Raw genomic sequence first — 108,565 nt, 5'->3', positions numbered from 1 at the left:
TAAATGCAGCATAATAATAACACGATACAATTTTTCAAAGTTCTTAGTTATGTGCATTTTTGCATTGATTAGTTCAAGTTCACTGAAATACCACTAGTTTTTCTAGAGTGTCAGTTTGGCACTTCGATTTATTCATTTAGCTGGTGCTTTTCTCCAAAGCAGCTTACAATATCAAAGTTACAATTCTTTACCCATTTATACAGCTGGGTAATTTTTACTGGAATAATTTAGAGTAAGTGCATTGCTCCAGGGTACTACATCCATAGGTAGGCATTCTAGAAAGCATCCAATCCTAAAAGGTACTGGAATATTCGGTTCTTGGAACCCAGTGCCTAAATTCGTCAAAATGTGCTAATGTCAAGAATGTGAAATACTTTTCTAAAAAGTGACATATAGTACAAACTAACAGCAAAAGTGCACCTAATCTAACAAAACTGAACGGAAAATGCAAAAAATGGACTTAATAAAATTTTTGTTACATTGTGTAATGGGGGGGGGGACAATACGCAAGAGATGAAGCAATAAGAAAGCAGGGCCAGTACAATGAACTTGTTAAAATATTGTGCACTTTGTACTGACTTCTGTTACGCATTTATATTCTCATTAACAGTTCTGCAGTGAAACTGTAGTGCTAACCAGGGTATGGATGGAACTTGCATGTTTTATGGTCATTTTACGGTATTTGTGTGTTCATTGGCCAATTAGCGTGGTGTGCTGTTGTAGACGGATCCTACCTACAGTGTGCTCCATTTCAAACTTTCTCTGCCACTTTCAGTTACTGAGCTTTAGAGAGCTAGGAAACACCCCGCCGTACTTTCGTTCTCTCCGGCGCCGCGATAGATGTGTCTTTAACGAATCCGAAACGATATTTTACTTGCAGTATACCTCCCTGCTCACAGGCCCACAGCTCGATGGTACTACTGTAAGTCGGTGACTACACTATGGTGCTTTGGGATGATGAAAAACATCCGCTCTCATGTGGCCTTACGAACCTAATTGTCAGGGACACGGAGGCAAAAGCCGTGTGCTTTTGTGCGCTTTTGTTTCCTTTATAGTCAGTGCAGGCTGCGTGGTGCGACTTCCCCCACGCAGGTGTTCTACGGTGCTTTAGCACAGGCGAAAGGGCAGTCAAGACAAGCGAGACGACATTCTGCATTTTTAACTACCACAGCTTTTATACAACAACTGGTGCTTTTTCCTCGAACCGTCGGCCTTGTAAATCTCAGGCCCATTGCCTGCGGCAGCACAAACCAAATCTGAAGCCAGCCAAGTGGGCAGCGATGTTTTTTGTCATCCAAAAAAAAAAAAAAAACCTTGAAATCAAAGATTGTTTGAGATCAAAAAAAATTGAATTTTCTAATTTTACTCAGACTGATTTCATCTTACTGTAAAAAAAAAAAAAAAAAAAGCGAAAGTTCAGGAGTGGTATTTGTGAACAACCTCAGTTGCACGCTGTTTTCAGTCAAATGCAAATCTCTAACAATATGGTGCAGCTTCACGTTGGTCTTCTGACATGTTTCTGACAGTTCTTTATTTCCCCCCTTTTTTAGTTTCCTTTATTAGAAAGTTCAGGCGGTTTAAAAGTATGATTTATTTTCTTTTCCATCTGGCCTTTAAATATCTTGCCCCATTTGTGCATGTTTAGTTGGACCCTACTAGCACTTGATCATATAGGGCTGTGCCAATAGATATGAGAAAAGGGCCGAGTCTGCGTGTTTCAAATAGCTTCCCGGAGACGAGGATCTCGAGTGTCAAACTCTGCGCAGCTTCCACTTGACAGGTGGAGACAGACTCCCCTTTTCCCATATTTTCCTCTGTTTTTGGTCGCTTGTTACTGTGTAACAGTTGGCATGTCTGAGTGTTACTATTTCCATGCAATTAGTAGGATGCATGCTGGAGAAAAGAACTGGGCCCTCATCCGGATCTCTCCACCGATTGACTTGGTCACTGTGTTTGAGTCCTCCCTCTGCTCTGTCCGAGAGGAACCCAAGCTCCAACCGCCCCTGTGGTTCCACATGTTCTCCAGTACTGTCCGCCTGGAAACGTCCGCCTGCTCTAAACCCACGTCCCGCTGTAAATAACCCGGTACCAGGCTCCGCAACAATAGCTAGCAGTATGAAACAAAAGAAGAAAAGCTTACAAATTATCGTACGTCGGTCGGGTTCACCTTGACTTTAAACAAATGACACCCTCTAAAAACTAATGAGACAGAAGACCACAGCTAGAAGCAAACTGACTTATGATCACCTCCATTGCATTGGATTTATGTGAATATCTTCAGCTTAAGATGTTAACCAGTGCCTCCCCAGTACTGCTCTGAACAGTGATAATACTTAGATTTTTATACAGATACAACTTTGCCTGCTGTTTGTTATGATTTTTCAGTTATCTCTTAGATATTAGATTATTAGATGTACAAATGATTATTTGCTTATATATATATATGTATGTGTATATATGCATATATATATGTACGTAAACATTACATCAGTAGAATTTAGATGAAATATGAATATTACATGAATTTGTGTTATAAAATAAGAAGTATGCTAAGAAGCATAGGGTCTGAGGGGTACGAAGACTCCCAGCCCATCTATTGTATTTTACACATTGTTTGATGTCTGGCTGAACAGTGGATTGTCATGAATTTGTCAAGTAATCTAACCAATAACCGGTTGACAGCTGCAAGAAAGAACCTCTTTGTTTTTTTCTTCCCAGCCTGCACAGCCCTAGATGTGTCAGTTTGTTATGTGTCTTTCATAGAACAAGATATATATGGAGGACTGGTTGGAGTTTCATAAGGTGCTAAACATTTTATCTAAAAAAACAAAATATATTATTAGGAAGATAACAATTTATCTTGACGATGACTGTTTTTAAGTTCCTGTAGTAATGGAAAAAAAGCACTTTTATTTTACACTTATATAAAATAAATATATTAAAGGCATTTTAACTTTGTACTTGAAAGAGAGAAAATAAGAAACAAAAGACCTATTCATATATTTAACCTAGGCAATGCTTTAATTGGTGCATCTCTGTGGGAAGAACATATTATAAAATTAGAAGCTAAAAAAATGCCACATTTGGAAAGGACTTACTGTTACAAATGTACCTGCTTGGTTCCTTGATGGAAATGATTTTTACATTCCATGCAGCAAGTGTGTTGGATGTTTATTTCCGTTCCACTGGACTGTCATCTCCACTGTCGCGCTTATTGGTATTTATTGATATATACTGTACATTTCAGTCAAGCTTTTTTGCAGGTGCATCCTCTTGGCATCTCGAGTGATACCGTGGTTATTTCCATGTACCATTCCTCTGTGTCATTGCTGTTATTGGACTGTACTCCCCTTGGTCAGTGCGTACACCCCTATGTAGCAGTCAGCCCGGCGCGACCTTCCTCCTGTTCTCGTTTCAGTACCCGGAAGAAGAGAAAGGCTGTCTTATGTACTTGTGCTGGAGAACACTTGAATAAATGTACTGTTTTGTGCAAAGAAGAGCGTCTGCTCTTATTATTTACATTCAGTCATCCAGCTAATGATTTTTCCTCAAGTGATTTACACTGGTAGTCTACCAACACTTATTTACCCATTCATACATCTGGGTAGCTTTACTGGAGGAATACCTTGCTTAAGGGTACTACACTAGTAGGTGAGATTTGAACCGGTAACCCAGGGATCCAATTACTCTACCAGCTGCGCTTGTTGCTATTCTTTTGTTACCACATAAAATTAGCAGGCTCTATTTTAGCTCCTTCAGAGGCACATGACATGGACAGCTTCAAGAACCGCAAAAGTCTACCGTGCACAGTCGGCCAATGTACTTTTCTGAACATTTGCGCTCTTCATCTCCATCTTACAGGTACACAAGCTTGTTCAGTATCTGATCACATATGGTACATATACTATGCACACACAACCAGTACACTGTGTGATGCACTTTTGTCCCAACAATTTCCTATTTGACAGCTAAGATGCAATTATTTAGTCATTATAATTAATCTTTGTCCAAGATTAATTGTAATGTAACAAAATCAGCTTTACAATGGTTTAAATATTTACATACCAGAGTATTCTGATTGGAGCAATTCACATCCATTCAATTAGTCAGGATCAAGAGTAATATTTAATCAATATTAACTATATAATTATCATTAAAACAATTTATATATATATATATAAAATATATAACATATAATTTTATAACTATATATACATATATACATACACATACACATTGATATATGTATAAATTTTCTATGTATGTATGCAAAATGTGAATAAAATGTGTAAAATTCCAGACTACACACTGCCAAACTCCCATTTAATGATAATTAAATGTTTAAAACTTTGGGCCACTTTTTCTTGAGTGTTTGATTTTCTGCCATTATCATTCATGTCACCTTCAGCACGGAAAAGGCAGCGTGGTCAAAGGGGATTTTTTCTCGAGAAGAGAGGCCTTGCTAACTGCTGGAAGGACTCGCTGGTGAGACGTGCTCCTCTGCGGTGGTCTCCCCAGCCCGAGCGAGCCAGCTCGTTTAATTATCTGCTTTCTCCTCATTCGCGCAGGACAATAGAACAGATACTGCTGTCGGCGGACCGAAGAGGGAAGGGCGCACGGTCCGTTCGGCCATTCCTGCCAAACACCTTATCGCCGCGCTCACATATCTCTGCTGTCCAACAAGTTGGCCCCAGCAGAAACTGCTCAGCGCAATTTCCTCCCCAAACCCAAAGACATGCTGTGGATTCACAGTTTATACAGTATTTGTCTGAGATGTTAGATCTTTCCGCTGTTCTCTTGCTCCCCCCTAGTGGTAAATCTCACTTTCAATCACTTCCCCATATCATAACTGGTCACCATAGTGGTTTGGGCATTTCTTCACAACATATTTATAACCAGTACATGTGTATCTCAAATCTGAAACACCTCATAAAACATATTTGAAAATTTCTTATAAAAGGTATTAAGAATAAGTGTTTCCAGGGTGTCCATTTAATGTACTGCTAAGTTCAGTACTTTGTTCTGTTTTCCAAAGGTTGCTGGTTTGAATCCCGCTCCTGTTATAGTGCATCATCTATAAGTTGCTTCCTATACAAACTTAAAACTGGACAAAGCTGCCAGCTAAATAAAGTCAAAGTCAACTTTATTGTCACTTCCGCAATATGTTTAGAACACACATCGGAGTTAAATAGTGTTTCTCCTGGACCATGGTGTGACATAGGGGACAACATACAGTGGAAAACATGCTATTACTACTACATTCACAATAGTGAACTACTAAACTAATAACAAGCTGGAATAAATTGCAGTGGTGTGGTTGGTAAAATAGATAGAAATGTAAACAGATTTAAAAGTGGTAGTGCAAAAAAGTTACTTTTTTGTGCAATAATTGTTTGGAAAAGAGGGGTAGTGTGACCTAATGTGGGTCGATGTGGAATGTGCTAAAGAAATATAGCAGCTAAACTTGGGATGGACCCCAACTGAAGTGAGATTTCAGCAGAGATTTTCAGGGACCTGAGAGGACAATCTCTGCAGACCATATGTGGCTGGTGTTCCTCTGGATGGGGGGGGTTGGTTCCGGTAGTTTGAGTTCAGGATTCTGGTATGTAATGGGCTGTTATGGGTGTAAAAGATTAAGTAAATGTAAATGAAGAATAATACTGTCTATTTTATTGTATTAAACTTACAATCCAAGACTGTTAAATGCAGGCAGTTCCTCTAGTGCTCTGTGGATTGTAAATTAGTGTTCTGAAAAGTGGTTTAATTGGGACAGTAGGTTCAGTCAGGTGGTTTGATGCCCCACGAGAACAAAGACCTCCTTGTATTGGCTGCCGGGGCTGTACTTCAACAACCCTGCTCTAGTCCATGAATTGCCTCATAATATAAACACAAGACACAACAATGATGCAGTGTAAAAGGCATCAGAAACATTTATTCCATGTTTCACTGTATTTTGTGGTATTCTATAAAAAGGTGTAACAGTTCTAACACTGTTCACTTACTTATTTTGTGTTTTACTTTTGAATCAGATGACATAGAATATTAAGCTACACTTGTACCTCAATTTACACACCCAACTGGGACTGGAAGTCAGTTCATAACTCGGGATTGTTTGTAAGTCCACCCACTATGTGGAATTAAGTAAAGAATTAATAGGTGCTAAGATACATAAATGATAACAACTCACTACTTCGTTTTGAATTACTATTTTTTACAATATGGCACAGCTAAACATCTTGATTTCATTCATTTACATTCACACCAACTCTTATTGCATGGGGCCCGTATCTCAAAGAGCACCTAACATGTTGACTTGAAACTCCAGGCTGACTTGAAACTCTGCTCTTTGGGTCTGAACAGCTCCCTTTGCAGCTGGATCCTAGACTTCATGTCAAATGGACACCAGGTGGTCCGAACTGGCAGCAGCATCTTCACCCTGTTGACCTTCAACTCTGGAGCCCCGCAGGGCTGTGTTCTCACTTCTTATACACCTACGACTGCGTGGCCACACACAGCTCCAATGTCTTCATCAAATTTGCAGATGACATAACGGTAGTAGGTTTGATCACTTATAACAATGAGACGGCCTACAAAGAAGAGGTGTGCACTGTGACACACCGGTGCCAGGAAAGCAACGTCTTGCTCAACATTGAAAAGACCAAGAAGCTTGTAGTGGACTTTAGGAGACAGGACAGGGAGCACACCCCCATCACCATCGATGGGATACCAGTGGAGAAGGTCAACAGCTTCAAGTTCCTCGGTGTTCACATCACTGAGGCCCTCACATGGTCCACTCGCACTGAGGCAGTGGTGAAGAAGCTCACGAGCACCTCTTCATCCTCAGACGGCTGAGGAAATTTGGTATGAGCCCCAACATCCTCAAATCATTTCACAGCTGCACTGTGGAGACCATCCTGACTGACTGCATCACCGCCTGGTATGCGAACAGCACCATCCTCAACCGCAAAGCTCTGCAGAGAGTCATATGGACAGTCCAGCACATTGTCGGAGGTGAGCTTCCTTCTCTCCAGGATGTCTACACCAGGCGGTGTATGAGGAAAACACGGAGGATCATCAGAGACTCCAGCCACCTGAGCCATGGACTACTCTCGCTGCTACCATCAGGCAGACGGTATCGCAGCATCAAATCCTGCTTCAGCAGGCTGCGAGACAACTTCTTCTTGCAGGCCATCAGACTGTTGAACTCTAATAACGCCACCACACACACAACCCACTCTACCTTCCATGTACTGCACTTTATCAATCTACTACATATGTGTATGTGTATATTTTAACTGTTACAGAGCTGCGGAGAATGCCCCAAAGATTTTCACCACCTGTACACTTATGGTTATGGTGAAGTTACAATGCTTTTTGGATGGAGGTTGTTGATAATACCTCAACACTAACTGGTGGACACTCTCCCATAGACCTTGCTCTGCATTTCCGTAATGACAGCTCCAAATTCCCCATCAAGGAACGGACTCAAAAAAGCAGGCTGGCAGGGCTGACTGCAGCCAGGATGGCAAATGTTCGACATTGGACACTTCCTCATAATTTATCATTAAATCACTGGCTGCTTTCATTACTGGATATCCTCTTTCTGGAACTGTCCTTGTCAAGGTTGAACAATGGTGCTCCAAGGACTTTATAAATATGGAAGGATGGAATAGAGAGTGTGAAGGATCTTTTACTTAAGTGAGCGTCATTCTTGTTTATATCATTTTATTTTTAATGTCTGTTTATTCTTATCCTTCTTTTACATGCATATAGTCCTATGTACGTCTACATATGTTTTTTTTAATGTACAGAGCACAGACGTGTTGCTCTGATGTTGAATTTTGTTTTATCAGAATCAGAATCAGAATCAGAACGAGCTTTATTGCCAAGTATGTTCACACATACAAGGAATTTGTCTTGGTGACAGGAACTTCCACAGCACAGACAGAATGACAGTGGCAAGATAGATGAGAAGATAGAGTATGTGAATAAGGGATGAAAAATATATAAAAATATACAGTACCCAATATTATATACAAAAATAGTCACTAGTTACAAATGCAAGGGAGTGTGAGAAGAGATATGATGTGATAAAAAGTTATAAATATGAATAGCATTATGTATTGCACTGGTTTACTCTCTAGGGGGGGGATTTAGCTGTTCATGAGGTAGATGGCCTGAGGAAAGAAACTTTTCTTGTGCCTGGCTGTCCGGGTGCTCAGTGCACTGTAGCGCCGGCCAGATGGCAAAGGTTCGAAGAGGAAGTGGCCTGGATGTGAGGGGTCTACAATGATTTTGCTGACTCTGGACGAGTACAGTTTTTGGAGAGCTGGGGGGGATGTGCCGATGATTCTTCCAGCAGTCCGAACTATCTGCTGTAATCTTCTGATGTCTGATTTCGTAGCTGAGCCGAACCAGACAGTTATAGAGGTGCAGAGGACAGACTCGATGACTGCCGAGTAGAATTGCATCAGTAGCTCCTGTGGCAGGTTGAACTTCCTCAGCTGGCGAAGGAAGTACAACCTCTGCTGGGCCTTCTTCACAATGGAGTCTATGTGGGGCTCCCACTTCAGGTCCTGTGAGATGGTGGTGCCCAGGAACCTGAATGACTCCACTGTTGCCACAGTGCTGTTCATGATGGTGAGTGGGGATAATGCTGAGGTGTTTCTCCTAAAGTCTACGATCATCTCCACCGTTTTGAGCGTGTTCAGCTCCAGGTTGTTATGACTGCACCAGACAGCCAGCTCTTGGACCTCCTGTCTGTAAGCAGACTCGTCACCATCCCGGATGAGGCCGATGAGTGTGGCGTCGTCTGCAAACTTCAGGAGTTTGACAGAGGGGTCTTTAGCGGTGCAGTCGTTGGTGTACAGGAAGAAGAGCAGTGGGGAGAGCACACATCCCTGGGGGGCTCCAGTACTGATCGTGCGAGTATTGGATGAGAATTTTCCCAGCCTCACTATCTGCTGCCTGTCTGTCAGAAAGTTGGTGATCCACCGACAGATGGAGGTGGGCACAGAGAGTTGGGTTAATTTGGGCAGGAGGAGGTGTGGGATGATGGTGTTGAAGGCTGAGCTGAAGTCCACGAACAGGATTTTCGCATAAGTCCCTGGTTTGTCCAGATGTTGCAGGATGTAGTGCAGTCCCATGTTGACTGCATCATCCACAGACCTATTTGCTTGGTAAGCAAACTGCAGGGGGTCCAGCAAGGGTCCAGTGATGTCTTTCAGGTAGTCCAACACCAGTTTTTCAAGTGACTTCATGACCACAGTAGGTTGAGGTGCTGTTAGGTATGATTCTTGTTCATTGCACCCCCCCCCCCCACACACACACACACACACACACACACACACACACACACACACACACACAGACTGAAACCGCTTGTCCCAAGCAGGGTTGCGGTGAACCGGAGCCTAACCCGGCAACACAGGGCGCAAGGCTGGAGGGGGAAGGGACACACCCAGGATGGGACGCCAGTCCGTCACAAGGCACTCCGAGTGGGATTCGAGCCCCAGACCCATCAGAGAGCAGGATCCAGCCAAACCCGCTGCGCCACTGCCCCCCCCCCCCCCCCCCATTGAAAACCCCTCAAAGTAGAATTAAAACATCAATGACAAAAAGCTTAATTATACAGCTTAATCCTTTGATTTATTCACGAGTTACATTCTGTCGACAATAGAAGATAATGCTAAAATGAACTGATAATTTAACATAAGACTTTTATTATTTCTTTGGTTTTCATTGACAGCTCCTACAGCGCAGGCTGTCAGGCCTCCTCTTAACTGAAATGTCACCCGCGAGACAGGGATCTCCGTGGATGGGACCTTGGTTTGCCTTATTATCTGTTACTAAAATGAAGCAACGTTAGACTTAATTCCACTTTAAAATTACTGAAATTAAAAATATGCAGTGTGAATCATCTCCTATTCAGTGTGTTGTGTCCTGCTTTACACACAGGCTATTTTCGCTCTGCAAGAGAGGCATTTTCGAAATTGGAACTGATCAGATGAATAGTGCTGTAAATGACTTTATCTTCAAAAATTGATAACTTGTACGCTCGTAACAGAAGTGTACTTATAACGATCTACCTCTTTGTGGTATGTGGAAGCACCAGCCAATAAAGCTGTTATTAAGAGGATATGGTGGCACAGTGCTGCTGGACTGTGAGTTTGGATCTGGCTCAATATGTCTACACGTATGTTCTCATCTGTCTGTGTGTGTGTGCGTGCGTGCGTTTCTTATTTTTCTCTGTAGTATGGATGGCTGGACAGGTGCAACCAGCTTACATTGCAAGTTGATTTGTACAAACATATATAAGCTAAATAAAAGTTCACAACAACACTGTGAAACTGAAAGCCTCACATCTCTCAATTTAGCTGAAACATGGGTGGGAATTTTCTTTTGGTTTCCGGTGAACACAGAATAATACAAAAAAAATGAACAGACAACCTTAAGTTTTTTTTTTTTTTTAAATGTAGAATAAACAAGCGGGCTATTAAATCGTACATAAAGAAAATATTTTTAAATGCAAATCATACAACCAAAGAAGTAATTAGAAGGCTAAGTGAATCGCTAAATGTTAAGTAAAACAAAGGACTGATGTAATAAAAGCACAACTGCAGACTCCTTTCTCCTCTCCGTGACGCTCACGGAGAGCGCATGCGCACACAGTAGCCGCGGCGGCGCGGCGGGGGCGGCCTGGAGCCGACGGCGGGAGCGCGCATGACCGCGCAGGAGCGCGCCGTAGCGCGAGCGAGCACGAGCGGGCGACTGCGGAGCTGCGCAGACGGAATACCGGTGGGCTTTTTTTGGAAACACAGTGAGTAAGACGGAAAAAGCGGAGAGAAAAAACAGCTCGTTCTCCACCGTGTCACTCGGTGTGTGGGTCTGTGCCGCGCGCCGTCGTCGCGTTCCGCGGGCGTCGGGACTCTTCGCAGGGTCTGTTTAAAGGGTCTCAGTCCGCGCGCTGGGGATGTGTCAGTGCGGGGGGTGAAGAGGGGGGGGGGGTGGTCTCCATGGCAGGCGGGCCTGCGGAGGGATTCCGTGCGGGAGCCCGTTACATTAATAATATTGTGTCATGTGTGTGATTGCAGTGTGTCCGTGTGTCAGCGCGTCGTGACATGACATGTCAGTCAGTGTGCGAGCGCGCGCGCGCGTGTGTGTCTGTCTCACTGTTGTGTCACTGTCGATCCGCTGTCCCACTCACTCACTGTGTTGGTTGCCAGTGCGTGTGTGTGTGTGTGTGTGTGTGTGACAATCATCATGTCGGTGTGACAGAGGCCTGGGCCGCCGCCGCAGCAGCGCCGCGCTGCGCTACACTCCTCCTCGACACAATTTATCACGAAGAATTTGGACCGGCATTTCGTAACGGGCTGGTCGCGTGCGCGCGGTGACACTTCCCTGGCGTAATTGTCGCGCGCGCGACACGAATGATTACCGCAGGAGCCCCGGCGTCTGCGCATCGGCCGGGCGACGTAGAGCGTTGCGGCGCAGCCTCGTGGAAAAGCGCACTTGTCACGTGAATAATGCGACTTTCGTGCTGTTATAAAAAGAAATTATTCAGATATTGCTCGGATGTAACTGCGTGGAGGAATTCATTTTTATTTGTTTAGTCATTTATTTATTTCATTTATTTTTCTGTCTCCACAAATCAAATATTTGCAGAAGTTGTACAGTGATCCGGCGATCATGTTCCGCTATTTGGAATCAATAATGATTCATAAAACGCATTTTGAAAGAGCGGAGATATATTAAATATGATTTTGGTGCCATTACTGTGTATTGTGATATAATGAAGTGATGGAAGTGATGCTGGGTGTCCTCCTAAGGCGCAGAATACAGTTCAGGCAGTTTCCTTTATAATTAGTCTTAGTAAAAATCATTGGCTGTAGGCCTGTTAGGTTTTATTTATGTGGCATTGTAATAATAATAAAATGGAATAATTCATTACACTTTTTCCACTAATGCATGATTCAGGCAGGGAGACTGGTCTGTCCCACAACACACGGTGCAGACCTCAGTGTGTGTGTGTAGCTGCATTTGGGCTTCTCTGTCCCATGTGAGCACTGTCGCATGATCAATACCCAGAGAGCAAACTGGGAACACTTGTCAGCCCGCCCCCCCAAAAAACAATTATTTTGTGACTTCTAAGGCCATGTGCACACGGATGCAGTGCAAATAATGCAGTAAGTACCACAATGCAAAGGCAGCCGGCGTGGGCTTGGGCTGCGCCAGACGAAACCAAAAGTGGGCTCGCTGTGAGCAGACGACATGGGAGTGCTGTCGTGGAGGAGCACTCGCACACCGTGTGACACGTCACACTCCTGCACATTTTTGGTGCCTGCAGGCAATGCAGCGCTGCACATCTGCAGGTGGCCTGTCGGGTACAGTGTGCCAGGCTTTGCAAGCAATCAGTTCGCAGAAATCCTGCGCAGCGTGTAAAGGTGCTGTGATTAATAATTAATTTGTGCACTGCCTGCATGCTCTCGAACTTCCAGTAGACTTTTTAAATGCACTGATGACCATTTCCTACTTATTAACCTTTATGTAACTGTCACACTTGCCCAGGGTGACTTACAGTGTTAATTAATGAATTTTGTGAAGTTTTCCCAGTTTCCATAGCATGGTATTCTTACTAGAGCAATTCAGGGCATGTACCTTGATCACAGAGCTACAGCAGGAGGGGATTTGAACCTAAACCCTTCAGATTGCAAGGCACCAGGTCTGTCACCTGCAGAGCTGGCCGCTCACAGGTATAGAGTATGCTTTAGTTATATTGTAAAAGAAAGCCCAGCTTTATTAAACTGTGCCAGTTTTGCAGCAACCCAGTTCAAAAGTCATGTAACTGAAGTGCTGTTATTATTAGCCATTATTTGGGTGACGTCTTTGTCCAAGGTGACCTGCAACATTAAGTATGTACAGTACTGCCCCGCTTACAATTATTTACCCATTTATACAGCTGTGTGTGGATATGGTGTTACAGCAGGTAAAGCCGGTGCCTCACAGCTCATGAGCTGCCTTGCGGGCGTGGGGTTCGAGTCCAGCTCAGAGTGTGAGGAGTGCGTATGTTTGCACCCGTGCTCGCACCCAACCGAGATGTGCAGAAGAAGGCGCTGGAAAAGCATTTGAATAGTCACCGTGAGTCGAGCTCGACTTGACGGCACATCGGTACAGCCGAGCGGTTTTTACTGTACTATTTCAGGGTAAGTATCTTGATCAAAAGTACTCCAGCAGGAGTGAGGCTTTCAGCCCGGGTCTTTTGATTAGGAAGCGACGGCTGCGACGGCTGCGACCGCTATGCCACCCTCTGCCCCCTAAAATGTATAATGTTTTCAAAACGTTGTTAACTTATGTTAATTGAATGTAATAATAGGCCTACTTATGAGTTACTGTGTCTGCAAGGCAGTGTTACACATTCAGAATGCGTGCATTAATTTAATGTGAACTTAATTTGTCTCAGAGCCAGGTGCACGTAGGTCAGATATGTGAACTTTTTTTACGTGCTGAAGGCTGACCTTATATTTCAGACCAATAAATGGGTGTGTGGGGGGGGAAAGCAGCTTAATGAGACTGTGCCGTCACTGTTCACAAGCTGCGAAGTACCGGTAAAGTATAATAATAAAAGTGTCAATAGACACCTGCAAGAGAAATGTTTCATTTACTTATGCATCCCCCCCCATATTCCAATAAAAAGACATGTTCTGTATTTAAATTGCAATGTCCTTCATTCATTTAATGTAATTTACTTCGGAGTAATTGCAGTTTACTTTTGTGTTTAGAGAAATATCCGTTTTGCACATTTTGGAGAGCAGTATCATACATTTTCAGAATCGCAGTTTGCTGTATTGTTTCTGTTAAGTTTACCCCTTAATGTAAATAAAAATGTTTCTAGTATTAGGAGCGGAATAAGCTGGAAGTGGAAAAAGTATGTAGAGGTTGGTTTGTTCTTTTTCATGTAAAATATATATGAATTTCTTACAGTATTTTTCATATAGGGAGTTGATTCCAATTCACTTAGTTTTTCCCCCTTTTCTGTTAGAAGTATTTCATTGTATAGTAAAAGGGATGCTTGTATTACTGGATTGTACTCAGTCATGGATTAGTGTCTGTGTTTATACCTCTCCAGTAGGTGGCATAGTGGTGAGGGGCATTGCTTCACAAGATGAAGATCCTTGGTTCAAATCTCTTCTGCTGGTGTCTTAATCTTAATCCTTGCTCTAAGTTAATAAAGTAAGAATACCCTGCTGTCTGAATGGGTAAATCATGACAAAGCTGAACATTGCAAGTCACCAGTTTGACAAAGACTTAAGTTGCATAAAGGTTAATGGTAATAAATGGATACACTTAGATACACTTGGATGCTTGTTCCCCAAGAATACAAAAGGTATTCTTGGATAACAAGCATCTTAATAAAAATAAGTAACAAAAAGGTCAAAAGGAGATTATTAAGACTGAAATGCCTACTATGAAGACCAGAATTGCCCACCCTAATGACTAACATTATGGAACTGGCAAGATGGGACGGGATAGGATAATAATGTATTAATCCCTACGGGGAAATTCACACACAGAAGCTCAACATTATACATAATAAAGTAATCAATAAGATATAAGGTAATAAGCTTATCTATAAATTTTAAAAATGAGCCTTTGCAAAGTGCATTTACACTAGGTAAAGGTCTCTGGTTACATTATCGGACAAACTAATATTGAATAGAATAGATGGTGTTACTTGAATGGCCAAATTTTATTGTCTGATAATTGGTTAAAGGGTACAATGACTTCTCCATGTCTCAAAATAAAACCGTGACCCTTTTTTTTTGTCTGTCCTCTGCCAGTTTTCAAAGGATGACCTTCCAAAGTATGAGTGCAAATACAGGTTTTCTGTAGAAGGTTTTTTTTTTTTTTTTGTCGTCAAAGGTCTAAAAGTGGACTCAAAATCGCCATGTTCAGCTGAAGCAGTTGCACATATAAGTACAAAAATCCCTTATGCTGTCTGCCGCTGGGGTCAGCCGTTTCCAGAATTTGCTCCTCTGCGTCTTTCTGCGGGTGCCAGTGAGCCTGCTGGTGTGTGTGTGTGTGTGTGTGTGTGTGTGTGTGTGTGTGTGTGTGTGTGTGTGTGTGTGTGTTTTGCACACTCGTCCTCCTCAATAGGTTTACTCTTCCATCATCTAGGCGGCCTCTCATCCACTTCGCCCTCGCTGACGTCCCCTCTCGTCCCCACACTGTAACCCTCGGGCTGGCTCAAGACGCCTTTCTGTTTTCGCTCTTCCCATCCACAGTTCCTTTAGAGTTGTGTACAAAGCAATTATAAATCATAAGTTATAACCCGGTCTTGTGTTACACCTTTTAACAAAATTCAGTCCTGGGCCTTTTTCACAAATTCTAGTCTTCATCTTGGAATTTATGGCCTATAGAGCTCATTTACCTGAACCAATACCACTGTGTGTGTGTGTGAGTGAATGCCTGATGCCTGAATCTGGGATTTGATGATTCCCACAGCCGACCAGGTCTGACCACACACACCAGAACCCAGAAATTTGGTGAAACCACTAATTTTATCAGATGCCCGGTGTGGAGGATGTCGTGAAGCCTTATGACAATCTGATGAAACCATTTTTATGATAAAGAAATCGGTTGTGAACGGGTCATATTTGACCGGAACATAACCAGATGGTTAACCAGTTTCCCACCTAGGGTTGCAGTCTGCAGACATCTCCGTGACTTCACACCCTCTAAGACACTTGTTGGTTGATCACGTTCACCATTGTTTATGGAGCCTTGCTGCAGGGTGCAACTTTCATATCCCCAGAGGGATGCCGTGGTCGCTCATTACTGGTTTTTTTTCTACATCGTTTTAAGACCTTCTGCTATCCCTTTTTTCCTGTTTAGGGTTGAATGAACTCACCAGCAGTACGAACAGGCAGCTGTTGACTGAAAATGACTCAGCAGATTGTCTGGAGGCCACCTTGTCCTCCCAGTATAGCGGAGAAAGGGATATTGGAGCCAGGATGTATTTCACCTGACCATCACTCTGTCAGCAGAGGTTCTTTCTCATTTACATGTCTGTTTTTGAATTTTTACCCCATTACATAATCTGTTCTGTCATTATTAGGGCAATACAGGTAGTCTTCGAATTACATTTATATTTATTTTTTTTTTTTCCAAAGCGACTTCCAGTGAACTCTGTGTAGTGTAATCAGCCCACACACATTATTCACCAAGGGAACTTAGAGTCAGGACGTATGCGACTTACAGCCACCCGGATTTACAACGAAATTAGTATTATATTTCTTATTATTTTAGAGTCCTGATGTTTCACCGTAACATCTAACAACAGCCACTCCATGTGCTGTGCGATATCAAGAGATGAAAGTGAAAATAATAGTACAGCATGAAAATATAATACTGTACTGTATTTATAGTATTATTCTATATTAGTAACGTTAATGAAGTGTGAAATTAGTTTAAAAAATATAACAAAGCTCTTGTACAGTGTAGTGTCCGTATGTGTTAATTGTCTACGTATCCTTTCCGATCTTATAGCATAAGGGAAGTTTCAGCTTAGGACCTACATGGCTTCAGAATAGCACTCGCCGTTAATGAATGTATCTTGTGCCTTTGGGAAAGGCCGGTAGGGTTAAGTGTTTTATTGTACTACCTCGCTATAGTGAAGTCTCAGCATTTGGACGATGGTGATTCATGTAGAAGAAAAAAAAACTCGGTTCGGGCTTAGAGACTGACCGTTTAGCTCCGAGAGTTATTCATGGAGGAACTGGTAACTGGCAGACAGTGTTGTGAGTGACGCAAACGGGGCAAAGAGCAGGCCGACTGACCTGTACTGTCAGGGCTTCCCTCTCCGTCCTGCTTACCGTGTTCGCGTGTGCGTTTGCGCTTTTGTCGGTTAACGTAGGAGCCGCACCTTGAGATTAGAAAAAGTAGTGCTTCTGTCAAACTTTTTTCAGTCTAATCAATAATTGCATGTAGCTAAAACTCATACCTCTAGAAACGTCATAAAAACGTCTATTAATCTATATAGTAAGTCATTTAAAGTCTGCCATGCAACAGCTCACCCTGGTGTTAGTCTAATGTATCCGAAGTATGCGAAGCATTCAGACCCCGTGATGTGTGGGAGTGGGCGTGTGCGTAGTCGCTAAACAGATGGTCCATCGAGGAGAAGCGTGTTAATTTCCACTGAGAAACTTGTTTACTGCATGTTCACAACTGAGTTGCCGTTCAGTATATTACAGCGATATGCTGATACTGTGGTATTTTATCATGTGAAACAGGTCTTGATGTTTGTGCTGCAATAACATCAGTTTTTCGTTAGGACGGGGCTATGGAAGAACGTCCTTGGTATGTTTGAGGAATAGGAAAGTGCCGTTCCTTTAAGGTATTTGAAGGTCTAATAAACAGGCCACAGTAAATGTTGAAAAATGCACTTCCACTCGATGTGATAGAATGACCAAGTGAGGTGCCTTCCAAAGTTTTGTTGCACTGATTTTTGTTTGACTTGATCAGTCTTTTTTTTTTTTTCTTTTTTTTTTTCCTTTCCAGTTCGAAGCTCCATCTGTGTCGACCTGGCAATAGCATTTTAGTGTTCATTCCAAGACACCCTGTTTAAAGGTAAGATACTCTCCAGTTCATGTATTTCAGGTTACAGTTAAGCATGATTTACATTTATTGATAAAGCTGATACTTTTCTCCAAAGCAGTTTACAATGTAATACCATCTATAACAATTTACCCTTTTATATAGTTGGGTAGCTTTTACTTGAGCCATTTAGGGTAAGTTCCTTGTTCAAGGGTACTACAGCAGTAGGTGAGATTCAAACCAACAACCTTTGAATCTAAAGGCTGTATGTGTAACCAGTACCATATCAGCTGCCTTTGTCATACATTATTTTAGTAAATAAATACATGTTGTGTAACTCAACGTTACAATAGCACATTCCCTATGGAAATCAACATTTTTCGTAAAATTTCTACTTAGGCTTCTTGCGTTACAGGAAGAATTTCATGATTTTGCTTTTGGTTTCACTGCAGTAGAAGCTCAGACCCAGGAAGTGGATGTATAGTGTTCTGAACGTTGCCAGTGAAGTTGAAATTTGTTGATGAATATTTCATAGTAGGAGAGACATCACTATGTGGATGTTTGTTGGCAGAGCAATATATCACTGCTGATTTTTTTTTTTTTTTTTTTTTTTCCCCTCCCCAAAAGGGTTTCCCAGCAGTGTTAATGCATTGAAAAACTTTTTTGAAGAAGTTTCCATAAATTTAAAATGCTTGTCCTTTTAAATGTTAGTGGATAGCGACTGTGCAGCAGGAGAAGCGCTCCAGGAACCCACATTGTCCGACTGCACCCTTCACACTGCACTGTGTCGGAGGCGGCGCCTACCGTGTGACATCATCGTCGCCTGTTACTGGGTCACCTATTTAGACCCCCGCGATATAAGTGGCATGTTGTCGTTGGCCACAGAGGAATGTAGATTTGGCCTTACATTCTTGCAGCCTGGTTCAGAATGGGTCAGATGTGCACCGTGTTCCGGTGTCCGTCCGCCTGTATAGGGTGTAAGGTCTTACGCAGCACCGTGCCCTTGTGCATCTTACATCTGGGTGTATAGAAGCAGCTGTGCGTGAAATGTGAGCCAGTGTGTTTTTGGCGGAGCGGGGGGGGTTGCTTCCTTTAACGAAAATCACTGCAGTGTTAAGATCATCGTTCAGGTCACCCTCACTGCAAGATTCTGTCTCAAGGTACTAACTCTGAATTGCTCCAGTAAAAGTTACCCTCCTGAATAAACAGATAAATTCTTTGTAAGTAGTTTACCTTACATACCTAACGTGGTAATTTGCTTTCAGGAGAGGTGTCATGTAATTAAATAATATATAAAATATATAAAACCTCTATACAGGAAGACTTTGTTCGGTATTGTACTGCACATCTTTTTATCTGGAAAAATTGGGAGCACATTATCTGTATTCCTCAGACACAGCTGGTAATGGTCCTGGTTAGGGCCATAAACTTAACATTTTAAAAATGTTGAAAGTTTCAATATTTGAATGCCCTGTCCTGCTGTTGTTCCCTAATGAAGGTATTTATCCTGAATTGATACCATAAAGACAGTGCAATTTAACATTTTTATGTTACCTTGGACGAAACTCTAAATAATAATAGTAAATAATAATGTTTTTGTAACGTTAATTATTTAAGAAAAATCTGAATAGCATCGTGCTAATGTTGTAACATGTTACAAAGATGCAATATGTTGGTGATCAATATTAAAATTAAGCAACAGGCAGAGCCTTACTGCAAATGTGTAAGGGCCAAATCGAAATAAACTAATTTATATTGATCTGAACATTTCGGCATCCATCTGTAAAATGGGCCACACTCAGGAGTCATTAATCTTCCTGCAGATGCTGCCCAAATAAAATATTCTGTTAAACACATTAGGACGCATTTCGCTCATACCCTCTGTCTGCAAAACCGATACAAGTGTCCTTTGCCATATTTATATGAGCCATTAGTGGCACATAAATAAAATTTAGGTCAACATAAACTGTTTATTTCGGAGTGTTCCCTCCAATGTGTTTTAACAACCTGCCCGAGTGCACATTTCTGCGATGAATAATGCATAAAGCGTCACCTCAGCTCAGCTCGCGCACGTTTGATTCTGCCTGTTGGAATTAGACAGTGTCATTTTTTAACGGTAATTTGTTTATTGTTTGTGTCGGAGTTCTTTTTTCCAAGACGTGTTTAATTTGATCTGTTGCAGTGCTTCGGAACATTTCAGACCCCAAAACTTTTTAATATTCCTCTGCCTCCTAGGAATTGTGCTGCATAGTTGCAGCAGGATCAGTACTTTGCTATATGCATAACTGGCCGACAGTAATAATGTATCGTTGTTAAGTTCCTTGTATGTGACGTGTTCAGAACCCACCTTTGCAATGTGAGCTTCTATGTTATATTACTATGAGAAGAGAAGTGTGCTGCAGTTCAGTGCTCTGCTCTTCTGAGGTCAGGTAATTTTGGTAGTTGTCGGGAAAGTCGAGATTGTGGAAGCATTGATGGACGGACAGAAACTTTATCGATCTCAAAAGAAATCGCAGAGCAACGTATGCAACTGAGCATCATACAGCATTTTTTTTTTTTTTTTGTTTTGTTTTGCAAAGTGCAGTTCCAAATACATTATGCAATAGGTCTATAAAGAGAGTTCATATTATTCATTTCTTAGTCCTTGCCGTTAAATGGGTTTATTAAAATTTGATGGATGTGATAGTTGGCACGTGCAAGCATAACTTGTAGTCCCCTCATCATCGTGCTGAGTCAGCTGGAACGTTGAGGAATCGCTCATCCCCCTCAGGATGACCGCTGTTCAGACATATCCAGATTAAAAGGAGCCTGGTTCTCTCTGGCTCTACTGCGTTGCAGTCAGAACGCTGCAGACGCGGGTCTGGCCCTGGTGGAGTGGAGGCGTAGCCCAGCCCAGTTACGCATTGCTGCGCTCCCCCCCCCCCCCACTTCTTATTTAGCTGTTGTCTTAATTCAACCTTTATTCCAGTAGAAGTTTAGTGTCCATTTTATTTATATTCAAAGTTAACAAGTACTCCCTGCTGCTGAACTAAAAGGGCTTTTTCAGACTTAATTTAGGAGGTTTTCTCTAAGCAATGCCAGGACCCTTACGTAAGACCAACAGACCTTTGGAAGTTTTAAAGAAAAATCCCCGAAACGGGTTTTGGACGGTTACAATATTTGTTCTCATAATTTATTCTGAAATATGGTAACTTTTATATACTTGTTTCTACAATAAGCATTTCTCCAAAGCTTTTTTGAAATCCAGTGGTTTTTAACAGCGTAACATAAATAACCCACGGACTTATCCTAATTACACCATTCCTACAATTTGTCCTGTGAAAGCATCATTTTGCAGCCTGGTTGTTCCCACATTAGTCATGGATGGTTGGCCACATGTTTGGAAAATGAAGTTATTTTGGACTGCATGCCTTCAGTCTGGGCATTTCTCTGGATTGATGTTTGGCACAGTTAGCTGACAGCCATGGAATCTGTGGTGCGGCTCTCCTTTTCTTCTGAGCTCCTTCTGAGGGGACACCACAGCAGTAACTCACCCAGCAACTTAAGCGCTGGCTAAAAGCTTCACATGCCCCAGTTAGAGCTGGTAGGGAGCCGAGGGTAGTTATTCAGAGAAGACCTTTTCTATTTTGTAAATTTATCTTTCAGCTAATCTTTTGTCGCGTTGGCTACCGTCTTGAAATTAGGCTTGTTTCACGTTACCGAACTACCATTAAGTAGCATTAGCATTGTTGTTCTGTAACAGCTTGCAAGCTTAAAGCAAGTGGTTTAATAAAACCAAACTGCATTTGGCTATCCGTCTCTGGCTGTCACAGTTTAACCTCGGAGCAAGTGACTTAAATAAACCAAACCGAATTTAGCTGGCAGTCTCATGAACACGGCACTAAATGCCGCGAAGCAGCATTTTCATTCTGTAGCAGCTGGGAATCTTAAAGCAAGTGACTTAACAAAACCATACTTCATTTAGCTACCAGTCTCATACAGTTACAGCTTGCAAGCTTAAGCCAAGTAACTTCACAAAGCTACAATATGCTGTTAAGTAGCATTCCCGTTCCGCAGCAGCCGACTACGTAGAAGAGACTTAACAAAACTAAACTGTGTTTAGCTAGCAATGTCATGTCGCAGCTTGCAGGCGTAAAGCAAGCGATTTAACAAAACTAAACTGCATTTAGGTACCAGTCTTACGTTGTTAGAGCTTGCAAGCTTACAGCAAGTGGCTTAACCAAACCAAACTGCCATTATCAGGTGCATTGGTGCTGAAGCAGCTTTCAGGCCTAAGAGGAGGCGATGTAGCAAAATCAAAATGACACAGCAACACTTCTAGATGTAACTGATATACTGTATTCTAAATCAAGGTTTGGAAGGAAGGACGTGTGAATTTGAAATCCTGTCTGGGGACTGTCCTAGTAATTAAAGGCAGCAAACACTTCATAAAAGTCCTCGGCTCGGTGAATGCGAGCAGCACGATGGTCGTTTCCTTTGCCGGCATAGCAACAGCTGCAGCCAAGCAGTTGGGCTGGCTTGTCATGGCGTGCAGTAAAAATATCAGAGCAGCCCACCTGCCCTCTGTTCGGCACACTAGCACTGCGGGAAAGCGCCTTCGAGGAGCTCCGGTGGGAGATGTTTTGCTAACAGCGGTTCATTTTAGCTGAGTCACCCGCTTTAGGCCCGCAAGCCGCCGCAGCGCGAGAGCGCTCGCTAACAGCGATTCGATTTCGCAGAGTCACCAGCTTTAAACATGCAAGTACTTACTCCATAGAAACCTGGATTGTTTGCATTAGCTGTTCCTAAAAGAGGAATCCAGCTTCGAAATTAGATTTAAACTTGTTTTGAGAGCAGATGTTTGCGTGTGTTTTGCGTGCAGAGATTTAGATTTTTGGAAAGAGTTTACCGTGTCTTTGTCTGGAGAACATTTTATGGAGAGGTTTGTTTAGCAGTGCAGTATTATGACCTCCAGAGCTCGCTGCCCCCTGGTACAAAAAGATCTGGAGATCACACCTTCTTGCTTCATTCATTACTGATTTTTGCTGATTTTATCTGTATGTCCAGTGACTGTCCTATGAAACTCCTCTTATACACAGTTCAAAATTCCTCCTGTCATTACTCTGCGTAGGTTTCTTCTTAACAGTGTCAAGTGGGGGCTTATATTTTCACCAGTAAACCTACCCTCACGTCTTAGACACGCAAATTATGGCCAGCAGGTGCCGTAGTGCTTAGAGCTGCTGCCTTGGACTCAAAGGACCCAGGTTTGAATCCTACCTCCTATAGTACAGTTTAGCAAGGTACATACTACAAATTGCTTCAACTTAAAGGTTACCTCAGTGAATTCCCCAGTGAGTTACCTCAATGGGTAAGTTATTGTGAGTAGCTCAACATTAAGTCACTTTGCAGAATTTAGAAGACTCCTGTTCTTCCTTATAGCTTTTTTAGCTCAATATATCCTTGCTTTCCTCCATACTATGTAGGACTTCATTCTGTCCTCTACCTTTAACGTATTTGTCTCCAAATAAAATTACAACTTGAAAATAGCTCTTGGTTTTGGGGGAAAAAAAAAAATGAGACAAGGTCATTTGCTGATTTTGAATGCACAATTTTCAGGCAGTTTTCAGTGGGACTGACCACTTATCTTGGTGTTGCAGTTGGGGGATGGCAGTGAATGTGTACTCCACATCTGTAACCATCGAGAACCTGAGCCGACATGATATGCTGGCATGGGTCAACGACTCCCTTCAGCTCAGTTACACCAAGATAGAACAGCTCTGTTCAGGTGAGACCCTTAATTGTTATTCAAATGTTATTTCTAGGTTAATTTTTTGTGTTACTTTTAAAGCTGTTAATACACTAATATTTTTTCAGTAATTCAAGTTAGGTACTTTGTGTAAAGGTACAAAGTAGAGCCCTCTAAAGACTGAAATGTCAGAATACTCAATTATACAGTATCATTTAATAATGCGTTACAGTAATTTCATGTCCTGTGTTATACTGTTCTGTGCCATAACATTTTTTTTCATCCTATTTCTGAGTTAGATAAGTTTTCCCAGCTTTTTCTCCTCTATTCACAGGTGCAGCATACTGCCAGTTCATGGACATGCTTTTTCCTGGCTGTGTGCTCCTGAAGAAGGTCAAATTCCAAGCCAAACTGGAACATGAATACATCCATAACTTCAAAGTACTACAGGCAGCCTTCAAGAGAATGAACGTTGACAAAGTGAGCTTCATCCATTTCGGGTGACATAAACCATCAGGCTTTTGATATTATTCTGGTGTGTTGGTCTATGTTGAAGATGTACTTGGTGTTATTGGTGGTTTTTGAAGTGGTCTAGATTTCCTTTTATGGCATTTTTTCCCTATTTTGTATTAAATAGAAATTCATTTTATTTTATGTAATCACTTATTCACAGGTGCATGCTGGTTTCACGTTGGCTTATTTATAGTTCTTTAACTTTTTCAGTTTTTTTTCAGTTGTTCTTCCGTACAATTTGCTAGAGCTAATATAATTTTGTAGTAATTTTTCTGTGATTTGCTGAAACATGTTCTGTATGGTTATTTCAGATAATCCCAGTAGAAAAGCTAGTGAAAGGAAAGTTCCAGGATAACTTTGAATTCGTGCAGTGGTTTAAGAAGTTCTTCGACGCCAATTATGACGGGAAAGAATACGACCCCCTGCTGGCTCGGCAGGGGCAGGATGTGGCTCCGCCCCCCAATCCAGGTGACTACATTTCCCACAAACCCAAGAAACCTTGTGGAGCTCAAGGTAACACACTGATTCCACCTCCGCCGTATGCCTTGCCACGCTTTGTCAGAATGACCCGAGTAGTGCTCTGGCTACTGATTTTGCGTGCGACCTGCGGAGGGGCTCAGTTTCGGCGACATCTGCCTCCAAAACGCAACAATCATGTTTGGTTTTGGCTTGCTGAGGATGTGATGAGGTTTCCCCATACTCTGCTTGAAATGCTCATGAGTAGCTTTGTTTTAACCATGACAACATGCGCCATCATCAGATACCAAACCCCCTCCATCTCATTACAAACTAAACTTGCCTTTCATGTTCTTTTTTATTTTGAAACAGTTGTTTAAAGTAATTTAGATTCTATACATCTGAATTTTATAATTATACAGTACCTAAGAGATAGTTGCATCAGCAGGACTCCTACTAGGACTTCAAACCGCAATCTCTTGGTAACGTAATCACATTGCACCTAGCTGTAATATATTTGGATATGCACGTCCAACCAGTGTGGTGCTTTTGTGGTGCTTTTCCCTTATCCAGCTGCAGCATTGTAACTTTTTTCGGTAGCATGCAGCGAAGCTCGGCATATTAACAGACACGTCTTCATATTTATTTATGAATTCTTACATTAGTAGACTGCTAATAAGATATGGTCCTTTACACTCCAGTGCCACAGAGGACATCCCCAACCGTGCCCAAAAACATGCCCACCCCACGCAACACTGCCCCAGCCATGAGGAAGAACCCCCCCATCGCACGGAATGGGGGTAGCGACGCAGAGATCTTGGAACTCAATCAACAGGTAGAGTCCCAGGGAGGGTAAGAAGACCTTACTCTATGTCAGGGAACCCACTGTAGCTCATGGGGTCACGTCTTTGTTTTACATGCTCTTCAACAGTGTCTTGAACTTCAGATTTAGATTACACTGTAACTCAGTTTCAAAGTTGTTTTTTTCTTGTAACAGGGTTTGGATTCGACAAATGTGTTTTCTCCTTTCTTTTAATCTAGGAATACATATTTGATTGTGACAATGGTTTATTAGGAGATAGATATCCTGAATAGGTGTACGTCAATGATCTCATTATTACTGTATTGTAAATATTCTCTGTGTTCTGACTCACAAACTTTATAAAAGTTACACATAAAACAATAAATAAAATTTGTGATCATAAACACAGATGTGTGTATGGGGATATACTGTAGGTAGAATTAAATTTTTCAGCAGCCAATTTATTATTATAATACAACTAGACAGTGCAGCTAGTTTTGTGTTCTTTGTTTCCCTGAAGTTAATGGAGTTGAAGCTGACTGTGGATGGGCTGGAGAAAGAAAGGGACTTCTACTTCAGCAAGCTACGAGACATAGAGCTCATCTGTCAAGAGCATGAAAACGAGAACAACCCCATCATCAGCAAGATCATTGACATTCTCTATGCTACAGAGGTACTGGAATTACATGATCAGGCTTTATGTGATCTACTCTTATATTAGACTACATGCAGATTATTAAAAAAATAATGATCATGTACATTACCAATCTCAAATTGGCACAAAATATAGATTAACGACCAAATCTATAAGTATAAATAACAACCAGGTACATGACAAAAGCTGACAGGGTTTTGTAAAAATCTTGGATGTAGCTATAATAAATAAAAAATACATTGTAAGCTATTTTAAATATTTAAGCTACATTAAAAATTCTTTAAAATGACAGAAAGTAAAAGTGCTTTGTCTCCGTAAACTCCTGTTTTATTCCAGCTGTCGATTCATCCCATAAACATGCGCAGTGTGTTTTTTCATTTTGTTATTAATCATTTAAGAACTAAAATGAACCCCAACACAAATGAACTAACTGTGGAAATGACTTTGATTTATTCAGTGTAACCCTCCTAATCTTTTTGGGTGAGTTTTCGTGACATCTAGGCGGTCGTATATATATGCCAGTTGTTTCTTTAGAAAAAAAACGTGAGGAAAATGCAGAAAATCTTTGCATCTCAGAATTTTTGTAATTTGACTATTTGTAACTGAAGGAACTAATGTGATGGCTTGGTTAGTCCAACAGAAACATGTACTATATCCCTCAAACTGTTGAGTTATTTCCTCTCAAGGCACCTTGTTACATTTAAACTTTGTGTTCCAGGATGGGTTTGCACCACCGGAAGACGAGGACATCGAAGAACAGCAACATTTGGACCCAGATGAATACTGAAAATCCACTCCTGACTTCTCCACCAGACCCTTACCACTCATGCCCATCCACCGCTGCTTCTCTCCTGTCATTCTTTGAATTTCTCTGTTGTCTAGTCCTTTGCACGTACCTTTCTCCTGCCTCCAGACTTTCTCTGTCCCTATCTTTGTGTACTCCTTATTAACCTTCTAGGTTGAATGGCTGTTCACGTGCCATCTACACAAATTAGCGGCAGTAACAAATTGACACATTTCACCATGGTGTAGTCAAAGACATATGGGTGAAGGAAATAAAATTAAGGCAACAGGAGTAGGTATAGACCATAAACTGAGCTGTAAATACTTCAGTGGAAGAGGCCCATGTCTCCTATTGTCCAAGTTTTTTTTTTTTTTTTTTCCTTTCCCTTCGGTTTGCTTTAGCTCTTCCCGCAATAATACAATTTCAGCATAACACCCGCTCTATGTTCACAACAAGTCCCACCAGGTCATTCTGCCATGGGGACTGAATAACAACAGAGAAATAAAAAGCAAAAAAGCTACGTTTTATCTCTTTTCTTCTTGTAACTGCGTAGCGTCACAAGATAATTCACCGCCAAACAACTGACTCAAAAATAGTGATCGTGACTGCACGTCAGTATAAGGCAAATTGTTTCAACGGCTTATTTGTGTTTGAAACGAAGCATGAAGCTTTTCGTCTTTTGTCGGTTGATTTTATTTTTCTAACGGGAAGGATAGTATCTTGGGAAAAAATAAATGAAAATGAATTGACCGTACTAATAATGGCAAAAAAAGACAGTTGCTAATTAAAACCTGAAATCAACTGTGTCAATATTCTTTGACTAGCCATTCTTAAGTACATATCTCTAAGCATGTGAATGTTGAATATGGACAGTAAAGGAGCATTATATCCTTTCAGTTGTTTTCATGAGGAGTTTTGGTCCTCTGTCGGATAAGGATACTTAAGTAACATTTTATGGTTTGTTACTCATGAGGAATGTGAAATTTGAGATGGACATTGGTGTTCTGTATTGATGCTTGATGTTTACTGTGCACTGAGTTAAGCAGTACAACCTTCAAGTGTTGCTGTGAAATATTTATTTTGAGGGCCTAACTGTCCAATTTTAATAATGCTTTATTCTTTTTAATCAAACTTTTTTACAACAGTTAACACATGTAAGTAGGTAAAAACTGACAATTTGGAGCTCGGATTTTTGCTGCTATTTATGTGTTTTATTTTTAATTTGATTTTCTTTTTTTTATAATATTGTGCACCTTTACCACCTTAATTTGCGCTTCCACAGCAGAGTGGATTTGAAGAAAAGTTAAATGCATCCAATAGGCTTCTGACCAGTTCAGGAATGGCGTTAAGGTGTTGACAGCGTCCCAGTTGAAAACTACCCCCGCTGCTCATGCAATTCAGCCCTATAGCCATCTGCTGGACATCTCACTTACATTCTCACATTGACTGTCTGATTTAAATACTGTGGCCATAACAGTGGTGTGCAAAATTGCATCTGTTTTGAGTTTTATTAAGTAAATAAACTTGTGTGAAAATATGTAATTGTCTGTTCTTTTTTCCTCCCACCTTTTCCTTTTGTCTTACTAGAGTCCAGTTCAGTCTTGGACAACAAAAATTGGAAGGTTACATGACTATAAATTTTGGGGGTAGCTGGTACTGTAGTTGTTAAGGCCTGAGAACTTTTAATTTATAAGAGCCCAGTTTTAATACCACTCCTGCTGTAGTACCCTAGGTCAGAGTATTTTCTCTGAAACGATACACTAAAAATTACCCAGCTGTGTAAATTGGTAAATCATTGTAAGTCACCAGATAATTCTCAGTGTAAATCATTGTAAGTCACCAGATAATTCTCAGCTAAGCAACAAGTAAAACAGCTTTTTTGCCCAAGTATAGCAGTGTAGTGTGACACTACATCAGGATGCATGGGATTTTTGCAGAGAGTTCTGATAAATCCATGGGAGGTAACTATAATTAAACAAGTCATCCGTGTACTCATTAATTTTTTATTTGTTTAAAACACACAAATATTGCACCCTCTTTATCAAATTAGCAATAATAAATCATTGCAAGCCTTTTTAAATACACATGGGTCTTTAAGTACAATACATCTCATGTGTACTACAAATCAAGCAAGATCAAACAAATACGAATAACTGCAAACTGCAAACTTATGTATCTGATCATGTAGGGTTTTACTGTCTTATAGTGTATAGTCTTTCATAATTGTAACAACCTATTATTTGTGCAGATTACCCATAAATTTACATATTCAGTGTTTTGGGATGTATTAATGGGCCTGTGTGAGTTGGCATACAGGTTACCAGAAACAATGCAGAGTTTGCGGTAAATTTTCTTAAATGAGGCAGGTTTTAGTCGTAGATTCCTTACAGCTAACTACAGCAATATTGCTATGTCAAACTGGGTTTTCTGTAACGTGGAGGAGAAACATATAGGAATTGTGATCTGTACCACTACAGTAAAAAATTATATATTTTAAAGTCTGAACCAGTTACAGTATGTGTAGTCTTTAATGTTTTTAGTGTAACTGCAGTAAGAAGCAGTTCTTCATAAATAATCTAAACCCAACATTCCCCCAGAACCCTGTAGTCAAATGATGCTCACATGAAAGAGAAAGATTATGGGCTTTGTTATTATAAGGATAATATCACTGCAGTAAAAAGTTGCTAAGTTTGTTGGTTATTGTCCTGACCTAAACTCTCAGGTCACAATAAACCTAACTACTATTAACATCACAATCTTATACACAAATTGCACATGTAGGAAATGGCTAAACACAATCTGTACTTCTGATTGACAGCTCCTATCTTTTGACTCAGTATCATAATATAATACTGACTGCTATTTATTCGTATTAGTATTACCATGTTTTCAGTGTATAAACACATTAAACCTCTCTTTTGCTGACAAAAGAGAAACTTTATCACAACAAAATCAGGCAGTATTATATTGTCTGTTACTTATTGTGATTGTGATAGAAGGGCAAAATCATTAGATTATAGTGCAAAATCTTTCGCAGATCAATTAAATGCATCCTGTCTGGCTTGGTTCATATACAACTACTAGCCTTGAACATTTAAGGATGTCAGATATTAAAGTTTTACAATATGGATTTTTTCTGTCTCAAGTATTTAACCAGTCAAAGTTTTATCTGGCTGGAATTCATCAGAAAACATTTCTGCATACGAAAAACATGAAATACTCTGATGCAACATGAGCACAAACTACAGTGTTCCTGTTTCAGATAAGCATAATTAGGTGAACGCAATGTGTGTGTTTGGACGTGTTTGATAAATCTGGAGGGTCAGTTAAGGTGAGAGAGAGACACATCTGTAGCGTGGCACTGCATTGCACAGCAGGGAGTTGCTAGGAGCGTGAGCCCGCCCCCTCCCCTGCCTGACCACGCCCCCTCCCATACCCAGCTCACGCCCCCAGCAGCTTCTTCACCATGTAGCCGGGCATGCTGTAGAGGAAAAGGCCCAACATGGCCAGCAGGAGCAGGGCCAGCACAATCTTAACAATAAGCCACTTGTAGCGGTTGCAGATGAGGTAACGGATGGCTTTGAGAGGGCTGATGAACCACAGGAAGGTGGTATCTGGTCGGCTGGGATGAGAGAACAACAAACCAGACGTGCATTATATCAGCATTAGGGATCAGTGAGGAAATGTATCAAACCAACCACAAAAAGTCCTGGATCGATGTAAGCCTTAAACTTTTATGTATTTACAGTATGTTTTGAGGTATATCACTTCATTACTGTATTTAGGAGCACAGCCCAAGACTCTCAAAGACCAGAATTGCTCACCACTGGTTTAAACTGTATTTTGTAGATACAGAAATGGTCACCATCAAGATGAATGAGTCTGAAGCCATTGATGTATTAATAATGATGCTTTGTAGTTGGGGTGGTATACCGCATAATGCATCTACATTGTGGAGTAGCCTATCTAACGAAAGACTTTGGATCATGCACTTACTTGGGTTTTTCCAGGGGTTCGGGCTCATTGCGTCCCAAGCCAACTGGGTTCTTTTCTGCTTCTTCAGCTGTCAAGAGGTGTAGCTCTGCCTCTACTTTTCCCTATAATAACACCAGGGTCATTAGGTCAAATAAAACAGTTCTCCATAGTAAGGGGAAATTTTCTGATGGCCTAAAGTCCATTTCAACACCACTGGGTATGAACTGGGGTCAAAGTAGTTCGTTATTTGCCAGTCAGAGAAGATATCAGATTGATTCAGGCTAAGCAAATGAACTAAACTGTAAAGAAAGGAAACTTAATAGCACTGTCCAGTCCAGCTCAACAGCGTGTGACGTGCTCGCATGTGCAGTTTAGGCAAACTAGCTTGAGAGTAGTTTGGAAATTGGGAAAAGAAGAAATCTTATTCACCGTAAGTTCAATTTCATCATTTTCATCACGAGCAAGGAAAGGCCACCAGCCCTTGATCCTCCTCTGTTTGAAGATGTTCACCATTGGCATCTCCTGCTCATTGAGAACCAGGTCAACGGAGCACTGCTTGGCCGTCTTTGCCCCGCGAGGAAACCTGTTCAAGTCAAGCTCGATTGCACCTGTGCACAGAGGACTATGGTAAGTCATGCAATGGGAAGGCCCAATGTTCATGGGGTGCACACCGAAACAATCTGAAAAATGGTTATAAATTAGGACTGCATATTTCCAGTCTTCAAGAACCACAGGGTATGGGGATTTTTACATGGTCTCAGCTCTTAACTTTTACATTTATGTAGATATCAAGATAATATTTCATTTATTTCAGATGTCAGTTTGGCACAAATTTGAATGTTCTAATACCTGCAAGACCTCACAACTAAATGAACATAGGTGTACAACCCTCATGGAAAGTAATAGAAAGATATTTTTATTTTGGTATACAGGTGGTCCCGGATTTAAGATGGTTTGACTTGCAATTTTTTCAACTTTACAATGGTGAGCTGGCAATAAACATTCAGTAGAAACATTACTTCAAATTTTGAATTTAGATTTTTTTTTCCAGGGCAAGCGATATGCAGAGCGATACTCGCTCGCGAGGCTGGGCAGCAACAGCAATCAGCATCTCCCATTCTGCCATGCAGAGGTGTGTATTAGGTGTATTAAATGCATTTTCAACTTACGATATTTTCGAATTGTGATGGGTTTCGGGGAACGTAATCCCATTGTAAATTGGGGACCACCTGTAATGATTTTTACAGAGTGGAAGATGGCATTGCTTTAAGGGAAAGAAATATTCCCAGAGGGTTACAAAGATGGTTTCTTCTACCTAGAAAGTCATCTGCAGAGAAATGATCTGCATCCCACACTTGAAGGTTCAGGCGGGCAGGGATCTTATACTCAGTCTCATCCCATGCAAACATGGACTCCTTCTTGGAGAGGACGATCTTCTCCTCGGCCTGCAGGTAGTCGAATGGGTAGACGAAGCGCCAATTGAAGTTGCCCTCTCCGGTCAGTGAGTGGTAGTGGACGTCCGTGTCCTGCTTGTCCTCCTGCTGCCCTTTCAGCCAGCTGGAAGGGTAGAGGAGACAATCACAGGAATCTTCTGAAAACTCCTCCTGAGTAAACTCTCAGGTATTTTTCAACAGGAGAACCTGACACCTGTCAACACTCACGAACCCACAGTATACTACAAACTCAAGAACTACTTCCTTACCACATATGTTTTAAGTTATATGAAGACTCTTTGATCAGAGAATTTACTTATTACCATTTCCCTGAAGCCTGGAAAAATATAGCATTTTTATCATTGCTCTTTATTTAATCAAAGAAAAAGATTCATATTTTATATATTGATGTAGCTGCAGCACCAGTTAGACCAGAGGAAAGCAATTGTTCTTCCAAACTCCTGTTGCATTTTGGTGGAAAACTCTTAAGATACTAACTATACTATCTATCGGAAACAATAAATGTTATTCATTATTTTTGTTGACCATGTTATCCAGTTGCTTGCGCTTACCCCCGCACAAAGATATCGCTTGACTTCTCCCCAGTGAAGATGTCGTCGTCCTCTAGAACAACTTCATCTGTATTCCAAACGATGACACGCAGCTCATATCTGTCAAAGTAGGATGTAGAGCACAACTTGCCAATGTGCCAACCGGCAACCGATCTTTAATTAGAATTTACCACTGTGACTGAAAGATTGTTTTATCCAGTGTTTATATACGCATATAGAGTGAATCTGAGACTCATGATGTGAACTTAGGGTTCACCTTTATAAGTATTATTTTGATCCCAATTTTGCGAGAAAACTTTTTTTAGCGGATAGCTTTCCTTTTTGGTGTTTTTCAACAGGACTCACTTCTTCGGTTTCCTGGGTGAAATGTCAATGGCAGGCCCAGGTGCTGGCATGTCCTTTGGAAACATATCCACCCACATTTCAATTCGGCCCTGCTCAATGAAACATCCAAAAGAGGGCATCAGTCACTTTGTAGCCTTTTGCTAATAGGATGAGTGGTCATGGCCAATGAGGCTGAAGCTCCACATTGAATTCCTTCTGGAAACCCAGCAGAGGTCTGCTCTACCTGCTCCATGCCTGGCTTATCAGGGTGTAGGAGTGGTCTGGTCTCGATGTGCTCAGGAACGAGCCTGCAGCCCACCTTTGGGATGTCCTCCCAGTGATTCAGAGCCAACAAGGCTACATGTTCATCGGTCTGCTTCTTCAGACCTGGAATATCATCATTCACGAAAGACCATATCTGTCCCTCTGTAGTCCCTATATCTCTTTAAAAATATTTAATTCTTTCAATAAAACCCACTTTCAGAAATTTGGAAAGACAAAGACATGTCATGTGACACCAGTCTGTTTCAGTGAAATATTCAGTTTAAAACATTTTGGACATAAAGATAACTAATGCTCTTTGGATAAGCCTGTGTTTGAGCATCACTTTGATAAAAGGGCATAGAAGGCACCAGTCTGTGTGATTTTACCATTTTCATCTTCAATCTCAGTGGGTCCCACGAATACTCGATTGGCCACCTTCACCCGCCCCGCGGGGCCATAGGTGGGCTGGTCCAGCTTGCCTTCCTTGCACATCTTGGCCAGGATCTGTGTTGGCTTCATGGGATCCCTCCACACATTGTAACCATGACTACATGGGGAAGAAGACAACCTTTTAAGCATAACTTAAACAGAAATATCTGCATAAAATAATCCAGCTGCTTATGATTTCTTGCTTATGCTTTTTGTCTACTTATTTTATGATGTATGAAATCAACTGTTACATTGAGCACGTTTCACATCAGAAGCAAAAAATCAATACATGGTGACAAAATTAATGATGCTTTGATTTTAAAATTGCTAAGAACCATTGCACATTTGAAAACGTAGTGACAGGTAACTCACATGGCATAAGTTGCAGAAATGCCACAGATGGCTCTGTGCTTGCTGTAGTAGCGGTTCTCAAGGTCGATTTTGGTTTCTCCAATGAGGTCATCGGTGCCCACTAAATCCCAGTCGTAGACTGCAACTGTAAGCATTGATTCCATGGGGAATGTGGCTTCAATGTCAAAGGACCTATGGGAACAAAAGATGGTTAAATTTCCAGTACACTTAAGAAATGAGGTTTTGAGCTCTTCTTTTGGGCTACATACATTACATCTGTACTTTATTACTTGGTTCCTTGTTTGTTTTATTGACAACTGAGAACAAGATGTAGTCAAGCAATTCTTGCCTCAAAATCCCTTGAGATCAATGGATCCCATAAGACAGCACTAATGTTAGATTATGTTTCATTATCTCTGGAAAATAGGTTTGGAATTATTGAACTCACTTTCCAAAGAGAGGGTTGAGCTGCTTCGAGATGTAATTCTCCTTGTCCTTGATTTCAGACTTTCCCAGTCTAATGGCAATGTAGGGATCTGCCTTCCCATTGATGTCAGCTGGATGCAGGTCAGTTGCCTGATTGAGAAGAGCATCATTACTAATCAATGGTGTACAGCCCAATGGTTCGCAGTTCTCGTAGATATCATCAGAACCTAAATCTAAACTTCATATACTCTACATTTCTGTCATGAATGGAAATGACAAATCAGTAGAACTACAGACACCCCTCGACTTACACAAATAGACTGTTCTTCCACCCCTTACATAAGTCAAAAGCTACGTATGTCGGATCCCCCTCCTCCCCCACCATTCAACATCATCATGTGCTCCTTTATATGTGCAGCATCCTTCATTATTGTATTTATAGTTAATAGAGCTAAACCTAGTTCCCGTGCTATAGACGATAATCTTTAAAACCATACATACCCTGACAACATACACACGGACAAGGACATTGACGGGGTCATTGTGTGGAATGCCCTGGAACATGCCCAGGTTAGGATCATAGCCCACCTCCCTGGTTATGTCTTCTGAGAGGGGTATTTTGTACATACACAAGGAGCCCTGAACCACAAAGACACACATCATGGAATGAAAAACAACTCAATTTAGTTCTTCTACATTCTTGCAATACTTATTAACATGTACTTATATACTACAGAGGTACAGATCTGGTGACTGAACAGACTACACAGTTTTTTCCATTTCCTTGAACAGCTAAACAGGTGTATTGGACCTGGGCAAAAACAAAAATTTACAGCTCCTTACGCCAATAGGAGTGGAACTGCTTTAAAGTATATTAAGCACATCCCTGCATAAAACAACACCCTGAGGTAGCTGGAGGTCATTTAAAAGTTGGCACAGGAGACCCTCCAAATACTCACTCTTGGAAATTGCTTGTCAAAGTCTGGGCCGCAGTAGTCTGCATCCCCACACACACACACACACACACACACACACACACACACACACACACACACATACTACAGAGAATTCAGAGTAACCAATTAGCTTAAAGAACATGTGTTTGGATGGTGGGAAGAAACAAGAGCACCTGGAGGAGACCAATGCAGAAAAGAGAACATTGAAACTCGGAACAGATTGAGCTGAATTTGAACCTATGCCAAAATAGCCCAGATGTTGTGGGGCAGTAGTGCCACCCGCCTTCTAAAGACATATACACAAAAAGTGTATCTCATACACTTCAACTTCTTCATTATTTAATCCATTTCCAAGAAAATCTAAGTATGAAATGTTAACCATTTTGCCACTACCAAAACCAAATATATTTTTTTCCTAAAAAGATGCAAGTGAAAAAAATAAAAAGACTTAATTCAAATGATTCACAAACAATATCCAGAAGTTTACTCATACACTTCACACAGAGGGCTTTAAGGATCACACTCTCCACTAATTAAAAACCAGCACAACTGGAAAGCACAAGTGTTGGAAAGACCTTTTTATACAGCATGTTTTTGAATGTGTTTCCTTTTCTTATGCATTGCTTAGTATTATGTAGAAGCAGAAATGAAAGGTTGAAAATGTCTCAGCTGCCTCTGCTTGCACTAAGCCCTAGAAAGTAAAAGAAAGTATACTGTATATAATCCTTTACTCCTCATCCTGCTGAAAGCAGTGGCAAACTGGCAAGATGAACTGCCAATAGAGCACTCCTTTTACATTTAATGTTCAACTAACTTTGTCACGTTTGTGTTGATATGAATAATTTTGCTCCCTACGTTATGATTTCTTTATGTTTTTCATTCTCTGAACTGTGTCAGTAGAAGAAGAATCTGTCTTTAAAAAGTGAAAGCATACCCACATTGCCTTTCTATCGTACCTTGAATCTGCCGATGATCCGTTCCTCGTCTGTCATGTCCTGGTCTTCGTCATCACCGCTCTTTCCCCGGTACAGGTTGAAAGTGTGAAGCCAGTCTTCAAAGTTGTCAAACTCATTTTCCAGCTCCTTGTTGTACACCTTTGAGGCCATGGTAAAAAAAGGAAAAATTCTCATTGCTAGTAGGGTGTAACATGCAAATATTACTCAGTAGCTTGAGAAAGCATCAACCTTGAGTTCATCAATTTTTTGCTTCTTCTTTTCTGGCATCTCTACAGGCTGGGCCTTCTTCTTGTCCTTGGGGCCTTTTCCCTTGACCTTCTCCTTCCCTTTGGCCCCTTTTGCATTTGAGTCATCCAGCCTGATATCTGAACAAAGGGTTGAACCCACAGTGTTTTCAGAATGTGTGCAAAGGGTAACCTTAATATTTCATGACACCTCAGTAAACTTAAAAAAGTTAATTTAATTAATTACAGCACAGTTGTACAATATTGCACATTGCAGTTTCAGGAGCAAACTGGTAAAGCACATTTACAGCCTTAATTTTGAAGTGAACTGCAATAAAATTTTTAACTGTGTCTTTATAATTTGATAATGCTAAGAGAGCCATTTGACCAACTTGATAATACGGCTTGAGTGTTTTAACAGAAAATTTCAAATGAATGCATAATTAATTTGAAAAATTATTAGTAAGGAGAACCTTAATTATTTCAACTGCCATCAACACTTATAATGCCAGTGGAGGTACACGTGATTCAAAACACATTTTGATTGATGTGCACGTCTGTGTATAACAAAAACATAATAACAGTAACAAGCCCATAATGTGTAATGTTGAGTGGAATAGTAATTTTGTCATAAATTTTTGAAAATGTATGATGAGAGGAATTAATGACAATCATAACAGATAATATTACCGCAATTTAAGTTTCAGTCTTTCGTGTGTGTTCAGTCTTACCTCCACCATCAGCTACATTATCCATGTCTTCTTTCTCCTCTGTTTCTGCCAAAGCTGCTTCCTGAGCCTTAATAATCTGCAGGAAATTCACAGACCGAAATGTGACCCCTGGATGTTCCAGTCAGCTGGTCATCATGTTTCAGTCTGCATCATTAGGTCTCACTTATACTTTGTTCTTTTCTGTTAGGCCTCACAAAGGTTTACTGTAAATTTCAGGAGTCATCTCATGTGTAAATTATTCTGATTTGTTCTGTGTTTGTAGAACTTTGAATTTAGCAGTCTTAAATCATTTGGTCTAGTTTCTTACATTTATTCATTTAGCTGACTCTTTTCTCCATAGTAACTTACAATGTTAAGATATTTACAACTATTTATCCATTTATACAGCTGGATAATGTTCCTAGAGCAATTTAGGGTAAGTACCTTGCTCAAGGGTACTACAGCTAGAGGTGGGATTCAAACCTGCAACATTTGGGTCTAAATGTAGTAGCTCTAACAGTACACAACCAGCTGTCCTGTTTCTTCTTTGGAACTCACCTCTTTCAGGGTTTCGATGGAGGCAAAGTACTTGGACCACCAGTCCAGCATGCTCTCGTCCAGCTCTTCCTCCTCAACCTCCTCTACCCCCTTCTTCCTCTTTTTCTTCTTACCCTTCTCATCATCTTCTGTCTGAGGTCAAGACCATGCAACAATGTTTTACATACAGACCAAGGATGACACACTATACACAGTTCAGTAATATGCATGAATACTGTAAGCACTGATATATTTATCGCAATGTAGTATTTGTGTCTAATATTCATCAATGCAAAAATGGTTTTACAATCTGATACTTACCACATCAACTTTTACCACTGCATCTGAAGTCTACCAAGAGAGTTGCATGCAATAATGCCAAATTAGTTCATTAGAAAGCAGAAATATGTACACTTCAGACACTAAAACTCAATGTAAATAATATTTAGAAATTGCAAACATTATATAAAAGCATGAATTTCCAGTTTTCTGATTTACTGTTGCCCCTTTATTCCAAAACTGTTTTAACAGTAAGAAACCTACAAAGATTTATGATCCAAATGAAAATATATTGTCGTCAGGACTGTGACAAAATCACAGGCTTACAGAATCCAACTTGACAACAGTCTCCATTTTCTTGACAGGAGCCTCTGGTGCCATGGAAATTACAATCTCCTCTGTAGAACAAGAGAAAATGCTGAAAAGGAGACCCCAGGGGCTAAAACCATGAAGCTACCATAGTCTGTTAATCTGAACTGTAATGATGTCATTTGAGCCACCTGGGTAAACTCATAATCATCTTGATTTACTGACCCTACTTCCCAGGATCTGAAATACCTGAGCAATGAGAAATATCAGCTGGGCTAATGATTGGCTTGGTTGTGAAATGAGTTGGAATCAGTATGCCAGATGGTAGTGATGAAAGCAGAAGGTTGGCAGTACATTCCATATTCCCCGACACATCTGGGGGAATCACCTCACCTGTGGTGGACCAGTTATTTGCACTCTTGTCTGTGGGCCGGTAGATGAACTTGCGCAGTGTGGTGACAGCGTGGGACCCTACAAGGGTGTAGCGACCAAATGCACGGCAGTCAACCACCCGTATGTTGAGGGGAGGGTGAAGGAGCTCATTTTCTGGCAGGTCCTTCAAAAGAAAAATGTATCAGCAGTGTACTTATCGCATAGCATGAAAAGAGACACATAAAAATACATTTATAATTGTATACAACAGCACAATACTTTTTGGATCGCAATGAAAATTTGACAGTTGAATTGTAAGGACACCCACAACTTCAAACCACTTGACCAAAGTGCTGAAATTTGGGTTTTTCTTGTAGTTTGGTATGAGGGCAGACTGGACCCCCCTCCCAGCACACTCTATGTCCACACGGGGTCTGTCAACTTGGGCCAAGTTGACACGCTTAAGGTCCCTCAGGCCCCAGAAGAGCACCTGATGTGGGGAAAAGGAGGTCAGTTTGCATATGCTTCCATTTGCAGAAAAAAAAAAAAAAAAGATTTATTGTTTCATGTGCCCTAGTGATGCTTTTAACCAGTGACTCAAATAGCTTGCAGCTTCTACAGTCAAAATTCCTTTATATAGTTGTGCTGAAATTTAGTTCAAGTACTTCTCTTGAGGGTATGACAACAGTTCCCCAGTGGAAAATTGTGCCTGTTTTTAAGTCCATGAGCCCATCACCTGTCAACCCAAATCTTTCGGACTGTAGGCCCAAGTCCATCAACTTCCTCAAAAGTTGGACCTACAAACTCCTCTCCTCACCTCAATTCTATACTTGCTGAGCACAGGCCTGATTCCCAGTGGGACGGGCATGATGGGGCCTCGGTCCAAGTCATTAGGGCCATCAATGGGAGGCAGGTCGCATTTTCCTCCAGGGCCAACCTGAAATTGGCAAAAGCAGAAGCGAGTGCTCCCTCAGCAGCTTCTCCACCGTCTATGTTTTTGTGTCTCGTCCCACGAGAAGACCAACTACAGGAGAGTCTGGACGGCTCACCTGCAACAGCTCAAAAGCTGCCAACAAGTCCCCCGCAGTGCAGTTACCACGATACACCTGGTAGTACTCCAGCTGTGGGGGGAATCGGGGAGGTCCATAGGGTTCGTCCCACATCTTGGTGATAGGCTTGGCAAATGTCCTGCCCATGAAGTCAGCTTTACCCTAGAATCGCAACAAAACCACATTTCAACCTTCAGAACCTGCAGGTAATAGTATTACACATTAAATATACTACTTCACATATTTGTAAGAATTTCGCTACTTTAGAAAAATCTATGTTTACAAAGAATATGGAAGATATAAATATTGTTCAGTATTAAATTTTGCTGTGAAAGTAGTGCATGAAGTTCCACAGCGAATTGTTATTCTTTTGTAGTTCGATGTAAAATGACAGTTGAACGTGACTGTTTTTTGACACCGCTGTGCACTCCTGTTTTTTACTTTAATCTAGCTTTGCGCTTACAGCCTCCCAAAAATACATAACATATGAATTTATTTGGAAATACAACTCCCTGTTTGAACCTGAGCGTCAAGCAGAAGGCACAACATGAAGCTCTTACCACGGTGTCCTGATCATAGATTTCGATAACAATAATGGGAGGGTCGTCCCTCAGCTCAGAAGCCTCTCCGTACAGCTCCACATTGTCAAAGAGTAGCAGCTGGTCCCATGTTGGGCACAATGTCTCGTTGAGTACCTGGAATGAATGAGCACAACCACTCAGCAGACATTCTGGAGCACCACTTTATCTGCTATGCTCTCTGTTGTCCCTATTTCAAGTTTCACAATGTATGACAAAGACCATCTAGTTAGTTATTCAGCTCAGATTCAGATGTTTGCTTCCAAAGAAGGGGCAACAGATGAGAAGTAATCAGGGAAGTACCTGGGTGTCCTCTATGTGTTGCCTTACCTCAGTGACCTGGCTTTGGGTGGAGAAGAAGACCCTGGCGAAGGGGTCAGAGAGGCCCGTGCTGTCAGCTGCAAACAGACTGCGTGCTTGGTACATGTGTACCCTCAGCTGGAACACCTGCCTCACTGTGGGAAAGCAGAGGAGAATTCAGGGGTGTCATATTCACCTAAGCATGATCTCCCTCCTTCAGCTTGAGGGGAGGTGAGCAGCAGGCCAGGATCTCCACACACCACCATCAAACCATTCGCTGATGCAAAGGTATACAGCCAAAGGCTGCCATACGCCATCAAACATGCTTGATGTCAAGCGTTTACTAACATGCAGGTAGAAGCATTAGCCTGAGGGTCCACTTACTGGTGTAGGTTAGACTGATGGGAGGACACGACTGCATTCCAGGGCCCTTTACAGCCTTGTTCTCCTCAAAGCCATTGGGGAGGCCACCCAGGAAGTCCTTGCGATGCTTATTGAGACCCAGCCAAAGGTAAATCTCCATCTTGACCTGCACTGTCCAGCCAGCAGGTCCAAATCCCTTTTTACCAGGAAGCTGTGGATAACGTGACAACAGGCAGGATTGCCTTCCAGTTTAGCAGATCTTAAAGGGTGTATGTATATTGTAAGCTATTCAGGAAACTAAATAATATAAATAACAAATAAATAGATTTTTTTCACTATATATGCTTTCTGTGTATTTAATGGTAAACTGGAAAAAAAAAAAAACAAGCTCACTGATAATCTCAAAATTTTGAGGAAATGCATTACTGGAGCTTTCCATCAATTACATTTTGTTCAAATGCTGCTCATAAAGATCCCAATAATTTGTGATTTTTGTCACTTTGACGTTCTGTGTAATGCAGTAAAGAAAGGAAGGCAAACCCTAAGGAAGATTGTCTTCACTTTCGCGCAGTCCTTCCCCGTCTCCTCCTCCACGGGGGAGTACAGGATGTCTTTGGAAGGGATACGGGAGTACGCAATGCGCTTGTTGTTGCTCATCATCCAGATGAAGACATCAGGAATACTGTGCTGAGGCTGAGCACAAGTGTATACTGTTTACTTCATTATCTAGATACACATTTTGAGAAACCATAATACATAAACACTGGCTTCATAAAATGTTCCACAAAAATGCATAAATACTTGTGACTGCAAGTAACTGGTAAGGTTTAAAGCAATTACATCATCTGCCAGGAACCGCAGCTTCTGGAGGAAGTTTTGAACCAGCTTCAGCTTGTCCTTCACAGTGTTCTTCTTCACCTGAGATCGGATAACCCTGGCCTGTTGTCCCATGTTTTCCTACGAAGGAAAAAGTCAAACAGTAAAGTAAATTAATCCCAAAACAGAGCTGGCGCCACACTGCTCCTGGACTGCGAGTTCAGATGAGAGTTCAAATCAGACATTGACTGTGTGAAATTTGCATGTTCTCCACGTGTTCATGTGAGTTTCCTTTGGGTGCTCTGGTTTCCTCCCACCATCAGAATTCATGCATTTCAGGTGAACTGTTAAATTTAAATTGTGGCTGTTGTGTGTACATCTCAAAGAATGAGTCTGTGTGAGTGTAATTGCTCTGTACTAGACCGCTGTACTAGACCGGCATCCTGTTTAGTTTATACCCAGTTTCACGCTTCCAGGATAAGACCTGCACCACTAAGACTCTTAACTGGAAAAGTTGTTGTTGATAATAAATGGATGAGTTGAGTAATTCTGAAACTAATGTAAAATTTCGCATTTTTGCCACATTGTCCTAATCAAACAAACAATAACAGAAACTCTAACATGTGGCACCAGTACATCTGAAGTAATTTTGTCCCGCCGGGGCAGTTTATTCCTGGTTAATCATGAGGTCTGATTTATTTTTGAATGTTTAAATTTGTATATTTTAAGTAATCATGAATAGTGTCCATGCCCTACCAGTTCCCTCATGCAGAACTTCAGCCTCTCTTTGTCCAACTTAGTTCGTCCCATCTGGTTCTGGTCCTTGTTTGCAAGTGTTAAAAACTGACTATAAGGGAAACAAGAGTCTCAGTGTTAAAAAAAAACCTGAGCAACTGAACATCCCCAAAGTGCAACATAGTTGGAATGTACAAAACTTGACCAAAGGCATGTGCTGCATTTTCACTGATGGGTTGAGGAAGCATGGATACCAACCTACAGCTCGTGCTCAGTTCCTCCAGGACCCCCCTCAGCCTGCGTTCGGGGTACGCCTTCTCTGTCTTTATGACTTCCTGCACATCGTTTAGGCCCTCTTCCTGTCACAGTGGAAATTCAGCCACATGGGAAACACGACCGGAACATAGCACCTACTCTATCTATCTATCTATCTATCTATCTATCTATCTATCTATCTTTCTATCTATCTACTTAGAACTGGGTCTCACCAATTTGTCTGCGATTTTGTCTATCATGTTGTCATTGTAGAGTCGCCTTCTTTGGTCTTGCCACCAGCTCTTGATGTAAATGCAGGGCTTGTTCTCAAAATATGGCATATGGAAATAATTTCTGCAAACAATAATTTCTGTTAAGTGTTTTAAAGCTGCTTTGAGAGCTGAAAAATGCAACAAGGAAAACGTGCTTATGCATCATTGAAATTTTAGGTTTCGTCCCAGCTGACAGTTGACAGTAATCATAAAGTTATAAGAATATACTAGCAATAAACTGTATAGGTGGTCCCTAATTCACGATGGTTCAACTTATGATTTTATTCGACTTTACGATGCTGAGCTGGTGATTGACATTCAGTTGAAATCGTACTTCGAATTTTAAATTCAGTTTTTTCTCGCGCAAGCAATATGCGGTGCGATACTCTGTCGCAATGCTGGGCAGCGGCAATGATCTGCATCTCCCAGTCTGCCACGCAGAGGTGTGTATTAGGTGTATTAAATGCATTTTCAACTTACGATATTTTTGACTTACGATGGGTTTCAGGGACCACCTGTACTATACATTGTGTTTGGTACAAGTAGCTGTAGAGAAAAACGCCAGGTACATTTATATAATAGGGATGACTGTTATAGCATAGTGTTATATAGTGTGATATTAAGCATTGTCAAAGAAGAGTACTACAGAAGAGAAGAATGGAACTCTGCAATGATCCTGAGATCAAACCTGTCGGTGATGACGGGCTTCATGGCCGGAGTGCAGGCGATGGAGACTAAATCCTTATCGTCCTCAATCTCATCACCGCTGGAGTGCTGAATGAGCTCAGACTCTTCCTCATTGCTGTCTCCTCCATCCTTCTTCTTTATCGCTGGCCTGTTGACGCCGTCAGGCTCATTTCCATAGTTGCCTAAGGTGACGGGTAAAAATAAGCTTAAAACGTGCTCAGCTTAAGAAACATGCTAAATTTTAGCTAGGACTTGAGCTCGGTCACCTATAGCGACTTCAAAGTTGATGGGTTTATCTCCAATCTTTCGGTCAATCATAGTGGCTTCTAAGAAGGCCCCAAACAGGAAGAACTCCTCAATCTTTCCAGTGGCATTCTAAATAATGTTTGAGAAAATGAAAAATAAATAAATCATGGAAGACAAATAATACTGCAGTTTTAAAGCAAGCCATTGGTTAGTATGACATGATCAAAGCTTACTTCTTGTATGATTTAAAAAATGAAAACACTACTCTGATGGCTTCTACACCGTACACACATCAAGCAGTACCACAGAATATTTATAACTATAGAAAAACTAAAGATTTTTTACAAGGGAAGGGAATATAAAAACTAGTACTGCTAATTCCAGACATGTCAAATTGTTGAGCGAAATGATAATATATTTCAATAAACTGAAGTTCTCTTAATGCAGTAAAGCATAGTGCAGAGTTTTGGCACAGTTTGCATGCGGATGTCTAAAGAAGAAAACACTGCAGGAGTTTGTAACCTCTTACAATGAAAATCAACCGCTTCTTCTTAAAAGCTCCAGAATTTGGGCCTACCTCTGAGATGTTAGGCACTCCCTCCACCTGCACCTCAGTGGAGCTCACGATGTCAGGGGCGGTGGTGTCCAGGATCTCCACTGCCAGGCTGATCAGGAGCCTAGCACGGAAGGAGACTCCCTCCCCCAGCCCTTCGTTCAGGTCCTGAAGCTCGTCCATGAGTGTGTAGTTTCGCGTGGAGCCATACATGTTCACCCAGGCAGGACCCAGTGTGGGAAGAAAGCCTACCAGTCACAGATGGAGACAAAGAGATTAAAGAGGTCTCCCTTAAAATCTATCAAAATTCATGGGTATTTTGGGCATTATGGGCTATCCCCATACGTACAGTTATTTCTAAAGATTTTGTCACACAGCCTACTGAAGTGCACCTTGCTGAAGCGAAATGAAACAAAACATTATTGTATATTGTTCAACTTCTGCATTTAATTAAAATTACTGAAAACAGATTTATTTTAAATTCTGATGTCTTCCAGTTGACCTTTGTCCCCATCATTGGCAATCTTCCGTAAGTCGATGAAATGTGTCCCAATAGCCACATCGTTCACTTTGTCTGAGTCACGGATCTGGACCTTCATCCTCTGGCAAAGCGGTGGAAACAGCTCAGTGAAGATGATTTGCTCATTCCAGATTGGTTCATAGCTGCTCTTCTGGATGGAGGTTTTGCCCTGGCCACAAAGAGAGGGGGCACAGAATCAACAGTCTGTGTGCAGAGACAACAGCAATGGATCTGTAATACTCCAACAATGTTTTACCTTCTGCCCAGCAAAGAGCACTTGAACATATGGATCAACCAAGTCCTTGTTTTCCCCGATGAAGGCCTTCTTGACATTGGCCATGATGCTGGTGTTCATTCTTGGGAGGCCCTCAGCTCTGTAGATTTTCAAGTAGAAGCGAGCCCACTGGCGTTCTGCTGGAACTCCTTCAGGCAGCAACAGATTCCTGCCACCAAGGGATTCAGATAGCGCAGATATGCTCTCTATATGTCAAATACCCTTCATAACCATCTCCATATATAGGTGATAATTGGCCCACATGTCACAGAAGACATTTTTTATGTAGATTTAATGTATTTAGGCATCAGTGCCTCTCTGTTTAGTGAAAATTTTTATGCAAGGTAAGTCAGGGCTAAACATTCAGAGCACCTCAACTCTTCTCATAGTCAACAACCTACAACTCTTCTTCCTATAGAGGTAAAGGGCAGTCATGAGCCACCCCAGTTCGCTACAGTGACAGATTTCCTATTGTTACAGGATGGGGTCCAGTCCAGGTTGGACTCTCAACAGTAAGCACAATTCCCACAAGAAAAACAGTAAAATCACATTTGATTAGAAAAAATCATATTGTAGTTTTTGTTCTGTTTTAATTTTTTTTTTTACCCTTCTATGTCATCCTCGTCTGTCTCATTGGCCTTGTGGGGGGTTTTGATGTTGTCCCCCTTTCCTACCACTGCAATGTCACACTTCAGGTAACCCTTGCACCCAGCAGTGATGTCATCAGGGTCAGAAAGGACAGCCCATTTGTGGTAGAACTGATGCTCTGTAGGCATTCATGGTAAAAAAAAAAAAAAAACATGCTATAACATTAATGGTCCCAAGCAAAATGTTTTAAGACCTCAGCTGAACCAAAAAAATGTACAATGTTCTGCAATGTGACAAACTACTGGGTCTGTGATTTTCATTACCAGGCTGTGCATAGACTGTACCAACATCCAACTTGAAAGTGCCAACCATTGTGCCACTGCGTAAAAGGTTCTTTGAATGGATGACCTGTTGAGCAAAATGGAAATTAGACTGAATTTTGATGAAACACACTTGGAATTGACTGCTTGTCTTTTGAGAATTACACTTACTGAGAGTCTGATAATCTTGTCAAATACAACATCGGGAGGCAAATGGAAGTCAAAGACAAAATACTGAAAAAAAAGAGAAGTAACTATTAATAACAATGATGTTGTCGTTCCAGGTTAGACTGTCATTAAAGATCAAGAAACTTATGAAATGCAAAATCCTAAATTACCTCATTATAGTAGGGGCAGTTTGTTGACTCCTTCATGGATGTGTATTTCTTCTCATCTCCAATTTCCACACAGACCACAGGGTCCATGTTCAGCCCCACCAGCTGTCTGGCCTCAATCACTGTAATGCTAATCTGGATGGAGTTATAAATCATGTATTGTTTTTAGCATATGTTTTTATCCAAGTGCACTTATTATTTACATCTGAACACACAGGAAACTTCTATAAGCATGTAAGAAATTTTCATAGAAACTTTTAATTTATTTTTTCCTTACTTGGTAATCCATTGGCCTTCCAGCACTAGGTTCCATTTTGATATCTGGCTTTGATCTGTAATTATCAATAGTTATTCTTTAAAACTGGGATCCCACCCTAAAATGGGGTATATATTGTCCTTTGGAGTGGTTTGTAATTTACAATGCAATTATTTGACTTTATGTACAATTCTACTATCAAATTTACAAAGGAGTTAGTGTAGGGGTTAGAAGTGTTGCTTTACAACTGAAAAACTAGGGTTTGAATCCTGCCTGGTTGAATCCCACTATCATACCTTTTAAGCAGGGTGCTTGTACTCCACTGATATGGTAAAAAAGACCCAGTTCTTTAAACAGATAACTTGGTATGGTATCCCTAACATTTCAAATCTCTTTGGAGAAAAGTGCTGACTAAATATAATAATAATAATAATAATAATAATAATAATAATAATATAAACAGAAAATTAGGGTAATTCAAGGACTGAAATCAGCTCTGTATGTACTGTTAGACTCTCCACTGTACTGAATGAATTAGTGAAAAGCTGGAATCTAGGTATTTGACCTCTTGTTGGAGACATTGGTTGTGACGGCCGTTACAGAAGCCAGAGAGATGGTGTCTGGGTCCATCCTTCCTCCCAGGTGCGTGACTCTGTTGTCCAGGTCCTCTGTCTCCAGAATGGCCGGCTCATCTGGTCATCACAGACATGCGGTCAGTTTCACTGACTGTCAGTGGCCTTCAGGGGGCGTTATAAAGAGGCAATGTCCATCCACCACCCTTCACAGCTCTTACCCCCTTTCCTATGGTCATCTTTTGAAGCCCGTGGCTTTCCAAGCTTCATGGCTGAAACTTCTTTTCTCTGTACTCTGTGGGCTTGAGAAAAGCACATAGTGAAAATATGTTGAATGAATTAATACTACCTTGACCTCTCATTCAGTTACTTTGAATGGAATTTAAATTAAGGGAGCTGGTCTCATTATACTAGTAACTTTCAAAATGTGAATAAAGTGGAAATACACAATAGCAAAGCTAGATTTTCCATTCACTGTTAAAAACATTTTAGTTTTGACTTTAAAAAAGCACATTTCAGGTATAGCATGTTCGGCTTGAAAATTGAACTGATTTCTGAACAGAGAATAATAGCACATAAGGATGTTAATAAAAACCTTTTCCAGTTATAACCCAAATGGATGATGAGGTCTGCTGAATATAAAAAAAATTCTAATATGTATATTTTTTAAAATTTGCTAAGTACGAAGGACAAAAGAACTCAATGTGTTTTTTCATTAACTGGTATTCACTAATGATGTTTTGGAATGATTACCTCTTTAGTTGTATGTCTGTATATGACTGACTCATCATGAGAAAGTTGCAGGTTCAAAAACTGAAACTTCATCTGAATTTTTGCATCTCAGTGTATGTGCAACTGAAAATTTGACCTACATCATAGGTTCCATGTATTAAAATGTTATATAAAGCAGTTAAATAATTTACCTCTAGCTGAACAAGGCTATAGCTACTGTAGACATATGACCAGAGACAGGTTCCAAAAATCTTCCCCTAGGACCCCAACCGTTTCAATGAGACATAGAGTATATACATAACATAAACCTGTGACATGTCATATAATGTACTGTTAAGTATGATGTACAGTATACCTTCCCCGGTTACTGCTGACACAAGACAATCTAGGAAACTTAAGTGCACAGAATGCAATTACATGCAAAGTTTAATGCATTTTTTGAGAAGTTAAAAAGTACATATTTCTAAAATGTTTGTAGGCTGTTTAATCTAGAAATCTTAACTAAACCCTGAAATAAGATATTTTAACTTTCAGTTTCAATGCACTGTATGTGTTAATGGCAGCAGTATATTTTTAATTTGAAAGTATTGAAACAAAAATGATAGATAAATTTAAATGAAAGGAACAGTATATGAATTGTTTCTGCATTCTGCGGATAGTTCAGATTTTTTACATGCAGTGTGTCAATGAGCTTTTCTAGCTCTAAGTACTATTATCATCCCAATTAAATATTTGCAGCACTTAAAAATTACAGCTAGTGGTACACTGCAGTGGCACTTGGCCAAACATGCTATGTCTACTCTATGTAAAAGTACTTACCGTGTGACGGCTTACCATATAAAAAGGCACTTTATTCCCTTTCTCAGAAAAAAAAAATCCCCAAAAAAGGATCCCAGAAAGAAACCAATACTACAAACTCAAGCTTTCCTTGCAAGTGGTCTTCCTACATTAGACATTTTTCACTTTCGATCACAAAAATCCACAGAAGCTCACAAAAGTAAACCAGCGCAAAAAGCATCGGCCTCCTCCAAGGCTGCAGTCGTGCGACAGAGATGTGATACACTAATGCATAGTGTATGAGAGTAGAACCTGAGACAGCGGTAACTATGACTAAGGCCTGCTGACATTTTACTGAGAGGAGGACGTCATGCAGCGCTGGCCCCGCCAAGCCAAACAACTCATTGTTCCATCAGAACCTACCAGTTGGGATCTCTTAAGTGGACTTAGCACATAACAATGGGCTTACCATGCAATAATTATTTGCTATTGAAGTATTCTGGTGAAGGTGACTTGAGACTTAATTTTAATGCAATACTTGGCATTTAAAGTACCCGAAAAAGGTAATGGCCCCAACCTGAAGTTCATGAAGTAAGCTCTCAATCCCCGCTTACATATTGCAAAATGTCATCATGAACGATTCAATAGCAACAATGTCTTCCCTCTCATTTCTTACAAAAGGCAGCTGGTGGTGGAGCAGTTGGAGCTGTTGCTTTTGAACCCAAAGGTTGCAAGTTCAAATCCCAGCTCCAGCAGCACTACCCCTAAGCAAGATACCCTAAATTGCTCCAGTAAAATTGCCCGGCTGGGTAAATAATTGTAGGTAGCTCAACATTATAATACACTTCTGAGAAAAGCAGGAATACTTTTTGTTAATTATGTCCTATAATATTATTGAAAGAATGATGAGAATGGGAAAAGAGGAGCATGAGATTTCCAAATGTTTAAGTACCATTACTCAAACGTGCTTGTAGAATTATTTCTTAATATTTCTATACTGTCACCAGCTGACGTCAAGTAGGCAGAGCTGACAAAGTAGGAAGAGTCAAAAACGCTCAGTTATCAACAGCTGGTTGCAAATGTGGCATCCCTGTAGAAACACAAACACATCAAGAGATGCTGCTGTTGCCAGGCAAGAGCAGGGGTGCAACACATAGCAAAGCTTGTGGAATTAGCAACAGTCTGTGTAGGGGTCTGAGCTAAGGCAGATTAAATAAATTGATTAAATCAATAAATGAAGAAGATTAAGGTCCATCAATAATTAATAGGAAAAGGCCTCTTTCTTCTTAGGATTGCAATGAAGGGAGTTAAAGTTTCATTGGACCCGGAGTATTAGGTAGCCTCCATCCCAGCTGCTATTATCGGTTGGCGATCAGAGCTACCCAATAATGCTAATGACATGACGCCTTCACATTTTCACCCACAGCCACGTATGTCATATTTGTACTAAATACTGAGGGTGCAAGTGAATTTCGCAGTATGTTTTGACTTAGAAAAGGGAATTTAAAGCTGTTTCTGACCTGAGCAAATTAGAAAAGTTCTTTCCTGAAGAAGTCCAGACATACGCAGCAAGCGCCAGGCCGTAAATTCGAATAATTTATTTCCTGAATATCTCCTACCAAACCTAGAGTGTTTGTCAGTAGGAGGATGACAAATATTTGGTATGGCGTTATTGCAAGTGTGTCTCAGTGTCTGGGGGAGAGGAAGCTAATTAAGAGTTTCGTGTCAGCCCACACAAAGGCAGGATGTCTCAGGTTGAGTCCTGTGCTCCCTTTCATTATTAATAATAGGCTGCTCCATATAGGAGCTGAGTGTGTACGTGCGCCGGACCGCACAGTATCGCCACTGCTCCGCCAAGCATCTGGCCGCCAGGTGTTCTCTACAAAGGACTTGCATGTCTCCTGCTGAATTAACCTGCATCTCTTCTTAGTTTGCCCTTCTGGAAGATGGAGCAGGAGAATATACACACACACAAACAGAGTCTGAAACCACTTGTCCCGAGCGGGGTCGTGGTGAACCGGAGCCTAACCCACCAACGGAGGGTATAAGGTTGGAGGAGGAGGGGACACACCTAGGACGGGACGCCAGTCCGTCGCAAGGCACCCCAAACAGAACTTAAGCTCCCGAGCCACCAGAGAGTAGGACCCGGCCAAACCCGCTGCACCACCGCGCCCCCCGTCAGGAGGATGCAGCCAAAAGCAAAATCAAAATCTCCTGAGACAGTGGATATAGAGAAAGTTAAACTGATGGTTCCAGTGTACAAATCTGAAAACCCTGAGCAGCTTTCCAGATACTTTGCAAAGACTTAGATGGTGAAAGTGGAACTTATGAAAAAGATAAAATGTGCTTCTTAAGGACAATTCAGCCTTCCGACTAAGAATGTTTTAAATCACCTATCTGGTGTCTGCAGCAGAAACGAGTAGTTCCTAGTTTGAAGAGCCGGTTTGCCTATTACAATTGTGCGATTTTTTCGGATGACGTCAAATCCCTCTTTCTGGTACAAATAACATATTTAGAAGGAAATTCATTGAGTACAGTGTATTAAAATAGTACCCATACAGTTTACAAAAACACCACTGATGTAGTAGGACTTAAATATTTACAGAAGGTGGCCAACATTTTCACCAGTCACCACAGTTGGTGAACCGTCAACAAAAATATGGTGGATTTTTATACCAGACAACGATACAAATGCATTTTTCATGTGCTGTGCTGTAGTCAGTGCTCTAAAATTATTATGTAATAAAAAGAAAATAACAGTGAATCCTTATGGGCATAAAGCACTGAAAGATTTATATTAGTATTTTCATTCATTAATTATCAATAACAGCTTGTCCAAAATGCAGGACAATATCAGTAATTCATTCATTTACTCACTCACCCCCCGAAACACAAATTGAGTTGACAACTCACTTGGAACACATGGACTGAGCTGACTGAATTTTGTCAATAAAAATCCTTGATTTATTTATTTCAGATGCAACTGTCAGAATATTGTGTGAATACAATCACACACACACACACACACACACTTTCAGAACTGCTTGTCCCATACAGGGTCACAGGGAACCGGAGCCTACCTGGCAACACAGGGCATAAGGCCAGAGGGAGAGGGGACACACCCAGGACGGGACGCCAGTCCGTCGCAAGGCACCCCAAGCAGGACTCGAACCCCAGACCCACCAGAAAGCAGGACTGTGGTCCAACCCACTGCGCCACCCTAAATACAATCATTCTGGTAAATATTAGTTTTCCCTGTAATCAAATTCAGTGAAATCCTAGATGAGTAATGGAGTCATTTTCTACTGAGAACTATGGCTTTAATCAAAATCTTGTTATCCACCTCTGATTAATATCAATCCTCTTCTTCCTGACTTTCAAGAGATATCAGAACTGCATGAATATTAAATGTGGTTTGGAACATTTTGCTAGTATAGTGTCATTTCAAAAGTGCAAAAGACATGCTGTTTAGGTTCCCCCATAGTGTGCAAGTGACAGAGAGAGTGTGTTCCACTGATGTGTGGATGAGTGACCCAATGTAAGTAGTATATCTAGCAGTGTAAGTCACCTTGGTGAATAAGGTGTGTGGGCTGATAACACTGCGTGGAGTTCATTGGAAGTTGCCTTGGAGAAAAATAAATAAATAGATGTAAAAAGATGCTAAATAAATAGATGTACAGTAAACCTAAATTTCATAGTTAAATTCAAAGTTCAATATGTTACACATATTTCAAACTACACAGTCATCTCTCCTTCTAAATCCTTCATCAGATAGTTGAGGACTAAATGAATTAGCAAGCCTCTGATTTAAACTGTTGATGTAAAACATCAAACACCAAACTGAACTTCAACATATCTCATAATAAATGGAAATTCATAATCAATGATCTTCTTAGTGATATTCCAGATATACCCAATATAAACTGTATGTACAGTATACTTTGTGAAATGTTACATAGTACTTTTTATTCATTTGTCTTATACTATATTAAAGTGGAAATTAAGACATTGCCACCACACTGCTAGTGTGATGCTCGAGGGATCCCTCCAACTTTACTCATCTTTCCCTGTGGTGGGATCGTGTGATGATTTGTTTTTTGCAAGCTACTTATTCAGGTTAAGTTCAACATATCCTGTTGAATTAGCACACCACTGCATAATTCATAATCGACTGCTAATCTCATCCTTTGGTGCTGGAAAGTGCTTCTGAAGATTCAGGTATTATGCATTTTTCATATCTGCTTGTATGATTACATCAATATACAATATTCTGACATAAATTTGTAAATAGGTGTCTGATTAACAGTTTTAGGGGACACATATTTTAGTGGAATCGAGTAGTTTAACTACCCAAAATTATGTGTGTGTGTCTGTATATATATATATAGAGGAGGGGTGCGGTGGTGTAGTGGGTTGGACCAGGTCCTGCTCTCCGGTGGGTCTGGGGTTCGAGTCCCACTTGGGGTGCCTTGTGACGGACTGGCGTCCTGTCCTGGGTGTGTCCCCTCCCTCTCCGGCCTTACGCCCTGTGTTGCCGGGTAGGCTCCCGTGACCCCATTTGGGACAAGCGGTTCTGAAAATGTGTGTGTGTGTGTGTGTGTGTGTGTGTGTGTGTGTGTGTGTGTGTGTGTGTGTGTGTGTGTGTGTGTGTATATACACATATAGCTGTAAAGTGAGAATGACTCCAAAAATAATGCTCTTAATTAATAAACTTCCTACAAAGCTTAGTAACAATCCATTGTCAACAGGCGCTTGTCCCGAGGATGACCACATTGTGTCTTGTTGCTCTACTCACTCTTGCCATGATGTAAGATCTGATAGTCAAAGTGCCACATCTTACAAATTGAGTTACAAACAAACACCTAGTCCCAGCTGTGTTTATAACTTGAGGAGATTCATTTAATAAAACTATGACGCTTTCATATAGATAGAGCAGAAGTATGAATCCTACCAACAATTAAATAACATCTGGATCTATGGAAAGAGAAGAAGCCCCCAGACATCCTTCTTAGACACACATGAGGGAATAAGATCAGCTTTGCGGGGATGTGACTGTAGTGGGTGTCTGTGATCTTGTTACGAGCAACATGGGAAGCAAGCGGCCGGAGTACAGCATCTCCGAGCGTCTACACTCTCTATAAGTTAATTAAGGGCGGAATCTCTCAACCTGGTCAACACGTTGCTGTCTTCATCTGTCAGCTGGTCTCCTCTCTTGCTTCTGCAGAAAAAAAAGCCAAAGGGCCCTCTCTGCTTGGCTTCATGAAGAGAAAATGAGGAGAGAGTCAATTTTTTAAAGAAGGATTTTGCAATGGTGGGGTGCGGTGGCGCAAATGGGTTGGACCAGGTCTTGCTTTCTGGTGGGTCTGGGGTTCGAGTCCTGCTTGGGGTGCCTTGCGGCGGACTGGTGTCCCATCCTGGGTGTGTCCCCTCCCCATCCAGCCTCTCACTCTCTGTTGCTGGGTTAGGCTCTGGCTCCCTGGTTCCCCACATGGAACGAAGGGCTTCATCTGATTTCATTCTCAAGCGCACAAGTTCCAACTGCAGTGATTCTGCAAGGTGTACCTTAACAACAGCTTTTTTAACTTAAATAAAGGATTGTGTCATAATTGGATTTGTTCATACTCCTACTTAGCCTTGTGCTTCCAGGATAGGCTCTGAACCACCGTAACACTGGCATAGAGAACTGGTCAACCACCTCTGTGTATGATTGTGTCTTCCTTGAACTAGAGCTTATGATTCATAAGTAGTTGACCCAATATAAGCAAGTTTAAATACAAGCATATTTTTTGGGAGTAGTTCAGGACAAGATGACAGTACAGTACAGGACAGAGTACTAAGGAGTGGGAGTTTAACCAGCACCCTTCAGGTCCCTGTACTTGTGCTACCTCCCACCCTTGTACTTATAGTCATCCTTCCCTGTTGTACAGCTTATTTTTTCCTATATGTGACCATCAGTCAAATGAATGCCACTGCAACGTGTCTCCAGCACAACTGATACTCCTTCTGATGTCATCAAGTTGTTAAGACATCTCAGCAGGAGAGGGATCTGGGTGATGATATGGGCACAAGAGGCTGAATCATTCCCAGGCGCACAAGTTCTAACTGCAGTGAAATAGGTGCTAAAAGAATGAAGGATTTCTTTACCCCTGTGTACATCTGAAATTCACGACAAACAAAGGGTTTTGTCACCATTGCACTGCTGCCTTCTCTGTGGTTCCCATCACTTGGTGAGAAAAGCAAATAATTAATACTACCCTTTATTAATCTGATTTTGTCTAAGGTGACATGGTATATAATCAACTTTAAAATGATTCACCCTTGTCCATAGAGAAGGGTATTCTTACTACATCAATATAAGGTCAGTGCTTTCATTAAGAGAACCTAATTAAAAGACGGGGTTTGATCCAGCAACCTCCAGATTTCAAGGTGACAACCCTCATTACTAAACCATCTGCTGCCCCATCTTTTTTGCTGCTTCTAAAATAATGGCAAGCAAAACTTTATTTCCCATCTGCTATAGCCTGGATATTTTCTGCAGAATAATAAAAATGGCTCCAAGGTGATGATTGCTATAGTGATACAGCCTTTTTTGATGTCATTCAACTGATTGAAAAAATTTCCAAAAAAAGAACTGAAAATGGCAAATAACACAGTAATTTATAATATTTATTGTTGCTGTTGATAAATAACTGTAGTATTTTATTTGTAGAAAGTTATTTTTCAAATATTCAGTTTTCCTGAAGATCGATCAAGGTTACAGGTAGTAACTGATCCGTCCAAAAAAAATTTTTTTCCAGTTTTATTACTGAAATTGGTTTCACGCCATCACTGCTGCCCAGCACAGCTCATCACTGCCAAAACACAACAGCATGTTAGTGACTGAATTCATCTCCTGGTGACGGGATGGATACCTTCATATAAAGAAGGTGACACATGCAACACTGTCTGCAGGACTTAATTATTTACTACCTTGTTTCATCCGATACCAGTAGCATCATTAAATTACGGTGTACTCCTTACAAAACATATGTGTAATTGATGAGTTACTGTTTTATTTCGGTTTTCAATTATCTTTCAACATAGTGTTAAAAATGTCCACTTTTGATAAAAGCAAGCTCCTTTTTTCAATTATCTTAGAACATAACAATCAATAACATTCAACTAGGGGAATACCAATAAATCAAACATATAGATTGCTCATAATACTTAATATACTTTGTTAGTTCTGGGAAAATTACTTACAAGCAGATTATTAGGATTATCATAGATTGCAGAAATCACGTTTCATCTGTAATATAGTTCATCACATTATAACGTTCCACAAAAAAACCCTGAAAATGTAATCTAAAACAATTTTATTTTAGATATACTGAACAGTGCTGGTTAGAAACCAAAAAAGGTCTGTATTTCCTAAATAATAATTACTAAATTAGAAGAAATAGTAAATAATTACATGTACCACAGCCCATAAACAGCGAAGCACTAATATGGTGACGTACAAAAAGTAATTAATTCTTTTTAATACTGCAAACAAACTATAAAACAAGAGCTGATATTACATATTAATACTAGTAATTAATTTGATGCTCTTGATCAGATTTTTTCTGAAAAGTTTAATGCATTCTTCATTATTTACAGTACGATCAAACACTTTATATATATGACTTTCCTACGCTAATCATATTCTAACAGTAATTGCAGAATTTCACACACACACACACACACACACACACACACACACATCTTCAGAGCCGCTTGTCCCATATGGGGTCACGGGGAACCGGAGCCTACCCGGCAACACAGGGCGTAAGGCCGGAGGGGGAGGGGACACACCCAGGACGGGACGCCAGTCCGTCGCAAGGTACCCCAAGCGGGACTCAAACCCCAGACCCACCAGACAGCAGGACTGTGGTCCAACCCACTGTGCCACCGCACCCCCTCTACAGAATTTCAGAAATGTTTAAATAAATACCTGTGGATTTCTCTAGAAGCTAAATATATTTTCTGCGTTATACTCCAAACACCCATGGATGAAAGTAAACTTTTCTAAGTAAATTGAACTCCTCAATACTGCTGGGTACTTTGCATGTTTGCGGTGTGACGGACTGTAGCCTTGCTGATCACATGTCTTCGCCAGCAGAACAGCTTCATGTTGTCATGAGTTCTCTCCTACTAAGTTCCCAAGGAGACTGTGAATGCAGTGCAAATATTTGAAATCGGGGAAATCAGTTCCTATACAATCTGCCGCATAACGGCACAAAGGGCTTCAGGCATTAACACACAACCAAAATTAGAGTCTATTGTGAAGTATTTAGGTTGTGTACCTGTGTTGAACATATATGAGCCAGCAAAGGAAGAGTCTGAATGGGGTGAACTTTGCCATGTGTCACCGCTGGTAGGGCAATTCTATCCGCGGCCTGTCTGCAGCTGTTCCCTTCCCGCAGATCCGTTACCGTGTTCCGTGTTCGCTGCACTTGCCTTTGCATGTGTGCCACCTGGCGCAGACACGGCACGTTAGCCCAGGGTTACCCCGAGTAACATGCAAATTTTCCACAAAAACAATAATCAGCCAAGGTCTGTATTTTGGGATACAATGCGAACAAGTGAAACAGATCAGCGGGATAACAAATATATGAAAAATACATAATATTTTAAGATTTTAATCTTAAGAGGATAACAGTTGTAAAGCTTTGAAAAATGCCTAGACCCATATGCAGAAGCCTTTGTACTGCTGTATAAATGGGTAAATAATTGTAGGTAGCTTAACACTGTAAGTCGCATTGGACAAAAAAAAGTGCCAGCTAAATTAAACATATGTAAACATAAGTGTCAGTGTATGGACAGGAATATTTCTCTTTCTCTGTGTGTGTGTGTGTGAGTGTGGTATTTTGACTGTGCTTCTCTCCCACTCCTTTGCACAAACCTTAGTTTGCTACAAGGATGGTTATTTTACACTGAGAGCGAGTTAGGAACGAACGAATCAATCAATTTATTACGTCATTAAACCCAGAGAAAAAAAATCCACGCAGTCGCAGCGGCCTATAATATACGACATTAATGTACACATACGACATACACACAGCGACGAAACGGAGATAAACAACTTGATAAATAAGTTTATAAAAGTAAATAATAAATAGATAACGCCCCCTATCGGCGTAACCAACGCATGCACACTGATGAAGGTTACAACTATGAGAATATTACTTATCCATTAATCAAGCCCGAGCCAAAAACCTTACTCGAGGGTACAAGAGTAAACGCCATTCTATATAATTTACACGACTTCAACGTTATATATAACATTTTAGACGTTCAACTTTGAACAAGCGTCCTTTGAACTGCGACCTTTAAACTTAACCCTTAACGGAATTTGCCCAATAGGATTCTCGCTTTTCTCACACGTGACCCCTGACGACAAATCCGCGGGAATCTTTCTTTTGCGGAAATCGTGTCGTAAGTTGCGAGAACGTCACTTTATACATCTAAATATACGAATACAGGTGTAGCGTTCGCACAAATGGCGACTTCGTCTGTCTCAAAGGTAAGATAAGTCGGTGTTCGAAATGTAGTGGAGCGTATTTTTAAATTTAAGGAGCGAGGAACTTAGTTAGTAACTCTGACTGTGTGGCTTTTTCAGGGCTGTTTTGTTTTCAAGCCCACTGCTAAGAAGAAGAGGATTTCGGGTGCAGGTGAGAAAGTAGTTGTTGTTACCAGTATGCGACATAGCCTAGGTAAAACAAAGTCACGAAGTGGGCATATTGATTAAACTCTGGTTTTTGCACATCACATCATGTGGCAGCAGGTAGCGTAGCCGTAGAGAGTTTCTGGTTGTAGATTCGAATTCCACCTCCTGGCTGCTATGTAATACACTCGCTGAGCCTGAATGATTCATGCTCCAGTAAAAAGTTACCTCGCTATGGATAAATAATTGTCAGAGTAACTTAACATTGTAAGTTGCTGGAGAGTAGTGTCAGTTAATGAGTGTTTATTCAGATGTTCTCACCCTCCTCTGTTTGTATGGTGGCTGATGCCATATGGATTGTCTCTCTTTTTGCTCTTGCAATCTCAGAGGACTTCTTTGTTGATGGAAGTGAGGATGTAGAAAATGGGAAACTGCGCTTCCGGCTCTGTCAATCAACCTGGGATGAAATGAAGGAAGAGATCGAGGTGAGAGAGCCATGGCATGTGTGTGCCTAGTAAACACAAGACACTTTCACTGATCATAATAGTTCATTTGGACCAGGGTGTTTAAACTGGGAACAGCTGGTAGTGTAGTGGTTAGAGTCGGTGCCATTGGACCCAAAGGTCGCGGGTTCAAATGGACACCACCTAGCTGTTGTAGCCTTTGAGCTAGGTACTTATACTAAATTGCTCTGGTAAAATTACCCAGCTGTATAAATAGCTAAACATTTAACATTGTAAGTCGCTTTGGAGAAAAGCATCAGATAAATGAATAAAGGTAAGTGGTATAAAGAATGGCGGATATTACAGTGTACACTGACTCACCACTTACAAACACAATTGGGAGCAGAAGTCTGCTTGTAACTCAGTTTGTTTGTAAATGCAAAGTAATTTTTTTTTGCAGAGTCATAGTGGAACCTTAATCATACAGACATCCTTGATTTGCTGATTAGGTTCAGAAAAAACTTGGGCAAAGCAATAATAATAATAAAAAAAAAAAAACTCTGACTCATTTAATTTTTTTTGCTAAAGTCAAACAGCATTCAAACTAAATCTATTTCAAAATTACTCAGAAAATTCATGATTTCCACAACCTTCAAATAAATCAGTTTTATTTATCGCATAAGTGTGTGCATTGTTCGTCAGCTTCTGGTCACTTTGTTTTCTTTATTATTTATGCAACCAGGAGTTTAATAATACAAATTCATCAATTTATTTGTTAGGTTCTGATTTGGAAAGTATTGGGTCCAATTATATTAATTCTTTTGCAGCATCTTGATTAACTTTGAATTACAATAAAATTAGAGAAATTTAATGTACATCTGATGCTCCAAAATGACTCGCAGTGTTAAGCTACTTGCAGTTATTTACCCATTTATACAGCTGGGTAATTTTACTGGAGCAATTTAGGGTAAGTACCTTGCTCACGGGGTGAGATTCAAAGCTGTGATTTTTGGATCCAAAGGCAGTGGCCTTAACCACTACGCTATCAGCTGTTCTACTTTAGACTGACTGAAAATTTAAAAAAAAAAATCCGTGGTAATTGTTGATTATTTACTGTTGCCTCATGCAATAAAACATGCGTTGTAAACACTGTTGAAGTTGGATGAGATCATTACTATACTTCTTTCTTTTCTTTCCAAAGTGTTTTTTTTATTACCAGCTGAAATCAGGTTGCTTTTGCTCTACAAAAGGCAGATTGTAGAAAACAGTTGAGAAAATACTATTGAAAATAAATGGTTCCGAAAAGGTTTGTATCCTTGAAGACTACCTCCTCATGTTACAAGTGGTCAAGTTTACTTTTCTAATATTTTAATAGTTCCCAGTATTGAAGAGGTTTTCTGTCAGGAGTTTAAGGCCACCAGCTTTTATCAGTGTGACAGTGACAACTGATGGTGTAAATGCTGTTGTGCTGCACCTGTTTTTCCCCTCATCAGCAAGTACAGGAGGATCTGAATAAAAAGATGCTGGATGGCCTTCTGGAGTTCGTCAAGAAGTCGGCTGCCAGTTTCTGGTGTAGAGACGATGACTGGATGTCTCGTATGAGGGCCAGTGAGATCCCCACAGCTGCCTTGGTTCTGGGTGAGGAATTCCCAGTGTCTGGATCACTAGGAATTGTAATCCCAGATACTTGACTTGATGTGGACTGCATGAAGCTTAAATGTTTGGAATTTTCACAATTTGAGGTTCCCAAAAGCATTGTTGAGCTCTTGAAAGCATTAATACTTTCTGTATTGTTGAAACTAATACATTGGTCTGTGTCCTGGATGGTGTGCACAGGTTTAATTATGAGAATGATCTTTGAGTTTCTCTTCTTCATCCAGGGGTAAATATGCCAGATCACACAATAACGTTTGAGAGCATGACTGAACTACTGCACGATTCCCTGACGCCTTTCGTAGCATCTGTCCAGGCCAAAGAGTGTACAGGTAACCGGAGCTATGTGTGGCCAGGTCACATCTGCTTTGTGCAGTAGGTGGCGTGGTAGTTATAGAGAATGAATTTGTAACTGAAATGTTGCTGGTTCAAGCCCCACTCCGTGCTACTGCTGTAGTACCCTGCTTACCCTGAACCAATACGGTAAAATATCTATCATGGGCATGCTAACACTACACACTGCATTGCTGAATGTGATGAAGTTGTGGTTTGCTCCGGCTTGTGCACTTAGTCTCATCTCCACAGCCATGAAGCAACTGATGCAGAAAGTCCTGCAAAGGCTGATGGGAACAAACGTAATGGTGGATGAGGACGAAGCAGAGGCAGATCTTGGTTTTCATACCAGAGACTGTCCCCAGAAGAGAGTGAACTGTTCTCTCAGCGCTCTCTGTGACTGGTATCAGAGTGCGACTAAGGTACGAAAAGTGGTCTCGGGGTGGAGGAAGACTTATAGGTCAATGTTCAAGTTGTTTTAAGGATATTTAATTCTGAAGACGGGAGAGCACACTCCGTCTCAGTGGCGCTAATCCATTAATTTGTACAGCACAGATGAGTTTTGGAAAGATACCCTCCTCGGCATCTTTATGCATTTCTTAAGGAGTGATAGGTTATGATGTCATAGTTTTTGAACCAACACCTGAGAGCTGTACTTAAACGGCATCCGTAATATGAGAAACAGTACCAGAGGAAAGCGTGAGTTGACCTGGTCAGCCTGGGCAATAAGTGTGTTGATTTGGTCAGAAGGGTGAAGGCAATGCTCTATCAAGCCTCCTGCCACTTGGAGGCGCTGTTGTTCTGTCATTAGCAGTTGTGTGTTGTTGTTAACCTGGCTGAAAGGTAACAGCAGTGGCTGGAGTCCTGAATTATACCTCTTGATGAATGGACTCCTTCACGGCTCCGTGTGTGTGTGTGTGTGTGTGTGTGTGTGTTTTTTTTTTTTTTTTTTCTCTCTCCTTCCCAGATTTGGTGACCCTGATGTGCTTCACCCCGTGAAAAATAAAATGCCCTTTCATTTTATTCAGCACTGGTAACGAGTAGGCATAAAAGCCTTTTTCCCCCTCCCATTACAGTGTCATCTTTGCATGTCCGTGTGTGTGTGTCACCTACAGAAATCCCCTGTTAAGTCGCCAAGAAAAAGGCTCAGCAGCTCACAGAGCGAATTCCTGCAGAGCCCCCCCGTCGTGGTGATCTTTAGAGACCTGGAGGCCTTCAGCCCCCAAGTGCTGCAGGACTTCATCCTCGTCTGCAGGTGTCCAGCTTTCTGTTGTAGAAAAGGTGTCTGTTCACAGTTACAGTACCAGTAAAAAGTGAGTTGATGTTGCTGGGAAGTCCCCCCCCCATGTGGTGTTCTGTGAGCCCACATGTCTTGTCAGCTCCTCTGCAGCAGTTCCTAAAGGTGTAGGACACTCGATGGTTGGTTGCTTTTACTCCTCTGTCCAGTTCCTCCCATACATGTGTTGCCCAGGTGTACTGACTTTTAACTGGTACTGCATGTTTCAGTGTGAAATGTCGTGTGCCACCAGGCTATATGTTGTAGCTCATATGTCTGTAGGACTCATCTTTCTTCCATATTCCTGTACTCCACGCTTATATATGAACTAGTCCACCTTAGTTTATCCAGGTTGTCTATATGTGACTTGAGATGACCTGGACTTATGACGGCTGTCCCATTGGCTTTATATAATTTGAGTCCCGACAATGACCGCTCCATCTGCTGGACGATAAAAATCGGCTGGTTGAGCTGCTTCAGGGCACCCAGTTCTTATTGTTTATTGTTTCAGTCAGTGTTTGAGTGTTTAGCAGCATTTGTACTTTTATTTTAAAAAAATTTGTGATTCTCTTAGAATGATATTTTATTTAAAAGTGGAAAAAGTGAGTGCTCTGCTGAAAAGAAAAAACCAAAGACAGTAGATTTGGAAATGAATGTGAAAATACTGTACTGTATTTCTGTACTGTAATTTTTCTATATTGAGTATTATTCTACTGGTAATGTAGGGGTTAGAGCTGCTACCTATAGACTCAAAGGTCACAGGTTTGAATCCCACTTTCAGCTGTAGTACCCTTGAGCAAGGTGCTTATGTTCGAAATTGCTTCAGTAAAATTGCACAACTGTATAAATGGGTATGTACATTCACATTTATTTATTTAGCAGACTCTTTTCTCTGATGTTATTATAAGTAGCTTAACACTAAGTTGCTTTGAAGAGAAGTGTCAGGGAAGTGAATAAAGGCAATTTTTGAAAACATGTAGCCAAGCTGTTCAAAGTAGTAGTAATGCATGTTGTTTATTTATCCTTTATAATTCATGTCGTATAAAGGGATTTTTGAGTTATGACGAAGTCGACTTATGGCAGGGTTGTCGAAATAGAACCCCGTCTTAAGCAGAGGGCCTCCTGGACGTGCCTCGTGATCTTTGTGTTGCGCCTGTCTCTCTGAAACAGTCAGTACGTCCATCAGCTTCCTCTGGTCTTCATCTTTGGCATTGCCACATCGCCCAGCACCATTCAGCGCATGCTGCCCCACTCCGTATCCTCCCTGTTGTGCATCGAGCTTTTCCAGTCGCTGTCCTGCACCCAGCACCTGGCCACCATCATTGACAAGGTACCTGGAAGGGGCGCCACAGACAGGCGGGCCTCTGAGTTTTCATTTCATTCTTACAACGTCAAGAACCACAGTCTTTTTTTACACCTTAGCAACTAGTGATTTGTATTGTTTGTTTCCATTGCACTGTTATATGAGCAGTTATAACTGGTCACAAAATATACAAATGTATATGTGTGCTAGTTATTCTTTTTCTGCTGAGATATGAACACAAATTGAATTTTTTTTTTTCTTTTTTGTTTTGTTATTAATCATCGCTTTCACAGTTGTTCCTGACTTCCAAGTTTCACTTCAAGTTCAGTGCCAAGGTGCTGCAAGTGCTGGTGGGAATTTTTCTGTATCATGACTTCTCTGTGTGCAACTTCATCAAAGGCCTTCAGGTAATGCAGTGATACTGTGCGCTGGTTTTGGGTTGTCCTTCGCACTTGGGTGTGTGTTCTCGCAGGTGTGCTCTCCAGACTTCTTCTGGCCTTTTCTGGTGCTGATCCACCCTGCTCCCACTGCAGCTGTCCCTGCTGGAGCACTTCCATAGTCAGCCTCTCAGCGTGCTCTGCTGCCATAAACAGGAGGCCCTGGTTCACGCCCAGCAGCTCAATGACCGAGATGTGGAGAGGATCCAGCAGCTTCCTTCCTTCATGAGGTGGCCTCACATCATACGAAAACTAGATACTTAGATGCTGTCTTGTTAAAGCTAGATGACAATGGTTCTATTTTCTCCAATTTAACCAGGTATGTTGAGGAGCAGGTGCCTGAGGAGCAGGTGCAGCTGCTAACCAGCAGTGAGCATGTGAAGGTGAACATCTGCCAAAGCCATGTTTCTACAACCACGGGTTCTCGAGGGCTGTGTGATGAAATCTCAGACCTCCCTTCTCCACCATCCACAGGGGGTCTGTCAGAAGTTACTGAAGAGCCTTCACAAATACCACAAGAACTTCTACCCTGCTCTGAGGTGCCTGCATGTTCTCACATCCATTCTGCCCAAGTATCCACTGGGAAAACAGGTGAGTTGTGAACCGTCGTGAACTTCAGCTGGAGTTTACCTGGAAATAGGTGGAGAAAACAACTTGGAAAAAATATGGTCGTCATTGACCAGAAATGAGTAGTTGTCTCTGATCACACATTTTAGAGTGTCCTTTCTTAGAATGTTGTTTATATATTCAAATATGAAACAATTACCTCATGTAACACTAGGAGCCAGCGTAAAGTGATTGGGAATCTACCATCTGTGGCTCTGGGTGCTACCCTTCCCCAGTCTTCTGATCCAAATTTATTTGTTCCTACTCTTGTTTAAGAGTAGTTTTAGATGTATGCGGTTTTTTTTTTTTTCTTCCTCCCCCCCCCGCCCAGATTCGAGAGCTCTATGTGCTGTGTCTGGAGAAGAAAGTGTGGGAAACCCAAGAGTACGACTCAGCGATGCAGCTCATCAGGTAATGTTTTCCTTTATTTAGCAGACACTTTTCTCCAAGGCAATGACAGGGAGTGGACAAAATAATAGAAAAAATGCATGAAAAAGAATTTTGAAGTAACTAAATCACAATTACAAATGTAGCTGCAAAAGTAGGTCATATTAGACTGATTGCCAATTTCTCCAGGTAAACGATGGCTTTTCTCTTTATTGGGTCCTTGATGTTAATATGTTGTTTGGTGTTGCTGCTGTTTTGTTTCCCTCATGTACTATGTGAGGTGGTATTGCATTGTCAGCTTAGGAGGAGTACGGGATGCCTCTTGAGGTGAAGAGTGTGTAGATGAACATGACATGACAGTCCATCCGTTTACTTTAACTCATCTGGTAAACATTCTTTAAAGCACCAGTGATGGTTTCATTAAGAGACATTCTGATGTATGGGCGGGGGGTTTGATCCCTAGCATCTGCTTGCCATGGCAATGATTCATTGTGCTTTTAGAGTGGCAGATGTGTATGTTTGTCATGTTTCATGCCACTGATGTTTTCTCCCAGGATGCTTGCAAAGGATGAGCTTGTCACCTGTTTGCAAAAGTGTGTGGAAATCCTGACATTTTGCAAGTCCAAAAAGCTGAAGAAAGTAGGGCAGCAGCTGCAAGATATCACTGCAACATGTGAGAAGCTGGACAGTAAGAAAATTCCTACTGATTCTAGAAAAATGATGTGTACATGGTTAACAGCATGTTTTGTGTCCTGACTTTTAAGTGCTGCCCAGTCGATGTCAACTCTAGTTGACCACGTATATTGAGAATATACTGTGTGGTCCTCAAGGAACAAAGCTGTGCACCTTGGAGCTCTAGTCAACCTTCACTTAGTAGAAGTTGTATCTCTGTACCCTTCCAGAGCTTTCCGATGAAGGTAATCTGGTTGATGGTGAAGAAGGTGATAGAGAGAATGATTCCTCAGGGAAGGGTCTGCAGAAAACAGACCTGTTCCACCTTCAGAAGGTAACACATTAGAGGTGGATCACCATGCTCTGTTGCTGCATCCCTTCTGTGTACCTGCAAAGTACACACTGTATGCCTCCACTATAAAATGTATAAATCATTTGCATCATCCTTATTCCTCTTTCAATTATTCCTTTCAGACTTTGCTGGAGATGAAAGAGTGTCGCAGGACGAGGAGAAAAACACCGTATGAGATCCTCAGAAATGCTGTTGTAGATTATATTGACAATTTGGTGAAGTGAGTAAAAGAAATTTAAACCCCTCATGTTGCTTACAGTGGTTTTCATGGTAGGATGTTCAGCATCAGATTGGAATTGGTTACATTTGTTTGTTGTCCACTAGCACCATTTTTGCTATATATACAATTGACAGGGTTTTTTTTTTTTTTTTTTTTTTTTTATTTTTTTATAATAGATTTTAATAGAATGTAGTGAAAGTTTACTGAGCAGTTAGACCAGTATGGATCAGTTAGATTAGACAAGTGTAACAAAGATGTGTAGAGACCCTTTTTGAATGTTTAGAGGGATTTGCCAGTTCTAAGGGACAGAGGGAACTCATTCAACCACATTGGGGGCAAAACCAAGAACCTTAGTGTCTTTCATTTTGGATCTCTTACGCATGGGAGGTGGCGGAGTGTAGCAGGTGATGAGGTCCTGCAGATATCGGGGAACAGATCCACTGATGCTCTTGTAGGCCATAACAAGAGTCTTGCACTTGATACAGGAAATCAGTGGTTTTCTGTACTCAATTTCCCAGAACGCACCTCTATCCACCTGAGTCGCAGCCCCTGTATGAAGTGTGGTATTACAGCTCCTCTGGGACTGTACGACGGCATCTCAACGCCACGCCTCGAACCTCCATCCAGACAGCCCTCAGTCACCCCTACTGCTACCTTCAGGTGATGAATCTGTATAATTCAACCCAAGAATTCACAGAACAGTTAGTACTGTGTAATGTAACGCAATGCTAATGGCGGCTCACATGGACAGAACGAAGCCTTGAAGAATGACTCGGGCATCATCTCTAGCGCAGCTCCGGACATCTGCATCATCTACAAGCTGCACCTGGAGTGCGGGCGGCTCATTAACCTCTATGACTGGCTGGAGGTGAGAATGCACACCTGTAAATAGAATGGAAAAATGCTGGGCAGATAGTCCATTACAGAGGGGGTGCAGTGGCGCAGTGGGTTGGACTTCATCATGCTCTCCAGTGGGTCTGGGGTTCGAGTCCTGCTTGGGGTGCCTTGTGACGGACTGGTGTCCCGTCCTGGGTGTGTCCCCTCCAGCCTTCTGCCGTGTGTTATCGGGTTAGGCTCCGGCTCATCGCGATCCCATATGGGACAAGCGGTTCAGATGGTGTGTGTGTGTGTGTGTGTGTGTGTGTGTGTGAGTGTGTGTGTGTGTGTGAGTGAGTGAGTGAGAGAGAGATAGTCCATTATCAATAACTGCTTGTCCAGCACAGGATCATGGCCAGCCAGAGCCTATCCTGGAAGCATAGGGTGTGAGGTTGTGCCACCACATTGCTTTTTGGCCCAGGATTGGTGCGTGATGCATTTCCAATGTCTTTACAGGCTTATGCAACTGTAGCTACAGCCGCTGAAGGCAAGGATCCAAGTGCCATTGAAGGAGGAAAAGTGGACGAACTGAAACAGTATCCTTTTCTCTGCCCCACAGTGGTTTATTTTTGAGGAAACCATTCATAGTGCTGAAGAGAGTCCTTGAGGTTCTGCTACAGAACTGTGTGAAGGAACAAAAGGTGAAAGATCACCTATTCACAGGGAAGGGTACAGTTACTTAAAGCCAAAGTTCACGTTTACATGTTAGGCATTACTAAAATAGTGCATATAACTTAGTAAAAGCCGGATTTCTTGTTTAGTTTTATTATTATTAACACTGAAATAACCTGCAGTGATGTTCAAAGTTCCAGACTGGGGGTGAGGGGGTGTTTCCAGAAGTGAGATTTATCTTTTTAGTCCAGTATACATGTACGTAGTGCAATTTCAGTAATCAACCAGGAAGAAGTGTTTTCCTTACATTTGGAAGTGCTCGTTTTATCCGGGCCGTGTCTGAGCTGGAGTTCCTGGGCTTTGTGAAATCCACAAAGCAGAAGACTGACCACGTGGCACGACTGACCTGGGGGGGCTGCTGACCCCAGCCAAGGGACATGTTGCTTGGTAATGAGCTGCTTAATCGCTCCCTCAGCACAGTCTGCTCTAAATTAAGATGACTCGCACTGCACTATTTGTCCGTGAGATCCTTAACACAGTACAGGGGCAATAGTGGTAGAATTACTGACATTAAAAACAGAGTGAATTTGAAGCTGCTGCAATGTCATCCATTGGTTTTATTTTTCCAACTGAAGTCCACTTAAAGGCAGTGAAATGTACAATTTTAAAAAAAAAAAAAAAAGCTCAAAATAAATAATGGGGGGAGGAAGTGAGGAACAATCAATCAATGACCTGACAGCAGAAATGCTTTCTATAACCTTCATGTGTGGTAGAACAAAAACCAGGAATGGCTGCTAAGAAGCAACTCCCACCCAAACATACTCTTCTCCCCCATACATACAGACTGACCTGAAAGGGGGGGTGACCAATATGCAACACAGCTTCACAATACAAGTAAAATAAAAATCACAAGTAACAGTCTGGAATGCCAGGTGTTTTTATAGAAAAGAGTTTGAAAGGGGGGATTAATAATAAAGCAAATGAAACATAGGCCACTGGTAGTTATTAGGTAGCAATGTCCATGTGTGCACTTACACCAGGAAGCACCCATTTGCTCAAGAGAAATTGTTACCACTGACAAAAAGCTTGATAGAGCCCGTGTCCAAAGAGATATGGCACTGCTACAAGTCCTGACTAAATCAAATGTCTCTGTAAATGTTTGTTGCGATTCAGCGTAACAGACTGCCACGATCGCAGTGCAACGGGCATCGGCGCAGGCGCCAGGTTCTACTCAGGAAACATCTGGCAAAATTGAACAAGAAACAAACCATTAGATATTCAAATACTGAGTTAACCTGGTGAGCTACAACCCACAAGGCTGGGTAACTGAATATCCAAGTATCAAACTTTTACCATCTGCCATAATTTCAAGTACTTAAACACTGCAAGGAAAAACTACTTACAACTAGAAGGTTGCTCTCCAAATCGTCGCATTAACTGGTCATGTGTGAACTTCACAAAAGCATCATATTGTTCTGAAATATGGGAAAATTTGTATTACATCTTACCTTCCCACCAACATCATACAGCAACAAAACAATAAATACCAACACCTGCCACAGAGCTTGAAGAAACACACCTGCCAGCTTTGAGGTCAGTATCTCCTCATATTCCTCCCGAACCTTATCTTCGCGTTCATTTAGTAGACGCTCACAGATCATCCCCACTTGTCTTAACGTAAATAAAGGCTGCTCTTTTCTTGTCGGAGATGATGCTCCAGAAGATGTACCTTTAAAGAGATGAAAATTTTCCCCAATAAATATTTCATTATATACAGCATATAAAAAATACATCATTCTGTGAATCATGACAATGCAGCCTTTTGTGTAAAGGATGAGGTCTGCCAGGAATTACTGTGGTTAAACAATGCTTGTGTACATTACAGAGAAACTGTTATTTTACCTTTGCAAAAGGCTCTTATAGTTCAGTACAAAGTCCATCAGCAACTTTGGACCATATGATTGTCAACGCCCATTACAAGGAGAGCAGTGCTGCCATGCCGCATGTACCTGGCACATGGGGTCCGCTCAGAATGGAGGAGTCAGGAGGCGAGTCCGGGGAGCAGCAGCCGTCAGCCTGCTGGAAGCTGTTCTCCAGGTGCCTCCTTTTCTGCATGCGCTTGTACTCCTGCTTGATGTTGTGCAGGATTTGTTCTGCAAAAGAGGTTGAGAAACGGGCCACGTCAACAGCGGCTGTGCCACACCTGACACCACAAGCACGTCAGCTCACGGAAAAGACTCATTCCGAAGCTACCGCATTTAAGAAAAATTACGTTTTGTAGCTAAACATCTGAAAGCAAGATAAGTCATGAAATCAAATTCAAATGCTGCCATTTCCTTTCAAAAATTAAAATGCAGGCAGAATAACGCAGCATTCAAATGCCAAGTCATCAATATCCTTTTACAAAAATATATATCTATACATATCTAATATATATAATATATATATATATGTATAGATAGGTTTTTGAGGCCATACTCTGACAGCTGGAGTACTTATACTGTTAGTATTTAAATACATTTTGTTGTGTGCAATTTGTTTTGGTATGAATTATTGTTCAGCTTGAAGAAAAAAAAAAAACATGGCAGCAATATCCTTCTCCTTGTCGGCCTTCACATTTCAGAGTACATTTTCAAAGAGTGGGCACATTGTCTGTGAGAAGCAGCCGGGCCCAAGATGAGTGAACGTGCTGCCTGTTGCACATCCACAATGGTTTTATCAGTTTTGGAGCCAATAACAATACAAGTGAAATCAAAATATCCTTACAAATAACCCTTCCAGAGTATGAAAGAGCCCATAAAATGTATAAATACCAAATCCAATCACCATGCAAGGTACAATTTGCCTAAAAAAAAAAACATGCAGGAACAGTGAAGTGACGTCAGGAAACAAACTTGAGGTGACACGTTACCTGGTTCATTCCATAACTGTACTGTAACAGCTGGACAATTTTTCAATATAGACCAAAGTGTTGTTCCACTTACGGATTCAATAAAAATTATTCCAAAAATCACAGCCACAAGAACATGAGGAGCAAACTGGCAAACGTGGCATCTGACTGGGAAGAAACTCCCTGCAGTTGTCTGAACCCATTAACAATGTCATATATTCTCTGCTAAGAAAAAACATTCCAAGAAAGGGCCCTGCCAGTCTTCTGCACTGCCCCCCCCAATTAAAAACGGATGAAAAGAATGCCGATTATTGTTTACTTGTCCACAAAAACCCTCGGTCACGAAGGAACCCAGAGGGAGAACACGCTGAGGAGGGGGGCTGTTCTTGGAGCTTCTTCTGAGCAAACACATGGCAGATAGCACTATCTCTGAGCAGGATGAGCCTCCAACTCACACAGACATCTGGAGGAAACAGCTGCTTTGTAATAAGATTAATTCGGACTGAAAAAAGAGGCCCTTTCCTAAGAAAAACTGACACGTACAAAGACGGGCAATAGCACATACTCATAAATAAGGGATTTTTTTCGGATTACTAAAAGATGACAATCTTTATCACATGCCTATTTTACCAATGTCTCAGGCCCTTACTAATTTACTATTTTGTTTATTAAATCATTTTTACATTTTGCAACTCATAAATGACCATCTCTAACACCCATAAACGTGTCTAACTTCTAGGACATCATCACACTAGTAATTTGTTTGCTCAGCTTATGTTTTTTCCAGAGTCACTGGCTGGTTAACACAGACTGATCCACTTCTATAGCAGTGTACTTTCAGTAGAGTAAAACAGGTTTAGCGTCTTATGGGTACTACGGTATTATGGAGTACCAGCACCTGTCCGTGTTCCTCACTCCTACCACCTTTGCTACAATAGACTAAATGACAGACAAGGCAGAGTGCAGTATTACCTTGTTTTACCGCAAAAAGCTTACTAGGCTGCTCCCTGCCTGTCGCACACAACGCTCGCCTCACGTCGACCACACAACTGTACTTCATCTGAGGTTTTCGTCACACGACTGCTAGTCGGCCCCTTCAAAACCACTACTTCCATAGCACCACCATAGGTCATACACACGGTAAATCAACTTGGACAAGTGTCAGCTAAATAGAGCAAAACATTAATTAAAAAACAACATTAAAGTAACGCTGCTGCAAATTAAAGAGGAAAAAGAACAAGTGGGCTGCAGAAACTGGAAGAGCAGCAGCGGTGACACCATGAGCCAGCAGCAATGTAACTACTGAGCAGATCCTGTGGCTGAGGACAGGGAGGGACCTGTAACCAGAAGGACGTGGGTTCGAATCCCCACTCCCGCTTCAGTACCCCCTACAATAATGGTAATAATGTGTTAGGTGGGTAGCATGCAACACAACAAAGCAAAAAACCGTGTGGCACAGAGGTTGTAGGTTCAAATCCCACCCGTTGATTGCTCCTGTTGTCATACCTCTGATAAGGTACTTACCCTACTGGGACACCCTGCTGTGTAAAAGGGTGAAACACTAAAGACCTTTGGATAACAATAATTATAATAGGTTTAACTGTAAGCAGAACTTCTCCACGTTCTTTTTTATCTGTCCTTTACAAACACAACATTTATTTATTTAGTTGATGCTTTTCTCCAAACCGACTTACAATCACAAGGTTAATCTAGAAACCATATTTGCAGCTGGGTAATTTCACCGGAGCAATTTAGGATAAGTACCCTGGCCGGAAGTGGGAATCGAACCCACGACCTTTGGGTCCAAAGGCAGCAGCTCTAACCACTGCACCACCAGCTGTCCGCACTATTAACTACTATTAATACGCAGACAGAGAGTGAAGTTACTTCGAGGAACTGCCCTTCAGCGCAGCCGCACGTCCGCTGCTAGTTAGTAGCAGGCAGCGGCTTCAAGTCATAAGCCTTATCATAAGGTGACGACCTGGCGGCTTAACCCGGTTCAGACTCGGTAACGAACGCCGGTTCGGTGACGTCCGTCCCCCGTCCCCCATCCCCCGCCCCCGGCCGACCTGTGGACAGTCTGCTCGACACGTCCCCGAAGGGCGACGGCTCCATGCGCAGGTACTTCTGGGGCGACGCGCCGGCCGCCGCCGCCGGGGACACCGGGGCGCAGCGCCTCCGCTTGGGCGACGCCGGGCTCAGCAGCGGCTCGAAATCCGGAGTCCGCTTTAAAGTGGCCCCGCACGCCATGACTTCGAAAGCACTTCAAAACGACTTCCACCGGAAAAGAAAGACAGAGCAGCCGGTCCTTGTTGTGGTTCCTAGTAAAGATGGAGATCCGTCCAGCCTCTTCTTTTTTCTAACTTGGAGTAGAGACGCTGGCTATGTTTACCTTTCACAATCCCTTTCCTACGCGGACCCTCTTAATGATGGACAGCCGTATTTGCTGTCGGGTCTCAACCCTGTATGATTACATACATTTCATACCCAGATGAAGATGGATTCTGTACAGTAACCAAGCTTACAGTCAACACTCCCGTTACCATCTCAAACAGCCAATATGGCGTCAACAAAATGTCAAATTTTAACTCGCCACCAACGAGCATGCGCGAGTGATCCCAATGAAGTAGGGATTTGTAGTCCTTCGAAGGCCCTTTCGGTTGATGTTTTGCGATATTTGGACTACTCTTCCCAGGATGATGAGTAAAACGCCTCTCGGGTGTTCGATTTAAATGCCATCATTGGGACATGATAAACAGCTTTGCTAAGGAATAACACGGGTTTGAAGTAGTGTTAATAGAAGCAGGCCCATTTGTTTTGTGATACGTTCATGATAATTATTAAGGAATTGTATGCCGAAGATAGTGTTTTCTACATCTTGCTGGAAAGTTGTTCAGAACAATGACATGATTGCAGTTTTTGAACTAGAAATTGAAAGAGCTGTCGTTTCAGTTCAGTTTATTTTTATAGAACGCTCTTCACACAGCCGCCTAGAGCGCTGAACAAAGGGTCAGGCTTATAATACAAATAAAAGGTTGACTATATACGTTATATTACTTAAATAACTATGTAATTATATGCCACGGAGAAAAGGAACCGAAAGGCAAGGAAAAAAACCTTCTAGAGGTCCAGTGCCAGTGGCTGCCCACTCCTCTTGAATAATAAATTAAATTAAATTACTCTATCTATCTATCTATCTATCTACAGCAATTCATAGTTGCACATTCTTTTTAATGTTATATTTTAGAGCTTTTACATTTACTGCAAGGAAGCCCCTTATCTATTTTTATGTTTCTAAAGCTTGGCTGCAAATCTTTAAGATTAATAAAATGTTTCTTTTCATTTTTGTGTTGTGTGGTTTTCTTTTTTTAAAAAAAAAAAAAAAAAATTCAGTGGCGTGTCATTCTGTCTTTATAATTCCTTGCTGATTATGGTAAAACTGCATAAAATTGCTGGCAAGAGTAGGTTTTATGCATAAGAAGTGCTTTAAACACACTATGTAATTAGAACGACATTAAATTGTTGCTCTTTTCTCACGGCCTGTTTTCCTACTGGGCACCAGGGGGCGCGCTAGCTCTAAGAAAATTTGAATAGACAGTTGCAAGAAAGAAGTAACTTGCATACAGCACGAACATGTGCCTTATTGCTCTTGTGGACATTTAAAACACACAAACGGTTTCCACGTTAAACAGCTGTGACTTTATTTAAAGCCTTGGGACAGTACACTGCAGTATGGCCAAACACTAAATAGGGATTGATCCCTGATGTAGTCACCATTCGTACAGCCATGGACCGTGGTAAAGACAGCAGGCACTGGCAGGAGTTCAGGGACAGAAGGACCAGGATCCATGCAGCATCAGTTTCTTCATGGTGGTCTCAGTCATTTTTTTTCCCCCCCAACGTCCAAGGAAGAACAGTGAAATCTGATCATTGTAAAATCTAAACAGCCAGTTATATCAAGGTAAAAATGTGCCATCAGTCAAGAGTTGTGAAAACACTTCTTACATTTAAGTGTTCCCAGTGTATTGCAGAAGATGTTTCATGAAATTTTCACCTGCCTTTGCCAATAGATGCCCCTATTCTAGACATGATGTTCTGAGTAGTTTGACCCATCTGACACAACTCCAAAACTAAACCATGAAAGGCTACCTCTATACCACACCCCAACTCACACAGCAATAAAATATGTAAACTAAGTAGAAAGTCACACATTATTTCCCTAATTATAACTATTAATAAATACATAAACACCTCAATATCTCGCCGCTGGTAATAACAGTAAGAATAAATACGGTCACAATACAGACCAAGGACACTGTCAGTATTAGGGCTTTAAGGATGAATTTTAGTGCGACCAGCACACTATAATATCAACACACTATTACTATTATTGAGACATGATACAGTGATCGCACTTTTGACTGCACTTCAACATTTTTAAGTAGTATAAAACATCCATGTTCACTTGGCAGACTTACATTACATTTACGACACAAACCATTTATTAAAAAAAAAAAAAAAAAAGTGCAGATGTCACCTTTATGCTGCTGTGTAGTTGAGAAACACACGAGGGAAATGTTGTGAAAGAGCACGTGATGCCTCCCGGATGGGTCTCCCCGACCCAGTTAAGCAAGAACTGGCTTCTGCGGGATGCCGATACGGAGAGATCACACAGTTCCAGTTTTACAACTTATATGGTCGGAGACTGTTAATAGTATTTTTTAAATACGTGCTTCGGTTTGGATGTAAAAAAGCTTCCATAAAGATTTTCGATTGTGTGTTTTCTTCATTTATTTTACATTTCCCATAGGCAGCAATTCAGATGGAGGTATGGCAGTGATTAAGTTTGCCGACTCTGGAACACAGTATTTTACCTCAATCGCTTCAGTAAAAACATCCTGGCTTATAAATTGGTAACAGTGACAGCTGTGAAGAAGCTGCTTCAGATAAAATCATCTACTAAATCTTGTTATGCAGATTTTTTTTTTTTTTTTAACAATAAACATGACCACTGACTGCCTGAATAGGCAGCAGGTGGAGTTGTGGTTTGAAGGACCCAGGTTTGAATCCCATCTCCTGCTGTAATACCCTTAATCAAGGTATTTAAACAGTATTTTTAAAAATTAGCCATTGTATCAATAGCTTGGTGTACCTTGTGGAGCATTCTGGAGAAATGTGTCCAGAAAATGAATAAATAATACAATATATGTTGCCTCAACACAGCAAGAGCACTTCTGAAGTGAAAAAACACATTGCTCATCAGCTGTTTAGGGGTTTGTTTAGATTTTTGTGCATTTTGGCTCTGTTTTTCATTGATTAAGATAAGAAACACATAAACTGAAGGTCCCCAAGGCAGTTAATAAAGGCTTTTATTGTGAATATTTACTATCCACTGAAGCCAAGCAGTGTGTCCATAAAGCACCACCCTTTGGGCAGAATAAGCAAACTTTGTCTTTAGTTTTGGAATATAATTCTAAAAGTTCAGTAGTTTCTATTCTGATTTTGCTATTCTTTTTACTTATTTATTCATTTAGCCGATTCTTTTCTCCAAAGCGACTTATGTTATACAATGTTAGGTTTGTACACCACGATGCTTACAACTCTTTATACACTCATACAGCTGGGTAATTTTTACTGGAGCAATTTGTGGTAAGTACCTTACTCGAGCTTATTACAGCAGGAGGTGGGATTTGGACTTTTGATTACAACACAGTGGCTCTAACCACTATGCCCCCTACTGACCCGCAGCATATTTCATAATTTGTCTTTACAGGATCAGCTGGGTTCAATAAAATGAGCGGTTTCAACCAAAGAAATATAATGTGTGTTTTACATATTACCCAGTGAATATTTACAATGGACAAAAAAAAAAAATTAAGCTATTCCTCTTTTTGGAGATCCACCTTGCTTTTCTCCACTTCTCTTTTGTAACAATCTCATTGACTTTCCATACTGTGCCAAAGTGAGTCATTCAGAGCAAAAGATTATGTAATTCTTTTCATAACAGAGTATGCACATGCTTAATTATACACGCTGAGATGTCTAATTGAACATCTCAATAGATCCTTTTAACAAGTGTAAAGATTCCATGTTGAAGAATCTAATTTCACAGTAAAAATACAGTTACCCCTAATGAAATCACAAAGATTACATCCCGGACAACTTAAATATCCATGGAGTACAGAATACCATATAATCTCATTGCTAATAAAGATGACATTCATCAGTAATATCAAAAGGATATTTTTCCAACTCTCCCTATCCAGTTCCTCTTTTTGGCACAAGAACTGAAACACCACATTGATGTATTTCCCGTGTTTTCTACCCCGTGTCTGAAATTCCTCTGGATTAGCTCCTGTCCCTCATATTTCACTATAGTAACATTCAGAGTACTGGTGATGACTTGTGGGTTTGTTTGTCTCAGGTTTGTTCAGACTTGTGTCCAGAAGGCACCTCAGACAGCTTCTGCAGAAGTTTCCGCAGACATGGACATGGTCACTTTGGCTATTTTCACCGTGGTCTTCACGCAGCTCTCGCCCGGCTTGTTGGCATTCCTGCTCTGGTAATCCGACTCCAAACTGTTGTCCAGAGGCTGCGATGCACCTGTGCACGCCCGGAAGATGCTCAGGAAGGCACAGCGCAGATCCTTGCTCCTAAGGGCGTAGATGACGGGGTTAACGGTGGAGTTGAGCAAGCAGAGCATACAGCAGAAGGCGAAGACCGTCTTGATGAAGTTGTTCATCTTCCAGAAGAGGTCGTAGACCATGATGGCCAGCACGGGGCCCCAGCAGATGATCAGCACCACCAGGATGAGCACCAGCGTCTTGGCCAGCCGGATGTCCATGCGCGTCTGATCGGGCCGAGTGGTCTGCACCTTGGCGCCGTCCGACGTGTACACGATGGTGCTCTTTTGAGAGCTGCGGCTCAGCATGCGGACAGCATGGTGGTGCGCCTTCCAGAGGATGAACACGTACGCGTAGATGATGAAGAGCAGCAGAATGCTTGTCACTCCAATCCAGAACATCAAGTAGTTCTCATCAATGAGGGGGAAAATGTCTGAGCACACGGAGTTGAGGCGTTTGCAGTTCCAACCCAACAAGGGGAGCACTGCAATGATGATGGAAATGGCCCACATCAAGCAGAAGGCCACAATGGCCTTTGTCTTGGTGACAATGCGTTTGTAGGACAAGGGCTTGTGGATTGAGATGTAGCGGTCGATGGCAGTCAGGAAGAGGCTTCCCACCGAGGCAGTGAACGAAGCTGTGACCCCACCCAGCTTGAATAGGAACACGTTGGGTGTGTCCTTCCTGTGCAGCACATGGAAGTCTAGGAAGCTGTAGACAAATATGACGCTGCCCAGCAGGTCAGCCACAGCCAGGCTTCCAATGAAGTGGTAGGAGGGCCGACAACGCAGCGTGTGGGAGTGCAGGATCACGCACAGTATCACCAGGTTCTCCAGCACGGTGAAGGTTCCCAGGGTGAGCGCCATCACAGCCACAGCCAACTGCTGGCTGGGGGTCAGGATCATGAAGCACTCCATGTCCATGAAGTTCTCCCCACACTGGATACTCCCTTCTTCAGCCACGTCGCTGCTTCTGTTGCCGAGAAGTTCCGTGACATTGGTGGGATAAAAGGGGATGCCTTTAAGGATGAGCTCCTCACCCGCCAGCACCTTGCCCCGGAAGGCATCGCTCCGGAAGGCCGACAGGGGCTTGTTGAAAGGGTGGTATCCACCTTTGGTGACGTCGGCGTTGATGGAGGTGTCATCATAGCTGGCGTCATTGGAGCTCAGGTACTGCAGACCCGTGGTTATTGTCCGGAACGTCGTGTCAGCTATACCGTCCAGTACGGATTTCATGGCTGGGCCTTGAAGAGGTAAACAACGTAGCCTAAAAATGTTCCCAGACAACCTACGAAAGAAAAGGGATAAAATCTGGGATGATACCTAACATGAACAATCTATCATAAGGGGTTAGAAATACATTACATTATATATTGCAGGAAAAAAGATGAGACTTATCAGTGTCTATTTATCATTGACTCCAAGGCTGATGCTATACTAGTATACTACCATGTAATGCCATATAAATATTTCCAAGTTTCTATACTACTGGCATATTGTTATTATGAGCAGGTGTATATAAGTTATTACACCGGTATATAAAAATACATTAATGTACTCATTCAGCAATCATTTACCCAAGTTAGGGGAGCGGCACCTTCATTTATCACTGTAATATAGGTGTTTTTTTTTTTTTTTTTTTACATTATAATAATGAATATACAACAAATATTTAAGTGGAATTTGCCTAGGTCCCTGAGCGCATGATGATTCTTCCCATGATTATTAACAATTTCACGCCAATCACGGTCGCCTTATATTTGAACCGGGGCGGTCAGTGACTGGGATGTGCAACTTTGGGACTCGAAGCGCGGAAGATAAAACCTGTGTTTGCCAACTGAATATTAACACCTGCGGTAAGTAATATGTCGCTGAATCACTTTCCTTTTTGTCTGAGCGCAGCGGGAAGGCGGAACACTGTGTATAATATTTTATGTGAAAGGAACAAAGTAAGAGCTACGCAGAAGCACAAAGGGACAAGAATGTGTTCATCCAGCCAGCACCCCCTCGTCACACACTCACACACACACACACACACACACACACACACACACACACACACACACACACCCGCCCTCGCTCGCCCCCTCCGCTCATCAATCCCACTGGACGCTCCTGCGCCTCACTGCAGGCGCCCATGTGCGCTAAATACATGATAAACCCAGTAGAGGAACAGGAGATATGAAATAACACGCGAATCCGGTTCACCAACATTTGTGATCTGACACCCAATAAACCCGAATTTGCCCAAGCGGAACTCCACCGTGTTCCCTTCACACAACTGTTCTCTATGGAGAATTTATATTTTACATTTTGTTCATTATTCCTTTCGACTTATTATTAAGTTTAGTTTAACAGTGCCAGACACGGACGGAAATAAACACACATAGAACATTTAACTTGCTAAAAAAAAGCACTCAGTTATTAATAATCCCACTCAATATATATGAACATTGACAATTATTATAATGTCGGAACTTTTTTGAAATTTAGGTGAAATATACGATTATTTAATAGTAATTAATTTAAATACTTAATAAACTGACTGTATGTATGATACAGACTATAGTTATAAGTGCACGAAAAGCGTAATGTGGAAACAAATACAAACGAGAAAAAAAAATTACCTTCATACAGCTCGTCTGGATGTGTAGAGTCCTTGTAAAGCAGCAGTATTCTTCAGATACATAACTTATCGGGTAAAAAAATAAAATAGCAAGGAAAAAAATATGTGTATTGATTTTCCTGGTGTCTCTCAATGGCTTTTTTGATCTTGCACGGCGCGCGCACGCCAGCCCACCCCCCACGCGCCTGAGTGGCTGCGGCTCGCGCTGTCCGGGCTCCGCACGTCTCCGTGCGCGTGTTTATGAAGCGTCGCCTCGGAGCGCTGCGTCACGTGCTGCGCGGCGCGGTGCGGCGCCTCGGACCGCGCTCGCGCTCGGAACGCAGGGGACACGAGATCACGCTCATTCTCTCCAAATATAAAACTCTGAAGTCAAAAAAAAAAAGAAAAAAAACTCCCACAGACGCAGCGTTTTGGATAAACTGACAAAACTCGTGCGCAAATTCCTTCTACTTTATCCAAGGCATAACTCGAGTTTCACTTATTGCCGACGATGTTCTCATTGAATTGCGAGTAGGATAAAAGTCCGAATTTTTAAATCATTTTCATCGTTTTCCTGCTGTAGTGTACATTTATTTTCTGCACTGGTTAGCCAGTTCATGATGAATGATTGCTGGTTCTATTTATTTATTTATTTATTTATTTATTAGTCTTGTGTTTATCCAGTACAAAGTTTTGCAAGACTGCCCTTTCATGTGTTTTATGGATTTAATTAATAGCGACGACTCACACTGATTTACATTCCCTTCACGTTTATTCATTTAGCAGAACTCCAATTTTCAAGGATTCCAAAGCGATGCGGAACTCAGCAAACAAAAGTGCATTTCACCATTAGACAGACGAAAGATGCGGATAAGAGATTCTCCAAGTTACAGCCAGTTTGTCTGAGGTCACTGTTCTAACCAGCACACATTACATGGGTAGCTGCACATGAGATTAGCAGAGAGTACAAAAATTTTAAAACACGTAACATTAACAATAACCTTAAATGAGTAGCAGCAAATAGAACTGATACGAAATTCAAAGGTATCTGTGACACATAATATAATGTAAACATATGGAGTAGTTATGAGGCTTGGGGTGTAATCAGATCCTGTAGGTATCTGTGAGCTGATCCATTGATGGTCTTGTTGGCCATAACCAGAGTCTTAAACTTGACAGGAACAGCTACAGGAAGACAATGGGAAGAGACGTGGAAGGGAGATACATGGGAACACTTTGGCATGTCAAACACTATTCGTGCAACGACATTCTGTATCAGCTGGAGAGGTTTGATGGAGGAGACTGGAAGACCAGACAAGAGAGAGTTGCAGTGGTCCAGGTAGGATATCACCATTCCCTGAACCACATTTGGTTCTGAATGAGCAGGATGATCAAAAACAATTTCCTTAAGGGTCTCCCAGCAATGCTGGCAACAAATATAATAATAATAAAAGCATCTGCTAAATGAATAAATGTAAATGTAATAACATTATATGTCTGGGCTGCACAATTTCAGTTCTTCTTCTTCTTCTTCTTCTTCTTCTTCTTCTTCTTCTTCTTCTTCTTATTATTATTATTATTATTATTAAGAATAATTGATCAATTATTACACTGTCCTCAGAACTGTTGCATTTATTGTAATGCATGTTCCACTAATTGCAACTTTCACCAGAGGTGAATTTTGAACAGTTTGGTCTTTAAATGTTTTCTCTATTTTAGGAATACATATATTTAATGAATGCTGTCAAATTTGTTTACATGTAGATCTGAAGTATGTAGTATAAATACTAAACTGTTGTTTTGTGCAAGGTCATGCTAAGGAGAGTGTTTATTCCAGCCAGTGGTGGCAGAACGCTTTCTGGAATTTTCATCAGGGATTAGTAACTAGTGTATTGCAGCAGGCCAGCTCATTATGAGACTTCTACAATATCCAGACCTGTAAAATGAAATGGAATATGGCCACTGCAAGCCAAATCCCACCGTAACAGGCCCTCTTTGATGTGCTCCACTGGACAGTGGGATATACACATTATCTTTCCTATGACACCTGAGCGTATTCAGGAGGCAGCCAGGGATCAGATTCTTTGGACCTGGCAAACTCCTTACGCGAGTCCCATGGATGAGCTGAAAATCACTGTTAATTTCATTAGGGACTTGTTACATAATTAATCTGCAGCATCCATCAAAAATTGTGAGATACTGGCTCTTCACTCAGCTGGTGACGAGAAACAGAATGCCGCCATGGATGTGTCACGGCTCGGACGGCTGTGGACTAAGGGCTTTGTTGCTCTTTCAGACCTGGGGCCAAGTCAGCTCCACGCAGCTTTTCTGCACCAGACAAAAGACTCACAATTACCTGGTATGGCTCTTTGGCAAAGCCATGTGCCTTTATATTTAAAAATAAACAAATGTATAGAAACAGCACATCTAATTGGACAAAGTGCCTTTTTAACAATAAGCCCAGTTTAATCCTGCTTTACTGATCCCAGAAACTCATGTGGGTATTTACCAGTATGGCACCAATACTGATCTCCAAGAGAATGAAAACAAAACGTAAGCAATAAGTGATCTCATATGAAGAGATACATAATCAAGGTTCACATTTCAACTTCTCATTGTTGTCATTCCACAAAATACAGTTCCTTCAGGGCAATACACTTGTTTATACATTTGACATGTTACTAAGCAACACAGAACCAGGGAGTTGGCAGCAGAGTCACAATCAATTAGCAACTGGTATAAAACTAGACTGAGGTAGTAATGCTGTGTAAGAATATATATGTATACAGGTGTGGGTTTATAAATAATAAGTCTAATAAGTAGGTTGTTAGACAGATAAGTATATAAGTATTTACAGTTACATTTACATTTACATTTATTCATTTAGCAAACACTTTTCTCCAAAGCGACGTACATCTCAGCGAAAATACAATTTGTGCATCATTACATTAGGAGAAAGAGACTTGGCTGCAGACATGTGACTCTTAAGTAAATCTAGTTTGTTACTTTCCACTTGTTCATCGCTCGAGTAGGTGCATAAAACGCAGGATAGATGTATCCTGATAACCTTCCTACGATTTTTTTAATTTATTTATTTATTTATTTATTTATTTATTTATTAAGTTAATTGTACCCTGCGATGGACTGGCATCCCATTGAAGGTGTACCCACCTCACCAGCTGATTCTGGGGTCAGCTAGTTTGACCCTGACTAGAATGAGTAGTTAACATAAGTGAGTGCAGTAGATCTATGAGAGGTAAACATCTTATAACTAGCTATGAGACAACACAAACGTGTCTGTGACGCAGTTAGTTTGCCGGCTAGATCAATACATGGAAGGTGCGGAAACCAAAAAGAAGCAATCACTGGTCTAATATAAAGAGATATCGGATAATACAGTGGGGTAAGATGTGGTAAACAGAGTGTAAGCTAGCTATTAGACAGTACATGACCATCACCTTGTCTCTGTAGCATAGCTAGCTAGCTAGACCACTCAATGTAGAACATGAAAACCAAAATATAACGAGTGATCTATTAGAAAGGGGTAAAACTGGTGTCGTTTTGAATATCTTTTAGTATAAAATTAGATACCTCACATGGCAGATAATTTGTTGACTAGCTATAAATTGTTAACTAGCCCCAGATAAACATTTTTGTACGATTTAACTAACTAGCAAGCCTACTTTGCTGTCTTCTACGGACAAGTAGCGAGTGTGGATAAGACGAACTTATCAAAATGAAACGTGGCCATGAATAATGCACTCGCTAACACGTCATTTGTGAAAATGCGCCGCTTAAATAGTTAGCTGTGACACGAGTCCATTTTGGCTTCAACTGCGCCTTTTTTGTGTTGAATCTCAGGGATGTTTACAGCTTTTATTGTGTGCCTAAGGTGATAAAAATGATGAAAGACTGACTCAGCGGCGCACGGCGAAATTATCTGAAGACACATTTTAAATAATGAGCCTTTCTTGAATCAAAGATCTAATTCGCCAGTGGTCCCAGGAATAATGTGACCGCAGGCGTTGTGGCCTGGTTTGGAAAACAGATGCCAGTCAGCTTTTGTTGCTAAAGGATCCGGGTGCAAAAGAGAGTACAAAGGAGCCAAAATATTTTCTAACGGGAAGGAATTTTTAGAATTCATATTTTGGCCTTTATCAGGTTTGCATCAGGTTTGCAGCCTTCTGGATTGTTTCTCTGCAGATTTGTTCCGAGCCATGGCTTCAGCCAGAGAATTGACACAAAGACGAGGGATTGTGAGCACATTCAATGACGGCGGATATTTGGTTTCAGATATTTGGCTGTGCCTGGCGTCCAGTGCCAGGTTCGGCATCCCATCAATCGCTGAAGCAACTCCAGCCGCTCACATCCACGATCAGTCTGAATTAGCATAGCCCCAACTTTTGTTTCTCTGCCATGATAATCACATTAGCCCCACCCCCATCATACGGGTCTGAGAGAAGGCCGCTGTTATATTGCCATTTGTGTAATCAGGAGAAAGAGAGTTGCCATGCTTCCACAGATGTATTAGTATGTTTCACGTAATGCAATTCTGTGGAGCCATTGATTCGTCCCTCGTAGTTCCTTTTATTTTCTCCCTTTGAAAAGAAGACAATAAAAACATTTTTCTTCAGCTGCCTGTTCATTTAAATTTGAATCTTATCAACAAAATAGTTTTCATGAGTTTTTTTTTTTGACTCTTACATAAACTAATACGGGTACAACCGATAACTCTTTTCCTTTCATTGTTTTGTTTGAGTTTAAAAGACTCCGGTGTAAATCAAGGTGGTGTATGCTTTTATAAAATGCTTTCAGCGACAACACCAGGGCCCTCACGTCTTCAAACTACCACTTTTTATGGCACTGAAATTTAAATACTCTTTTTCATTCTTAATTTTGCTATTCTTTCGTGAAACAATGTCCTTTCTGGAACTAAAAACACCAATCTGCAGGTTACAAGATCATGTCAAAAGCAGCGTTGGTGTCTGCTTCTCCCTCTATCTACCTGGCTTTCGAGATACCTAACAACCCCACACCATCCTTCTCTCCTTCACTTTTTTTCTGGTTCATCTGTCCAGTTCAAGACACAAAATGGCCTGAAAAACACATCCTGATGGTGAAGTTGAGGGCATAAATGGGTATATGGGTATATCACCGCATCATAGGACTCAAATGATGCTTCTGCTCCATATTTTCAGGTTAACATGCAGGGCCAAACCAGTCCAACACAGTAGAACTTATAACAGTTGGCAAGACCTTTGTGTGCCCTGGAAATTACAAAAGCCTGTCATTTCCAGCCTGGCTGTCATGGCAACTAATGGCATACAAGTGCTGATCTGGATGCTCTCTTTTTGCGCTTGTACCAAACCTGATGGAAACCAACGCTTGCGAGATGGACTAATAGAGTAGGTGTCCCCTTAGCGCTTTCACACATTCCCATAAGTTACCTTGTGCTCAGTGGTGCGTGGGATAATTTTTGTGCAGATCCACATCCTGATTCAAGACCGTGAGATGGATCACACCTAACTGTTACGCTGATCTTCCGGGTTTTGGTTGCAGGTGGAACAGGTGATGCGAGCATCGCATTAAGAGTGATTGATGATTCATGGCCAACTCTGTGAAAAAGACAGATGGTCGGATGTTCTTGAATGTATGTTACAAGCGCCTAACAACATAGCGAGTACGATGGGTCCACAGCTTAGAGTTTGGGGTCAAGGGGGCCCTATCGGCTCTGAAGCATTTCCGTTCACTTTCAGTTTGAGTCCGAAGTTTACTTCATCCTTGCTACTGCATGGGGCTCATGGATATGGACATGTACATTCTTCTTTAGAACCCAAGACATTCTCCTTGCAGAAACTCCAGTTTCTAATCCTTTAGCCCATTCTGTTTCTGCTCGTATTCCTCTTCCTCAGCTTGAGTTATTCAAATTCAATCTATTGTGTTTAAGAGGATTGCTCTTACGCTGGAAGGTATTATGGAACACGCCGAGCGTTTACACTAAAGAAGCAGATAAGGGGGGCATCCGGCGGTCTATGGGATGCTATTTCCAGAGAAGCGGGTGTGTATTCAGATTGACCCCAGTGCATTTTATCTGTCTCTGCAAGAACACAGGCTGTAGATGGGAAGCCAGGATGGTGTGGATTTCAGGAAGATTATTAAATGCCCAGAGCAGAGAACAGGTAATTTGGTTTGTGATCTCATATTACAATATCTGTGTATTTACATGGGCCAGACACATTTTCACAGCTGCCCTGGGCTTGACACACACAAGCATACGTTTCTGATACCAGCAAAATACAAATTTCATGTGAGGGACTGAATTTTAACCTTTCAGTCAGAGCCACTGTGGACACTCCGTAACTGGACTGGCTCTCTGTTGACACCCAGTCATAGGTTCATAGTTGAATTCATAGTGGGATTCATTTGTTTTTAGCTTGCCCCTCCCCTTCTGAAACTGTTAACTACATCTCCGATTTCTTAAAAATGTTGTTCATGCAAGCATTAATCAGTTAAGACAAACTATGATGATCTAACATTTAGTTTTTGCACAGCTGTTTCTTCAGCTCCAAACACTCAGGTGATTAGGCTTTAGGTGGGACAGACATCTCACTGTTTTATTAACTTTCTTTTTCTTCCAACTCTTCTGTTTAAAAAGCAGCACTGGCATCCAACAGTGTGACTGATGGGTTTCATATTAGCAATACAGCTGGCTTTAAAATTTCCCTCATATTTCTCATTTACATTTACTTATTAAGCTGGCACTTTTCTCCAAAGTGACCTAAAACATTAAGGTACTCACAGTAATTTGCCCATTTATACAGCTGGGTAATTTTTATGGTTATCGTGCTGCTCAAGGGTATAGAAGCAGCTGCGATTCAAACCTATGACGTTCGGATGGAAAGGCAGCTATGATGCTTGCTGGCCTTGTCGTTGACGATTGTCATTGACGTCATCTTTCAAAGTTGGTCTTTTCCATTTGTTTTTTGGCATTTGTAATGTTGAAGTTATGTCAGTATTGATTGTTGAACCTTTTGCTTCCAGCTGCTCCATCCCCTTTATGCTTTCAAGATCACTTTCACAGACAGTTTCCCAGTCACCTGTCACGCATGTGGATGTTCAAAGGGATGGTACAACAGCGGTGTCCCAGGGCCTTTGGGGATGATGCGCAGGTGGCCACTCTCTGGGGAGGGGTAGTTTGAGGACCTCCTGCCATGATCTGCTCGAAGTCCCTGCTTGCAGGACTGTAGAAATTAGACAAGCAAGCATCCACGCTACCCGAGAACAGCATCCGAGATGACAAGGCTGTCTGGCCAAAGACTGCCACGATGTATAGGTGCAAGCTAGAGCATCAGCCCGAAATAAGAGCATTCCATGGTTGTTGTATGTGAGATTTCATTCGCCGAAGAAACCAACAGCGGACGAGCGCAAAAGGAAGATGAAACTCTCTGCTGCATGCGATAAGAAACAGGAAGGTTTGTGTTGAAATGCATTCTCTCCAAGAGCATTTATTATATGCTTTGCTGGTGTAATACCGTCAAGTACATTCAGTCATCTAGAAAAAGCTGATCTGGGCCAAGCAATGAAAAAGGCTAACCCTTTTTTCGAAAAAGGCTACTCAAAGTATGACTCAGTACCGGAATGACACAGTGAGTAGGCTCGATAAGTCTCTGGACGTCTTCCCGGTGATCTTTGCAGCAATGCATCATCCTCAGCAGATGGTTCTGCTCTGTGCCAGGCCTGGCCCGGCAGGTCTGAGCGGGACCGCCCTTGCGCTCCATCTGGATGGGCCGGAGGGAGGCATGCGGGACTGCCAGCTCACTACCGCGGATGCCGGCGTGGTCCTGCCGATAAATTAAAAGCCACCCCTCGCGTAGAGGGGAAGGCGGTCTCAGGGGCGGGCATGAACGAGGCTGGGGGTGGGTCGGTTCGGCCTCTCCACCCTCCTGGGAGAGCGAGGGGCACACGGGCTCCCCTTTCCGCATGGGGCGCCATGTCGCAGCATATGGCACTCTGAGGAGACTGCGAACGCACCGCGGGCGGGAGGTGTGATTGCCGCAGAGCTCTGCCAGCCCGTCCGATGGTGTGGAGCTCCAAAGGTAAGATCCATTCTAAGAGCCATGGTAATACTTCTGTAAAGAAGGAAACACACATGCTGTTAAAATGGTGCAGCACTACCCACAAAACATGAAGACATTTACGTTGGTGCTACAGGTGTTAATCTTAAAATGTTAGGTTTGTACAATACAAGTGTTTACATGATTGCACAATAAAAATCAAGTAACGACAGTCCAGAATGAAACACTGTATTGCAGGATACAGCTCTGTACAATACACAGTTGTGAGGATTGAACAAAATCAAAGTATTGCAAATTTCTGCAGCAGCCCTATACATGCCATTTAATGGGGATTACATAAAGTAAATCTGTAAATCATAAATACATAGAGTAGAATAATAATAGTGTTGGTGTATAATCCATCTAAATCAGTGCCATGATAGCTCGTATTTTCAAAAGCCAGTTATCTGTAACAGGTTTTGCTGCAGACTGGGTTGAATTAACTGGCACTTCCAATCAGTTTAGGCCCAGTGTTCTGCAAGAAGAGCAGACTGTCTCCTTTTATATTTTCTGCCAAACGTGGTAGTAATATTTATGGTGTCGGTTATGGTACCAATTTGAGTAAGGATCAGTTTGGGGTTTGTAGTTTGTGTTGCCGAAGGCATTAATGCTATAAGTCCCCCATTACCGTTGGCGAGCTGATATACGGGGAGAGACGGACTGAAACACGGATTAGTTTACAAACTGAAACATGGATCAGTTCCACATTATAATTACCATCATCTTTTGTAAGCTGATTGCTTTGTTCCACTGTCTGCCTATAATTCACAATCATGGTTTTATCATTATGCTGTTCAGGAGGGCTTTTTAATAACTGTCCTTTTAAATCTGAAGGCAGACACTATTTCTCATATTAATTCATACTTTGAGACTGTTTCTCTTGTGGTGGACAGGGGAGTTTTGTTTCATGGATAATGCAGTAACTTTTGAATATGGAAAACAGAGAAATCTGACCATTTCTTTAGAAGACATTTGAAAACGAACTTGCATTAGAGACCCAAATCGCTCCTGCTTATGCAGATTGCAGATATCTGTATAATTTAAAGAAAAAAAATACCCGAATGCTATGATCATTCAAGGAAAGTGGCTAAAATGTCGTTCAGAGGTGCAAGGCTGGGGTGTTAGATTCTACCTCAGCTTTTCATGAATTATTCATCAAATCCTTCCTCTCTTCATTCCTCAGCTGTGCCCGATGGAGATCCTCCCGGACCTTTAAGAGACCCCTGTCATGAGCGAGTGTTCGTGACCGCACCACTTCCGCTCTGACCGCTTGCTGTGCAGATCACAGCAGCCACAGATGTACAGCAAATTTTATTCATTTTCATTTTAGGTGGCAGACTCAGCACACAAAACACGTACGCGTTTTGGTGTGATGCTGATGGAAACTGACCAGCCGAAACGAGAGCGTGTTCTTTTTGCTAAGTCTGCTGCTTGCTAAGTCTGCGGAGTCTGATACTTAGAGTTAATAAACTTTGTTCTATACAGTTGGTACGGGTGACTTGGTTCTTACTGCATTTCTAGACTCAGCATCCCCACAATTGCGTATCCATAGGTATAGAAGCAGTTAGAAGAGTGAGTACACCTGGGCAGCCTGGGCAATACCTGCCCCTGGGAACTGCTCCAGAAGAGCTGGGAAGACATGTGGGCTGGCTGGCCCAAACATGTGGAACTTGTGTCCAGCAACTGGACTCACTGTTTTTATTGCTATCACTCATGGGTTTGAGTACGTTATTTACCATATTTTAGGCTTGCTTTCAGAGCCACTGTTCACAACCTCCAGTCCACCAGTGTCTCATACTGTACAGTGTCAAGATGTGATTTTTTTCCCCATCTTTTCACTTGGAAAGGTAGACATTTGATCTTTAATTCCCTCTTCTTAATGAACCTTTAGGAGACATTTAATCAATAATTTAACTTTTTCTTTTGGCACTGACTTCTGCAGTGTCATAATCAGGCCTTGATTTGAAAAATGCCGTTTTATTTTTGAAGTCTGTTTTTCGGTTTTTGTCATTTGTCAGATCAGCCAGTGGTGACTTGGACGGTGTGTGTGTAAATAATCACTGTTGCAGTAGTCTGTGGCATGTTATGAAGGGAACAACCAAACGGAACAGTTAGCAGGGTCGTGAGTAATGAAAGCACATTAAAAAAAAAAAAAATCATCAAAAAACATGCAAACACCAAGAACGGAGTAGTGAAAAAATTGGGATTTGAGCCATTTTGAGATACCAAACAGTTGCTGGTTCATACTTTCAGACACTGAACAATGGGTGATTTGCCAGGTTGGGCATGACATGTCTGATTTATGAATGCAGAAATGTTAATGGTTAGCACTATGTGGCTTTTTAAGGTTGAGTCCAAATGTTGGAGTTAAAACCTTTTGGCTGGAATGACACCTAGAGCTTACAAAGCCCTGGGTGAACAAATTTTGACCTGTTAGGAGCAGCAAAACAAATGATGGATATTCTGTATTTACCAATATGGGTTAAGTATTCGGTGTGTAATTTTTCCTAGACTGCTGCTCATCTGACTTTGGATGTGTCAATAAAAAATCGTCGCAAAACGATGTGACTAGTGGAGACGTTGTCAGAGCACAAGGGTCAAGGAGAAGTTCAGGATGCAACAAGACTCAGGGAACAGCGAATGACACAAGATGAATGGAGCTGAATCAAACTCTGGTAAAAGGGGATCCTGGCCCAGAGCGGAAGGAGTGTGGATGACTCACTGGAAATCTCCAGCTTCTCCTTCGGCTGCATCCTGTGCGCAGATCAGATGTATGGTTCTGGACACAAGGGTCAGGACGCAGAGGTCCCTTTACCCATTACCGGCCAGCTTGTAGACATATAGGAAAATGCATCAGTTGTGACTATTCCTTCTATAGGAGCTGCATAATAAATAATGCATGTTGTGTATTTGCCACTATGTCAGTTAGAATAATGGGTTATGCTTTCAGTAGGCTGGGGGCCTCAGATGTGGTCTTGATTGCTGTATTGTCCTCTGGGTTTCATTTTAGCTGCGTAATTTCCTAAGATTGCGGCACATCTCGGTCCTGTATGCTCAGTCTGTAGCTGCTTGAAAACAACACAAATTGAGGAGCCCCAACAGATTTGTCGACAGACAGAGCGAAGTCTTCCTTCATCACCTTTAGCGAGCTTTGGTTCCTCCAAAACAAAGTGGTCGTGGGGGTTGGGGGTTGGGGGTTGGGGGTTGGGGGGGAGAGACAATAACTGTCTTGCAACAGTTTGAGCCTCAGTAATTATAAACAAAAGTTTCAGGACTGGGGAGGTTGTTTTTAGTCTGGTTTGGTGATCACATTTGGTTCTCTGCAGCGGTGTCACGGAGGGCTTAAAGTACATAAATAGCCACGTGGTCATCTTGCTACGAATGCACTTTTCTCAACCAAAACAAGCCAAAAATGGTCTGTTTATTTAAATTTTCTGTTTAAAAAAAAAGAAAAGAAAACAAAAACAGATTGTATTCAGGTGGTAACAGTGGGATACAGTCAATGGTATTCTGCTCCTTGGCTGTATAATGAGCATGTAGTGCACGCTGTGAAACGAAGGGTTCGGCCCAGTTCTTGAAGCCATTGAAACCCGCGTGGCGCTGACAGCAAAACAGCGGGCGGTCCTGGGTCCGGTTGGGGGAGAGATGTTCCTCAGTGCTATGTTTAGTCCCATAAAAGCCATCTTTATCCCCCGAGCGGCCCTGTGGTGAGCTAGAGCAGTCATTATACGGGAACTTTCAGTTCGTTCAGCTCCCACCACTTCCTTAGAAAACAAAGAGGTCTGACAGGAACAGCATCCTATAATAATAGCTCTGCATTCATAAAATTAACCTTGGAACAATCCAGTTTCTTCCGCGCAAAAAAATATTTGCGCTGTCATTTAAGAACCCCATCAACACACCTTTCTGAGGTGTGGAAAGGTGGGAGACTTGGAAGAAATGCAACAGGTTTTCAATAACTGTAATGCAGTAATCCAACAATATTAATACTGTTTTATAGTGAGTGTAACCTTTCCTTTTATGCATAGTCTAGCGAGTTACTAGCTGGTAGCATTGTGGTCAGTACTGCTGCCTTTGGACCCGAAGGTTTGAGTCTTATTTCCAGCAGTTCTGACTCTGAACAGTGAAGTTACCCTACTGTACAAATGAGTAGGCAGCTGTAAGTAGCTTAATGCTGTGCGTTGCTTCAGAGAAAAGACATAAATGTAGAAGAGAAAGTAATAAAAATAACTTAAACATGAGAATTTGTGAAGGAAATGGCAAAGTTGAGAGTTCAAATTTTATTTACTTCATGTGTTCAGATATTGGCAGAGCAGATACAAAGACAGTAAAGTGAGTAACCTTTAAAAGCTGCTAGTGTAGTGGTTAGCGCTGCTGCCTTTGGCCCCAAAGGCCGTAGGTTCAATTTCCCCATCGCTGCCTGTAATACCTGAGAGCAAGATGTTTACCCTAAACTGCTCCAGTAACATTACCCAGCTATATAAATGACTAAGTAAGTGTAGGTACCATAACACTGTAAGTTGCTTTGGAGAAGAATGTCAGGTATATGTAACCTATGATCACAGATGTTCATATAAAATATGCAAAGGCCATATCCAGTTTAACATCTCAGTAGAATTTCATACAAAAATAACTTCCATGGCATTTGAAATTAAATGTATGCTAACATTTCCTCCTGCAGACAGACAGCCGGTGAAGTTAATAAAAAGCATGGAGGAGTATTTGCATATCAGAGTGGATGGGCCGAGTGCGCAGAGAGCAGACCGCAAAGGAGCTCAGAGCACATTGACCTGTGAGGTGAATGTTTGACAAGGGTGACAGTGATGGAGTGAAGGGCGGGTCCCGCAGGTCCTCCTCTCCTGATTTTCGGGAGGCACCGTCTCGCCACGTGTTGGAGCAGACAGCCCCTTGGCACACCCTCCCCCATCTTCTCCCGTACTGGCTGCACGACAGGGTCGTGACCCTCTAGCTCTACTAGACAGCAGTCACACAGGGTGGACATGTTGAAAGGTCACAATGGGACATTTCAGGTCTGCTGAGAATTGTAAGTACGCATAGCGCATAGTGTAGCAGCTAAGGACAAGGACTCGTGAATGAAACAAGTCCCAGGAGATGTTCTGGTCTTGTATTTTGCCTTGGGAAAAGCTCTGGTATACCTTGGTAAAATCTACACATAATATGTAGACTGTGTAATATCCACTAAGCACAAAAAAAAAAAAAAAGGCAAGGCAAGGCAAGTCAACATTTCAGCAAAATTTGTTAGATAGCTAAAAATCAATGCACATTCAAATTGCACACCCTCAAAGTTAAATTAACCTTGACAATTTTCCCATGTAACACAAAAATACAGCTCAGGGCAATCAGTGTTCATTTTCCAAGAAAAAAATTAACTGCAGAGAGCAATCCTGGCAGAGCAGTAGAACAGGTCAGATTGGGATAGGAATATGTGTTTTATTTAAAAAAAAAAAATCTGCAACATTTTTGAAGAATAAACAAACTATATTAAATTGCCAGGCACAGGCAAGAGACAAACAAATAGAATGAATTGATAGTACTGTGGGGTTTCTGAGTTTATCAGAATGTTCCGGATGCCGAGCCAGTCGCAGGGGCTCCATTGCACTTCGATAACCCACAATTTTAGCTGCGTGATGAATGTTGTTTGGAATCCACGGAAAACGCAGGAGAAATGAAGCGATAAAACAGAAAGCGCTCCTTCGATTCACTTTAATTACAAGACAACAAAAAGTAAAACAGCAGTGGACTCCTCTACGGCGGCTGCGGCATGATGTTATTTGGCGAAGGCAGATTGAGCGAGAGCTGTTAAAAAGGTCAGACGGCACATAACCTTTTGTTTACATTCCAACACACTTGCCCTTTTCACAATCAATTTCATGTCTAGTCTGCCCTACTGAGTAGCAGTAACAGCAATAAAAAAATAAATTCACAAAAAACCTGTCTTAATTTTTCATGTCCAAGCTATCAATAGGGCAACTTCAAAAGCTCTTTTCATGGTGTGGAAAGTGCTCTTCTGTAACAATGCTTGCAAGACTATCTTCTTCTTTGTGTCTCTCATCTTACCTTAGGTGCGAATAGACAGAGCGGTCCTCAGAGAGCATCTGCGCAGATTTGTTCCATGGGTGGGGGGTCCCGGACCACCTCTTCCTAAGTCCAGGGCCATCCGGAGGCTGTTATTATGAGAGTGGCTGGTGAGTGCACTTGGGAAACAGTACATATGGCAAGACAAAGAATGAGACCTGGCAACAGGTTTGACAGAAAAGCCTTCATCTGTGTCTGTAGCTGTATCTCTCCTATGTTTGGATCAATATCAAAATTTGATGACAGATGCATGGAAGGTGCATTACGAATACTGTGCAAAAGTTTTAGGCACTTGGAGAAGAAAGATGTAAAGTGGGAATGCTTCCAGAAATAATGCTCTTAATTAATAAACTTCCTACAAAGCTTAGTAACCATCCACCGTCAACAACCGCTCGACTCAGCGGGCTTGGCTGGGTCCCGCTCTCAATAGGGTCTGGGATTCGAGTCCTGCTTGGGGTGTCTTGCAATGGACTGGCATCCTGTCCCGGGTGTGTCCCCTTGTGCCCTGTGTTATTGAGTTAGGCTCCGGTTTGCCGCGACTCCCGCTTATGATAAGTGGTTTTAGACTGTGCGTGTGTGCTTTCTTTTTTTAACGACATACAAAACCCTTGCTGTAATACTGTAACTTTTTGCAAAAGAAATGCTTGAAAATCTAAAATATGCTCTTGCCCATTGACACTAATGACGAAGACATTAAATAGCCATTGCACATCGGAAACATACAACTACAGAAATTGCATCGAAGATCAGAAACTTGATATAAAGGGGAAGAAAACAACAAAAGCATTAATGAACTTGGCATTGGTTACAGGGTGAAGGATTTGGGACATCCCTCAACATTTAATTTTATCCCCTTGGGGTCAGTGCCAGTTTTCCCTTTAGTCACTGTAGGCACAGCACCTAGGGCCTACAAAGGAAGGAAAAAATAGAAAAAGATGAAAAAGTGTGAGACGAAACTTTAATGCAACTAAAACTTCAGAATTATATCTAACACACACACACACACACACACACGCACACACACATTTTCAGAACCGCATGTCCCAGTTGGGGTCACGGTGAGCCAGAGCCTAACCTGGCAACACAGGGCGTAAGGCTGGAGGGGGAGGGGACACAACCAGGACGGGACGCCAGTCCGTCGCAAGGCACCCCAAGCAGGACTCGAACCCCAGAACCACCAGAGAGCAGGACCTGGTCCAACCCACTGCGCCACCGCACCCCCTCTATATCTAAAACATTTTCCCACAATTTTTGGAAGTTTCTTACTTAGTCTTCTCCATTAGTCATGTGCTTGATTATTAGAATAGTTTAAAGTATGCCATGTCAGTCAATGAACAGTATATCTATTTAATGGACTAACTGGGGGCAGGGAGCATCCAGTACAGCTAAATGTTAAATCTAAATGTCAATAGAATAGCATCTATATGAAAACAAGCCTGTTAAACAACAAATTATATACTTTGAAGCATAATGCCACCCAGATTTCCATGAAAAATGACAAATTTATACATACATATTATGTATCATGCATTAGAGAACAATAATCATAAATAAAAATGTCACCCACCCTCTTTTTGACAAGAAAAATAAAAAAAAGAAAAAATGGGAGGTTATTTAATGTACTCAGAAGAGGAATTGCTTTGCTCCTCTGCCACTTATCAACCAGACTATTATGGGGAAGTACTGAAGTACCTGTCAACTGAGAAATGACAGGGAGGTACCAGGATGTGAACTGCAGAATTTTGTCCATTAAATCTAGAATGCATTCATCTGGGGTCCTATGAACCAAGGATTTACTGTAATTTAATTTGCATTTTACCCCTCTTTTTGTACATTTCTTAGTGAAAGTGTCGAAGACCTACAAACTCCAAAATTCAGGCCAAAATGAACCTGGTCCCCCTCTCTGCCTCCGAGGCCCAGTGACACCATAGTGTGTGTTATTAAAGGAAGCGGTGGTGTTGTGTGTGTGTGTGTGTGTGTGTATATATGTGTGTGGGGGTCATAGCGTAGGTGCATTTGGTCTGCAGTGGAGAGTCCAGAGGGCATGCAGAGGGACAACTTAGTGCCTCATTAGGGAGCCGCCGGACCAGAGGCCATACCCAAGCCCAAACCCAAGCCCAGGCTGTCATTAAAGGTTCATGCCGAGGGCGCCATAATGAACAGCTGCTGTGGCCGACGCAGCTACTCTAATGGGCTGGAGAGCCAGATTTTCAAAAAATGCCTAAGCCTTGTGATTGTGAGCAGCGGGGTGGTGCTGCGGATCAGTGCACGGCAAAGGCGAGCTGAAGCAAATACAACCCATCAAAGGATCCCCTCTTCCAAATGAGAGGCCTTTCTGGGCAGACGGCAGTGCGGCACTTAGATCTGCAAGCCTGCCCGTCTGGATCAAATTGACCGTCGCCTGAGCAACTTTCCGCAGTCCGAGAACAAGCAGGACAAGAATGGTACGAAGTTCTGATGAGGTACTCTACTATTAAATAATGTCACGATAGTTCAGTGCTTCAAATGTGGAAGGTCTCCGCTTTATGTAGATGAATGCACCTGCTCCTTGGTTTTCAGGTGCTAAATTTTCATTTCAAAGTTCTGTTGATGTTTTGAGGTTCGTTTAAGCATTACGTAAGCTCAAGAATTGCTGTGTGTGGATCTCAAAGAGTAATTTGTAAGATCATAGGAACCAGGGCAAGCGTCTTTTCTCCTCCCCTCCAGTGATGACTCACCTCCATTCCGCCCACTCCGGCGATCTCGATCCCGAGGTCTAGGAGGTAGTGGGCCACGTGCTTCCACTTGGGAGTGCAGCTGCATCATTTTAGTATATTTTACTTGTTTCTCTTCTTCCTTTGTTCATTTTTTTTTCTTAAAGAACAACACCAGTCTTTCTGGTGGAAGTCTCAGAACTCACAGCGTCTACGAAGAAGCCTTAGAGACGGAAAGTGCTGAAGTTCTAGCTGATGCTTCCCACCGAATTGACTTAGCATGTGAGTTTTGTATACTAAGCTACTTACAATCATTTATCCATTGATACAGATGGGTAGTGTTTTACTGGATCAATTTATGGTAAGTACCTTGATCAATGGTACTACAGCCAGAGGTGGAACTTAAGCTTGAGCCCAGGTTTTTGACTTGCAAGGCAGCAGCTGTAACCACTGCGTCATCGGCTTCCTGGGCCAAAAGCTCTTTTAGTGAGGTGTTAATAAAGTTTTAGAAGCAGTCAGTTTTGATTTAAGACTCTTCGTTCTTCAAGCTGGAGGCGTTTGCAAACATACAATGTTCGGTTCGCAGGTTGTTATTGCACTAGTACGTTTGAGTGAGGCGTCACTGTGTCTTTAGTGATTGTCAGTCTTGATTGTGGATAACATTCTTTCTCGAAAGTGGAGGCGTTGGTAAACACTCAGGCTTTAGATACATATGCTCGAGAATGACACCCCCCAACAATATTTTTTCATCTAAAGAGGTTTCTGAGAGGTAATTTTGAACACAGATTCGGCGACAGACAGGCTATTATTTGCATGACAACAGCAGACAGAGAACTTTGCTTTTATAAGGGATATGTGGGCAGAGTTATAAAGCCAACGATGAACAGTGTCTGTCAGTTTCTTTAAAGTGGTCACAATATACTGTATGTACGAAGTGCCTTTTAAAACACATGTGGTGTTGCACAGCTTTAGTTTGCTCCTTGAATGGAAAGTTTCCACAAAAGCAGTTTCAATAGCAACTGAGATCTTACAAAAGCTTACCAGAAAGTTTAAAAAACTCAGAAATCAAGTTAAAGATTATGCCGTATTTTCAACAGTAAAACAGAAATTGACAGTTGTGTTTCTGCTTCACGGATCTTCGGCTGTCTTGCTTTGAGTATTTCCTATCCTGTAATTAGGTATTTGATATAATAAGAGGCAGCACTTAACAAAAGAAAAAGAAATACTTTTCATATTTTCCTATGCTCACAAGTTCTGCCCGAATTATATCTAATACCTGTGGGAATTTAAGCGTTTTTATTACTGAAGCAGATTATCATTCATTCATTCATTCATTCATTCATTCATTCATTCTTTCATTACCAATAACCTGTAGTTCAGAGTGGCAGTGGCCTGGAGTCTATCCCAGAAACAAAGAGTGTGAGGCAGGGTACACCTTGGACAGGATGCCAGTTTATCAAAAGGAATGGAATGCCACTCCACACAATCAACCTTTATTATCATATAAAATCAAAATTTATGGATTCATGATGAACTAATTATAAAGTTACTGGTTTATGACAAGTAGCTTGAGTATGTGTGTTACCTCAATATAGCCTTGTTTCATCCACCAGTATTTTGGATATTACCAGTGGGAAATCAGAGATTCCCAGTTTCCTCCAAGATTCATGGGAAACCTAGTAGATGTTTACTCAGGATGAGCCCTACAGCTCTATTCTTTCTTCTTCCTTTTGTGTGTCAGAAACCGAATGGATCACCCTTATTATGTATGTCAGTCAGTTGTAGGACACTTGATTTAATCACTGAAACGATCTGTGATGCTCAGAGGATTTCTCTCATGCTAACTACACCCTCTTTGGCTGAGAAGAGTTAAGTGAAATCGTTGCAGACGGTTTGCCCTTCACCCCTCACCCAGAGTATCGGCCAGGCGGTTGTGAAAATTTTTTTCCTCCTTCACCGTGCTCAAATAAGTCGCCTGTCTGCCTCCTCGGCGCTCCTCACAAAGATCAGCTGAAAAGGCTTCACTAGCACAAAGACAGCAATACGTCCAATGGACACAGAGGAGAGCAAAGCACATGTGCAAATGTCGGGAACCTGCTAACAGCTGTGTTTTGAACCCAACCACCCTCACTTGGAAAAAAGACATACATCCTGAGCTAGATGTGTTGATCACGGATCCCTCTTAGGTCAACATGCCTAGTGGTAACCAGCTGACTTGTACCTGACAGCTTGTTAAGAAATAATAACAGAAAACAAAATACAGTAAGGATCACAATACAACATTTGTCCTGCAAATTTACATACTGATGGAAATTCTTCACTTTTTTCACTACATGGCCTATTTCAGTGCCTGATGCAAACTAAGGTACCACCTAAAAAATGTCCATAAATAAATTCTGAGAAAAAATTGCTCTAGATGATTGCATTGATAAATTACTAGCTTGAAATGGAATGGATAATAGTCATAAACAGTAATATCAGAGTCATATTTGTATTTTAGCTTTTTTAGTTAGGTTTTTTTTTTGGTTTTTCCACTGAATGGACCCTCTGATGCCCACTCAGAGACATCCAAAGGGTCCATAGACCCTAGGTTATGTTCCCTCTTCTAGCATAAAAAAAATGGGCTGAGCTTCTATCATCCTACAATGCTGTGATGTGGAAAAAATGAGATGACAGGACAAAAACTCAGTCATCTGCTGTACAGGTATAGATGATTGAGGTGAAGCGGTGACCAGTTGACTTGTATGTGACAGCTTGTTGAAAAATAAAAAGGAAAATATAACAAGGATCACAATATAACATTGGTCCTGTGAAACTACATTACATTTGGAATACCATTTTTGGCTGCTTTCTCTCTTTTTTTAAAAATTTTTTTTATTCAGTCTTTCATTTGTTGTGGAGAATTTTTGGCCTTATTCATTAGCTGTGGCCAGCTTGGAAATGTATCCCTCTTTTTGTTTGTAAGAGGGCCTCCTGAGAGATGGCCGCAGAGGTCTAGCATTCATTGTCATGGCAATCTAATCGCACCAGAGTGATCTCTTGTCACGACAGCTAGCACCTGTGGGTCGGGGGTAGGGCCATGGGGGGTGGGGCAAAAAAGTAGTCTTTGATATTGCAAAATAGTTTGCAGCTGTTTCTCTCACAATGCCGCAGTAGAAAATCGCGTCCAGTAGTCTTGCTGTGGCTCAACATTTATAGTTACAGTAATATATTTGCTACAGGTGTGACATTGCATCCCTGTGTCTTACCGTTAATAAATTACTTCTATCGAATTACTTAATCCCATTCTCTGCATTCTTATGTGAATAACTGCTTGTCCAATGCAGAATTGCAAAGTCCAGAGCCTACCCTAGAAGTATAGGGTGAGAGACAGGGTATACCTTCGACTGGACATCAGTCCATCATAGGGTCTTCACAAGCGCTAATTCACTCACTCATACAAATGCACATACCACACACACTTTCAGAACCGCTTGTCCCAGACGGGGTCACAGGGAACCGGAGCCTACCCGGCAACACAGGGCGTAAGGCTGAAGGGGGAGGGGACACACCCAGGACGGGACACCAGTCCATCGCAAGGCACCCCAAGCGGGACTCGAACCCCAGACCCACCAGAGAGCAGGACTGTGGTCCAACCCACTATGCCACCGCACCCCTGGTATGCACATACCAGCTATGGGCAATTCAGAGTCATCAGCTGAGCAGAAACACTTGGACAGTGTCTTTGGACTGTGGGAGGAAACCCACACGAACATGGGGTGAACACATACTGAGTGGGATTCAAACCCACATCAGCACCCAGGGCCCAGGTGCTGTGAGGCACCAGTGCTACCTACTATCCCACTGTGGCAACATGAAGTCTGTCATCTTGTTATTAATGTAAAAAATCTATTTAGGTAGTTCTACTAGAATTAAAGAGCTTCCTAGTTTTAACTGCTGAAGAGTTCCACTGATGTATGGATGAGTGACCCATTGTAAGTAGTGTATCTAGCAGTGTAAGTCACCTTCATGAGTAAAGTGTGTGGACTAGTAACACTACACAGTATCCATTGTAAGTCGCTTTGGAGAAAAGTGTCTGCTAAGTGAATAATTGTAAATGTAAATGTAAATGTAAATGACGAATATAGAATATGAAGATTGAACATTCTGGACTCTCTCCTCTTACCGGTTTGTACTTTTGTACAAGTTACATCTCACTCTGGCACACAAAGCTGAGCATCACAGAGAATTTTTTTGGTTGCACCTCCACCTTTTCCTTTTTAAATCACCGGATTTGAAAAGGAGATGGAGAACAGAAGAGCGGTTCCTTTACCTGCTGTAGGTGTGCGTAGATTTGATGGAACCAGCCACAGTCTGTGCTGCTGAACATGGTCCTCACTGACGCTGAATGTTAGCCAGACACCTTGATTCACTCCAGCCCCTCCTCCTGTGACCACAATCCATCCCTCCCCCAGACACCAAAAGAGTTATGATTTAAGATAACAAAATGTCTTGCCACAACAAACTGTTCTAGGTGAGACGTACCGACTGGAGGTGCGTGAACAACAATTGCGCTGGACTGTTTATCGAGATCCCCAAGGAGATTCTGGCGGGGACAAATCAAAAAAAGTATAGATGATAAGGTCGAAATAACATGATGAATCATAACAAGTCATAAAAACAGAATGTCTGCAGATTTACATATTCATGAACTCTTATCTTTGAACTGTTAAAGGTGACACAGCCGGAATTTAATAAGATTTTAAGTTGATTTATGAAAGTCACAGCTGGAAGATAAATCAATTTCGGTCTGTGGCATCCATTTTTTTTTCATGGCAATTTCCTTGCAATCTGAAAGGGAGGGAAACATAAAATCAAAATTGAAGCCCTGATCTGTTGGGATTTTGATGTTTTATTCTATGAGTCCTCTAAATGTTGCACAATTACTCTGTGATTCTTGACATAACCACTTCTTCCATTTTTTTATTTGTCAGAATTTATAGGTGTAATACAACTTTTGCCCGCTCCAGGCTTTTCTGGGCTATGAGGTAGAGAAAACATTACACATATTACTGTGACACTGCTTGTGTGCTTATGAAATTTTCTGTCAGGTGACTGAAGCCTGTATTTCTTCAAACTTTGCATGGTTGTTGTGAAGATTTTATTTCTTTGTAGAATATTCCACTTTCAGTCTTGGGTGTCTTCCTGCGGTAAATTATTCGCAACAAAGCTGACTAATCTCTCACCCCCTCACTATAATCATTTCGTAAATTTGTCATCATTTGAATAATGTCCAGGCAGGAGCTACACACACTTTCCACAAAATTAGCTGAAAATATTTGATTAATATCTCTCTGATAATGCAGGTAATTCTAGGTCTGTTCATTACAGCCAAAGGAAGGTCTGGAATAGATGTTATACAAAAAGCACTATTTTACAGGCTCTGATAGAGATATCTGAAGTCTGAAAAAGGGAAAGTTAAGGTTCAAATGCAACAGATGTGTCAGTGTTGCCAGGTAATGGATAAACCCAGAGGTTTTTGGTCAGAGGGTCAGTTCCCTGGGTTTCAGATATGACCCTGTAGATTAGAGATGACCCCAACTACATTGGTGCCTCTGACCTCATATGTGAGATCTCCTCAACCTCAGCAGAACAAACCTGCCCAATGGAGGAGAGATAAGTCGTCACACTTGGCTTCCAAATTCTATGTTCTGCTTTTAAGACAGAAACAACAAGCAAGTACAAAAAACATCTATTCAAAGTTAAAATGAAACAATCAAAGAATCTTGGAATGATTTTACTTTCAAGGAGAGGTAGGAAAAAAACAGACTATTTTTTTTTTTTAAACAAAATCTCAATAGACATAAAATTCAACATGATACACGCTTTCAGGGTGGAATATTTGCCAAAGTGGCAGTAATTTTCTATACAGGCACAAAAAGCCCTCGGCTTTTAAAACATCTATTTCTATGAAACGAGAAGAAGGGCTGACATGTTTCAGATGTTCACCTTATTTCAACTTCAAGGTGTACAATTGCAGCAACATTGGTAATGTTCGATAAAAAAAAAAAAGTCTGAATCAGTAGTGAGTTTGTCTTTAGGTGCAAAAGGCAATATGAAAAAGCAAGACTTAATTTATTTTGACTTGAAAATAAATCTGATGAGTTAAAATTCCAGACAGTTCTTCCCTCTGACAATCAGACTGAAAAAATAATATGAAAATTTCTGTTTTTTGTCAACAAGCTATCATTTCCCTCTATTGTGACAATGTCAGAAGTTGCATACAAATAGTATCTATTACTACATTTTCTCTTCAGAAATGATAGTGGCATTTGAAAGATTGAGCAGAGCGGTTAATGGAAAGAAAAGGCCTAATTTAATGTTCAAGTCAGTTTATGGGTCAACACATTTAATGTACAGCCAGTGCAACATGTGCTGAATTCTGATATCAGGAGATCCAATTCAAAAAGCATAAAGTATCGCCTTAAAGCAGGGGGTGTAGTGGTTAGAGCCATGGCGTTACCCTTAAAGGACCCAGGTTTGAATCCCACCTCCAGCTGTAGTACCCTTGGTCAATGAACTTACCCTGAACTGCTCCAGTAAAAATCACCCAGCTGTTGGTAAGCCATTGCAAGTACCTTAACTTCGTAAGTCGCTTTGGAGAGAAGCATCAGTTAAATAAAAAAAAACTGAAAAATAAATAAATAATTAATTGAATCGATAAAGAAATTTCAGCCAGAGTAACTCTTTCATTGTACTGAAAGGTCTCACATTGTCTATACCACTAATGTTTTTTTTGTTCAGTAACAAATGTTCATCGACACAAAGTTCTGAAGCCATGCAAACCAAACAGATGATACCGATCGGAAGTCGTCTTCGTTGTCCGATAGTCATCTTTATAAAACCGGAATCACCATGTAAGGTGTCCTGTTTTGCTTATCGCATATGACAGTGATACGTGATCGATGCAGTACCTTCCACTTCTTGTACTTATAAAATAAATGGTCTTCAGCAACTGTCATGGAGAAATATGTACATTTACCGCTCTAAAATGATCTCTTGTGATTGATGGTTATGCCTCGTGAGCACATCTGTTGCCTCCTTATTTATCACTACACAATGCCTCAGTCCTTGGTAATTCTTCTTCAAAAAGAAGCCACTGTCATCTATCAGACCTGACCCTCAAAACTTTATACTTGTTTTACAGGTTTTACAGCCTTCAGCAATAAAATTCATCACAAAAAAATACATTAATGGGCAGCTCCCTTTTTTGTTCAGCACATTAGAACTGTTTTTTCTTTTTAGAGAGCGCTGTGACCTCGGACACATTTACTGCAGACATTATTACACGGAATGAGTGCTTACTTGAAGTGAGAAATGAGAAAGGCTCATTTCCAAGGCCTGACACTTTTCTTCTTATGCACCATCATTATAGCTATCAGATGTGACCAAACGGCTCAGTCAGACTGTGAGAATCTGACAAGGTCAGGAAAGGTGAAAGGTATTGATTACCCTCCCCCATGTGCAGATGCAAAAAGCATTCAGGACTGAGCCACCCTAACAGTGCTTCCCTTAAAAACATGGAGGGCTCATAATTCCCAACACTCCTCCTCCAAAGGTCCGTTTGCCAATATCAGAAATCCCCAGCTTATTTTTTATTTCCTTTTATGAAAATAAATCACAAAGCCTGTCACTGAAATGCTTGATGTAGTTTGGATCTTTCAATGTCTGTCATAACTGTCATTTATTTTCAGAGTTAATTTCTACTATTAGACGTCAAGTGCTATTGCAGCCGCTTGTAAGTGTAAGAGGCTGTCGTGTGCTATCCGGCCATCTCTGCGGATGGAGATATTGCCATATTCCGCTTAAAGAGCTTTTGAAATGCACCACAGGAAATGAACATGGCTTATTCCCTCTGGCGAATTGATATGCTTGGCTCTGGTCTCCATGGAAACAGGCTGATCTCACGCCTGGCCCTCCCTCACGCTGGTGGTTCACTCCACGGCGAAGCCCCGTGGCGCACCAGCCCCAGCCGAAGGGACAGGATCAAGCGCTGCCAGCGCAAAGGGCAGTTGTCCGCACCTTCTCAATTTGTTTCGGGTCACGTTAAATCCAAGTAAAATTGTTTTTACGGCAACAAGCAAGCTGAAAGTTGAGCCTCAGTCAAAGGCAAAGTCATGGGCATTCAGAAAGGTCTGGCAAGGATTGAGAAGCCAAGATGAAATGAGAGCAAGGTGTGATTGCAATGGCAACAATTCCTATCCATCGTTTTTTGCTCAGCTGTTCTGCACTATTTGAAAAGGTGCATGAACAGAAAACGGGATGTAAATTGGCCGTTGCAAGTGCATGATGCGATTATGGTGACAAATTTTAACAGCGGATAATTTTGTCACTGATCTGAATCCAAAAGGAGTGTCCCCGGTCATCATCGGTCGGCGTGAGGGAGCAATCTTCCTGCCTCATTGAAAACACAGTCACACACAATTAGCGCAATCAGAGCACGGCAGAACCTGTTGCGTAATGAATGTATTATCTTCGTAGCACCTTGAAACAAATCACACCCAACAACAAGCAGCTGTAACTGCAATTTAAGATGTGTTTTTAAAGCCAGTACAAAAAAAACAATAATGAGTTTGCCCTTGAATAACCCTAAGCAATCTTTGTCCTAAATGTAATTATGCATGTAAGGACTGAAATAAATATTCCAAAAGAAAAGCAATTCAGTTTTTAAATGATTTATTCAAATGGCCTATTGATTGTAAAATGCTGCCTTTTGCTTTAATTATTTTGAGTAGCCCCATCTGCCCCCCCTTGTCGTCTCAGCCAGCACACCACACCTCACAACACAAAACCTCAATAATAACCGTCAGTCGGAGATTTCACACCTCCTGCGATGGCAGGGAAGGACTCCAGAGACCGTACGTGTGGGTGTGAGCAGAGAACGTGTCCAAGCCAGGACTCGGAATCAATACTTACTCTTCTTCTGCAGAGAAAAATCAAGATCAAAACAGAGGCGGCCGCTTTCATCTCACATGATAACACAAAGACATGTCTATATACACAAAGACACATGAATACTACAACATGCCATTATTACACGCACACTTTTTCTGAAGGCTCAAAGAATTTGACATATATACAGTACATACTCTGTTGACTATAGTCCATTGTTTATTTTTCAGATGTGCGAGAAGAAGAGAATGGAGGCAGATTTCCGTCGGTTCCCAGAAAACCAGGCCAGTGTCTCTCATCACCAGTGGACTGTCCAGGAGGTACATCCCCTTTTTCTTGCTAATACTCATTCATAACATCATTAGCCACCTCACCTCTTGTAAGCGCTCCTTGTCATTGCATGACGTGTCTGTAAATCACAACCGACACTCACTTTGTTCCTGCAATGTTCACCGCAGTTTGCCAGAACAAAAACAATTGTTGAAAAAAATCTTTGGATCTGTTTATTTCTGTCAGTGCTGCAGTTTCAAGAGCACATGGTTATTCTGCTCCTTACTTTTCTGGGTAGTAAATAATGCACATGATGTGCTTTCTCTGTGTGGTTTTGGATAGCCAGCATAGAGAAAATGAAAATGATCATATTGATCAAAGTTGGAGTACTGAAATATATATTTTGCTCTAATTTCACTTTACTTGCGACTCGTTGTTTCGAGCCATTTGCAGAAATTGTAGCAACAAATTCATTGTCTCTGACTTTTCCCCACTGATATTTAAGCCTATTAAGAACTATCCATCCATTGTCAAGAACCACTTGTCCTAAGCGGGGTTGCGGCAAGCTGGAGCCTAATTAAGAACACACACACACACACACACACACACACACACACACACACACACACACACACACACACACACACACTGGCTAAAACCGCTTGTCCCAAGCAGGGATTACGACGAACCGGAACCCCGGAACCTAATCCGGAAAACACAGGGAACAAGGTTGGAGGGGGAGGAGACACACCGAGAACAGGACGCCAGGCCACCGCAAGGCACCCCAAGCAGGACTCGAGCCTGAGACCCACCAGAGAGTGGGACCTGGCCAAGCCCGCTGCGCCACCATGCCCCATAATTAAGAACTATAAATAATAAAATAATATTTACTCTATGTTTGTCAAAGAAGAATGTGAAGAAAAAAGAAATTCAGGTTTAGCAATTTAAACAAAACCCTACACATAAATGTAGTGCTGAGAAATGCAGAATCAAGTGGGATGGAAATGCAATTACCCTGTCAAAATTGGATTTTGTAAAAATTTGATTTGTTGTGAAAGGCTAGGTCCTGGTTGAGAAAGCATGAGATTGAAATTTGATGCATTATACAGCATCCACCTGAAGAGTGCGTTGAAAGTGAATCTACACATGTATAATATACCAAAGCTCTCAGCAATAAGCTGTGAACAAACACAATAAAAGGAGATTCTGCAGTCTGTCTTAAGCTTATTTTCTCGTAAGGGAACATCTTCTTTAGGTGTTAAACATTTTGTTTTGAAATTTCGGCTTCACACAGCCTGTAAAATGAATTCAGACAATGCAAGAGTCCCTTATTTCAAATGGGTTCTGCCTCTTTAACAGCAAACACCGTTATCACCTTAATACCGCTGTGATGCTAATGGCCTTCAGAGCAGCGTGATGTGAATAAAAAGTAACTTTCCTGCCATTAAAAAGTACTCGCTGATCACATTAACCTGCTGCAGGATGATGAGCTGCATGCATTATAATGTAATTTTAACACAATGTCGGGCAGACTTCACACTGTCTGTCCTGGAAGCAAATAAGCTGGGGCGTACAAACGCCCGAAACGAATGACACACAGCACAGCGCTGCCGCTGCAATCTGTTGAGGGAAACAAATGGAGTGAAATCCTATTAACTCTCGGAGTCAACTTTTTAAAATCATAGGTGACACTAAAACAAAAGACGTAATTAATATCAAAAATTGTAATTGTTTTGTTGTCATCTCAGCAGTACAAGTGTAACGTAACGTAAATGTAACTTAAATGTTTATACGGTATGTATCTCCAAAAAAAAGGACTACTAGGAAGTGATTAGGAATTAGCGATATTCTGGTAAAGTTTAATGCAGCTACTTGTGCAATGAACGCCGGTGCATATGGTGAAGAAAAGGGACAAACTGTACTTAAGAGTCACACATCTGCAACTACAGTACTGTGCAAAAGTCTTAGGCATTTAGGTGTTTCACAAAAATATTTGTTTAAGGACGGTTATTCAATGTCTTCTGCTTTAGCTTCAATGTGAAAGAGCATATTTTTGATTTCCGAGCATTCCTTCTGCAAAAAGTTACAGTATTAGAGTAAGGGTTTTGTATGTCGTTAAAGAAAGAAAGTACACACATACGCGCTGTCTGAGACTGTTTCTCCTGAGCGGGGTCACGGCGAACCGGGGCCTAACCCAACAATACAGGATGTAAGGCTGGAGGGGTAGGGGGCACCCCCAGGACAGGACTCCAATCCATTGCAAGGCACCCCAAGCAGGACTCGAACCCCAGTCCCGCCAAGGAGTGGAACCCAGCCAAACCTGGCGCCACCCCGGTCGGGAGAAGCGATTGTTGACGATGGATGGTTACTAAGCTTTGTAGGAAGTTTATTAAGAGCATTATTTTTGTAAACATTCTCACTTTACAGCGTTCTTCCCCAACCAAGTGCCTAAAACTTTTACACAGTACTGTATGTCTCTTTCTCCTAACGTAATGCACAAATTGTATTTTCTACGAGATGTACGTCTCTTCAGAGAAAAGCGTCTGCTAAATTAATAAATATAAATGTAAATGTAAAAGTACTCCGATCCAGCAATTCTTTACCATTACTATATGAT

At 41.5% G+C, this 108,565-nt stretch overlaps 5 protein-coding genes across 8 annotated transcripts; 2 read left to right on the top strand and 3 right to left on the bottom strand.

Moving 5' to 3' along the window:
- Nucleotides 1–10,684: 10,684 nt before the first annotated feature.
- LOC108932635 (microtubule-associated protein RP/EB family member 3-like) lies at nt 10,685–26,799 on the top strand. 4 transcript variants are annotated; one of them, XM_018749446.2, is made up of 8 exons: nt 10,685–10,819; nt 17,557–17,625; nt 23,229–23,356; nt 23,652–23,797; nt 24,142–24,298; nt 24,988–25,121; nt 25,609–25,761; nt 26,462–26,799. In XM_018749446.2, exons 3-8 carry the CDS (start codon nt 23,236–23,238, stop codon nt 26,528–26,530), a joined length of 780 nt encoding a protein of 259 aa, XP_018604962.1. In that variant the 5' UTR covers nt 10,685–10,819; nt 17,557–17,625; nt 23,229–23,235; the 3' UTR covers nt 26,531–26,799. The 4 variants fall into 4 exon arrangements, with proteins under 4 accessions (XP_018604962.1, XP_018604725.1, XP_018604877.1 ...); XM_018749209.2 differs by having other exon boundaries at nt 24,142–24,343; XM_018749361.1 differs by lacking the exon at nt 10,685–10,819 and adding an exon at nt 16,027–16,045 and having other exon boundaries at nt 24,142–24,343.
- Nucleotides 26,800–29,968: 3,169 nt separating this feature from the next.
- Nucleotides 29,969–47,633, bottom strand: LOC108920081 (otoferlin-like). Its single transcript, XM_018728623.2, has 41 exons — nt 47,585–47,633; nt 47,357–47,483; nt 46,813–46,867; nt 46,539–46,670; nt 46,372–46,434; nt 46,204–46,288; nt 45,899–46,058; nt 45,275–45,461; nt 45,001–45,187; nt 44,523–44,746; nt 43,966–44,074; nt 43,701–43,881; nt 42,974–43,094; nt 42,744–42,844; nt 42,507–42,597; nt 41,775–41,891; nt 41,475–41,627; nt 40,956–41,145; nt 40,602–40,726; nt 40,254–40,388; nt 39,694–39,855; nt 39,462–39,581; nt 38,973–39,134; nt 38,666–38,828; nt 38,291–38,361; nt 38,006–38,035; nt 37,706–37,837; nt 37,169–37,244; nt 36,442–36,578; nt 36,214–36,351; nt 34,803–34,940; nt 34,324–34,451; nt 33,897–34,067; nt 33,482–33,642; nt 33,076–33,218; nt 32,853–32,941; nt 32,508–32,606; nt 31,818–32,059; nt 30,932–31,110; nt 30,524–30,624; nt 29,969–30,149 (listed from the first exon to the last, which is right to left on the bottom strand). Exons 1-41 carry the CDS (start codon nt 47,631–47,633, stop codon nt 29,969–29,971), a joined length of 5,415 nt encoding a protein of 1,804 aa, XP_018584139.1.
- A 10,691-nt stretch (nt 47,634–58,324) lies between these two features.
- orc3 (origin recognition complex, subunit 3) lies at nt 58,325–68,497 on the top strand. The gene is made up of 20 exons (XM_018733890.2): nt 58,325–58,416; nt 58,513–58,564; nt 58,945–59,042; nt 60,494–60,638; nt 60,881–60,985; nt 61,239–61,408; nt 62,102–62,241; nt 63,433–63,592; nt 63,859–63,972; nt 64,099–64,232; nt 64,322–64,385; nt 64,477–64,593; nt 64,940–65,019; nt 65,550–65,683; nt 65,898–66,001; nt 66,142–66,239; nt 66,758–66,899; nt 66,991–67,107; nt 67,572–67,651; nt 68,044–68,497. Exons 1-20 carry the CDS (start codon nt 58,393–58,395, stop codon nt 68,147–68,149), a joined length of 2,184 nt encoding a protein of 727 aa, XP_018589406.2. The 5' UTR covers nt 58,325–58,392; the 3' UTR covers nt 68,150–68,497.
- On the bottom strand, nt 68,322–73,186 carry LOC108923256 (akirin-2-like). Its single transcript, XM_018733901.2, has 5 exons — nt 72,687–73,186; nt 69,737–69,880; nt 69,307–69,456; nt 69,131–69,202; nt 68,322–68,969 (listed from the first exon to the last, which is right to left on the bottom strand). The coding sequence occupies exons 1-5, from the start codon at nt 72,865–72,867 to the stop codon at nt 68,959–68,961; spliced, it is 558 nt and encodes a 185-aa protein (XP_018589417.2). The 5' UTR covers nt 72,868–73,186; the 3' UTR covers nt 68,322–68,958.
- Nucleotides 73,187–76,333: 3,147 nt separating this feature from the next.
- Nucleotides 76,334–80,064, bottom strand: LOC108921372 (cannabinoid receptor type 1A-like). Its single transcript, XM_018730851.1, has 2 exons — nt 79,867–80,064; nt 76,334–78,527 (listed from the first exon to the last, which is right to left on the bottom strand). Exon 2 carries the CDS (start codon nt 78,473–78,475, stop codon nt 77,072–77,074), a length of 1,404 nt encoding a protein of 467 aa, XP_018586367.1. The 5' UTR covers nt 78,476–78,527; nt 79,867–80,064; the 3' UTR covers nt 76,334–77,071.
- Between the last annotated feature and the right edge of the window lie 28,501 nt (nt 80,065–108,565).

This window comes from Scleropages formosus, chromosome 15, assembly GCF_900964775.1.
Source record: "Scleropages formosus chromosome 15, fSclFor1.1, whole genome shotgun sequence".
NCBI lineage: Eukaryota > Metazoa > Chordata > Actinopteri > Osteoglossiformes > Osteoglossidae > Scleropages > Scleropages formosus.
This window is presented reverse-complemented; position numbering and strand designations above follow the sequence as displayed.

Excerpts from the sequence above, each read along its gene's own strand:
- LOC108932635 (XM_018749209.2), top strand. The coding sequence starts at position 23,236 with ATGGCAGTGAATGTGTACTCCACATCTGTAACCATCGAGAACCTGAGC. Across the intron at positions 23,357-23,651 it reads GATAGAACAGCTCTGTTCAG|GTGCAGCATACTGCCAGTTC; the intron begins GTGAGACCCTTA and ends CTCTATTCACAG. Across the intron at positions 24,344-24,987 it reads GAAACCTTGTGGAGCTCAAG|TGCCACAGAGGACATCCCCA; the intron begins GTAACACACTGA and ends TTTACACTCCAG.
- LOC108920081 (XM_018728623.2), bottom strand. The coding sequence starts at position 47,633 with ATGAAGCTTGGAAAGCCACGGGCTTCAAAAGATGACCATAGGAAAGGG. Across the intron at positions 45,188-45,274 it reads TGCTCTTTGCTGGGCAGAAG|GGCAAAACCTCCATCCAGAA; the intron begins GTAAAACATTGT and ends CTTTGTGGCCAG. Across the intron at positions 38,362-38,665 it reads AAATAACTGGTCCACCACAG|AGGAGATTGTAATTTCCATG; the intron begins GTGAGGTGATTC and ends CTTGTTCTACAG.
- orc3 (XM_018733890.2), top strand. The coding sequence starts at position 58,393 with ATGGCGACTTCGTCTGTCTCAAAG. Across the intron at positions 63,593-63,858 it reads TGGCCACCATCATTGACAAG|TTGTTCCTGACTTCCAAGTT; the intron begins GTACCTGGAAGG and ends TCGCTTTCACAG. Across the intron at positions 66,002-66,141 it reads ACCTGTTCCACCTTCAGAAG|ACTTTGCTGGAGATGAAAGA; the intron begins GTAACACATTAG and ends TATTCCTTTCAG.
- LOC108923256 (XM_018733901.2), bottom strand. The coding sequence starts at position 72,867 with ATGGCGTGCGGGGCCACTTTAAAGCGGACTCCGGATTTCGAGCCGCTG. Across the intron at positions 69,881-72,686 it reads GTCGAGCAGACTGTCCACAG|AACAAATCCTGCACAACATC; the intron begins GTCGGCCGGGGG and ends CCTCTTTTGCAG. Across the intron at positions 69,457-69,736 it reads GAGCGGACCCCATGTGCCAG|GTACATCTTCTGGAGCATCA; the intron begins GTACATGCGGCA and ends ATCTCTTTAAAG.
- LOC108921372 (XM_018730851.1), bottom strand. The coding sequence starts at position 78,475 with ATGAAATCCGTACTGGACGGTATAGCTGACACGACGTTCCGGACAATA.